Source organism: Pyrus communis, chromosome 5 (genome assembly GCF_041283825.1).
Source record: "Pyrus communis isolate YQ-2024b chromosome 5, ASM4128382v1, whole genome shotgun sequence".
Taxonomy (NCBI): Eukaryota; Viridiplantae; Streptophyta; class Magnoliopsida; order Rosales; family Rosaceae; genus Pyrus; species Pyrus communis.
In genome coordinates, this window is record NC_142569.1 from 32,446,144 (window position 1) to 32,579,963 (window position 133,820).

General features: G+C 36.4%; 7 protein-coding genes, 4 long non-coding RNA genes and 4 pseudogenes across 14 annotated transcripts; 6 read left to right on the plus strand and 9 right to left on the minus strand.

The window, feature by feature from the left end:
• Positions 1–6,579: 6,579 nt before the first annotated feature.
• On the minus strand, positions 6,580–6,847 carry LOC148697160 (uncharacterized; annotated as a pseudogene).
• Positions 6,848–19,219: 12,372 nt separating this feature from the next.
• LOC137727087 (uncharacterized) lies at positions 19,220–21,684 on the plus strand. 3 transcript variants are annotated; one of them, XR_015963143.1, is made up of 5 exons: positions 19,220–19,454; positions 19,538–19,649; positions 19,742–19,792; positions 19,973–20,015; positions 20,745–21,684. It is a non-coding gene; the product is annotated as an uncharacterized LOC137727087 (long non-coding RNA). The 3 variants fall into 3 exon arrangements; XR_015963144.1 differs by having other exon boundaries at positions 20,805–21,684; XR_015963145.1 differs by having other exon boundaries at positions 19,220–19,450; positions 19,973–21,684.
• A 5,899-nt stretch (positions 21,685–27,583) lies between these two features.
• On the minus strand, positions 27,584–35,746 carry LOC148697161 (uncharacterized). Its single transcript, XM_088694982.1, has 6 exons — positions 35,590–35,746; positions 35,259–35,330; positions 32,530–32,653; positions 31,543–31,665; positions 27,713–27,847; positions 27,584–27,609 (listed from the first exon to the last, which is right to left on the minus strand). The coding sequence occupies exons 3-5, from the start codon at positions 32,625–32,627 to the stop codon at positions 27,751–27,753; spliced, it is 318 nt and encodes a 105-aa protein (XP_088551108.1). The 5' UTR covers positions 32,628–32,653; positions 35,259–35,330; positions 35,590–35,746; the 3' UTR covers positions 27,584–27,609; positions 27,713–27,750.
• Positions 35,747–38,634: 2,888 nt separating this feature from the next.
• LOC137725072 (cysteine-rich receptor-like protein kinase 10) lies at positions 38,635–39,918 on the plus strand. Its single transcript, XM_088694979.1, has 4 exons — positions 38,635–38,781; positions 38,885–39,009; positions 39,333–39,543; positions 39,683–39,918. The coding sequence occupies exons 1-4, from the start codon at positions 38,649–38,651 to the stop codon at positions 39,916–39,918; spliced, it is 705 nt and encodes a 234-aa protein (XP_088551105.1). The 5' UTR covers positions 38,635–38,648.
• A 7,778-nt stretch (positions 39,919–47,696) lies between these two features.
• LOC148697162 (uncharacterized) lies at positions 47,697–47,955 on the minus strand (annotated as a pseudogene).
• A 2,863-nt stretch (positions 47,956–50,818) lies between these two features.
• Positions 50,819–54,168, plus strand: LOC148697163 (cysteine-rich receptor-like protein kinase 10). Its single transcript, XM_088694980.1, has 7 exons — positions 50,819–51,307; positions 51,563–51,704; positions 51,809–51,934; positions 52,270–52,480; positions 52,594–52,834; positions 53,411–53,558; positions 53,695–54,168. The coding sequence occupies exons 2-7, from the start codon at positions 51,639–51,641 to the stop codon at positions 53,998–54,000; spliced, it is 1,098 nt and encodes a 365-aa protein (XP_088551106.1). The 5' UTR covers positions 50,819–51,307; positions 51,563–51,638; the 3' UTR covers positions 54,001–54,168.
• Positions 54,169–58,658: 4,490 nt separating this feature from the next.
• Positions 58,659–59,471, plus strand: LOC148697164 (uncharacterized). Its single transcript, XM_088693466.1, has one exon. The coding sequence runs from the start codon at positions 58,671–58,673 to the stop codon at positions 59,469–59,471; it is 801 nt and encodes a 266-aa protein (XP_088549592.1). The 5' UTR covers positions 58,659–58,670.
• Positions 59,472–71,715: 12,244 nt separating this feature from the next.
• On the minus strand, positions 71,716–72,032 carry LOC148697165 (uncharacterized; annotated as a pseudogene).
• A 6,081-nt stretch (positions 72,033–78,113) lies between these two features.
• Positions 78,114–81,563, plus strand: LOC137725074 (cysteine-rich receptor-like protein kinase 44). The gene is made up of 7 exons (XM_088694981.1): positions 78,114–78,689; positions 78,946–79,098; positions 79,202–79,326; positions 79,642–79,852; positions 79,992–80,232; positions 80,845–80,992; positions 81,130–81,563. The coding sequence occupies exons 1-7, from the start codon at positions 78,239–78,241 to the stop codon at positions 81,433–81,435; spliced, it is 1,635 nt and encodes a 544-aa protein (XP_088551107.1). The 5' UTR covers positions 78,114–78,238; the 3' UTR covers positions 81,436–81,563.
• Positions 81,564–87,247: 5,684 nt separating this feature from the next.
• Positions 87,248–87,607, minus strand: LOC148697166 (uncharacterized; annotated as a pseudogene).
• A 10,594-nt stretch (positions 87,608–98,201) lies between these two features.
• On the minus strand, positions 98,202–104,040 carry LOC137724365 (hydroxyacylglutathione hydrolase cytoplasmic). Its single transcript, XM_088694983.1, has 12 exons — positions 103,916–104,040; positions 103,591–103,753; positions 103,311–103,384; positions 102,980–103,102; positions 101,877–102,011; positions 101,576–101,690; positions 100,902–101,059; positions 100,749–100,781; positions 100,338–100,478; positions 100,206–100,256; positions 99,428–99,501; positions 98,202–98,470 (listed from the first exon to the last, which is right to left on the minus strand). The coding sequence occupies exons 3-5, from the start codon at positions 103,319–103,321 to the stop codon at positions 101,915–101,917; spliced, it is 231 nt and encodes a 76-aa protein (XP_088551109.1). The 5' UTR covers positions 103,322–103,384; positions 103,591–103,753; positions 103,916–104,040; the 3' UTR covers positions 98,202–98,470; positions 99,428–99,501; positions 100,206–100,256; positions 100,338–100,478; positions 100,749–100,781; positions 100,902–101,059; positions 101,576–101,690; positions 101,877–101,914.
• Positions 104,041–107,438: 3,398 nt separating this feature from the next.
• Positions 107,439–108,197, minus strand: LOC148697167 (uncharacterized). Its single transcript, XM_088693468.1, has one exon. It carries the CDS (start codon positions 108,195–108,197, stop codon positions 107,439–107,441), a length of 759 nt encoding a protein of 252 aa, XP_088549594.1.
• A 5,593-nt stretch (positions 108,198–113,790) lies between these two features.
• LOC148697168 (uncharacterized) lies at positions 113,791–116,702 on the minus strand. Its single transcript, XR_015963146.1, has 4 exons — positions 116,584–116,702; positions 115,232–115,980; positions 115,065–115,132; positions 113,791–113,943 (listed from the first exon to the last, which is right to left on the minus strand). It is a non-coding gene; the product is annotated as an uncharacterized LOC148697168 (long non-coding RNA).
• On the plus strand, positions 115,762–117,632 carry LOC148697169 (uncharacterized). The gene is made up of 2 exons (XR_015963147.1): positions 115,762–115,899; positions 116,446–117,632. It is a non-coding gene; the product is annotated as an uncharacterized LOC148697169 (long non-coding RNA).
• Positions 117,633–130,405: 12,773 nt separating this feature from the next.
• On the minus strand, positions 130,406–132,733 carry LOC137721173 (uncharacterized). Of its 2 annotated transcripts, XR_011066609.2 has the most exons (4): positions 132,109–132,730; positions 131,924–131,980; positions 131,661–131,710; positions 130,406–130,738 (listed from the first exon to the last, which is right to left on the minus strand). It is a non-coding gene; the product is annotated as an uncharacterized LOC137721173 (long non-coding RNA). The 2 variants fall into 2 exon arrangements; XR_015963148.1 differs by having other exon boundaries at positions 131,661–131,980; positions 132,109–132,733.
• Positions 132,734–133,820: the final 1,087 nt, after the last annotated feature.

Below are 133,820 nucleotides of genomic sequence, written 5' to 3' on the forward strand. Positions count from 1 at the left end.
CCTCTCTGCCGCAGCCACCATCACTCTCCCACCTTCAATCCGCAACTTCCATCCATTCCAGCAACCATTCTACACCTCTACACACTCACATACCATTCCAGCCACCATTCCACCTCTTTGCCGCAACCCTTTACCACCCTAAATCCCTTCCTAAACCAAAATCACATCCAAAATCACCCTAAGACCTATGTGCCGCAGCAAGGAGAAGAAGAAAGAGGAGCTTGAACGTGCAGAAATTCAAAGTGGAATCGTTGGGCGTTTTAGGTGTAATCAATCTTTTGTTCTTTATGTTTAATTTCAATTTTGTTTCTCTTTCTGTGAACATGAGAGGCTAAACCCCTAGTCAGCTAGGGGGTGATTCAAAACCATGTCTATGCTTGCAATATAAATTGATTACCTTCAGTTGGAATTTCATGAGTTGTAGATTCAATTTGTTTAACTGCTTGATTGATAACTTATTCGTGTATGTTTATTGAGAGTGCACGCTTAGTTTTCATGCATGAATATGATGCTAGAATATAAGGGAGTTTCACCTAATAGTTACAAACTTATATTCACAAGTAGTGGAGGTCGTTTATAAACGATCGCGTTAAATGAATTCTTGGCACTAGTTTCATGCTCATTATAGTAACGAATGCCTAGTCAACACTTATAGTTTTCATGTTGCTTAATGATCTTTGATTGTATCTTTATTGTGCTTTTCACGTAAAGGACTTTTGGAGAATGTTTTGAATTGTTGTATGCGCTTTCCCATCCAATTCATTAACTTAAGGAGAACTTGAAGGTTAATTTAAGCGAACCTAATTAACCTGGGGTGTTGAGTTTCATGATTCATCGAAAGACCAACTGAAAATCATCTTGTATGCAAGTGTGACATGTGTGGAGAAGAACCTTCTAGCTAGCATTCCATCCATATTTTCATCAAATTCGTTTTTACAATCTGTTTTCATTACAATCTGTTTTCTTTGTTTTAATTTCGTCAAAACTAAATCCCCCTTTACTTTAGTGTTCAATTTAGTTAGAAAGTGTCTTAGTTTGTGTTTCTAAGTGTTTTGATTCAAGTTATAACCCAATTTCGTCCAAATTAGTGTTAGGTGTTCAAAACTGCCCAGATTGTGTTTTTAAGGCAGTTTTGAGTGTTTTGTTGCTGTTTTGAGTCTTTTGGTTTGTTTTAGTGTTTTAGTGTTTAGTTTTGCATTGTTTGAGTCTAGTTTAGTGTTTTAACCTTTGTTTTACGTTTTTGAGTCAGTTTTCAAGTGATTTAGCAATCCCTCCTAATTCCCGGTTTAGAACGATCCCTACTTATACATATACTACAATTGTCAAAAGAGGGTTTTAATTTGTGTGCTTATATATTTCGCATCAGCTATGTGCAGCACATACAAGTCCTAATTGCCTATAGCAATCTAGGACATGACTGGCACCTACAATGGATCCAAAATGAGCATATGATGTGATGTGCACATACACATGAAAGATTGGCCTTAACCTGGGCGAGTACCAACACCGATGCAGCAAACGATGAACAAATAACACAAATCTAGTCATGCCACAGTGATTCGATAATTCTGGTCAACATAACATTATTCATCGCCATAACTTAAGCTAAGGCATCCCGTAAGATTAATAATGATTTTCTAATTCTCTTTGTTATGTCATTTCCTGTAAATGTTAATTTAACTACGACATTCGTATAGAAAATTCATTATTAAATGTATATATGGAAACTAAATATATATATATATATATATATATATATATATATGTATATATCAAAGAAAAGACCCACTCACAGATCATGTCGTCGGGTCGAACCCACCTCGCGGGCTTCGAAGATCCTTGCAATGCATTTCACCTAGAAACGAAGCCATTAACGTAAATATATAACACACTAACGTATAAACGGATTTTTTGTACAAAGTACGGCCAATAAAGTAATTATTTTAAAACAGTTGAATTTCAAAAAACAGACAGCGGATTCGGATTTTGCACGTCGAGAAACCTAAGAAAGGACCTCGGGTTCCTCCACTCGCCACCATGCGCCACCACAAGGTGGCTACACAAACAGCCACGTGCTACACGCGTCAACCACATTGTGTTTCCCACACGCGCCCACGTACCTGCGAGTACGACGGTACTCACCCTCCTCGCGAAGGCCTACGTTTTGCAGGTTTTTGGCCCGACTTCCAGAGCTTATATTGAGCTCAATTCTTAACCAAATTCGATGATTCAAATGTTAAAATGAATTTAGGATGTAAGGAACATGTTTATACCAAAATGAAGGCTCAATGGAGGCCGAAGACAATAAAAAAAAAAAGGTGTGAAAGTGGTCAAATGGCCACAGTTCATTTTCCAGAAATATGGGGAAAATCCTTCCCCAAGATGCGATCTGCATTAATTCACCCACAAATCTCCTATTTAAGATTAGAAACATCACCAAGGGATCAAAATAAGAAATTTTTGAGGTTGGGGGGGGGGGGGGTTTCCAAAATTACCTTGGTTGTGTACTGTGGAAAGTTGTCGTGAAAAATAGTGAGGGTGGTGATGGTGGTCCTCCGCGAGAACCGTGGTGGTTGTACCATTTTTCCACCATGAAATGGTGATGGTGGTCACGCTGGTTAGCTTACTGCCTCTGTGCAGTGAGTGCAACAAGAGAGCTCGAGAGGAAGAGCCCAAGATTGAAGGAGAGTGTCCAAGATAGAGAGAGGTCAATGATGGTTGCTTGAGAACTCTCTGGGGTGGTGATGAATGACCATCTTCTTGCACCTTTTGTGCAGAAAGAAAGAGTTGAGAGAAAGAAGAGAGAGGGAAAGAGGAATTAGAGAGGTGGCAGAGGAGAGACCTGGGAGATCAGGAAACACAGGGGAATAGGGAGAGAATGAGATGTGGGCCATACTGGCTCACAAAGCAATGTCACCACAGAACAAAACAGAAAATATCCTTGCAATGTGAAATTACCAAAATGCCTCCACGTTTGTAGTTCAGTAAAATTTTAACCGTAACTCCAATTTCGATTCTTCTTACATCTATGCGTTCGTACCGTCAAGTACTTCGAGACTACGGTAAAATAGTAGCTCGTACACTTCACCAAGAGAGGGTCAATAAAAGTCAGCAACCTCGCCTCAAGGACATTTTCGTCAATTCACTCTTTTAAAATTTATTAAATCGTAAAATTAGGGACGGATTGTCACAGCTAACAATATTTTTCGATTTTTAAGGGTAGTGCAAATATTGCTCGATGTTCTATAGTGTCTAGAGTGTTTATAAACATCGAGCAACAATTGCACTAATCATAAAATCGGAATGTGACGTGAACGATCCAAACTATTCATCTTTTTCAATCCACTAGAAGATTATGTTTTGAAAAAAAAAAAAAAAAAAAACTCCGAAAAATGCTTTTCGGTGATGAAAATTTAGGGTTTGTCAGTAACGAAAACTGATTTTTGTGTCGAGATTTGGAGAAAATTTCGTCATGAAAGTTGTAACCATTTTCATTATGTGCATTTCCATAATTTTTCACAATTGTAAATTAATTATACATTTAAAAAAATTAGAAGTCAAAGAAAAAACTTTAAAAAATCTATTTGATGATCTAATCATCATCAAAGCATAATGGATGTGACCATAAGCGTTTCCATAAATTTACAAAAAAATTTCGCTTGTAAATTAATTTTATGAATTTTTAAAAACATGAAAACGCTCGTTATCACATCCCCTATGATTTTACAATGGTTATATCGTCATTGAAATTTATAAAACCCTCCAAACACTTGTGAATAGTGTTTTTAGGGTGAATTGAAAATGTGTAAATGTTAATAATAATTTGTCACATCCAGGTCCGGGGCGGACCACTTCCCGGGCCCACTCCACCACCGTAACACGATATTATCCGCTTTGGGCCCCGACTACGCCCTCACGGTTTTGTTTCTAGGAACTCACATGAGAACTTCTCAATAGGTCACCCATCATGGGAGTGCTCTAGCACCCTTCTTGCTTAACTTCGGAGTTCCTACGGAACCCGAAGCCAGTGAGCTCCCAAAAGGCCTCGTGCTAGGTAGAGATGGGAATATACATTTAAGGATCACTCCCCTGGGCGATGTGGGATGTCACATAATTAATTTAGGGGTGTGCTATCCAAACACCCCTTATTACTCCTCACACACTTATTAATTTTTGTCTATTGATCTTCTTCAATTCATCCGATCCAACGGCTGAAAACTTCAAATGTGTGGGAGAAGTAAAAAGGGGTTTGTGGATATCACACCCCTTAATTTACAAGTGTAAAAAATATGAAAATGCTCGTGGTCAGATCCCCTATGCTTTAATGATGATTAGATCGTTAATTAGAACTTTGAAGCCTTGAAACCCTCATGAATAGTGTTTTTCCTATGACTTCCAATTTTTTTTTTTTTAAATGTAATTATTAATTTGCAATTTTGGAAAGTATAAAAAATTATGGAAACGCTAGTAATGATAAGGGCTGCAACTTTTGTGAAGGATTCTCCTTCAAATCTCGACACAAAATCCATTTCTATTACTGACAAACTCTAATTGTCCGATTGTCGATTACATCTATCCTCAAGTTTTTAATCACGGGAAAGCATTTTTCAAAGTTTCTTTTTTCAAAACATAATCTTCTAGTTGATTGAAAAAATTGAACAACTTGGATAGTTCATATCATGTTTCGCCCTTACAATTATTGCTCGATGTTTATAAACTCTCTAGACACCATAGAACATTGAGCAATATTTGCATTAACCTTACAAACTGAAAAGTGATGCCAACGATCTAAACCGTTCATCTTATTCAATCAAAAACTCTGAGAACGGTGTCTGGTGATAACAATTTAAGTTAAAACGCAAACGACATCCCAACTGTTAGATTTTGTCGCTAACATTTTTTTATTGTGGGCATTTGTTTCGAATTTGACTCATTCACGAAATTTGTAACCTTTTTCGTAACGGGCCTATCTATAACTTCTTATTGTTCATATTTTTCACATTTCTAAATTAATTTTACATTTTTCCTAATTTTTTGGAAGTCATAGGAAAAACATTGTTCAGAGGGTCTCAGTAAAGCCATATCACCATCTAACCGTCGTCGAAGACATGCGATCCCAAACATACCCATAATTTTTTGTTTTTTGTTTTTTTTTTTTTTTCCTTCACATTTATACGTTTATTATTATGAATCTACTATATTCACACAAAAAAAAGTAAAAATTATAACAAACAATAAAAAAAAATCCATAGAGATGGATAATAAATGCATAAATATAGGGATAATAGGAAAAGAAAGAAAAAAGAAAACAAAGTGCCCACGAGAAGTTGTGAAAAACTAAAATTCTAAACAAAATTGAACTCATGTGAAAAACTGAAATTAATAACCAAAATTTTAGGAAAATGTTTGATCAAATTTTCAAAAAGAGTGTATATTTAGTCTAAAAAATTAAAAAACGAGATGTCTATATTAAAACGCTCCAATATTAATTATGGACATTTTCTTGTGGAAAACAAAATTATGCGTGGCCCATTCTTGGCCAGCCATGTTGTCAAACCAACTGAGGGGAAATAGGGGCAAGAAATGAAAATTTTTGGGGAGTTTTTGGGGATACACATATTCTCTCATTTGCGAATAACGTATCTTCTGAATAAAATCAACGATGGGAACCATTCAATTCATTAATCTTCATTTGAAGATCAATCCTATGCAAATTCATTCGAATTAGAAATCATTTATTTATCCAAACTTATAAAATAAGTGGACGGTATATCACGAACATATTACTTGATACCAATATAGTCAATTTATTCTATACATTTAAATAAGTAAATAATCTCTTATTAAAATAGTTTTTATTTTTATTTTTATAAAAGTGATATTCAAATGCTATTACTAGGGCTATTTACTGTTCATTAGGTGGATTGAATAGTGCATTGCCTGGGGGGAGGGCTCCAATGCTGGAGTTGCTATTAGTTCCTCTTCTTTACCATGGGGTAGGGGGCGTGAAGCTATAGAAACAAAAAGGCTACTTACTAGCTTTGCCTGCTTGGTTGTACACAGCTACTAAAGCAATTGACGGAAATAAGAAATTTGAATAAAATTTAGAACACGCATAAATGAAACTTGATAAAACGCAAACCACGTTCAATACTGAACTTGACACTTGTAGAAAACCAAGTACATCTTTGCTTCTAGCTTCGATTAATAACTCCAGGTTGCTAAGCGATCAAAAGGGTGAGGGTTTGTTAGCATGATTTTCCCATAATATACCCTTGCGATTTAATTCTTTGCCACGTCAAATTAGATGGATATTATTATTACAAAGATGTATCACAGTTCAAATGGGCGCACCCTAAGGCCGCCACCAACATAAAACCACCGTGGTCTTAGTGCAATTTTGCATTGAGAGAAACAACCTTTTTTCCAATTATTTTCATCTTTGATCTTAATTTGCTAGGGATTTCCCATCTGACTACCAACCGTATATAACCATGACAGATGAAACCAACCGTATACAACCAAGAAAGAACAAGTAGCTAGTGACTGCAAGAAAGGCATATGTTATGGATTTCGAATTCATCCATCGTAACGAACATCGGTGACGAACGTGTTCTTGATTCACTTGAAGCTATTTCTTAGACTTGTTTTAACCTTACCTTCCATAGCAAACACGTTTGTATGAGGCAACTCTCTTCTTCTTTTGGAGTTATGCATCAGTTGATGTTGCGAAACCGTTTCCCTTCTGGGTTGATCCGTTGAAGTTGTACGAGTTCGACCACTACCGGAAGTTGAACTCGCTGGAGTAAGCTGTGGTGCATTCAGGGAATGACTTGCACTTCTCCATACCAAAAGCACCTAGCTACAGGGAAATAGAACCTAACTAGAAATTTGTGCCCACACGTTGTTGCAGGATTGAAAACTGTATGAAAGATTATGTTTGCAAGATATAAAAGATTGTGTTGCTATTTACATTGAAAACATTTGGTAAATTGTTATATACAAAAGTTTTTATCAACACATTCCTCAAGTTGCTCCCTTGGGGCTCTCTTGACTATGCCTTGGTCCCCTTGGTCTAAATCCCTGCTCTAGCTCTTTTCTTGAGGTCTGATCACACAATCTTGCATGTCTGAACTTAGTGCCTATAAGAAAGTTTTAATATATAACCACATAAGCATAGTCCTAGGATCAGAGAGAAGGGTTTAGCCAAAATAGTCATTGAGATTTGCATAACTCATCACTTTTGTCCTTGGGATTTGAAATCAATAGAAGTGATCCTTGAGTTTATCTACCATCAATCATTTTTGTCCTTCCATGAAAAATTATATTAAATAAAGATCAAAATGACAAAAATACCCTCAATTTAATAAATAATGGGCCAAATGACTTGACAAAAATTGAGAGTTTTTTTTATTTAGCCTTTTAGCCTTATTTAATGGAGATTTTTCATGGAATTACCAAAATGATTGATAGTGGAAAATTCAGGGCCCACTTCTATTGATTTCAAATATTAAGGACCAAAGTCAGGAGTTATGCAAATCTTATGAACCATTTTGGCTAAAAAGCCTTCTTTTTAAAACCGTATAAAACATGTAAAATTTGTAAAATGATATACAATAAGCAACATGTGGAATGTAGGAAGGGAATTATTGACCTTTTGTTCTGAATCAAATACATTAATTCCAAAATACAATTTCAAGAACCCTTTCCAGGCAATTGAACATCAGGAAGAACGCTAATTCTAACATACAAATTCAATTTTCACCATGTTAAAAAGCATGCAAGCAAAGATAAAGGACGTAGTTCTATTACCAATAGGATTAGCTTGTAAAGACTTCTACACTCTGTTCTGAATCATGTTTCCACTATAAGGATGCTTAGAGAACTGTAGCTAACCCCACTGTAAAAAAAAATACATGCTAAACTTAAAATCCATTGATATTCATAACGCAAATAGAGTGGAAACATAGACAATCAAGTTATGTAAGTAATTAAATATGTTTAGATAAGTACCTGACTTGTGGCAAAAGTAAAAAATTTTCCTCAAACATCATGGCCACTTTCATGAGTTATTGTAAGTCTTCTTCACCAGATACAGAAGAGTGACTCCTCAACGTATCCAATCTTTACATTTAACACTTTTAACAAAATCCACTGACTAATCATTAAGACATGGCATGTAGGTGGAATTATACAAAAGTGAATTCAGAATGAATAAATCCAATAATTTCTATGTAAAACCGCATGAATGTATGCACAAAATTTTTGTGTGAGCAAACAAATATCCAGCTATACTGAGACTTGAATCATACTCAAACCAATTCGGTCTCATATGTAAGAAAAAAGTTGTGCTTCATATTTGAATACAAACAAATTAACTTTACACCAAACACAACAGACTCATTTCTCTCCTTTACTATTCTTGAAAAACTTGGATTCATATAAAAATTGTGTTATGCCAAGATACTTCTTACAAATCGATTCAGTTCAAATAAGAACCAAACCAAAAATCCACATAAAAGCTCACTAAATTACCAAATTTCAACAATTTGGCCAATTAGGTATCCTCAAAACAATTCGAAGAGCAATAATTTAGCAAAAAAGGGTTATAAACAAAAGAAAGATAAAAAAAAAAAGGATATTCAGATTAAAAAAGGCAGCAGATAACACAAAAAAATTGAATATGATATCAATGCTACAACAACTACTGAATATAAAATAAGAAGATTTCAGTGATTTGATCAATGTGCCATATCACAGTAAGAGCAACTGCATTCGAAACCCTCTTTGACTTTTTCATGCAGCCCTCACCACCTGCTTTGCTTTAAAAAAAAAAAACAAAAACAAAAACAAAAACAAAAACAAAAAAAAAAAAATATATATATATATTCATAGGAAGACTTGAAATGAGCTCTTTCGCCGCCGGGATGCCCATAAAAAAAAGGGGCTTTTCAATCTAAGTCCAAAAACATAGGTAGTTTTTTAACTAAGTCCAGTTATCCAATTACATATTTTTATACCAATTTTGCCCTTTTAGATAAAAATATTTAAATTCTTTAATTTTTGTATCATTTATTCAGTTTTTAATTTTGAATATTTAAATACTAACTAAAATATTATCTAGTAACCACCTAATGATGTTTACCTACAAAACCGATATAATTTAGTATCTACCTATTGTATAGGAAGAAAAATGCTTTATACCTACAAAATAGATATAATTTACCAACAAAATAAAAATAAACTACCTATTGTATAGGAAGAAAAATGCTGAAACTTCATGGCAGAACATTAGAATAGAAATATGATATAATATACCTCCATTAAAGGAACAAATACTAAACAAAAAAAAGGAACAAATACTAAGTTTCAGTTTACCTTTATGATACGCACAAAAATATAATAGAGCAAATATAAATGCATGATACTGTATTATTGCTTGCAATTGATACTGTATTGCCGAACGAATATGTAAAAAAATTGTGAAAGCTATGTAAAAACTGAAATTGTCATGAAGGAATTTGGAGGGAGGAACACAAAATATCACCCATGAAAGATGGGAGAAGAAAGAGGATGATTGATTCCATGATCTAACAAAGGGAATTGTTTAGAAGAAGGAAAAAAAAAAGAAGGGATAAAACAGACTGGGGGTTGAGATTTTATTGCTATAACTAATCCTACAATTAAGGGATTAGTTAAACCACAAATAATCATATAATTAAGAAATTTTGAATATTTACTACAATTTATAAGTCTAAGGGATAAATATGGTACAAATTATAAATAAGCTTACGTGGAATATCAATTATTGGACATATTTCAATGCTGTTGACTAATTATAGTAATGGCTCACAAAATTGGATCTATATCAAATTATCCCTAAAAAAAAATCAATGAGAAAATTATCTTTAATGGACTTTCATCCAAGTTGGGTACATTATTATCCACAGATTTCATGCCACATAGAAAGAGAGAAGCATCACCATTGTCTATTTCACATAATCTATGAAATGTAATCTTTAATTTTTTTTTTTTTTCAAAAAACATTTTAAGCAAAAAAGAAACCAACTATAAAACCGGTTAGTATCATACTTATTTAATATCTCATCTTCACTAAACGTTTGGGCAAAACAAAGAGCTGTATGAAGCCCAATGCCTTGAAACCCTTTTCTTTTTTTCTTTTTTTTTTTTTAGTACATTGATATATTTTTACACTAGGAGGAGTTCAACTAAGCAACATAATAGGCAACCTAATTTGGTATTAAATTCGCCAACCACAAGATTTGAACCTAAGACCTCTCACTTCCAAGTGAAGAAAAATACCATTAAACGGTAGTACTGAATGATTGAACCCCACTTAAATCGTGGTGATTTTCAGCCAAAAAGAGAGAAAGCAATCAAGTGGTTCCTCTTCAAACCAAGACCAGCGTCGATATCTCACATATAGTAACATTCAAATGGTTCCTGCATACCGATGAGATTCTCTTAGTGCCTAAACATATAATAAGGAATGAGAACTGGCAAGAGAAGAGAGATGAAAAGCTTTTGTTACACATTTAGTCTCAAAGAGGAACCCATCACTGTTAAATATAATTCAAGCATCCACATGACTGTTGCCATTTAACTGGGCAGAGTGCTTCAACCTTTCCTTTTGCTTTTAAAACAGGCATCCCAAGAAGTTTAACTTGTTCCTTTAAACCACATTTAGTAATAACTGATAAGCATTCCAAATGCCCCACCAACCAATCTATTTTGCACAAAGAAATATTACATATTCTAACAGGATTAAACTGATCATAGAATTTAATAAGATGAACAGATGTTGAAAAAAACAATTAAAGCACGAGATTCATGAGCTTTTGCTCTTCAACGTATCGAAATTCAAAAAATTAAACATAAATTCATAATGGAGATCATCGATCAAATCACATAAATAAAAGAAAATTCACAACAAAATAGAAAATAAAAACCGAAGCTCACTTCGCATGACCTTTTCTGAGAGTAACAGCTGGTGATTTCCCCATGTTCAACCAAATCTGCACGGAAAACCATAAAGCAGAGAGAATAAAAAAATAAAAATGTGTTTCCAAGATGTGAATAAAACTACGATGATTCAGTGCAGCAGCAGAGTTACAGAGAGAGAATTCAGAGTCCTGTGATTGGTGGCATATTATCTTTGAATCCTGATTCAGAACATGCACGTAAAAAAAAAAAAAAAAAAAAAAAAAAAATCAGAAACAAACTAAAATTTGGGATGGTGAACTTTGTATCTTGGAAAGGATAGACACATGTGGGATCAACAATGCAGAGAGCTCTTCAGGATCGGTCCAAACTCCGCTGTCAATGACGGAAAGAGAAGCCAAGGAGGAAAAAGAACGGTCAAAGTCAAACTCTCGCAACCGAGTATACGCGACGATAAGAAATCATATATTCATTCATGTATTGAATTCTCCGGTGAACTATTTTCTCTTAACAAATAAAATTACTACCTTCGCAGATGCGCAACATATTCATGCTCGCTCATAGTCTTCATTTACTCAAGTTGTATAGTGTAATCATCCAACTGCCAAAAGACCAAGAGAATGAAACTTCTGCTACTAAAAAGCTCAAACTCATAAAACTCTAATTGTTAGAACCCTACCATAAAGTTTATGAGTTGAAGATGTTAGAATATGAACATGAGTATGAACCTGTAAACTTGGTTATAGGATTAGAGATTCAGTAGGAAGCCTTGTTGAGAATGGATTTGTGAATCCATATTATGACTGAACTACTATTTAGAAGGAATTAGTTTTCTATATGGATTTTAATAGGGAATTCCTTGTAGAATTTGGCTTGGATTATGTAGTATATTTATGGTGGCCTCTGCTCTCACAGTGTGTACTCAATATAAGACTAAGACCTATTATTAGTTGAGAGTCTTGTTCACTGAAGAGAGGAGAAGGTGTACCACGACTTTGCTGCAAAAATCAGACATGGCAACAACTTCGAACTTTTCTGCAGGTATGTTTTCTTTCTGTGCATTGCTTTATGGTTTATGGTTCTGTGTTTTGATCACGGTAACTTGCTTTGCATGATCTTGGTGTTGTGCTTATTCTAACAGAAGAATCCCAGTACTTAAGTGCAGCAAGATCATAAGCTCTTGAGAGCCGTTCCACCGTGGGCAATAGCCTGGTGGACTAGCTCTCAAACAAGGCCAAAAGGCCAGAGCAACTTGGTCTAGCGTGTGCTAGTGATGGAGCTCGAGCAGGCCCGAGTAAGAAGTCCAGCAGGAGTTGCCATCCGGAGAACCCAAAGGGCATGTGACGCAAGGTTGACGTCTGGGCGATGTCAGCCACGTGGTGGATGGGCTTGGACTTCCCTTTCTCTCTCTTAACCTTCATGGTTCTTGAACGACGTCGTCGTCTCACGATGGATGGGCGGCGGCGACGATGACTCTCCCCAATGCCTCATCCTCTATTCGCAAAACGATGCCCAACTGGAGTCCTCAGCATCCGTGACACGTGTCCCACAAACTTGCTGGAGTTTGCTCTGAGGAGGTGACCAAAAACTTGGCAAGGTTTCAAAGAAATTGCAGGGGGTTAAACCTTCGGTTTCGAACTGGAAAAACACGACAAATCTTGTCCCAAGCAACATTATGACATAATGAAACAAGATTCGCATAGAGAACCTCACCTGGGTTCGAGTTTCAGATCTTGAAGCTCTCGGCTTCAATGGTGGTTTACACCGTGATGGTCCGATGACGCATGCAACGGTATAGCTAGGATCCTTTAGTCCCAAAAATTAAGGTTTCATGGTTTTAGAGTTTGATTTGTTTAATTTTCGAAGAGGAAAGTGCGTGAGAGCTCTTGGAGCTCTAGAGAGAGTGAGTGTCGAGAGCAGAGAGAGAGGAACTTTAGAAAAATGGTGAGAAGTGAGAAAGATGAGTGGAAAGAGGGGGAGTGACGTGAGGAAGTGGAGAGTGCACGGGAAATTCCAAGCAAGTTGCAAAAAATACTATTATTTTATTTATCTATTATCAGGGCTATTTAAGTGTAGGGATGAAAATGTAAAAGGCAATTACTGTTCACTATGTGGATTAAATAGTGGATAGCCTTAGGGGCCTTTCTCACGGTGAAACTGCTGTGAAGCTTTTTCCTCCATGTCATAGCCACCTGCCGCTCAAATTTAAAAAATTCAATGCCAAATAAAAAATGAATTAGTGATAATTTAAACTAAAATCCCAAATTATTGTAGAGAAAAGACATACCAAGATAAACTGCATTACTTGATTTGAATGGGACCTGCCTTCTCTGCCCTCCCACTTCCTATACACTCTCATCTTATCATATTTGTGCGGTCACGATTAAACCACATCAACATTTTATATTACTATTACTTTTTGTCTTATTATCTCTATAAAAAAAATCAATATAAAATATTGACGTGGCTTAACCGTGACCGCACAAAATAAGAGGGGATGAGAATATATGGGAAGTGAGAGGGCAAAGAAGCCGGGTCCATTTGAATGGAATACAACAACATAACACATGACATGTAAAGAATTAAGAGCAAAAATCAAATTTCAGCAGCAGGTGGAGACAAAAAAAAATCAGTAAAAAAGAAACAATGAAGCTACAACTAAAAAAAAAAAAAAAAGGCTCAAACCAAATTAGAAGCCAAAATTATCCCTAGCATTACTAAATTAACAATATAAAAATAAAAATAAACTCATATAAATTTACAGGAAAATAAAAAAAATGTAAATCAACATTAATATACCTAGATAAACCCATACTGAATCGAAACTAAACAGAAAACGCATAATCCTGAAATCAAACCTCAGATGAATAAAATTGGAATAAAATATTAAACTCTAGTACTTAATTCTTCTCAATAGCTTAATACATGTGTTACAATATTTTATTGTCTTTTTGTGTTGCGTAGGCTGCCTTCTTGACGACCAACACAACAGGAAGAAAGCTTTTGTTATTCTGCTGAACAACTTCTACCACCATCTATCAATCTAAATCAAACAATGTTCTCCAATATTTTTTGTTGTGTAAATAGCTTAACACAGCATGAATTCCCCAATATTTTCTTCATGTAAATATCTTAGCATTTCACAATCTTTTGTTTCCAAATGCTGCTATCGATAAAAAAAACCACAGGGTAAGTTCTACCCCAATTCATTTAAGCATATAACAGAATGGTGACAATACACTTCAATCAAATTGGTTACTCCTTCCACCCAATTTTTATCAAACATATAGAACCAAAGACCAATTGTTTAGACGTGTTTAATAAAGGATTTATTTAAAAAATTCCTTCAAATACATATTGCTAACTGGCAAGATTGCATCAATTTAGTTATCCCACACAGACTGGTAAGTGCACATGTTGTTCAGATAAAAACTAATACAAATTACTGAGACTCATTTATTTAAAAACTGCAAAATGATTATTCAAATGTATATTCATACAAAGTCTAATACTGAAACAAAATTTACAACTCAATTTAAAAAATTTGTCCAAGCACTTGCTCAGTGCATTTCCCACTTTCCTCCAGATTCATCACTTTTTTTCCCTTTTTCTGTAAAACCACAAATCTGTAGAAGAAAGAAATGGAAACGGAAAGAACAATGGAGAAAACGCACCCAAAACAAAGAAACGACGATGACCGATGCGTGTCCAAGATGGGCAAAAGCGCCATTTAACCGTACCAAGCAGGCGAAAGAAGGAAAAAATGAGAAGCCAGCAAGAGAATCTCCGCCATTACACTGCTTGTGAACAGTGTTTGTCCATTGGGTTTTAGTATATAGATAATTTTCTAGCTATAGGGAAAACCCCTTTCTCAAGCTTCATGGTATTTACTAGAAAATACATCCACCCGTTGCTGCGGGAATTGAATATATTAGTCACAACATGCATGAATAATTTCCACACAAGCTAACTTAAAAGACGGTATAGTACCTAAGAACCAATGAAGTAAAACTTTGCTTGCTATATACGGATATGCATGCTATAAGAAAGCGTTCATTTGTATATCGTATTGTGCCATCAGTATTATAGTCATAGTTTCAAGTGCTCAGCCTACTATATAGGGAAAAACACAGAAAAGAGAAAGCAGAAATGTAGAAGACATAATATTTGAGCATCTAGCAGGAATAGTAAGTTTCTGAAAAAAATTGCTAAACCGTCTCACAAATTCAATCATTAAACATTACACTATGACCTAAGATCATGATAAATTATATAGTTCGTTCACAAATCAAAACAAAGTGCTATCAAAGGAAAATGTTTAAGATGATGAAGATAGAAAACTGGACTCAGAAACCATATTTTCTATCGGTAACCAAACGAATAATTTAGAATGATAAAAACCCAATTCTAGCTCATCTGGTTGCTCTCATCCTCATCTCTGTATTTCAAAGGCTGAGTAGCCATGTTTACAGAAGTTGCCAAATAATCACCATCTGAAGATTGAGAATAACGCACATTGTTCACATCGCACAAAATTTTATAGAAACGGGGACAAATTAACATATTTAAAGTAAGCATTAAGATGTAAACATATTCAAAGGCTGAGTAGCTTATTGGATTCGTTTCATTTTTTCGAATCCAATCAAAATACAAAATGAAAAGGAATTAAAGAAAAGTTACAGTTTAAGTATTTCAAATTAGTGATTAATCAACCAGTCAGTCAGTCTCAATGATCTATCAATACCATGGACATCATACAGAAATTCAAGTAAACCCTATAAATTAACTATCAACTCCTCAACTCCATCACTCTTCCACCGTTGTTTCTAATTTACCTCTCCTTAGAGCTTTTTTATTACTAATTTATATACAACAAATTGAACTGTCCATTTCAAATCAAATATGCATGGGCAAAAAAGCAAAACTCCCGCCATATAAATTAATCAATAATCAAACAAAAAAAAATTCTTGGAGGCCAGAACAAATTCAATTGGTTTTTCATGCGAGTGACTGTAATTGCCAAACAAAACACATATTTAAGTGCCCAAAATTTAAGCTTTATATCATAATCTATTCTTGTAACAAAAGCAGTTTCTCAGCCGTTGGATATTTTATGTGGCTTTCGATCAATAATTGTACTTAAATAGAAAAAAAGTAAAATAGTCGAACACAAATGAAAGAAAGACGGATCAAATTATTAAGAAATCTAATTTAGAGTTGTTAAAATTCACTTTCATGTGTACGAGCTACTTACTAAATACAAGAGGGAGTTTTAACAGTTAACAGGAGATTGTTCTTTCTTATAATTGATTCAAGACTTTCAACCTTCAAACTTCAACACATTTATTCTTACATTTTACCAATCGTCAGACATTGCTAATTGCCAAGATAGCAAGATAATGAATTCCATGAACGAAAAAAAAAATGACATGCAACTTCAACTTACCATGCCAAAGAAGCTCCATAAGATTAGCGGCTTCCTCCTTACTGCATGTATCAAAAGCATTGCAACCGTAGATCCTGGAAATTATAAAAAAAAAAATAAAAAAAAAACATCCAGTCAATAGACAATATAATAGTTGTGGGAAGGTGAGTATGCAACCAAGAATCTAAGATATACTTGATTTGTGATTCCATTATAATTTCACACACAAAAAAGATCTATTTTTTTATTGAAACATCAAACAAAACAATCTCATCTGTTACAGATTGGACCAACCAAATAAAGAATCTATTGATATGATTTATAGCAGTGCAATCAACATCATTTGAATCCAACTAAAAAGAAACTAATTGTATGTTAGAAATTTCATGGTAATTTGATTTTGCAGATTAAAAAGAGTTGAAGAATTTTGAAAATTACTAAACCCCATCACAACATCGCATCAGCAAAGAATCAAATCCAAATGTAAAATGTAGAACAGTGACAATTGCATAAAGAATATGATAATAGGAAGCATAAATGGGATATTGAGGGTCTCAAGTAAATTCGCAACAACACAAAATCTAACCAGCAACAATTCGTTCATGACATCTTAAAACACCAAATTTCGTCCCGAAAACAGGACATTTAATGCAGAAAGCTTAAAACTGTGCCTCCCAAAACTAACATCTGAGAGAGCGTTGCAATTCTTATCTTTAAAAGCATGAATGGTGAACTTAATAAAAGAATAAGAATTTGCAATGAACTAAATAAAAGCACAATTTCTATAAACATTATTTGCACAAAAATTAACTGTATTGAGAAACTCACCATCCCACTTCTCACGATGATGTATGATGATAAAACCAATTGGTGGGTGCACTGAAATATATTCACAGGCCCATTAAACACACGAACATCATACAGTGAATTGCACATAAAGTATAACTGTTGAGCAAAAATTGTATACAATATGTAAACAAATAATTCACTCGACACTATTTTAGCTCATTCATTTTTCGAAGAGGGTTTTATTAAATTGAGTTTGACCCATTCTAGGCTACGCGCCTATTAATTACAAACCTTCTTTTGGGAAAGGAATACCTTTTGATTCTAATATGAATAAATCGTAACTTGGGGGTTTGGATGTTTATTTGATTTTGTGACTGCACCTAGGTAGAGCCCTAGATTGCCTACATACCCTCGTTGTGGGATCAAGTCACTCATAGTTCTTTACGTATTTGTTGGGGTTTGATGCCTTGTGCAGTTTCAGCTCATGCAAGTAAGGAGCATTTGATGCCTTGCGCAGTTTTAGCTCGTGCGGGCAAGGACTTTCAGCCATTGGAGCATTTGGTGCCTTATGCAGTTTTAGTTCGTGCGGGCGAGGACTTTGAGCCATTGAAACAAAATACAGCTTCGTGCCATTTGAGATTTGATGCGGCTTTGTGCAATTTGACCACTTCGGTAATTAAGGGGAATTTGATCCATGACGTGAGTTTCACTAAATTGAAGTGGTGAGTCGATCGAGTTTTGTACTTTGAGATGGTTTGCATGCACAGTATTGAAGTGGTTCGAAGTTGTCTATATTTGTATTGCTTTTGTCCTCCACTTTGCTCTGTGTCTTGATTTGATCTTGGCCCAACGATTAACCATGACCACCCAAAAGATTTTGAGGACAAGTATTAATTCAATCATACCCATGAATTAATTCAAGCCATAAGTTGCGCAGGTTTGTCCTCGTGGGATCAAACCAACCTTCAACTAAAGTTATGACAAACTTTGTCTCTGCACCTACTTAATTGCTTGCTGGAGATCTTTATTCCAATTCCTAACTTAGGAATTTGAATGAAACTTGGTCAGCAACCACACTAATTTTGGTGCACCTTGAGCCTAAGCTTATCCTTCAACGCTAACAACAAGCTTCTTTTCCGGACAATCATCTGGTCAATTTTGCGCGTTAGTGCAATGGTGGGCTTCGAGCTTTGCTTTTGAGACTTCCGTCATGATTTGAAGAGGACCATGAAATTAATTTGTTGCATTCCTCGTTTACATACATTTTTTTTATGCATGTGACTGGGTATAAACGAGAGAATATGCATGTAGAATTTAGCGGTTTTATACCACTTGATATTTGATACGGCTTCGTCCCATTTGGGATTTGAATAATTAATAGGTAAATGACCCTTTAATTAGAATTTGAGTATGACGATCTAGAAGGGTTTTAGAGCCACGTCGCATTCACCTTTAAAAGGGAACTTGATGGTGCTTTGACTTGTCTTGTTGCACTTCTTTTTCTCCCCCTTTTTTTGTTTGGTGTCGATGAGATGGGGTTGCCCATTTTTCTTCCTTGCTTTTCTTTGCCTTGGGACCCCTATCAGTTTGTCTCCATCTCATCTTTTCTTCGTTCTTCATATGAGCAACCTTCCCTATAAAATTAGGAACTTTGTTGCATAAGCAGCATCCATTAAATGGAAATCTAGGAACTATGCTTTGTAGACTCTTCTTTTACTCTTTATATAATTTGTAATTAATTGGTCAAAGTACAAGAGTGAATTTAGTTTATATAAACCAGGAATTCGTTCCGGTTTCATGGTTGCATCTAAAATTTAATATCAGACTGCCTACGTATCCTTAACGGAATCAAACCGGAGTAGTTCGTGAAATATTTGATTTGGATTTGTAGACTTGTGTTCAGACTTGGCAAAATGAGAAGCCAATGGGATTTATTTAAAACCCATATATATGACCTTCAGTAATCGCCTAATAGTCTCTGAAATAGGACTTGGATTTATCTTTTCCTTAAGTAGCTCAGGACTTGAAGACATAAAGTGGGACTCCAAATCCCACGTGACATGCACAGTTCAGTCTTTTCCTTAAGTAGCTCAGGACTTGAAGACATAAAGTGGGACTCCAAGTCCCACGTGAGATGCACTGTTCAAAAACCCAATTAGAAATCTTCCCTGCTCCAGTATTCGTTTCTCTAAACAGCGATGTTGATTTCGCAATGTTTTTTTCTTTTTTTTTTAATTCCTTTTGGGTTTGTTAGCTGTTGAATTCCAAATGAAGGTGGGTAAGATTGGTGGAGTTCAAACTGTTTTGAATTGCTCCAATTTATCCTCTTTTCCTCCTAAACTGCAGAGGCTTCTTGTGCAGGTCACAAGCTTTTTTTTTCCTTCTGCTGCATTGTTCTCTTGCTCTCACCACCTTGCTTGTGCTCCTTTTGTGGATCGAAAATTCAAAGCGAAAAGGAGAAGATAACCAGCAGGTGACCCCATTTTCATTTTCTGTGTTCTAGATTTGATTCGGAGTGGGTTGAAGCTCTAAACTGCAACTGATTGGTTTAATTATTTCGTGCAGGCGTCACTGGCAACATCATCTCTTCGATTTGGTTGTTGATGTGTCCTTCAGGTAATGAGCTTCATTGGGTTGTAAAAACCCTCTTTTTGTGTACTGGTAGATGATAAACCCAATTTTGATGTTGGTAGTTTTCGTAGACTAAATTTATTTAACTTTTCGTTTATCATGAGTAGCTTTCAGTACCAGTTTGACTTAGTTTTTGATATGGTTGTTGGACAAATTATTTTGCAGCACTGAGTTCGTTGAAAACAAGCGTTTATTCATGGCTCCAAAGGTGAGAATTGCACTCTGAAATTTGTAATAACGCACTCATCGTGTCTGCCATATTTTGAATGAGTCTTGATGTATTCGTGTCTGATTATCACTTTCCGGCCTCCGTTTTCTCCGTAAAGAGTCATGTGACTTGGTTTGGTCAGTAGGCTTTGGACACCCTCTTTTTTCCATCTATGTGCTGCCTTCTATGCTTAATTAGAAAAGAAATAAGCATTATGCCTTTTCCATTTGAATGTCACATGAGTGGCCTTATGACAGCCATGTTCGTGATAATTTGATCATGCTCGCTATTCTTTCTCATCAACACTAGTCATTCATAACATTTTGGAATCCAGCAACATAACTTGGAATTTTTGAGCTTTTGCAGATAGGATAATATCAAAGCTCTTTGATGCCATTCTTTTATATTCTTGTCTCATGCTTAAACTTTCCTTTTGGTAAAGTCTCATGCTTTAACTTTCTTCCATCTTTGAAATACTATGCAAACATCATCCCAATATACTTTGCTGGAACTTTATGATTATAAAGGGAGACATCAGCATTTTTAATTTCTCCTTTTTCTTGGATTATTATCCCAAGTGGGTTTTCATAGGTTTTTATGCAAAGGCATCCTCCATGTCTTGTACCTGTGAGTAGCAAAGAAAACACCAAAGAATTACAAATAGAACAATTTCTTTCCTCTTGAATTGCATCTTGGTATATGTTGCTTCCTTGCTGTCTTTCTTTACAGAGACTAAGCTTGAATTTTGAAACTGCACTTAACAAACTTGTGGGGGTATGGACCATTTAGACTTGGTTGGAACTTCACGGGGTGGTTTAGACCACCCTGAAGAAATTCATGGGATTGACAGCAGCGGTGGGGGAGCAGAGCTCTTGGATTTGATTGGAAATTCACAGGGTGGTTTAGACCACCCCGAAGAAATTCATGGGATTGACGGCAGTAGCGGGGAGCGGAGCTCGTGTGTTTTGGTTTTCTTCAGATTTAGGCTGAAGGAAAACATGTGGGTGCTGCCATTTTTGGACTGCTTCATGTTGTTGTTGCAGGTATAGAGAAACGCAGGGGTTGCTAGCGTATAATAGATTCTTTGCTGACCAAAGTTTGTTCAAGAAGACACCTACCTGCAAAACAAAATTACTGGGAAAAAATGAAGAGAAGAGAAACGTAGGTTTTGTACCTTCTGATTGTTGTTTGTGGTTTGTTCCCCTTCCCTGCAAGACTCAATTCGAAATCGCCGGCAATGGGATTAGTCTTACGTTGCTTATTTTCTCTAAATTTCTCTCTCAATTTCTGCAGTCTCTCTTCTTTCTGTGTCCCCCTTCTTACTGCAACTGATGCCTATTTATAGACATCTTAGGAGGGCTCTAGAGCTTTTACATGGAGGAGATAGAGGCCATGTCTTCCGCCACTTTCTCTTAACCTCTCTTACTGACTTCATGTTCTTTTGTTGCAGAAAAAGGGGAGCCCCTATTTTGCACTTTACTTCCCCCTTTTGTAGGAAGGAATTCATATCTTATTTATTTATTATTATTATTATTATTATTATTATTATTATTATTTTTTTAAATTTATTTATGGATGTTTGATTTGTATGTAAAGCCCATCTTCATCTTTTGGGTTGGATTACATTTTTGTTTTGCCTTGTAGTATGACCCAATTTGTATGGACTCTATTTTTTTTTTTTTTTTTTTTTTTAGTATATATGTTATATATTTTTGTTGTTCAACAAAAACATTATCAAATATACCTCGAGGCGGCATTGGATATGATCATTATAAAGTCTTCATCTCTGACACCAAGAGCACTCAGCATCTCAAAATTCCTCATCTCCCTATAGACTCGGCAATTTCTAACACAACACAAAAATAACAGGTTTCGGATTAACACGATAACTAATTGGGATCATTATTGAGTGATCCGTTAAGAACCTGTTAATAATGGGTTCTTAACGGGTATACACACGGATAACAAGTGGGTAATCCATTTCAACCTATTAAGAAAAAAATTATTTTGATAATTTTAAAATTTAATTACTAAAAGATTTATTATAAAATACAACAACCATATTAATATATATTCCATATCAAATATATAGTTTTGTATTATTATTTTATATAAGTTTATAAAAATAAAAAATAAAAAGTTTTAGTCGTTATTTATTTTTATTATGAAAGTTCTTTATTATCATTACTAGGATAAATTTTACTTAACATGTTGTCCAAAATTAAAACAAACTAGTATAGTATTTGTATTGGCAAGAACTAAAAAGACATACATACAAGTATGAAAAATGTGAAGGAGTATATAAACACTCATGATTCATCGTTATTCCTCGACGAGTAGATAATGGTTATGCTTACATTATCGTTTAGATTTTTAAAATCCTCCAAACCCTCATGTAATATTTTTTTTATTTGAGGGCAAAATTAATAATAACTATAGTAGAAGTGTCAAAAATGTAAAAAAAAAATATACAATCACTCATAGTGACAAGCTTTACAACTTTCATGAAAGGGTCAGCTTCGAAATCTAACATTATAATTCATAAACCTTAAATTTATATTTAACCATCAATTGTTATTTATGCTTTATTCTTCTTACTGAATTTCATTTTTTTTATTTTCCTTTTTGAAAACATGATCATCCGACGGATGTACGAAGATGAACGGTTCAGATCTTTGATATCACATTTCGATATTTACGGTTAATTAAAATATAAGTCGATGACATATAGTTTGTAGAAACTTTATAAACATCAAGCAATATTTTCACTAACTGTAAAACTCTGAATATAATATTAACGATACAAATCGTTCATCTTCTTACATCCTCTAATACATCACGTTTTCAAAAAACAAAATTTGATTAGAACAATGAAGCGTAAATGTAAACAACAATCAACGGTTAAATTTTAATATATGATTTATATGATTATAGAGGCCAATTTTGAAGTTAAGCTCTTCATGAAAGTTGTAAAGCTTGTCATTACAAACGTTTATATATTTTTTTCCTATATTTTTTACACTTCTACATTAATTAAAAAACTATTAAAAACTTTACTTAAATAACAGCTGTAAGATATATGAAAGTAAATATGTACCGTTGGTTTAAAATATATTTTCCTTAATGGGTAACAGGGTAACAAGTCAGATCATATTACCTGTTAATATTATCGGGTCGATTTGGGGTCGGGTCATTTTGCCCGTTTATTTTAACAAGTGTTACATGACACAACCCGTTAAGATATCAAGTATGACACGAACACGAAAAACACAACACGAATAACAGGTCTTTATCTCCCAACCATTATATAGCTACTGCTGCAGCTGAATCAGCACCTGTGACTGCTCATACGCATTGAAAAACATATCACGCATTTATTATACATTTCTCTATTAACTAATCAACCAACTGAATTTAAAATTAGCTTCCAAACCAAAGAAGTTATGAACTTATAATTCTGCAATCACATTCAGTTCTTCATCTCTTACTCTAAATCCCAATTACAGAAATATCTAAACATTACTTCAACTTAATATTGTTTTCCCCCAAAACAGCACAATCCCACCAAAAAAAAAAAGTTTTAAAAAAAAAAACAGATCATGAATTAAATTAAACTTCTCACCTACCTCCAGCAGAGCTTTCACATTCTCAACCTATCACAAAAAAATCAACTCAAGTTAAAAAAAGGAGATCTTCAACTTCCAAATTAATTGAAAGAACTATAAAATCAATTAAGGGTTTCTGCTGAAGTGAAAAGTAAGGGTTTTACAGTTGTGAGGATCGACGTTTAAGAGAGGATCTGTTCATCTCCGGTCATCACTGTGAACTTAATCTTCTTCAATCCGTCTTAAAAAACACAACAATAAATCATGAATTAAATGAAATTTCTCACCTCAACCTCCAGCAGAGCTTTCACATTCTCAACCTGTCGCAAAAAAAATCAAATCAAATTCAAGTAAAAATAAAAAAGTGAACTTGAATATAGCAACCCTACTCCCCCTTTTACAGTTTAATATGTAAGGAAGTTGTAATCCAATCATGTTAAATTCACCCTTTTAAACGCCACAATTTATCTAATAAAAAGAGAAATTGAAAGGAAAAAAAAAAAAAAAAAAAACCTAAAACGGAAAGTAGTGATCGAAAGCTCCCTCTACTGTCATTTTTTGCCTAAACTCTGTGAATTAATCGGAAACGTAAGAAAACTAAGAACTTGATTAATTGAGTGATTAAGAAAACATGGACTTGGTTAACTTGATATATGAAAGCCGAATTCATTGACAGATGCTTCACATACATCACGCATCCACTGTCTATTTCCAGAAAAAGGATACATTATCTGGATAACAGCACCTGGTAATGAATTGATACTCAAAAATCCCACAAATACCATCCACAAATACATATTTCACTATAAAACATGAAAAGAGAAAGATTAAGGCTCAAAGGTACCTGTTGGGTGAAGTGCAGTGAATTCGAATGATGGCGCTAGGTAAGAGGACCTTGTTTTGGAAAGGAAGGATGCTGAGGCTAGTGGGAAGCTCCACTGATTCCGCCATATTTGCAACTTGTAGTTGTTGTGCTTTGGCTGATTATCTTCACCCACATATAAACGCACAGTTGAATAGTTTAAAATACAAGAAATAAAGACACCGAGAAATTTACGAGGTTCGGCAAAAACCTACCTACGTCCTCGGAGAGATATTGCTCTTCACTATGAGAAAAACAGTACAAGTTACACATGAGTTAAATCGACATAACCCAATCCCATATCCCTTGTACACCCACTCACAGAATTTTCCCAAGAGCCTCACTCTACCCCAAGAGTTCTATCACAAGAGACCTTTCACTCTAGCTCTCTTGATTTCTCTCTGCAACTCTCTCTTACCAGAAGGCGTAACAAATGCCTTAATATAGAATGTTCAACTTTTCCCATGGAAGAGCCGAATGCTCTCCCCTTGGATGCTTTCTTTATGTTTTCTTCCTCATCATGATGTTCCTTTCATCATTTTCTTATTTCTTGCTTTCGGCTAAAACCACCCCGTGGCTTTCACATGGACCAAATAAACAAAACTTAACCTTTTTTCCTCCCCAAAACAAAGAAAGGTGTTGTCCACCTTTGGTTTGTTTATTCTAAAGTATATGGCCACTTGGCCACATAATCCAACAATCTCCACCTTGGCCAAGTTCCGAAAACATCACAGATACTCGAATCAACACTCACCATAAGCACCCAAAGTACAAACTAAGGACAACGGTAACTAAATCAAATTCCCCAAACTTTCTGGTACTCATAATGATCTCCACCTCGACTCAAACTGTACCAAAGTCCATTGGCCTTACGTACCAGCATGCACACTCTGAATCAACCTCGTTGGTCCTGTTCCGATTCAGTCATGCCAATGCATGTGCAGCTGCTGCAAGAAAAAAAAACATTTAGCTTCAGACAGGATCTCGACACATCCTCGTCTCCTCCAGCAGGTTTTTCTCCTCTTCATTGTCTGCAACTTGGAAACTTGTCAGTGCACCCATTTCCAGCAACACCCGTCGAGCCAGACAACCATTCCTCGCACTTCTCATTCTTCAGGACCATCTCATCACCTGTGAATCTCATAGCTCCACCTGCTGCAAAACTCCTGCAACACTTGAGACTATACATCACCAGGAGATGTGTTGCTTCGAGTACCTAGAGGGCATACTCGAAGTCTTCCGCCACAAAATTGCTGCTACTTGGACCAAGATCATCCTTTCTTTTTCTCAAACGACAATTTATCCTTTTATGCCCGAATTCTTTGCAGTCATAGCATTGTGGTCCCTTGCCTTTGGAGCTTGATTTGAACCTGCTGTCTCTCTCAAATCCTCCTCCCAATTTTCTTCCATGATTTCAACCTTGAACAGCTAAAGCAGTCTCGTGCCCACCATCAACAATGGTCTTCCTCTTTTGTGTATCATAAGACACCAAAGAAGCATGCACCTGCTCCAAACTTACTGTATCTTTTCCATACAATAAAGTTGTCACAAGATTCTCGTACGAATCTGGAAGTAAGGTAAGAAGTAAGAGGGCTTTATCTTCTTCCTCAACCTTAACATCAACTTTCCTCAATTGATCCAAGTATCCATTGAACACATTCATGTGGTCCATGAGATTCCCGCCTTCCTCTTTTGTGTATCATAAGACACCAAAGAAGCCTGCACCTGCTCCAAACTTACTGTATCTTTTCCATGCAATAAGGTTGTCACAAGATTCTCATACGAATCTGGAAGTGAGGTAAGAAGTAAGAGGGTTTTATCTTCTTCCTCAACCTTAACATCAACTTTCCTCAATTGATCCAAGTATCCATTGAACACATCCATGTGGTCCATGAGATTCCCGCCTTCATCCATCTTCAGCTTGTACAGCTTCCACTTCAGATGTAACTTGTTGGTCAAACTCTTAGCAATATAGAGTTTTTCCAACTTCTCCCACAGTGCAGGTGCAGAATCTTCATCCATAACATTGTTGATAATGTTATCAGCTATGCAGTGTCGAATCGTGCTAACACAACGCGACTCCAGCTCCTCCCACTGGTCATCTGTCATTTCTTTAGGCTTCCCATCTTTTCCCTTCAAAGCTCTAACCAAGCCTTGTTGAGTCAAGACATCCTTTACTCTCATCTGCTAGAGAGTAAAACTGCCCTTCCCATTAAACTTCTCAACTGAAAACGACATGTTTGTAGTCATCATGGTGAATAATAAATCTGAACCTTCAATGAACCAAAGCTTCCAACAAAGCTCTGATACCAAATTGTTGTGCTTTGGTTGATTATCTTCACCAACATACAAATCCACAGTTGAATAGTTTAAAATACAAGAAATAAAGACACCGAGAAATTTACGAGGTTCGGCAAAAACCTGCCTACGTCCTCGGAGAGATATTGCTCTTCACTATGAGAAAAACAGTACAAGTTACACATGAGTTAAATTGACATAACCCAATCCCATATCCCTTGTACACCCACTCACAGAATTTTCCCAAGAGCCTCACTCTACCCCAAGAGTTCTTTCACAAGAGACCTTTCACTCTAGCTCTCTTGATTTCTCTGCAACTCTCTCTCTTACCATAAGGCATAACAAATGCCTTAATATAGAATGTTCAACTTTTCCCATGGGAGAGCCTAATGCTCTCCCTTTGGATACTCTCTTTATGCTTTCTTCCTCATCATGATGTTCCTTTCATCATTTTTTTATTTCTTGCTTTCGGCTAAAACCACCCCGTGGCTTTCACATGGACCAAATAAACAAAACAACTTAACCTTTTTTCCTACCCAAAACAAGGAAAGGTGTTGTCACTCTAGCTCTCTTGATTTCTCTCTGCCGTGCCCATGATAGAGCCAAATGCTCTCACCATCTCTTTGGATGCTTTCTCAACTCTCCCTTGCTCTCTTCAACTACATCTTTCCTTGTTTTGGGGAGGAAAAAAGGTTAAGTTGTTTTGTTTATTCTAAAGTATATGGCCACTTGGTCACATAATCCAACAGTAGTGAGAGGAAAGAAGAAAGAAACAGAAAGGAGAGTCCGACGAGGAGCTAAAGAAGACATGCATTACCATATAAGTGCCCTAAACCAAAAACAAAAAAACTTAACACAGATTTATGGATGTCGTTGAAGACCATTTTAAATGAAACAAATAAATATTGGGAAACATTGATTGCCAAACTAACCTGACGAACTTCTCTTGCTGAAAATTCATGACTACAACTTATTTTCTAGAATCTCCAAACGGAAAGTTAACCTTTGAACGTTTGGATAACCCGAAGAACTTCCTCATGCACCACCATGTTCCCAAAAGCAATCCCCTGACAACGATTCAAAGTGAAATAAAGTGAATTCAACATAGAAACTTCTATAATTTCACATGTTTCCTAAAATTACTCGGCTACGTGTTCATAAAAGGGGAAACTTTTTCTGAAGTCCAAAAGCAATATCAAAGTGCTATTTACCCCAATTCAAGAAGCAGAAATCGCACTAATACTAGATATACATACAAAAATATCTTCATTTGAGCAATATCCCCCTAAATTTAGCATCCACTGTTTTCATACATTCATAAACTCATTGCTAACAACAAAATGTAATAAATAAATAAAATATAAAATAAGGTCAAAAATGGACCAACGGGACCCCCAAAAATCATATAATTTCAATAAAAACGTGATATTTTGGATTTCCAATTTCATATCCTTTCAAGAAAACATCAAAAAACTAAATTGTTAACATTCCCAAAAACTGAAAATCCAATCTTTGGGGGAAATCCATGAGAGCATGCAGTTGCATCAGTCAAAATATATTCCTTACCTCAACTAATTGGATTAACCAACAGAGCTAATTTTTATGATAATTAGTTAATTACACATCTAGAGCTATCAGCTATAGTGAATCTTTTATCTCCAACCTTAAATATTACTCCCTTAATTAGTGCTTCTTTGCAGACCACAACATTGAATACAATTAATTAGGTGCTACATCGGTGGTGATTTGTGAGGACCACTATACTAATTAAATCGTACAATACAATTTCAAGATCTAATTGCAACAGCTCGAAATCATAGCAAGACAATCAATCGACGCAAGAAAGAGACCTTAAGAGCGGGGATCATTTTTCCTTGAATATGAATCCGCATCATGTACCCAACTAAGATATAAATCCCCATAAATCCATTTCTCACAAGTGGTTCTGCACCATTTGGTATCAGAGCCAAGTGGTTGGTAATTGCATTAGCATCTATCTGATCTGTTCTTTGATACTCACATACTTATATTCTATCTGCATTTCTTATTTGTCGGTCCTCAGTTCTCTATTCTTTCAGCCAAATAGTAACACGTAGTCCAAACAGTAAGTCCCGAGGAGAGGCATGAGCGGGGGAAGAGTCTAGACATACGAGGAAGGTGAATCATTTAAGTCTTGCATATAGCATATTGGTTTTGTGTGCATCATGAGTAGATTATTTAGATCTAATTCAATGGTCAGCACTAGCTCTAGATCCTACTTAGGAACTATACCTGACATTGTCAATGAGGAACAAAAACTTGATTTTCAAACTGACAAAAGTATTGATTTTTCTGATTAGAACATTCCAAAGATTTCTGAAAAACATATTTACAAGAAAAAATGGTCTTTGACCGCTTTTAAATCTGAACACATGTCAAAACAGTTGAGAAGGCTTATGCTCTTAGTAAAAAACATGAGACTTATCAATTATTTTCTCCAAAACAAATTAAATCCCATAGGAAAGATGGTCACAACTACATTCATATTGGTTTGGTTCAAATTGCTGTTAAACCCTTAACAAGAAAAGGTCTTTTGAAATTTGAAAGGAGTTGCTGAAATGTTGGTATTACCAGTGGAAATCAAAATAGTTTCTTTGGGAGGATGACTGGAAGAAATCAAAGTTGTCTTCCTTAACCCAATTTTCTTTGGTAACAACCGTGAGTTTGTTTTTGGTTTCATAATGTTTTTCAATAAAATCAAAGAAAAATATTTCAAATTGGTATTGTTCTACAAAAGCTTTCCATTCAGCATATATGGCTAGCTTTTTTTCATCACAATACTTTTTTCAAAAAATATTTCTTCTGGGAATATTTTCCTCAGATGCGATGTCAGATTTAAGCTTCCTCCATTGGATATTGTGCTTTTTGGTCAAAACAAGTAATTGGTGATTCACCGATGTTTCAAAATCAGAAGTTGTTGGAGAAGTTGGTTCTTCTTGGTTTGGAGGGTGATAAACAGGATGTGCAACTTGTGAAGAAGCGTCGACAGACTTTAATTTGAGCAAATCATTGATTAATTCTTGTTGTGCAGTTTCCTGCTCTTTTAATTTTTTGTTTACTAACGACTTAATTAAATCTTGATCTTGACCCAGTCTATCGGTTGACGTGGATCCAGAAAAAGACTTTCTGCTAGAAGCAAAAGATTTATGTGAATGAACCGATTCACAAGATCTTCTTGCTTGTCTATCGAAATTAATTTTAACTGTACCATCAAAATATTGTTCAACATTGTCAAGGTTGACAAAACTGTTTTGCAAAGCAACTGGTTTACTTTCGTTAATCAAACACCAGTCTGAAGGGAGACTGATATCTGACCATCTAATGGTTCTGGGAACTTTTATATTTGCATTTTCTTGTGTTGTTTGTATCAAAAGAGTGATCGCGAGGGCCTTTGGTTAACGCTTGAAAATTCATGTTTGTGCCAGTAACTTTATAATAAACTCTGAAAATAAGTGCCAAAGGCTGTGTTCCTTCTAGGACTTGGTATCCCGAAGTTTTAATATTGAGTGTGAGTGCTTTCAGTATATGTGGATCTGAAAGGCTTATCGTGAGATCTGGAAAACAATCAAAATGGATAGGTCCGTTGTAAAGACTGGATTCAATTATCCCAAGTATACTATCGTTAAAATCAGTAAATCTGGCGTCACGAAGACATAAAAGAATAGAATTATTAAGACATTTTCTTGTTAAGGGTTTAACAGCAATTTGAACCAAACCAATATGAATGTAGTTATGATCATCTTTCCTATGGGATTTAATTTGTTCTGGAGAAAATAATTGACAAGTCTCATGTTCTTTACTAAGAGCATAAGCCTTCTCAACTGTTTTGACATGGTGTTCAGATTTAAAAGCGGTCAAAGACCATTTTTTCTTGTAAACATGTTTTTCAGAAATCTTTGGAATGTTCCAATAAAAAAAATCAATACTTTCGTCAGTTTGAAAATCAAGTTTTTATTCCTCATTGACAATGTAAGGTATAGTTCCTAAGTAGGATCTAGAGCTAGTGCTGGCCATTGAATTAGATCTAAATAATCTACTCATGATGCACACAAAACCAATATGCTATATGCAAGACTTAAATGATTCACCTTCCTCGTATGTCTAGACTCTTCCCCCGCTCATGCCTCTCCTCGGGACTTACTGTTTGGACCACGTCTTACTGTTTGGCTGAAAGAATAGAGAACCGAGGACCGACAAATAAGAAATGCAGATAGAATATAAGTATGTGAGTATCAAAGAACAGATCAGATAGATGCTAATGCAATTACCAACCACTTGACTCTGATACCAAATGGGGCGAAACTACCAGTAGGAGGCAAAGCCTTCCATAGAATACAGAGTGCGGAAGTAAAAGTAGGAGGCAAAACCTTCCATAGAATACAGAGTGCGGAAGTAAAATATATATAAACATTGAAGTAATTCAAGATAATAGATAAGAAAAAATTGAGGTTGATTGAAGCGGAATATCCATGTATGATCAACAATAACATGAATGCATACAATTAGACTAAACATAGGTGATATTTTCATGAAAATATCACCTATGTTTAGTCTAATTGTATGCATTCATGTTATTGTTGATCATACATGGATATTCCGCTTCAATCAACCTCAATTTTTTCTTATCTATTATCTTGAATTACTTATATATATATATATATATATATATATATATATATATCAGTATGAATATGAGGGATTGGATGAGGAAGTCTAAATATACCAGTAATGGCGAGTGCTGAGGATGAGCTTGATACCGACGCAATGTTCTTGGGCTGCTTTCAGAACCTTCTCAAGTTCAACTGGATCCACAACCGCTGCTTTTTTGGTACTCTCGTCAATAATTCTAAACACCAATAACAATTGAATTTAGAACTGATCAATATTTAAGCATAATTAATTAATAAAACCCTAATTAGGATAATCAGAAATTGAGATGAAAAGGGTGGATACAACCTTTCTGCTTTTAAAAACATGCTATAAATTTGTTCCGAACTTAGAAATACAGGAAATTAGAGAATTTTAATCAAGGGTTCGCAAGCGTATAACATTACTTGCATCCCATTCATGAAACCAAGGCTTATACACCCAAACTAAAAGGCAAAGCCATTGAACGCTTCTCCTGGGGCAAAAACCAACAGAAAAAAGTTAATACCTGATTATTCGCATTTATTTATATATCACTAGGGTATAAGCACACACTTTGTGTGTGAACAATTTCATTTTCTTTTTTGTTTTTGATTAAGGAGTGTGATTAGTTTTTAAAATTTTTAAAAAGAGTATGAGATAATGATGACGGGATCTCTTAATAAGGGCATATTTTTCTTAATATTACATAATTACCATTTTACCCTCTTTATGTAAATATTGTATATCAAAAGTGAGGGTAAAATAAGAAAAATGGGGATATGATTGTCATTTTGTCAAAAGGTACAAAGTTACCATTTTGCCTTCCTCATGTCAGCATTGTGTATTCAAAAGTGAGGGGCCGGGCAAAATTGGAAGAAAATGAGGCAAAAAGTTGACAAGCCCTCTTCTCTTAATATTATAGAAGATAGATATACCAGCACGTTAAACTCATTACTAAATCGCCTATTTGGGAGGGAGAATCTAGCATTGACATCATAAGATTGCTACATAACAGTGAAAATATGCCTACATTCCCCACCATTGAGTGCAACAAAATCCATGGTCTTGGGTGTGAACTTACCCTTCGCTAGTGTAGTGGGTGTTCTTGAGAAGTTGGAGCCTTTGGAACAGTTCGGGAGCTTCTCTGGGAGGCTGAAGCTTCAGCTGTCCGGGAAGCATGCTTGCAACAGGTGTATCAGAACCTCCTACATTAAATCAGTCGCAGGAATACATTGCCAAGAAATGAAAATCAAACAAAATGGGCAACTCAGATGTTAAAAGAGAACACAATTATCTAAGATTCCCAAACTCCTTCAGACACATAAATTTTCTAGACTGAAAGAGAACTGATACTTCGAAATCTGTACCATGTAATTGGGGCTGTACACGGGCTCCATTTTGTACACCATCGTGTTGCGCAGAAGCAATACTGGAATCCTTAGTGTTTACAGTGGCTACACTTGCTCTGGATTGTCCTCCTTGTGCATTGTTATTATGCTACTTAAAACTGAATATTTGAAATAAAAATCATCAAACCCTAAAATTTCCAATAATCTCAAAAATTCCAAAACCCATTAAAAACCTCAATTTGAAATAGTAATCCAAAGCAATATAATTGCACATATTGCTAAAAGTGAAGGAAAAATGATCAGGAACAAACCCTACACAAAAACACATATGCAAATAAGTAGATACGACACACAAACACACACATGCATATATATATATACTAGCAATAGTGCCCGCGCGTTGTTGCGGGTCTTAAAACTACTGGATGTAAAAGAAGAAAACAGGCAGTACAAACTTGTAATGGATAGTTTGTAATTAACAGGTTTTTAGTATGTTCATGCTATTTAAACATAGAAAATATAATAAGAAAAAGAAGCAGAGTGTTGACAGAAAGTGATACACTAAAATTTCAACACGGTCGACTATTACAAATATATAAATTAACAAAATGCAAATCAAAACTAACCAATTCAATTAGATAATACTACAGATTTCATAAGTATTTGTTAAGGTGTAAGCTTAAGGCATTAAATTTATGCAAACACGTTAAGTATATGCGTAATCTATCATAAATCAAATGTATACAAAATATGAAAAAATAAATGGGTAAATATGCTTTAAAATCAGTTCACAAAAAAGGGAATTAATATGCCATCACAACTTTTCATACCGCTATTTTATTTCTTAGGTCTCACCTTCAAGTGTTCTAAAATCGTGGAAGGTGTTGCATATGTCCTTTACTTTGCAAAAATGAAACATGCAAAACAAACAGCCAAATGAAACCTGTAATCATAAATTTTAGAAGCATCAGAACCATAATAACTTGTTGCTTCATACACCTTAATTCCCTTAAGGAAATAAACTTTGAAAGAAATGGAGCAACTCGAAAACAGCAACTAATATTTTTGGCGAAAAACCTCTTTGCTTACCAGCAAGAAAATATATTAAGGTATACGTTACAACATTTGGTTATCGGCAGTAGAAACACAAAACACTCTTCAGTAAAAAACATATAAACATCTAAAAAAGTCATTCTTATCCATGTAATGTGAGACTTAAACTTTTTAATGCATATTTCCAATATGTATAAATTGTTTTATTTTATATGATCAAATTTTAATCAAATTTAATCAAAAAATTCTAATCTAACTTGATATAATATATATGTCCCCAAGGATTGATCATATTACCAATTATCAAATCACATTCTCTGTTTCTCTCTCTAATATTTTTCTACTCAGTTTCCAACTCATTCTAATTTTTTTTTTCTTAGCCAATTCTTCGAATTGATGTAGCAAGAAAGATGAAACACCGGTTGAAAAAAATAATAATAAAACAAAGATCGATCTCATGCACTTAAAAAACAACAAACAAATATCAAAGCAGCATTAACATAATAATAACGACATATCAGAGGCACCAGCAGAAGTGGCAAATACTAAAAAAACAACAAACAAATAGGAAAAAAAAAAAAAAAAAAAAGAAGTAAGCAGGCAATCTTAATTTCCAAAAAAAATTATAAAAAAATAAATAAATAAAAAGAGAGGAGAGAAGAAAGACAAACATCCACAGTCGGCCTCAGAAGGAGAGGAGACGTTGGAAGTGGCGGGGAGGGAGGCGGCTCTTGTGATGTTCAAAACGACACCAAACGGAGCACTGCTTGTGAAGACCACAACTAACCCAAAACAAAATTATTACAGTTTCATCCAAACTAACAAAATTACAGAATAAAAACTGAAAGACAGTAGTTATGAATCACACCTCAGTTGTATAAAATTTATTTCCCAATGATCTAAAGACAACCGGCGCTTAAACGGAGAAGAAAACAGGAAACAGATCCGGCTAAGATTTGCGAATCCCAGACAAAGACGAACGCAAAAACTGCGAAATATTTACCTCCCGATCGCAACTCTAGAAATAGAGACCAATTTTATGAGGCTGGGCAAAACACCCACAACTCCAGGTTTAAAAAGATGCAAAACCCTCATCAAATTAGAGAACAGAAATAAGTTCCCTTAAAACACGAAAAGCAGGAACTTTCCCCCAATATTTTCGATGCAAAGACCACAATATTTAAGAAGAACAAACAATCGCAGAAGAACACAGCTAGAATACTCTCGAACTCGAAGCCGAGATATCAACGATGACGGACGCGTGGAAAGAATGGGGCAAAACCGTCTTTCCACTGTACGAAGCAGGCAACAAAGCGGGAAGCGAGGAGAAACTGAGGGGCAAAAACGTCAGCTCATTGGTCATCCACAGTATCCAACCCCTACGAGTTTTAGTATATATGATATGCACCTGCGGTTGGAGGAGATGGAAGGGCCGAGCCCACCGGCGTCGGTGCCCATAAGGTAAGCGATTGAGTATCCCCTGCGAAAAATATGAAACATTGTGAAAAGAGCGCATGTGGGAAAGAACGATATCAGCATCGAATGCATAGAAACTGCAGCAGTAATAACATTCAAAAAAGTCTTTGTTCTATACGACACAATAAAAGAAATAACAGTGAGCCATAAAAAGTAAAAATAAAAAATTGGGGGTTGTAAATTGTAATCTAATCACCCAATGAAAAAAATGAAGAAATTAAGCACAACAATATTAAAATTAAAAGGAAGGAATAATATGAAACCTTGTGCATAGAACGCTCATGACAATGAATCACACAACAATCAAGGGTGGACAAATCACAAAAGTGACAACTAAAGGACACCTAACGGACACCCCCATCTCTCTCTGCAACAGACATCCCCGTCTCTATCTCCCTGCAATTGCAGAAATCCCTCAGGTTCCACGTAAAATTTTCCCATTTGTTTGAAAAAGAAAGGAACCCCGAGCATGCCATGCGTATATGCATGTATGTGTTAATCACTGATCAGTGTGTTATGGAGACTTTATGAAAAGTGATGGAGTCTATCACCGAAAAAAAAGAAAAGTGATGGAGTCATATCCTACTTTATGCTCAATCACTGTTGGTGATTTTGTGCATAGAACGCTCATGACAATGAATCACACAACAATCAAGGGTGGATAAATCACAAAAGTGACAACTAAAGGACACCTAACGGACACCCCCATCTCTCTCTGCAACAAACATCCCCGTCTCTATCTCTCTGCAATTGCAGAAATCCCTCAGGTTCCACGTAAATTTTTCCCATTTGTTTGAAAAAGAAAGGAACCCCGAGCATGCCATGCGTATATGCATGTATGTGTTAATCACTGATCAGTGTGTTATGGAGACTTTATGAAAAGTGATGGAGTCTATCACCGAAAAAAAAGAAAAGTGATGGAGTCATATCCTACTTTATGCTCAATCAGTGTTGGTGACTTGGTGCTGTGTAGGCCTGGCTGTACCGTAAAATCATCGGCATGCATTATCTTGAGTACATAACAAGCCAAGATCATTTTCAGATTCTCTTCGTGAAAATTTTAGAAATTCATGAATTGTGTTCATTTATTGTATATCATGCAATTAATTTTCGTCAGATACTGTTTGTGTGTTTAATTATAAATAAAAAATTTAAAATGATTTTGGAGCGCACAATGTATAATTAACGAACACGATTCACGAATTCTCGAAATCCTCACAAAGAGGATCGGAAGAGGATTCGGATTCCATAATAAGAGCATCTCTACCGGTCACCAAATTGCAAGGGCAATCGGGTTGAGTTACCTTTCATCCCAAAAAATACTTCTCCAACAATTCACAAAATAGAAGGCAATTGGGTTGAGTTGCCTTTCTTCCCAAAAAAATACTTCCCCAACAATTCACAAAATAGGAGCCAATTAGGTTGCAGCTGTCCATTCAACAATTGCAAAGGGCCTGCGCCCTATTTGAAGCCCAGCAGACAGGAACCCCCCTGGATTTGAACAACTGAGTTGTTATAATTTTGTTTTTTTTATTGTCCAACGCGTGAGCTGTTCACCAACTCTCCTAGTTCCCCACCCACGTGGTTCTCTATAAGCCTTTGATTTAAAAAAATAAAAAATTCAATTCAACGGTTAAGATTAATCCAAATCTAAAAAATTTTAAAAATTACAAAAAACAAAAAATTAAAAAATTATTAAAAAAACTTACAAAGTTCACACTTTAAAAATCTTACAAAATTCAACACACATGCACATTAAACGTTTAAAATTACCTAAAAACCTACAGTGAAAAGATAATGATATGTGGGTATAAGACAAAGAAAATATTAAAAATACTAAAAAACTATGTTTGTGAATAGTAATCGTCATTGCCCTTACTCTTCTTCCTTCCAAATTGGTGGACTTGCACAAAGGCAATCACTATTTGGAGTGAAAAGTAAGGGCAATTTTATTGCCCTTGACTTTCAATTGTCATTGCCTTCAATCAACTGGTGGAGATGCTCTAATATTCCAACATTCCTGAAATGTATCTTCACCATATAAACTTAAAATTAGAACTGTTCAATTTATACGGTTTTGATTAGGACATTATATGGTGAAGATACATTATTCGAGAATGGTGGAATATGTGCATTTTCTCATGTGGGGAACACAAGTATTATCCTTATATATAATTGGATAAAACTTGCATCCCCATGTGGGGATGAACATATTCTCTCATAATCTCATTTGAGAATAACGTATCTTAATCGAATAAAATCAACTATTGGAACCATTCAATTTATTAATCTTCTTTTGAAGAGCAATCCTACAAATACTCATTTGAATTGGAGATCATTGAATCATCAAAAAGTATCAAATAAACAGACAGTTCGTTATGAATATATTACTTGATACTTATATCGTCGATTTATTCATTACATTTGAATGACTTAAGAGTCAAGTCAGTAAAATGTATCAAATAAATAAACGGTTCAAAAAAGGAATGCAAGTAATATACACTCAATTTATTGCCAAGTCTTTCCACTCGTTGATTCTAGTCTGCTTCGACGTTGACTCAGGAGTCAGGTCAGTCACACGTCGCGTGCATTGACATTGTTATAAACTTGTAACTTAGAAACTTTAGCAAAACTTGACCAATTAATCGTCTTATCAAAATCCTAGGTTTTTCCATGCAAGGTGACATGATCCCTTTATACGCTCTCTCCTTACTTCTTATTGCATTGCCCAGTGCTACCACAGATGTCATCAACGATCCCTACACAAGAAGCTCCCGCCGCACCCTCACCGTCTCCTTAAATGCCACCACACCGTCGTCACTGCCACCTAATCAGCCTATGTCCGCGTTGCCACCGGTAAAGGTTGTGAGGGCGTTGACGACGGCAACGGCGACGGCATCAACGCCGGCAACAGCAAAGGCGTCGGCGTCGGCGACGTCATCAGTGACTGCGTCGGCACTGGTCACGCCGTCGCTGCCGCCGTTACCGGTGTCACTGCTGCGGTCGCCGCCGCCGACGCTGCCAACCTTCATGACAAACAGATCTGGTAAATGATGATATCCTTCAAGCTTTCTACAATTCTTGTGACTGATAAAAATTGCTCGTATATAATTTGATATGCCACAAATCACCATGTTGAGTTTCATCTCACGACGTAAAAATATGAATCGTTCATTTTTACCTTCTCCTTGAAGGATGATTCTTACAGCAAATAATCAAAATAAAAATCGATTAGCTCTTTGATTATTGTTAGGTAGCCCCACCCAGAGATATATATTTATTATAATTTTGTATTCATACAGGAAGAAGCAAACCGTCATCGATGATCATCATCGTTGGTACTCTTGGTTCAGTTGCTTTCTGTTCGTTAGTTGTGGTTCTGGCCGGATGCTTCTTTCGCAAGAGACTCAGAACCGTCAAAGAGAGATACCACTCCAAACGGCAAAAGAAAAAAGGTCATTAATTAATAAAAAGATTTGAAAAGTATTTATATATTACTTCAATTTCTTAATAAATTTTTTATTTCAGATATCTAATATTTTGAGTCAATGTTTGTAGTTGGTAATGATATGAAGAAGACTGTCGAGTCATTGCAATTTAGATTGGAAACTATTGAAACTGCCACGAACAAGTTTTCAGATGATAACAAATTAGGTGAAGGAGGATTTGGTGCCGTTTTCAAGGTATGAAAATATTTATTTGCATGAGATCCTTCGCTCCACAAAATTATGGAGGCATTCCCACGCGAAAATAGTTCCTGATCATCACTATGTGAAAAAATATTCATGCAAAAAATTTTAAAAAAAAAGTGATCGTTTATGCATCGAAGTGTATAAAATCAAAAGTCAAAATAGGTGTGTGTGTGTATATATATTATGAATCATCTATCTATTTACTATAATTGATTGACTAAATAATCTTAAATAGTTTTGATTACATATTATACTACATAATTAATAGTATTTACAACGCTTACTGCTTAATTAGTTCACATTACATATTGTAGGGCACACTTGGTAATGGACATGAAATAGCAGTAAAACGGCTATGGAAAAGCTCCACACAAGGTGTGCAAGAATTTCAGAATAAGGTGGTATTGGTAGCCAAACTTCAACAGAGAAACCTTGTGAGGCTTTTGGGATTTTGCTTGGAAGGAGAAGAAACCTTACTTGTCTATGAATATGTACCCAACAAAAGTCTTGACAATTTTCTATTTGGTTTGTGAATTTCATTTGACCAAATATTTTCCTTTGTTAATTACAATATATATATATATATGTGTGTGTGTGTGTGTGTGTGTGTGTGTATGATTGGCTGTAAATTTTAGCTTGTCTTTGATAAATGTTATCCATGCAGAACCCAAGAAACGAGAGCAGCTGGATTGGTCGAAACGTTGCATGATAACAGGAGGAATCGCTCGAGGAATTTTATATCTTCATGAAGATTCTAGGCTTAGAGTTATACATCGTGATTTAAAAGCTAGCAACATCTTGTTAGATGACGAAATGAATCCAAAAATATTAGATTTTGAAATGGCTAAAATGTTTGGAGTTGATGGTCAAACTCAAGGAAATACAGAAAGAATCGTCTGAACTCTGTAAGTTTCAACTTATCTAACCTTCGATCCTATTTAAGTTTCAACTTATATACCTTCACATATAGAATAGGACGATTCAACTGTACCTCATTAAAAAAAATAAAGGAACGGGTACCCTTTAATATAATAATATTTTAAAATTATCTTAGACCATTGATTAAGTTCAACAAATGATCTTAGTGTTAGATACGGTTTGTTTTAATAAAAATTTGAGGATTATCTAAGACTGTTAATTAAGTTCAAGGAATTATCTTAATCATAAACGTTAAGGATTATCTGAGACCATAGATTTAAGTTTAATGAATTATCATATACCATTGGTTAATTTTTTTTTATTTTATAAACGTGTAAATTACCAAGTGTAAATTACCATGGTTAGATTACCAAGGTTGTCAGTTACGGTGTGGATATTAGATTATATTGTCAATGTTGTATATTACAATTGTGTTGAACGTTATTTAATTACAATATTGACGTTAAAATTAAAGGGCACTGATATCTTATTGTTTTAATAAAGTACCATAGACTAACCCTAAAATATATTTGTTTTTTCTAACTAAAAAGTCTCAACGCATTAATTTTGTACATGCAAGTAGTTACATGGCTCCAGATTATGCAATAGAAGGAATATATTCAGTAAAATCAAACTTCTTTAGCTTTGGTATACTCCTGCTTAAGATCATCACGGGAAGAAAGAACTTTTTAGGCTTTAACTGCCGTTTTCCTACACTTCTAGCACACGTAAGTATTTAATAACTTGGTATAAGAATTATTTATATATACATCATTATTCCCAAATTATTATTTGGCTAAGCTATCAAATATTAGAGTAGTATACTATTTTATAATTACATCCTTAAAAATTATTGTTTTACAGGCATGGCAATCATGGAATGAAGGAAAAGGATTGGATTTGATAGATCCAATACTGTCGAAAGATTCGTGCAGGCCAGATCAAGTTTTGAGATACATCCACATTGGACTATTGTGTGTTCAAGATGATGCAAACAGTAGGCCGACCATGTTATAAGTTGTTTTAATGTTGAAAACTGAAACTATTGGTCTTTCCCAAACCTGAGCGACCGGCATTTTTTACGGGAAGATCTGCAAATATGCAACATCAAATAGCTGCTAATAGTTGCACCATCAATGGTTTAACAATTTCTGATGATCCTCCCCGTTAAGGATAAATTATAAATTATATGCTTGTATATACAGCCTAGATCTCGCATTCAACCCCTATATACATATTTCTCGTTCAAGTGACATTTTTTGTGAGACTGATAATGAATTATGAAGTTAGGCAATTAAAATGTTGAACCTTTTTATATTATTTATTGTTAAGAGTGAAGTTGGCAATTCTTAATAGAATGTCTGAATTTATAATGTTTTAGACTAGTGCATGTTTTCGGTTTAATTATGTTAATCTAAGTTTGTCTTTCGTACTCTTAATCACATAATGTCAAACTTCGACAAAAAAATCATATAATGTCAAACGTTTCAAAGGCTTCTACTCGAGTAAGTATGTCATTCATATATATATATATATATAGGTAGGTCTTACTTGGTATTTAACTTGATCTGATTTTGAGCTTAATGTTGAGTGGTTAGAATATTTTTGGAGCAGCCTAATATATCTATTAGTTTCCATGTTGCATGGAAAGTTCGTTTGCAGCTAATTTGATAATTTTTTTTGTACATTTGTAAAGTTGATAATTTCAAGTGTTTTTAAATTTAAACTTATTATGTGCATGCTTATCCTCACATTTGTTTTTATCTGCACAAAAGAAACTTTAGCACAGTACGTTATAAATCTAAGTGTTACGTGAGGTTTTTGGGTGACTGCTGCATATGTCAGAATTGTTGTATAATCGATGGTATGTGTACATTGGAATATAAAGTAAATGAGACATAATATTTACAGGGTTCGGCAAGTGTGCCTACGTCCTCGGGGCAACAGTAGTATTTTCTTTCATTACGTGAAATAATAGGTGTGGAGCAAAAAATAATCAAGAAAATTATATGGAGGCGACACGTGGACTTTCGGGTGAAAAAGACAAAATTACCCTCTAGGCACATCGGGATTCTCACGCACATGCAACGGATAATAACGGCTCAATCAAGGAAGAGTCAAAGGTGATCAAAATGGTATTTATTCAAAACCCTCTCATCACTCCTCATCAAATTTTCACTAAAAAGGTTGTTATGAATGCAAATTTTCGCAGAAGAACGAAAATGCACCTGCAAAATAATAACACCTAAGATTAAGGTCAAAAGCCTCACGCACCCATGATGAATTGGAGTGGGGGGGGGGGGGAGAGAGCTTTGGCCGAAGAATCTCCGATGCCAAAGTTAGAATTTGAGAGAGAAAGTGTTAAGGAATTTTTTACTGAAATCTTTGGGGACATTTTGGATGCGATCTCTAACTACTAATGTTCTTTGACTGCAATATTTGTTGTAACATCCCACATCGCCCAGGGGAGTGGATCCTCTAAGCCTTATATGTATATTCCTATCTCTACCTAGCACAATGCCTTTTGAGAGCTCACTGGCTTCGAATTCTATCAGAACTCCGAAGTTAAGCGAGAAAGGGGCGAGAGCATTCCCATGATGGGTGACCCACTGGGAAGTTCTGATGTGAGTTCCCAGAAACAAAACCGTGAGGGCGTGGTCAGGGCCCAAAGCGAACAATATCGTGCTACGGTGGAGTGGAGCTCGGGAAGTGGTGGGGGTCCGGGCCAGGATGTGACAATTTGGTATCATAGCCAATCCCTGGGTGGAAGTGTGCCGATGAAGACATCGAGCCCCTAAGGGGGGTGGCTTCGGGTTCCATCGAAACTCCGAAGTTAAGCGAGAAATGGGTGAGAGTATTCCCAGGATAGGTGACCCACTAAGAAGTTTTCATGTGAGTTCCCATAAACAAAACCTTGAGAGCGTGGTTGGGGCCCAAGGCGGACAATATTGTATTACGATGGAGTCGAGCCCGGAATGTGGTGGGGGTTCGGGCAGGGATGTGACATTGTGGTTTTTAGTTTTTTATCGAAGTCCCTGATATTAATATAATAATGTAGTTTTTTTAAAAAAAAATTAAAAATGAAATTTGTAGTAATTTATATTAATGAGATTATAAATAAAACCCATAATTTATGAGATTAAAAATATTAAGGATAAATTATACTCTCCTATGTATTGTGTGTGTGTGTGTGTGTGTACACATGAGTATGTTCATCAAAACTAACCAAAAAATTATTGTACCAAAACATGGGTGAATTTTTCCAAAAAAAATATATATATATATATATATTAGGCTTAAGAACATTATTAAATTTATTTTATTAAACTTGACATGGATATATTCTCAAATCAACAAAATAGAATGTATCCATATAAGTTAAAAAATGAATTAGACATAAGATTGAATGAATTTTATATAAAAAAGGGTACATTTTATATTTAAAAAAAGGTATATTTTTCTTATAACAAATTGGTATTTAAGAATGGGTACATGTAAGATTAAAAATTTGAAATTTTTTTATAAAAATTTGAAATTTTTTTATAAAAATTTTAAGGGTACAAATGTAACATCCCACATCGCCCAGGGGAGTGATCCTTAAATGTATATTCTCATTCCTACCTAGCACAAGGTCTTTTGGGAGCTCAGTGGCTTCGGGTTCCATGGGAACTCTGAAGTTAAGCGAGTGGCGCAAGAGAGCACTCTCAAAATGGGTGACCCATCGGGAAGTTCTCATGTGAGTTCCCAGAAACAAAACCGTGAGGGCGTGGTCGAGGCCCAAAGCGAACAATATCGTGCTATGATGGAGTCGGGCCCGGGAAGTAGTCCCACCCGGGGCGGGATGTGATAATTTGGTATCAGAGCCTAACCCTGGCCATGGTGTGCCGACGAGGACGTCGGGCCCGGGAAGTGGTCCCACCCGGGCCGGGATGTGACAATTTGGTATTAGAACCTAACCCTGGCCGTGGTGTGCCGACGAGGACGTCGGGCCCCTAAGGGGGGTGGATTATAACATCCCACATCGCCCAGGGAAGTGATCCTTAAATGTATATTCTCATCCCTATCTAGCACGAGGCCTTTTGAGAGCTCACTGGCTTCGGGTTCCATGAGAGTAGCGCGCAAGAGCACTCTCAAGATAGGTGACCCATCGGGAAGTTCTCGTGTGAGTTCCCAGAAACAAAACCATGAGGGCGTGGTCGAGGCCCAAAGAGGACAATATCGTGCTACGGTGGAGTCGGGCCCGGGAAGTGGTCCTACCCGGGCCGGGATGTGATAACAAACTTATTCTAATTTTATTTTTTATATTTTGGAAATGTTTGAATTGAAAATTATTTAGGAGTTTAATAAGGGTGTCAGTATTAAAACTCTAAACCAATTACTAATTTTTATTAATGCTAGGGACTTTGATCAAAATTTAAAAACTAATAAGGTCTTAGTCAATGAACAATAGGAACTAGGGACCGAATACTATTTTTTTTTTTTTTTTAACATTTATCAAGTTAATAATTTCAATTGTTTTTAAATTTAAACTTATCATGTGCATGCTTATTCTCACATTTGTTTTTATCTGCACAAAAGAACCCTTAGCATAGTGCCTTATAAATTTAAGGGTAAATATCAATTTACTACCTTCAAGTTTCGTGGTTTTCAACATTTAGTACATGAAGTTTATTTCGTCCCAGAGTCATACCTAAAGTGTTAGTTTTGGGACAGTCTCATACATCCGTTAGTCTGGATGTTAAGTCTCCTGTTAACTAATGATGTGGCACCCATGTGGACAATGACTGTGCACCATGTGTCATTAAGGGGTCCAGGTGGAAATTCAAAATTAAAAAAATAAATAAATAGAAGGATTAAAAATATAGAAAAATTAAAAAAAAAAAATCAGCCATAGGGATTTGGGCTTTCCTTTTCCTTCACCCTTACGACCTTTCGTTCTTCCTCTTCTTTTCGATAGCCACCAAAGCCAATTTCCCTATTCTCTTTTCCCAAATCAGCACCACCGCCTGTCTTCTCTCTCTTTCGTCTCTATTGACAACAACAACGAGGCAGCAGAATCGAACTTCTCCCTCGTTTTTGTCAACGGCAGCAAGAAAAGGGGCGGCGTCATCGTATATGGATGCCATTGATGGGAATGGGGTGCCGAAGAATTTGAAATGTCCTCCCCTCTATCTGCGGTGTCCCCCACTTTTTACATGTCGGATTCGGTGCCTAGGCTGCGGGCAGAAGAGGGGAGCTTCTTGGAGCACGTGGTGTCGCTGTAGTTCACATAGTAGCTTTTAAGTCTACAGATTTGAGGGGGAGGTTGTATATTACAGAGGAGAAATCAGGCAGCAAAAGAGGCTACCGAGACAAAATCCAGTCACGGAGCACCTGTAAATTTTATGTTTTCACAGTGATGAAGAGTCCGAATCGGGAATCTAAGTCGGTTATGGAGCAATTAGGGGAGGGATGGGTCGGGTTGGGAGGTGGTGAGGGAAGGATGAGTGCAAGTGGGATAGGGGCGGAGGAAGGAAATCGAGTGAGGAGAAGGACCAAGGAGGGAGACCGAGTTGGTGAGGACAGAAGAGGAAGAAGGGGTCTGGGCGATGATGGATGGTTTAGGTTTAGGTTTAGTTTTTTTAGTTTTTTAAATTTTAAATTTTTTAATATTCATATGGGCCCATATTGACACGTGGCTCCCAATCATTGTCCACATGGGCGCTACGTCATCGGCTAATGGCAAACTTAATAACCAACTTGAGACTATCTCAAAATTAAGACTTGAGATATAACTCTGGGACAAAAAAAACTTTATGTATCAAATGTTGAAAACCACAAAATTTCAGGGTAGTAAACTGAGATTAACCCTAAATTAAAAGTGTTACGTGAGGTTTATTAGTGGCTGTTGCCTATATCAAAATAGTTGTTTTTTTTTTCTTGAGTTTTAAGAGTAGTATTGGTGATAAAAATTAGAAGAGTAAGTGCGAGAAAAGGAAGGAGTATGGTAGCCAATTGTGGGGGTTTGGAACGCGCATACATAAGATTCTAATGGTAATATTAGAATTAGTAGTTGGAAGGGATATAAACATGTTTGCATATACTTTGAGATCTCCTACGCCAAGAATCATCCAAATAACATTCGGAGATAAGGTAATGGGACGAAATCAATCAACGGTTAGACATGAAAATTCATGATTTAATGGTCGTTTTAGCTCCATTTTTTTGTCAATTTTTTACAAATATAATCATCAAGCCTAGAAGAATATGATGAACGGATCGGTCATCAATTTAAATATTTAAACTAGTGGATACAACAAAAGCTTACATTCTACTTAGTGGAAGTATAAAGTAAACTCTTGAGTGTTTTGGAATTCATTCTTTTGACGGGACAAACATTCTTCAAAACTAGTTTCCTTGATCCAACTGTCAAACATGACTGCATATACTTTGAGATCTCTAGCAACAAAAATCACCACAAAAAAATATTCAGAGATAGGGGACGAAATCATTCGATGGTTAGAAATGAAAATTCACAATTTAACAGTCATTTGAGCTTCGATTTTGTTGATTTATACAAATACAATCCTTAACCCTAGAATAATAGAATGACAAAACCCGTTCGTCAATCAAACATGTGGATACAACAAAAGCTCACATTCTACTTAATGGAAGTATAGACTAAACTGTAAATGTTTTGGAATCCATTATTTTGATAGGACACGCATGCTACAAAACTAGTTTCCACAATCCAACCGTCAAACATATTTGCATATACTTTGAGATATTCTAGGCCAAAAATTGCCCAAAAACACATTCAGAGGTTAGGTAACGGGATGAGATCATTCAACGGTTAGAATGAAAAATCACGATTTAACAGTCATTTTAGCTCCGATTTGTTGGCCCGTCACACAAAATTTATATTATTTTTAATTTTTGGTTTCTTAGAGTTGGTCTTTCGTCGAGTCAAGTTTATTACATTATTTAATATTTTGTTGGCAGACAAGATGCTCTTGTCAGGCAAGAAGATTTCGTCAGGTCAATTCAGTCAACGCACATTCGCCCGATGAGTATATTAGTCAAGCTAACTCTGTTTTGCCCAATAGACTTGTATTTTTATCGTTTTAGGCTTCGTGCAACAGGTTTTGCCTGACTAATTTTTCACGGTGAACCTCTATTGGTGAAAGGGTACGACGACAAAATCAGCTTTGAGCTGACAAATTTTTTTCATCTGGCGAGGTTTTTTGTTGTAGTGATTCCCCTTGCCTAATTCTATTAGTACAATTGACGGAAATTAGAAATTTGACTAAAATTGAGAACAAACATGATTAAATTGATAAAACCGAAAGCACAATACTGAAATTGACATTTCTAGAAAACCAAGTACATCTTTGCTTTTAGCTTCAATTAATAACTCCAGGTTGCTAAGCGATGAAAAGGGTGAGGGTTTGTTAGCATGACATTCCCATAATATACCCTTGCGATTTAATTCTTTGCCATGTCAAATTAGATGGATCTATTATTACAAAAACGTATCACAGTTCAAATGGCCGCACCTAAGGCCGCCACCATCATAATATCACCGTAGTCTTAGTGCAATTTTGCATTGAGAGAAACAACCCTTTTTACAATTTTTTTTCATCTTTGATCTTAATTTTCAGATCGCATTAGATTACCAATAATAACCGTGACAGACGAAACCAACCGTGTACAATCAAGAAAGAACAAGTAGCTAGTGACTAAAAGAAAGGCTTATGTTATGGATTTCGAATTCATCCATCTTAAAGAACATCGGTGACGAACCTGTTCTTGATCCACTTGAAGCTGTTTCTTAGACTTGTTTTAACCTCACCTTCCATAGTAAACACATTGTATGAGTTGACCCTCTTCTACCTCTGCAGTTCTGGATTAGTTGATGTTGCGAAACCGCTTCCCTTCTGGGGTTGGCCCGTTGAAGTTGTACTAGTTCAACCACTTCTAGAAGTCGAACTCGCAGGAGTAAGTTGCGGTATATTCAGGGAATGACTTGCTCTTCTCCATATCAAAAGTGCCTAGCTATAGGGAAATAGAACCTAACTAGAAATTTGTGCCCGCGCGTTACTGCGGGACTGAAACTGTATGAAAAATTATGTTTGTAAGATATAAAAGATTGTGTTGCAAAACATTAATACTATTTACATTGAAAACATTTGGTGAATTGTTATATACAAAAGTTTTTATCGACACATTCCTCAAGTTGCTCCTTTTGGGGCTTTCATGACTATGCTTTGGTCCTCTTGGTCTAAATCCCTACTTTAGCTCTTTTTTAGAGGTTTGATCACACAATCTTGCATGTCTAAATTTAGTCCCTATCAGAAAGTTTTCATATATAACCACATAAGCATAGGCCTAGGATCTGAAAGAGGGAGGAGAGAGGAGGAGAGAAGGGTGGGGGAGGTTATAGGGTAATTCTTTTTAAAATCATATAAAACATGTAAAATTATATACAATAAACAATACTACTTGCATACATGTGGAACGTAGGAAGGGAATTATTGGCCTTTTGTTCTGAATAAAAAAAAAACTAATTCCAAAATACAATTCAAGAACCCTTTTCAGGCAGTTGAACATCAAGAAGAACGCTAATTCTAACATACAAATTCAATTTTTCTCCATTAAAAAGCATGCAAGTAGAGATAAAGGTCGTAGTTCTATTACCGGTAGGATTAGCTTGTAAAGACTTATACACTCTGTTCTGAATCATGGTTTCCATTGTAAGCATGTTTAGATAATTGTAGCTAATCCCACTGTAAAAAAAATCATGCTAAACTTAGAATCCATTAATATTCATAACGCAAACAAAGTGGAAACAGAGATAATCAAGTTATGTAAGTAACTAAATATGTTTAGATAAGTACCTGACTTGTGGCGAAAGTAAAAAAATTTCCTCAAACATCATGGGCACTTTCTGAGTTATTGTAATTCCTCTTCACCAAATGCAAAAGAGTGATTCCTCAATGTATCCAATCTTTACATGTAACACTTCTAACAAAATCCACTGACTAATCATTAAAACATGGCATGTAGGTGGAGTTATACAAAAGTGAATTCAGGATGAATAAATCCAGTAATTTCTATATAAAACCGCATGAAGGTATTCACAAATTTTTTGTGTGAGCAAATATCCAGCTATACTGAGACTTGAATCATGTTGAAACCAATTCGGTCTAATATGTAAGAAAAAAGTTGTACTTCATATTTGAATACAAACAAATTAACTTTGCACCGGACACAACACATTCCTTTCTCTCCTTTACTATTCTTGAAAAACTTGGATTCAGATAAAAATTGTGTTATGCCAAGATACTTCTTACAAATTTGATTTAGTTCAAATAAGAACAAAATAAAAAATGCACATTAAAGCTCACTTAATTACCAAATTTCAACAATTTGGGCATTTAGGTATCCTCAAAACAATTCGAAGAGCAATAATTCAGCAAAAAAGGATTATAAACAAAAGAAAGATAAAAAAAAAAAAGGGGATAATGAGACTAAAAAAGGCAGCAGATAACACAAAAAATTGAATGTGATATCAGTGCTGCAACAACTACTAAATATAAAATAAGGAGACTTCAGTGATTTGATCAATGCACCATATCACACACAGTAAGAGAAACTGCATTTGAAACCCTCTGACATTTTCATGCAGCCCTAAATGTAATCTTTATTTTTCTTTTTCAAAAAACATTTTAATCAAAAAAGAAACCATGTATAAAACCAGTTTGTATCATACCTATTTAATATCTCATCTTCACTAAATGTTTGGGCAAAACAAAGAGCTGTATGTATGAAGCCCAATGCCTTGAACCCCATTTTTTTTTTAGTACATAGATATATTTTTACATTAGGGGGAGTTCGGCTAAATAACACAATATATAACCTAATTTCATATCGAATTCGTCATCCATAAAATTCGATCTTAAAATCTCTCATTTCCAAATGAAGAAAAATACCATTTTTTTTAGTTTCTTTTGATTCTCACTTTGGCGAAGAGAAAAGACGAAGGCGATCACTTTCTCTCTCTTCCTTGCACACTACGTGATCATTCTACATACTTTTTCTTATTTAATTTTTTTTTCCTAGTTTCTCTCCAATCAATTTGGACAGCTAGCATCAAATTACTTGCTTTTTGTCAAAAGTCATAGGCTGTCAGTTTCTCATAAAAACTGATGGGGGTGTCAGGCTGAAAATGTCATTACCAATAAGTATTGATGCAGAGCCCATCTTTATGCGTCCTAGTGTGCCCTTTCCACATCCACATATTTGACATTTTTACTACTCTTTAAATTCAACATAAATTAATATGATCTCTAAAAAATAAAATATTTTGTAAATTATTATAAATCACACATATTAACATCAAAATTTTCTTTATTACGAACCACCCAATCCATTACATGGGATTTTTACTTTTATTTTTTTTTAAAATTAGATATAATCATTTAAAATGTCTTAAGTTATACGGTATTTAGGCTTAATATGTTTTTAAATTTGGGACTTGTTAGATATTTTATTTTGTATTTTATCATTATTTTATTATATTATCCATGAATTTTACATAAGTATAATTTTTTGTAAGTGTCAATATGTATTTATTTATAAGATATACAAGAAATTTACCTAAATCCGCATAGCCGTCCGCCTAGATCCCTCCTAGCCGTCTAGGCGTTAGGCGTTAGCCCACTACCCGACTAGCTCCTAGTTTTTTTAGAACCTTGGTAATAACATCTCTGTCATCATTTTTAACAAATAGACTAGTATCAGACAATGATGTTTTAAAATCCAACACAGGCAAAGAGGTACTTTCGGTTCAGAATTACCGAACGAATGAAAATGCAAGACTGATTCCGGTATTGAAATTCTGGGATCGGTTCAGTATTGGATACCGAAATTTTTAGGATTTTCGGTTTGGTATTTTCTCGATTCGATTTCGGGATTTTTTTTGGGTTCAATTTGGAATATTCGGTATTTTTTTCCACCCCTGAACTCAGGAGTCAGGTCAGTCAAGCGCCGCCGCGTGCATTGACATTGTTATAAACTTATAACTTAGATACTTTAGCAAAACTTGAACAAATTAATCGTCTTATCAAAATCCCTTGGTTTTTCCAAGCAACGCGACATGATCCCTTTCTACGTTCTCTCTTACTTCTTATTGCATTGCCCAGTACTACCACAGATGCCGTTCCCATCGTAATTGCCAACACACCGTCGTCACAAACACCTGCTACTCCGACGACGGTAATTGCCAACACACCGTCGTCACAAACATCTACTCCGACGGTTACGCTTTCACCATCGCCGCCGCCTATGCTTTCACCGTCGCCGCCGCCGCCTTCTCTGACAAACAGATCTGGTAAATGATGATATCCTTCAAGCTTTCTACAATTCTTGTGACTGATAAAAATTGCTACCCTCGTATATAATTTCATATGCCACAAATCACCGTGTTGAGTTTCATCTCACGACGTAATAATATGAATTGTTCATTTTTATATTCTCCTTTAAAGATGATTCTTACAGCAAATAATCAAAATAAAAATCGTTTAGCTCTTTGATTATTGTTAGGTAGGCCCAGAGATATATTTATTATAATTTTGTATTCATACAGGAAGCAGCAAATCCTCATCGATGATAATCATCGTTGGTACTCTTGGTTCAGTTGCTTTCTGTTCGTTAGTTGTGGGATGCTTCTTTCGCAAGAGACTCAGAACGTCAAAGAGAGATACCACTCCAAACGACAAAAGAAAAAAGGTAATTAATTAATAAAAAGATTTGAAAAGTATTTATATATTACTTCAATTTCTTAATAAATTTTTTACTTTAAGATATCTAATCTTTTGAGTCAATGTTTGTGGTTAGTAATGATATGAAGATGACTGTTGAGTCATTGCAATTTAGATTGGGAACTATTGAAACTGCCACGAACAAGTTTTCAGATGATAACAAATTAGGTGAAGGAGGGTTTGGTGCCGTTTTCAAGGTATGAAAATGTCTATTTGCATGAGATCCTTCGCTCCACAAAATTATGGAGGCATTCCTACTCGAAAATAGTTCCTGATCATCGCTATGTGAAAAAATATTTATGCAAAAATCAACAAAAAAAAAAAAATGTGATCTTTTACACATTGAATTGTATAAAACTAAATGGTCAAAATAGGTAAAAAAAAACATATATATATATATATATATTATGAATTGTCTATGTATTTACAATAATTGATTAACTAAACGACCTTAATTAGTTTTGATTACATATTATACTACATAATTAATAGTATTTACAACGCTTACTGCTTAGTTCACATTACATTGTAGGGCACACTTGGTAATGGACAAGAAATAGCAGTAAAACGGCTATCGAAAAACTCCACACAAGGTGTACCAGAATTTCAGAATGAGGTGGTATTGGTAGCCAAACTTCAACACAGAAACCTTGTGAGGCTACTGGGATTTTGCATGGAAGGAGAAGAAACCTTACTTGTCTATGAATATGTACCCAACAAAAGTCTTGACAAATTTCTATTTGGTTTGTGAATATCATTTGACCAAATATTTTCCTTTGTTAATTACAATATATGTGTGTGTGTGTGTAATTGGCTGTAAATTTTAACTTGTCTTTGATAAATGTTACCCATGCAGAACCAAAGAAACGAGAACAGCTGGATTGGTCGAGACGTTGCATGATAATAGGAGGAATCGCTCGAGGAATTTTATATCTTCATGAAGATTCTAGGCTTAGAGTTATACATCGTGATTTAAAAGCTAGCAACATCTTGTTAGATGGCGAAATGAATCCAAAAATATCAGATTTTGGGATGGCTAAAATGTTTGGAGTTGATGATCAAACTCAAGGAAATACCGAAAGAGTCGTTGAAACTTAATAAGTTTCAATTTATATAACCTTCGATCCTATTTAAGTTTCAACTTATATACCTTCACATATAAAATAGGAGGATTCTACGGTACCTCATTAAAAAATAAAGGTACCAGTACCCTTTAATATAATAATATTTTAAAATTATTTTAGACCATTAATTAAGTTCAACAAATAATCTTAGTGTTAGATAGAGTTTGTTTTAATAAAAATTTAAGGATTATCTTAGACTATTGATTAAGTTCAAAGAATTATCTTAATCATAAATGTTAAGGATTATCTTAGACCATAGATTTAAGTTTAATGAATTACCTTATACCATTGATTAATTTTATTTTTGTATAAATGTATAAATTATCTAGGGTTAGATTACCGAGGTTGTCAGTTACTGTGTGGATACTAGATTACACTATCAAGGTAGTATATTGCAATTGTGTTGAACGTTATTGAATTACAATATTGACATTAAAATTAAAGAGTACTGATATCTTATTGTTTTAATAAAGTACCATAGATTGACTCAAAAATATATTTGTTTTTTCTAATTAAAAAGTCTCAAAGCAATAATTTTGTATATGCAAGTGGTTACATGGCTCCAGAATATGCAATAGAAGGAATATATTCAGTAAAATCAGACGTCTTTAGCTTTGGTATACTCCTGCTTGAGATCACCACGGGGAGAAAGAACTTTTTAGGCTTTAACTGCCGTTTTCCTACACTTATAGCACACGTAAGTATTTGATAACTTGGTATAAGAATTATTTATACATACATCATTATTCCCAAATTATTATTTGGCTAAGCTATCAAAGAGAAGGGTAGTATACTATTTTATAATCCCATCCTTAAAAATTATTGTTTTACAGGCTTGGCAATCATGGAATGAAGGAAAAGGGTTGGATTTGATAGATCCAATACTTTCGAAAGATTCGTGCAGGCCGGATCAAGTTTTGAGATACATCCACATTGGACTATTGTGTGTTCAAGAGGATGCAAACAGCAGGCCGACCATGTCATCAGTTGTTTTAATGTTGAAAACTGAAACTATTAGTCTTCCCAAACCTGAGCGACCGGCATTTTTTACAGGAAGATCTCCAAATATGCAGCATCAAATAGCTGCTAATAGTTGTACCATGAATGGTTTAACAATTTCTGATGATCTTCCCCGTTAACGATAAATTATAAATTATATGCTTGTATATACAGCCTATATCTCGCATTCAACCCCTATATACATACTTCTCGTTCAAGTGACATTTTTTGTGAGACTGATAATGAATTATGAAGTTAGGCAATTAAACTGTTGAACCTTTTTATATTATTTATTGTTAGAGTAAAGTTGGCATTCTTAACAGAACGTCTGACTTTGTAATATTTTAGACTAGTGCATGTTTTCGGTTAAATTATTTTAGTCTAAGTTTGTCTTTCGTACTCTTAATCACATAATGTCAAACTTCGACAAAAAAATCACATAATGTCAAACGTTTCAGAGACTTCAACTCGAGTAAGTATGTCATTCATGTATATAGGTAGGTCTTACTTGGTATTTAACTTGATCTGATTTTGAGCTTAATGTTGAGTGGTTAGAATATTTTTGGACCAGCCCAATATATCTATTAGTTGCCATGTTATATGGAAAGTTCGTTTGCAGCTAATATGATAATTTTTTTTGTACATTTATAAAGTTGATAATTTCAAGTGTTTTTAAATTTAAACTTATCATGTGCATGCTTATCCTCACATTTGTTTTTATCTGCACAAAAGAAACCTCAGCACAGTGCGTTATAAATTTAAGCATTATGTGAGGTTTTTGGGTGGCTGCTGCATATGTCAGAATTGTTGTATAATCGACCGTATGTGTGCATTGGAATATAAAGTAAATGTGACACAATATTTACGAGGTTCGGCAAGTATACCTACGTCCTCAGGGCAGCAGTAATATTTTCTTTCATTACATGAAATAATAGGTGTGGAGCCAAAAATAATCCAGAAAATTATATGGAGACGACACGTGGACTTTCGGGTGAAAAAGATAAAATTACCCTCGACTCACACTGGGAATCCCACGCTTATGCAATAGACAATAACGGCTCAATCAAGGAAGAGTCAAAGGTGATCAAAATGGTATTTATTCAAAACCCTCTCATCACTACTCATCAAATTTTCACTAAAAAGGTAACTCCCAATTGTGGATGCAAATTTTCGCCATCTTCTCCTTTGACGAAAATGCACCTGCAAAATAATAACACCTAGGATTAAGGCCAAAAGCCTCATGCGTCCACAATGAATTGGGGGGGGGGGGGGGGGGAGAGAGAGCTTTGGCCGAAAAATCTTAGATGCCAAAATCAGAATTTGAGAGAGAAAGTGTTATGGAATTTATGACTGAAATCTTTGGAGACATTTTGGATGCGGTCCCTAACTACTAATGTTATTTGACTGAAATATTTGTGGTTTTTAATTTTTAATCGAAGTCCCTGACATTAATATAGTAATGTAGGTTATTATATTGGGTAAAGTACAAAAAACTACCTCAACTATTGGGGTCATGATAGTTTCATACCTCATCTTTTAAAATTGGCAATGTCATACCGCATCTTACGAATTTGTGACAATGTCATACCTCCGTCAATTTTTCTGTTAAGTGCTGATGTGGCAAGAGATGGGGACCACTTTCTATTAAAAAAGTAATAAAATATTATTAAAAACTAAAAAAAAAAATTTAATATTTTTTTAATATTAAAATAATAAATAAAAGTAAAAAAAAAAATTAAAAAAAAACCTTGGTCGTCCCTTCCCTCCTCCTCTCTCTCTCTTTCCCCATCTTCATCTGCTTAATCTTTAACACAAAAAAAAAAAAAAAAAAAAAAATTTGAAAACCCAACCCCACCCGCCCCCCAGGAAAAGGAGGAGGAATCGAAGAAGAAGAAAAAGAAGGAGGAAGAAGAGGAGGAGGTTAAAAAAAAAAAATTTTGAAAACCCAACCCCACCCGCCCCCCCTCCCCCCATGAGAAGGAGGAAGAACTGAAGAAGAAGAAGGAGGAGGAAAAAAAAAAAAAATGGAAACTGCAACCCAGAAAAATTAAAAAAATGGAAACCGCACCAATTTCAATTTTTTTTTGTTCTTCTCTTTCTTCCTCCTTCTTCTTCTTCTTCCTTCTTCTGGGGTTTTTTTTTTTTTTTTTTTTTTTTTTTTTGTCCTCCTTCTTCTTCTTCGGTTCTTCCTCCTTCTCCTAGGGGAGGGGGGCGGCTGGGGTTGGGTTTTCAATTTTTTTTTTTTTTTTTTTTGTGTGTTAAAGATAAAGCAGATGAAGATGGGGAGAGAGAGGAGAGAGAGGGGAGAGGGGGGAGGGAAGGGACGACTAAGGTTTTTTTTTTTTTTTTTTACTTTTATTTATTTTTTTAATATTCAAAAAAATTTAGTTTTTAATAATTTTTTATTAATTTTTTAATAGAAAGTGGTCCCCGTCTTTTGCCACGTCAGCACTTAACAGAAAAATTGATGGAGGTATGACATTGTCACAAATTCGTAAGATGCGGTATGACATTGTCAATTTTAAAAGATGAGGTATGAAACTGTCGTGACCCCAATAGTTGAGGTAGTTTTTTGTACTTTTGTGACAGCCCGTTCCGGAAATTTTAAAAACGTACGCGTGAAAAGACGATTTTGCCCTTAGTGTGATTTTTCGTTGTGTGGTTGTTTTGAGCTTGGTGTGACTGGTTTTGCACCACACATTTTCCCCCACACCTTCCCTTCACCCTTTCCCCTATCCCTGCACCTGTCCCGTGCCATTTCCCTTCCCATTTTCATACCCATGTGTACGGACACACTCCAAAACCACCCAAATCGTCACAGATCGAAGAAACAAAGTACATATCCATGCTCGTGAGGTTCATTGGAGTCCAACCATACCCATTTCAGGTAAGGATACCTTCGTTTTCACGTCGAACTCGGGATACCCGATTTTTGGCACTGTTCATGCACACGTAATTTCTTATGTTTTTGGGAATTTCAAGCTTGTAGGAAGCTTGGTGAGGTCCTTAGGAGGCTTGGGGTGGTTCGTTTGAAGGTTTTGGACGTCGGGATAGTGAGTTTCGAGGTTGGCCTGAATTGGTGAAGTTTTCCAGGTGAGATTTCGTGGATTTTATCACTTGAAAGTGGTATGATTTTGTTCCTCTCGTTGTAAGCTTCATTTTGGTACCAATTTTGTGAAATTTGGTCGAAAAACGAAGAAGATATCACGATTTGAATTTTTCCCGATTTTCCAGCGCCGGCGACAGTGCCGGAGCCTCGCCGGAGAAGACGACGGAATATTCCGTCAAAACTGAAGGAATATTCCTAACGCCGTTGATGAAAACCGTTAAAGATAACGGAATATTCCTGACGGTGTTAACTGACGCCGTCAGCGTGCCAGGCACGTGCCCGCGCGTGGCCGTCGCGTGGTGGCGTGTGCGACGGTAAAATTTTTTTCTAAAAATATGGGGATGTTCCTGAGGTTGAGTAGATCACGTTGGTGTATTCATACACCCCATTTGAGCATTGTATGAGAAGTTATTTCTTAAGTTTGGTTATGTGCTTTAAAATTAACGTTTTTGTAGTTGTTTCGCATATAGGTGAGACCTATCCCGAGGACGAGCGTGGTCACTCGAGGCAAGGGGGTTACGACCCTTCTACTTATCAGTGAGTGGGCTTTTGGTTTTCCGTATATACCTATATACTTATACTTTTCCCATAAATTGATTTAGAACGTTTATTTGTTTATATGCCATGCCTATAGTTTGCCGTTGTTTATGCATCGTTAATTGTTTATATATACACGTATGTTTGGTGCTGCGGACACACAGGTAAGTGCCAGGTGAGTTGTGAGTATGTTTACATTCAGTAGTGATTCGAGATGCTTAGAGAGCTCATAACCTGCACCCCCCGTGTCAGTGCTCCCGCCCAGAGTTGGGCACAGTCCTTCACGTGATGTTCACCTCCCGCACCACACGCTCAGCTTGGATCCAAGTTAGGTGCACAGTCCTGTCGTACAGACCACTTTAGGTGGTTCCGACTCGTAGGTGACCCGCGATTATTCGCCCAGCCTTCACGTGATCGTAGCACTTGAGCGTATATATATTACACCCAGGCCTGTCGTACAGACCATTTTAGGTGGTTCCGACTCGTGTGCAGGTCTAGTTAGTGAGATAGAGATTTGAGCTCTAGATTCAGCCGTACAGGTCACGTTAGGTGACTCCGGCTGACCGATTATATGATATTGCTACGACATTACCTGAGCACTTGCATTTTACTTTGAGGTTTTGGCATAGCATATTCCTGAGCATGACTTATATATATACTATTTTCTGGGAAGTATACGGGTTTTACGGCGAGGGGTTAGAACTTATTTATTAAATGGTTTTCGAAAAGCTTTGTTTTTGCCCACTCACGCTTTTGTTTTGCGCCCCTCCAGATTCTAGTTGGCTAGCGCGTTTGGTGGTTTCCTTGAGAATTTCCCCGGCATATCTGACAGACGATCACCAGTGTAGGACCACCTTCGGGTGTGCTTTTGTTGCGTCGTTTCCTTTTGGACTGCATTAGGCTTTCATGCTCTGAACTTAGTGTCGCACTTACGCTTGCACTTGTTTGTTATTACTTTGTGTAAAGCTAGTTTTTATTTATTCGTACTATTTATATTACTATTTTATTAGCTTCCGCACTGTGCACATGGTTACGTCACTCCCACGTGACGGCCAGCATGCCTTGGTCTAGATCGGGGTGTGTCAGTTTGGTATCAGAGCCTAGGTTTGGCAGTTCTGTACTTTTGTGAGTATTCTAATGGTTTTGGTGTCTTCTGTCAGAATTATGCCGCCTCGTCGGGAACCACGTCGCTCTGCTGAGCCTAGTTTCCCCGATATTACTCAGCTGGGGGAAGCTATTGCTATAGCTATTCAGTCGGTGATCCGCCCTCCCCAGAGGACTCCTCTGGAGACTATGTATAATTTGAAGTTGGATAAGTTCGAAGGTAACGAGGGTCATGAGGGTGCGGAGCGATGGTTGGAGCATATTGAGAAGACTTTTCGTGTTTTGCACAGTCAGGGGAATTTCCCTGTCGAGAAGTGGGTTGAGACGACATCGTGGTTTTTGGGTAAGGAGTCTGCATCCTGGTGGGAGCAGGAACTTCGTCGTTTGACTCTAGCTGAGAAGACTGATTGGGATGTTTTCCGAGAGTTGTTCTATCGAAGGTTTGTGCCTCCTGAGTATATTGACCAAAAAAAGCAGGAATTCACTGAGCTGAGACAGGGGAAGTTAACGGCAAATGAGTACTACCGGAGATTTACTGACTTGTCTCACTATCATCCAGATGTTGCTGGCAATCCAGCGGAGATGCTTCGTCGTTTCCGTTTAGGCACTAAGAAGAAGTGGCGTTCGATGGCGACCACTACCCACTGTGATACCTACCAGGAGTTCTATGAGATTCTGTTAAGAATTGAGGATTCAGAAAATATGCCGAGCGAGAGTGAGGAGGAAGAGAAAGACGGTAATCAGAGGAAGGATGATAAGGGTAAAGGTCAGGCGTCGCTCGGGCCTCGTAGGACACAAAACTTCAAGAGGGGTGGCACTAGTTCTAGCTCTTCTAGCGGGGGTTTTAGCGCCACTGGTTAAGGACATGGAGGTAGGTTTGCTGGTGGTGCTAGAGGCTAGAGACAGGGTGATGGTGGTAGAGGTAGGGCCCTAGTTTGCCGCAGGTGTAATAATCAACATTTTGGTGAGTGTAGGCATGGCAGCAGTGGTTGTTTTACTTGTGAGCAGATGGGACATCGGGCTGCAAATTGTCCCCATAGTCAGCAGCAGAAGCCACAGCAGACTTTCTTGCTGCCACCTGCACCGATTCAGCAGATTCAGGGTCCAAGTGGTTTTGGGCAGACAGGTCGAGGTGGTGCCTACTACTATTAGGGAGATGCTGTTCCTTATGCCCCGGGACAATATCAGTATCCCCAGGACCCATATCCCCAGGGTGGTTATCTTCCGTATTCTAGCGGCTATACGCCGTATCCTCCAACTCCAGCATGCGGTTCTCAATGGTTTCAGGGAGGACAGATTCAGCAGGGAGAGATTGCTACGAGTAGTGCGGGGTCTTCGAGGCAGTCTGGTCAGCCCAGTCAGGGGAGTGGCACTCAGAGTCGTGGTGGCCAGACGAGTAGAGGTCGAGGTGGACGACAGCACACCCAGGGGCGTATTCATAACATTTCTCTGCAGGATGCTCAGAACAATCCAGATTTGATCATGGGTACGTTAAATATCCTTGGTTATTTTGCTAGAGTACTAATTGATTGTGGTGCTACACATTCTGTGATTTCTTATACATTTGTTCAAGTGACGCAACCTCGCCCCACACCTTTAGGGTATGATTTAGAGTTCGCTATGCCTAGATGGGAGAGATGTATTGTAGATCGTTGTACCCAGGATGTCCAGTGATAGTGGAAAATGTTGTTATGCCAGCTGATCTCATCCCGTTAGATATTGTTGACTTTGATGTGATTCTGGGCACAGATTGGTTGTATTTCTATCATGCCAATATTGATTGTTACGGGAAAATAGTTACGTTCCATCGTCCTGGACTACCTGTGGTTACTTTTGTGGGCGAGCAGAGTGGGGTGAGACATGGCGTTATTTCAGCTTTGCGAGCGAAAAGATTGTTATCTAAAGGTTGCCAGGGGTACTTGGCTCACGTGGTGTTGGATGAGGCTACTCCTAATAGAGTTGAGGATGTGAGGGTAGTCAGACATTTTCCCAATGTTTTTCCTGAGGATTTACCTGGTTTACCGCCGGACCGAGACATGGAGTTCACCATCGAGTTGCTTCCAGGTACTAATCCTATTTCCTTGACTCCTTATCGTATGGCTCCCGCTGAGTTAAGGGAATTGAAAGTTCAGTTGCAGGAATTAGTGAATAAGGGTTTTATTCAGCCTAGTACTCACCTTGGGGAGCTCCAGCATTGTTTGTGAGGAAGAAAGACGGAACTTTGAGGCTATGTATTGATTACCGGCAATTGACTCGGGTGACGATTAAAAACCGTTATCTGTTGCCGTGTATTGATGATTTGTTTGATCAGCTTCGAGGTGCTTGTGTATTCTCCAAGATTGACTTGAGGTCTGGATATTATCAGCTGAAGATTAGTAGGGATAATGTTCTTAAGACGGCGTTCAGAACTCGTTATGGTCATTACGAGTTTCTGGATATGCCATTTGGTTTGACGAATGCACCAGCTGGTTTTATGGATTTGATGAACCAGGTGTTCCAGCCATATTTGGATAGGTTTGTTATTGTTTTCATCGACGACATTTTGGTGTATTCTAGATCTAAAGCGGAGCATGTTCGACATCTTACTTTGGTGTTGAAAAGGTTGAGGGAACATCAATTGTATGCTAAGTTTAGCAAGTGCCAGTTTTGGTTAGACCAAGTTGCGTTTTTGGGGCACATCATTTCCGCTCAGGGTATTTTGGTGGATCCTCAGAAGGTCGCAGCTGTGGAGAAATGGGAGCAATTGCGAACCGTTACTGAGGTGAGGAGTTTCTTTGGTTTAGCAGGGTACTATCGATGGTTTGTTAAGGATTTTTCTGTGATTGCTTTACCATTGACGAGATTAATGAGGAAGGACATTAAATTTGAGTGAGATGATAAGTGTGAGCAGAGTTTCCAGCAGTTGAAGTATTGTCTCACTCATGCACCTGTTTTGGCACTCCCGGACGATAGTGGTGATTTCGAGGTCTATAATGATGCTTCTTTGAATGGTCTGGGATGTGTGTTGATGCAGCATGGTAGGGTGATTGCTTATGCTTCACGGCAACTGAAACCCTATGAGTTGAATTACCCTACACATGATTTGGAGTTAGTCGCTATTATTTTTGCGTTGAAGTTGTGGAGACACTATCTTTATGGAGAGAAATGTAAGATCTTTACAGATCACAAGAGTCTTCAGTATCTTTTTACGCAGAAGGAACTTAATCTTCGTCAGCGGAGGTGGATGGAGCTGCTCAGTGATTATGACTGCACGATTGATTATCACCCTGGTCGTGCAAATGTTGTGGCTGATGCACTTAGCGGGAAGTCTCAGGGCCGTATCAATGCGTTGTACGCTAGTCGTATTCCTCTTCTGATAGACTTACGTTCTACGAGAGTGAGGTTGGAAGCAGAAGATAGAGATATGGCTTTACTTGCTAATTTTCAAGTTAGGCCAATTTTAGTGGATCGGGTGCTTGAAGCTCAGGTAGCTAATAGGGAGACTCAAGAATTAATCCAAGCTCGAGATCGAGGGAGGAGGAGAGACCTCAGAGTTCGTGACTCGGATGGCATGCTGATGCAGGAAGGTAGGATGTTTGTGCCTAATAATTTAGATTTAAAGAAAGAAATTCTCGATGAAGCACATATCTCGGCTTATGCTATGCATCCAGGAGCTACTAAAATGTATCATACCATTCGACCGTTTTATTATTGGCCGGGTATGAAGAGGGAGATAGCTGAGTATGTGAGTAGGTGTGCTGTTTGTCAGCAAGTTAAGGCGGAAAGGAAGAAGCCGTTTGGGTTGTTGCAGCCGCTTCCCGTTCCAGAGTGGAAATGGGAAAATATTACTATGGACTTTGTGTACAAGCTTCCGCGTACACATAATGGCTTTGACGACATTTGGGTGATTGTTGATCGGCTTACTAAGTCAGCACATTTTATTCCAGTGAGGGAGAAGTATTCTTTGGGTCGATTAGCGGAGTTGTTCATCTCGAAGATCGTGAAATACCATGGTGTCCCTGTGAGTATTGTCTCGGATCGTGATCTACGATTTACATCTAAGTTTTGGGTGGCGTTTCAGGAAGCTTTGGGTACGAGACTACTTTATAGTACGGCGTATCATCCTCAGACGGACGGACAGTCAAAGAGAACCATTCAGACATTGGAGGATATGTTGCGAGCTTCGGTATTACAGTTTGGTGATGCTTGGCATAAGCGGTTGGATTTAATGGAATTTGCCTACAACAACAGCTTTCATTCGAGTATCGGTATGGCACCATTTAAGGCATTGTATGGTAGGTCTTGTCGCACACCTTTATGTTGGTCAGAGGTCGGAGAAAGAGTTTTGGTAGGCCCATAAATTGTTGAGGAGACTACTCAAAATGTTCAGGTAATCAAGTCTAACCTGAAGGCAGCCCAGGACAGGCAGAAGAGTTTAGTAGATCGGCATGCTACTGACAGAGTGTATGAGGTTGGCGATTGGGTATTTTTGAAGCTTTCACCATGGAGAGGCGTGGTACGGTTTGGAAAGAAAGGTAAATTGAGTCCTAGGTACATCGGACCATACATGGTCATTGAGCGAGTTGGTGAGGTAGCTTACAGGTTGGAGTTGCCTCCGGAGTTAGCTAGAGTACATAACGTTTTTCACGTGTCCATGCTTCGACATTATGTTGTTGATCCGTCTCATGTGATACCTCTACAACCCTTGGAAATCAATCCGGATTTGACTTATGATGAGGAGCCAGTGACGATTCTAGATTGGAAGGAAAAGGTTATGAGGAACAAGACGGTGAACTTAGTGAAAGTTTTGTGGAGGAATCATTCTGTGGAGGAAGCTACATGGGAAACAGAAGATCGGATGAGGGATTTGTATCCTTGGTTGTTCTTTGGTCACTAGCGGTGGTTGTATGGTTGTTTTGAATTTCGGGACGAAATTCTTGTAAGGTGGGTAGGTTGTGACAGCCCGTTCCGGAAATTTTAAAAACGTACGCGTGAAAAGACGATTTTGCCCTTAGTGTGATTTTTCGTTGTGTGGTTGTTTTGAGCTTGGTGTGGCTGGTTTTGCACCACACATTTTCCCCCACACCTTCCCTTCACCCTTTCCCTTATCCCTGCACCTGTCTCGTGCCATTTCCCTTCCCATTTTCATACCCATGTGTACGGACACACTCCAAAACCACCCAAATCGTCACAGATCGAAGAAACAAAGTACATATCCATGCTCGTGAGGTTCATTGGAATCCAACCATACCCATTTCAGGTAAGGATACCTTCGTTTTCACGTCGAACTCGGGATACCCGATTTTTGGCACTGTTCATGCACACGTAATTTCTTATGTTTTTGGGAATTTCAAGCTTGTAGGAAGCTTGGTGAGGTCCTTAGGAGGCTTGGGGTGGTTCGTTTGAAGGTTTTGGACGTTGGGATAATGAGTTTCGAGGTTGGCCGGAATTGGTGAAGTTTTCCAGGTGAGATTTCGTGGATTTTATCACTTGAAAGTGGTATGATTTTGTTCCTCTCGTTGTAAGCTTCATTTTGGTACCAATTTTGTGAAATTTGGTTGAAAAACGAAGAAGATATCACGATTTGAATTTTTCCCGATTTTCCAGCGCCAGCGCCGGCGACGGCGCCAGAGCCTCGCCGGAGAAGACAAAGGAATATTCCGTCAAAACTGACGGAATATTCCTAACGCCGTTGACGAAAACCGTTAAAGATAACGGAATATTCCTGACGGCGTTAACTGACGCCGTCAGCGTGCCAGGCACGTGCCTGCGCGTGGCCAGCGCGTGTGGCCGTGCCTTGGCCGGCGCGTGCGGTGGTGAAATTTTTTTCTAAAAATATGGGGATGTTCCTGAGGTTGAGTAGATCACGTTGGTGTATTCATACACCCCATTTGAGCATTGTATGAGAAGTTATTTCTTAAGTTTGGTTATGTGCTTTAAAATTAACGTTTTTGTAGTTGTTTTGCATATAGGTGAGACCTATCCCGAGGACGAGCGTGGTCACTCGAGGCAAGGGGGTTACAACCCTTCTACTTATCAGTGAGTGGGCTTTTGGTTTTCTGTATATACCTATATACTTATACTTTTCCCATAAATTGATTTAGAACGTTTATTTGTTTATATGCCATGCCTATAGTTTGCCGTTGTTTATGCATCGTTAATTGTTTATATATACACGTATGTTTGGTGCTGCAGACGCACAGGTAAGTGCCAGGTGAGTTGTGAGTATGTTTACATTCAGTAGTGATTCGAGTTGCATAGAGAGTTCATAACCTGCACCCCCGGTGTCAATGCTCCCGCCCAGAGTTGGGCACAGTCCTTCACGTGATGTTCACCTCCCGCACCACACGCTCAGCTTGGATCCAAGTTAGGTGCACAGTCCTGTCGTACAGACCACTTTAGGTGGTTTCGACTCGTAAGTGACCCACGATTATTCGCCCAGCCTTCACGTGATCGTAACACTTGAGCGTATATATATTACACCCAGGCTTGTCGTACAGACCACTTTAGGTGGTTCCGACTCGTGTGCAGGTCTAGTTAGTGAGACAGAGATTTGAGCTCTAGATTCAGCCGTACAGGTCACGTTAGGTGACTCCAGCTGACCGATTATATGATATTGCTACGACATTAGCTGAGCACTTGCATTTTACTTTGAGGTTTTGGCATAGCATATTCCTGAGCATGACTTATATATATATACTATTTTCTGGGAAGTATACGGGTTTTACGGCGAGGGGTTAGAACTTATTTATTAAATGGTTTTTGAAAAGCTTTGTTTTTGCCCACTCACGCTTTTGTTTTGCGCCCCTCCAGGTTCTAGTTGGCTAGCGCGTTTGGTGGTTTCCTTGAGGATTTCCCCGGCATATCTGACAGACGATCACCAGTGTAGGACCATCTTCGGGTGTGCTTTTGTTGCGTCGTTTCCTTTTGGACTGCATTAGGCTTTCATGCTCTGAACTTAGTGTCGCACTTACGCTTGCACTTGTTTGTTATTACTTCGTGTAAAGCTAGTTTTTATTTATTCGTACTATTTATATTACTATTTTATTAGCTTCCGCACTATGTACATGGTTACGTCACTCCCACGTGACGGCCAGCATGCCCTGGTCTAGATCGGGGTGTGTCAACTTTACCCTATTATATTTTTAAATTAAAAATGAAATTTGTAGTTATTTATATTAATGAGATTATAAATAAAACCCATAATTTATGAGATTAAAAATATTAAGGATAAATTATACTCTCTTATGTATTGTGTGTGTGTGTGTGTGTGTATGTGTACACATGGGTATGTTCACAACTGACACACCCCGATCGAGATCAAGGTATGCTGGCCGTCACGTGGAAGTGACATAACCATGTGCACAGTGCGGAAGCTAATAAATAATAATAAAAGTACGAATAAATAAAAACCAGCTATACACAACGTAAAAACATACATGTGCAAGCGTAAGTGTGAAAAACAAAGTTCAGAGCACGGAAGACCTAATGCAGTTCGGGAGAAACAACACTACATAAACACACCCAAAGGTGGTCTTACACTGGTGATAATCTGTCAGATATGTCGGGAAAATCCTCTAAGGAGCCACTAAAAGTGCTAGCCAACTAGAACCTGGAGGGGCGCAAAACAGAAAGCGTGAGTGGGCAAAAACAAAGCTTTTCAAAAACCATTTCATAAACAAAGTTCTAACCCCTCGCCGTAAAACCTGTATACTTCCTAGAAAATAGAATATACATATATATAAGTCATGCTCGAGAATATGCCATGTCAAATGCCTCTAAATAGAATGCAAGTGCTCAGGAAATGTCAAATCAATGCCATGTAATCTGTCAGCCGGAGTTACCTAACGTGACCTGTACGGCTGAATCTAGAGCTCAAATCTCTATCTCACTAACTATACCTGCACACGAGTCGGAACCACCTAAAGTGATATGTACGACAGGACTGAGTGTATAATAAGTACACTCAAGTGCTACGATCACGTGAAGGCTAGGCGAATAATCGAGGGTCACCTACGAGTCGGAACCACCTAAAGTGGTATGTACGACAGGACTGTGCACCTAACTTGGATCTAAGATGAGCGTGTGGTGCGGGAGGTTAACATCACGTGAAGGACTGTGCCCAACTCTGGGCGAGAACACTAACACTGAGGGTGCAGGTTATGAGCTCTCTATGCATCTCAAATCACTACTGAACATAAACATGAACCATAACTCACCTGACACTTACATGTGCGTCCGCAGCACCAACACATATATAAATATGCAACAATAATGCATAAATAACTGGGCAAACAATATACATGGCATATAAACATATAAGCATTTCACTTCACTTTCTGGGAAAAACATAAGTATATAGGTATATACAGAAAACCAAAAGCCCACTCACTGGTACGTAGAAGGGTCATAACCCCCTTGCCTCGAGTGACCGCGCTCGTCCTCGGGATAGGTCTCACCTATATGCGAAACAACTATTAAAACGTTAATTTTAAGGCACATAACCAACATTACGAAATAACTTCTCATACAATGCTCAAATGGGGTGTATGAATACACTAACGTGATCTACTCAACCTCAGAAACATCCCCATATTTTAGAAAAATTTTCCGACGCCGCACGCGCCCCCACGCGCCGTCCACGCGCAGGCATGTGCCTGGCACACTGACGACGCCAGTTAACGCCATCAGGAATATTCCTTTAAATCTAACTGATGCCGTTAACGCCGTTAGGAATATTCCGTCATCTTCTCCGGCCAAACTCCGGCGCTGTCGCTGGCACCGGAAAACTGGGAAATTTTTAAAACTTCGTATCTTTTTCGTTTTTCAACCAATTTTCACAAAATTGGTACCAAAATGAAGCTTACAACAAGAGGAACAATTCCATACCACTTTTAAGCACTAAAACCCACGGAATCTCGCCGGGAAAACACCACCAACTCCGGCCAAACCTTTAACTCACCAAGCTTCAAACGAACCACCCCGAGCCTCCTAAGGACCTCACCAAGCTTCCTACAAGCTTGAAATTCCCAAAAACACAAGAATTAACGTGTGCATGAACAGTGACCAAAATCGGGGATCTCGAGTTCGACGTGAAAACAAAGGTATCCTTACCTGAAATGAGTATGGTTGAACTCCTAAGGATCTCACGAGCACGAATATGTAAATTGTTTCCTCGATCTGTGAAGGTTTCAAGGGTTTTGGTTGTTGTCCGTACAAAAAAAATAGGAATGGGAGAGAGAGAGGGACTCGGGACAGGGCAGAGAGAAAGGGTGAGTGTGAGGGTGTGTGTGTGGTCCAAACTCCACCAACCAAAGCCCAAAAAAATGACCACACAACGAAACAATCATACTAGGGGCAAAACCGTCATTTCACCCCTACGGTACGAAAAATCTAGGACGAGCTGTCACAACAACTAACCAAAAAATTACTGTACCAAGACATGGGTGCAATTTTCCAAAAAAAAAAAAAACTAAATAAATAAATAAATAAATATATATATATATATATATATATATATTAGGCTTAATAACATTATTAAATTTGACATGGATATATTCTCAAATCAACGAAATAGAATGTACCCATATAAGTTTAAAAAATGAATTAGACTTAAGATTGAATGAATTTTATATAAAAAAAATGGGTACATTTTATATTTAAAAAAGCTATATTTTTCGTATAACAAATTGGTATTTAAGAATGGGTACATATAAGATTAAAAATTTTAAGGGTACAAACTTATTCTAATTTTCTTTTTTATATTTTGGAAATTTTTGAATTGAAAATTAATTAGGAGTTTAATAAGGGTGTGAGTATTAAAACTCTAAACCAATTACTAATTTTTATTAATGCTACGAACTTTGATCAAAATTTAAAAACTGATAAGGTCTTAATCAATGAACAATAGAAACTAAGGACTTTATTTTATTTTTTTACGTTTATCAAGTTGATAATTTCAAGTGTTTTTAAATTTAAACTTATCATGTGCATGCTTATTCTCACATTTGTTTTTATCTGCACAAAAGAACCCTCCGTCCAGTGCCTTATAAATTTAAGGGTAAATCTCAATTTACTATCTTCAAGTTTTGTGATTTTCAACATTTAGTACATGAAGTTTTTTTCGTCCCAGAGTCATACTTAAAGTGTTAATTTTGGGACAATATCATACATCCGTTATTCTGGCTGTTAAGTCTCCCGTTAACTGATGATGTGGTACACATGTGGACAACGACTGGACGCCATGTGTCATGGGTCCAGGTGCAAATTCAAAATAAAAAAAATAGAAAAATAAAAGGATTAAAAATATAGAAAAATTTAAAAATAAAAAAAAACAAAGAAAAAAATCAGCCATAGGGATTTGGGCTTTCCCTTTCCTTCACCCTTACGACCCCTCGTTCTTCCTCTTTTTTTCGACAGCCACCAAAGCCAATTTCCCAATTCTCTTTTCCTAAATCGGCACCACCGCCTGGCTTCTCTCTCTTTCTTCTCTGTCGAAAACAACAACAATGAGGCAGCAGAATCGAACTTCTCCCTTTTTTTCAACGGCAGCAAGAAAAAGGGCAGTGTCATCGTACATGGATGCCACTGATAGGAACGGGGTGCCGAAGAATCTGAAATATCCTCCCCCTCTATCTGCAGTGTCCCCCACTATCTACATGTCGGATTCGGTGCCGAGGCTATGGGCGAAGGCCAGCTTCTTGGAGCACGTGGTGTCGCTGGAGTTCACATAGCAGCTTTTGAGTCGACAGATTTGAGGGGGAGGTTGTAGATTACGAAGGAAAAATCGGGCAGCAGAAGATTAGGCTGCTGAGACAAAATCTAGTCATGCTGCACCAGTAAATTTTATGTTTTCACGGTGATGGAGAGTCCGAATCGGGAATTCAGGTCGGTTATGGAGCAATTATGGGAGGGATGGGTCGGGTTGGGAGGTGGTGAGGGAAGGATGAGTGCGAGTGGGATAGGGACGGAGGGAAGGAAATCGAGTGAGGAGAAGGACAAAGGAGGGAGATCGAGTCGGCCAGGACGGATGAGGAATAAGGGGTCTGGGCAACGATGGATGGTTTAGGTTTAGTTTTTTAGTTTTTAAAATTTCAAATTTTTTAATATTCATGTGGGCCCATATTGACACGTGGATACACGTCATTAGTCAACGACAGACTCAATAACCAACTTAACAGATGTATGAGACTGTCTCAAAATTAAAACTTGAGGTATGACTCTGGGACAAAAAAAAGCTTTATGTACTAATAAACTAAGATTAACCCTAAATTTAAAGTGTTACGTGAGGTTTATTGGTGGTTGTTGCCTATAACAAAATAGTTTTTTTTTTTTTCTTGAGTTTTAAGGAGTAGTTTTGGTGATAAAAATTAGAGGAGTAAGTGCGAGAAAAGGAAGGAGTATGGTAGCCAATTGTGGGGGTTCGGAACGTGCATACATAAGATTCTAATGGTAATATTAGAATTAGTAGTTGGAAGGGATATAAACATGTTTGCATATACTTTGAGATCTCCTACACCAAGAATCATCCAAATAACATTCGGAGATAAGGTAATGGGACGAAATCATTCAACGGTTAGACATGAAAAATTCACGATTTAATGGTCGTTTTAGCTCCATTTTTTTGTTGATTTTTTTACAAATACAATCATCAAGCCTAGAAGAATATGATGAACGGATCGGTCATCAATTTAAATATTTAAACTAGTGGATACAACAAAAGCTTACACTCTACTTAGTGGAAGTATAAAGTAAACTCTTAAGTGTTTTGGAATTCATTCTTTTGACGGGACAAACATTCTACGAAACTAGTTTCCTTGATCCAACTGTCAAACATGACTGCATATACTTTGAGATCTCTGGCAACAAAAATCACCACAAAAAAAATATTCAGAGATAAGGGACAAAATCATTCGATGGTTAGAAATGAAAAATCACAATTTAACAGTCGTTTGAGCTTCGATTTTGTTGATTTTTACAAATACAATCCTCAACCGTAGAATAATACAATGAAAAAACCCGTTCATCAATCAAACATGTGGATACAACAAAAACTTACATTCTACTTAATGGAAATATAGACTAAACTGTAAATGTTTTGGAATCCATTCTTTTGATAGGACACGCATTCTACAAAACTAGTTTCCACAATCCAACCGTCAAACATGTTTGCATATACTTTTAGATCTTCTAGGCCAAAAATTGCCCAAAAACACATTCAGAGGTTAAGTAGTGGGATGAAATCATTCGATGGTGAGAATGAAAAATCACGATTTAACAGTCATTTTAGCTCCGATTTGTTGGCCCGTCACACAAAATTTATATTATTTTTAATTTTTGGTTTCTTAGAGTTGGTCTTTCGTCGAGTCAAGTTTATTACATTATTTAATATTTTGTTGACAGACGAGATGCTCTTGTCAGGCAAGAAAATTTCGTCAGGACAATTCAGTCAACACACGTTTGCCCGATGAGTATATTAGTCATGCTAACTCTGTTTTGTCCAACAGACTTGTATTTTTGTCGTTTTATGCTTCATGCAACAAGTTTTGCCTAACTAATCTTTCACGATGAACCTCTGTTGGTGAAAGGCTACAACAACAAAATCAGGTTTGAGCCGACAAATTTTTTTCATCTGGCGAGGTTTTTTGTTGTAGTGATTCCCCTTACCTAATTCTATTAGTCCAATTGACGGAAATTAGAAATTTGACTAAAATTGAGAACAAACATGATTAAATTGATAAAACCGAAAGCACAATACTGAAATTGACATTTGTAGAAAACCAAGTACATCTTTGCTTCTAGCTTCAATTAATAACTCCAGGTTGCTAAGCGATGAAAAGGGTGAGGCTTTGTTAGCATGACTTTCCCTTAATATACCCTTGCGATTTAATTCTTTGCCATGTCAAATTAGATGGATCTATTATTACAAAACGTATCATAGTTCAAATGGCCGCACCCTAAGGCCGCCACCAACATAATATCACCGTAGTCTTAGTGCAATTTTGCATTGAGAGAAACAACCCTTTTTACAATTTTTTTCATCTTTGATCTTAATTTTAAGAGGATTTCCCATTAGATTACCAATAATAACCATGACAGATGAAACCAACTGTGTACAACCAAGAAAGACCAGGTAGCTAGTGACCACAAGAAAGGCTTATGTTATGGATTTCGAATTCATCCATCTTAAAGAACATCGGTGACGAACCTGTTCTTGATCCACTTGAAGTTGTTTCTTAGACTTGTTTTAACCTCACCTTCCATAGTAAACACATTGTATAAGTCGGCCCTCTTCTACCTCTGGAGTTCTGGATTAGTTGATGTTGCGAAACCCCTTCCCTTCTGAGTTGGCCCGTTGAAGTTGTACAAGTTCAACCGACCCCGGAAGTCGAACCTGCCGGAGTAAGCTGCGGTGTATTCAGAAAATGACTTGCTCTTCTCCATATCAAAAGTGCCTAGCTATAGGGAAAGAGAACCTAACTAGAAATTTGTGCCCGCACGTTGCTGCGGGATTGAAAACTGTATGAAAGATTATGTTTGCAAGATAAAAGATTGTGTTGCAAAACATTAATACTATTTGCATTGAAAATATTTGGTGAATTGTTATATACAAAAGTTTTTATCGACACATTCCTCCAGTTGCTCCTTTGGGGCTTTCGTGACTATGCCTTGGTCCCCTTGGTCGAAATCCCTGCTCTAGCTCTTTTTTAGAGATCTGATCACACATCTTGCATGTCTGAATTTAGTCCCTATCAGAAAGTTTTCATATATAACCACATAAGCATAGGCCTAGGATCTGAAAGAGGGAGGAGAGAGAAGGAGAAAGGGGTGGGGGAGGTTATAGGGTAATTCTTTTTAAAATCATATAAAACATGTAAAATTATATACAATAAACAATACTACTTGCATACATGTGGAATGTAGGAAGGGAATTATTGACCTTTTGTTCTGAATAAAAAAAACTAATTCCAAAATACAATTCAAGAACCCTTTCCAACAGTTAAACATCAAAAAGAACGCTAATTCTAACATACAAATTCAATTTTCCTCCATTAAAAAGCATGCAAGCAGAGATAAAGGACGTAGTTCTATTACCTGTAGGATTAGCCTGTAAAGACTTGTACACTCTGTTCTAAATCACTCTGTTCTAAATCATGTTTTCCACTGTAAGCATGTTTAGAGAATTGTAGCTAATCCCACTGTACAAAAAAAAAAAAAATACATGCTAAACTTAGAATCCATTGATATTCATAACACAAACAGAGTGGAAACAAAGAAAATCAAGTTATGTAAGTAATTAAATATGTTTTAGATAAGTACCCGACTTGTGGTGGAAGTAAAAAAAATTTCCTCAAACATCATGGCCATTTTCATGAGTTATTGTAATTCCTCTTCACCAAATGCAAAAGAGCGATTCCTCAATGTATCCAATCTTTACATGTAACACTTTTAACAAAATCCACTAACTAATCATTAAAACATGGCATGTAGGTGGAGTTATACAAAAGTGAATTCATGATGAATAAATCCAATAATTTCTATATAAAACCGCATGAAGTTATGCACAAATTTTTTGTGTGAGCAAACAAATATCCAGCTATACTGAGACTTGAATCATGCTGAAACCAATTCGGTCTAATATGTAAGAAAAAAGTTGTACTTCATATTTGAATACAAACAAATTAACTTTACACCAAACACATCAGACTCCCTTCTCTCCTTTACTATTCTTGAAAAACTTGGATTCATATAAAAATTGTGTTATGCCAAGATACTTCTTACAAATTCGATTTAGTTCAAATAAGAATCAAATCAAAAATGCACATGAAAGCTCACTAAATTACCAAATTTCAACAATTTGGGCATTTAGGTATCCTCAAAACAATTCGAAGAGCAATATTTCAGCAGAAAAGGATTATAAACAAAAGAAAGATAAAAAAAACGGGGATAATGAGATTAAAAAAGGCAGCAGATAACACAAAAAATTGAATGTGATATCAGTGCTGCAACAACTACTAAAATAAGGAGACTTCAGTGATTTGATCAATGTGCCATATCACAGTAAGAGCAACTGCATTTGAAACCCTCTGACTTTTTCATTCAGCCCTAACCAACTGCGTTGCTCCAAAAAAAAAAAAAAAAAAATCACCTGAAGACTTCAAATGAGCTCTTTTGCCGCCGGGATGCCCACAAAAAAATCAATGAGAAATTTATCATTAATCGGCTTTCATCCAAGTTGGGTACACTTATATCCACAGATTTTATACCACATTGAGAGAGAGAGAAGCATCACCATTGTCTCTGTCACATAATCTATGAAATGTAATCTTTATTTTTTTTTTCAGAAAACATTTTAAGCAAAAAAGAAACCATGTATAAAACCAGTTTGTATCATACCTATTTAATATCTCATCTTCACTAAATGTTTGGGCAAAACAAAGAGCTGTATGAAGCCAAATGCCTTGAACCTCATTTTTTTTTTTTTTTAGTATATGGATATATTTTTACACTAGGGGGAGTTCGGCTAAGTAACACAATATGTAACCTAATTTCGTATCGAATTTGCCATCTACAAGATTCGAATCTAAGACCTCTCACTTCCAAGTGAAGAGAAACACCACCAGACCGTAATACTGAATGACTAAACCCCACTTAAATCGTGGTCATTTTCAGCCAAAAGGAGAGAAAGCAATCAAGTGGTTCCTCTTCAAACCAAGACCAGCTTCGATATCTGACATATAGTAACATTCAAATGGTTCCTGCATACCGATGAGATTCTCTTAGTGCCTACATATAATAAGGAATGGCAAGAGCAGAGAGATGAAAAGCTTTTATTACACATTTAGCCTCAAAGAGGAACACATCACTGTCAAATGTAACCCAAGCATTTAACTTGGCAGGGTGCTTCAACCTCTCCCTTTACTTTTAAAACTGGCATCCCAAGAAGTTTAAGTTGTTCCTTTAAACCACCTTAAGTAAATAACTGATAAGCATTCCAAATGCCCCACCAACCAAAGTTTATATATTTTGCACAAAGAAATATTACGTATTCTTACAGGGCTAAACTGATCATAGAATTTAATAAGATGAACAAATATTGAAAAAAACAATTAACGTACGGGATTCATGAGCTCTTCCACGTGTCAAAATTCAAAAAATTAAAAATAAATTCATAATGGAGATCACCGATGAAATCACATAAATAAAAGAAAATTCACAGCAAAACGGAAAATAAAAAGGGAAGCTTACTTCGCATCAACTTTTCTGAGAGCAACAACTGGTGATTTCGGACCAGGTTTCTCTGCTCTCCCACTTTCCATACACTTTCATCCCCTCCTATTGTGTGCGGTTACGATTAAGCCACGTCAACATTTTATATTGATTTTTTTATAGACATAATAAGATAAAAAAATAATAGTGATATAAAATATTGACATTGTTTAACCGTGACCGCATAAATATAAAGGGATGGCAGTGTATAGGAAGTGAGAGGGTAAAGAAGCGAGGTCCGGTGATTTTCCCATGTTCAACTAAATCTGCACAAAAAAACATAAAGCAGAGAGAATAAAAAAATAAAAAATTGTTTCCAAGATGTGAACAAAACTATGATGATTCAATGCAGCAGCAGAGTTACACAGAGAGAATTCAAAGTCTTGTTATTGGTGGCATATTATCTTTGAACCTTGATTATGGTTATGGAACATGCACCTAAAAACTCAAAAAAAAAAAAAAAAAAAAAAAAAAAAAAAAAAAAAAAAAAAGAAACTAAAACATGGGATGGTGAACTTCGTACTTTGGAAAGGATAGACGCATGTGGAATCTACAATGCAGAGAGCCCTTCGAGATCGGCCCAAACTCCGCTGTCAATGACGGAAGGAGAAGCCAAGGAGGATAAAGAAAGTCAAACACAACTACTTTGAGTTATGTGTGGGGCCCTTCAGTATTAACCTAGGGTTAAGGTATTTATTATCTGTCCGCTTGTCTGGATATAACTTATATCACACAAATTTACTATTATATAGTATTATGGTCAGTAATATATATATTTTTTCACATAATATTCATACATTTTGAGAACGGAATGCACCTGACAAATTAACCAATTTAGAGCTTCTCTCGTCTTCACTTGTTCGGCATGCCTTTCCTCTTATAGAGATTCTTCCTCTTTTGCACTCAGATTTCCTGGGCATGTTAACTACAGGTTTGTCTCCCCTTCTTGATTTGTGATTTTCTTTTTTACCTAATTTTTTTGGATTTTCCTTTTTGTTCTGCAGTTTGTCTTGTAGATTCTCACCTTTTAGGTTTATAGAGGGGTTTGGGCTTATGTCCACCCAATTTTTTTCTTGTATTTTCTTTTTCAAGAGAGGTAAGGTCTATGTCTCTCATTTTTTTTGTATTTTCTTTTTCAAAATAGATAAGGTGTATGTCCTCCCATCTTTTCTTGTATTTTGTTTTTCTTGCTCTATGAGGGGTAATGTTTATGTCCCTCTAAATCTCTAATTATATGTAACTTTTTTTTTCATATCAATAAATTTTATTCGTATTATTTGATCGTAATGCTGACGACAACTCGTCTACGTAAATTTTTCCCATTTGTTTGAAAAAGAAAAGAACCATGCATATATGCATGCATGTCTTAATCACTGATCAGTGTGTTATGGAGACTTTATGAAAAGTGATGGAGTCTATCACCGAAAAAAAGCTAAAGTGATGGAGTCATATCCTACTTTATGCTCAATCAGTGTTGGTGCTGTGGGCCTGGCTGTGACGTAAAATGATCGGCATGCATTATCTTGAGTACATAATAAGTCAAAATCATTTTCGGATTTTCTTCGTGAAAATTTTAGAAATTTATGAATTATGTTTATTTATTGTATATCATGTGATTATTTTTCGTCAGATACTGTTTGTGTGTTTAATTATAAATAAAAAATTTTAAATAATTTTTAACTGCACAATGTATAATAAACGGACACGATTCACGAATTCTCAAGATCTTCACAAAGGGGATCTGAAGAGGATTCGGATTCCATAATAAGAGCATCTCTACCGATCACCAAATTGCAAAGGCAATCGGGTTGAGTTACCTTTCATCCCAAAAAATACTTCAACAATTCACAAAATAGGAGGCAATCGGGTTGAGTTGCCTTTCATCCCAAAAAAATACTTCTCCAAGAATTCACAAAATCGGAGCCAATTAGGTTGCAGCTGTCCATTCAACAATTGCAAAGGGCTTGCGCCCTATTTGAAACCCAGCAGACAGGAAACCCAGTGGGGAGCGGTATACCGAAAAAAAGAAAAGCGTTCTTGGATTTGAACAACTGAGTTGTTATAATTTTGTTTTTTATTGTCCAACCCGTGAGTTGTTCACCAACTCTCCTAGTTCCTCACCCACGTTGTTCTCTGTGAGCCTTTGATTTAAAAAAATAAAAAATTCAATTCAACGGTTAGGATTAATCCAACTCTAAAAAATTTTAAAAATTACAAAAAACAAAAAATTAAAAACTTATTAAAAAAAAAATTACAAAGTTCACACTTTAAAAATCTTACAAAATTCAACACACATGCACATTAAACGTTTAAAATTACCTAAAAAACTACGGTGAAAAGATAATGATATGTGGGGATAAGACAAAGACAATATTAAAAATATTAAAAAACTATGTTTGTGAATAGTAATCGCCATTGCCCTTACTCTTCTTCCTTCCAAATTGGTGGACTTGCACAAAGGCAATCACTATTTGGAGTGAAAAGTAAGGGCAATTTTATTGCCCTTACCTTTCAATTGTCATTGCCCGTAACCAACTGGTGGAGATGCTCTAATATTCCACCATTCCTGAAATGTATCTTCACCATATAAACTTAAAATTACTCTTCTTCCTTCCAAATTGGTGGACTTGCACAAAGGCAATCACTATTTGGAGTGAAAAGTAAGGGCAATTTTATTGCCCTTGCCTTTCAATTGTCATTGCCCTCAACCAACTGGTGGAGATGCTCTAATATTCGACCATTCCTTAAATGTATCTTCACCATATAAACTTAAAATCAGAACTGTTCAATTTATGAATATTCATAATTGAACGGTTTTGATTAGGACATTATATGGTGAAGATACATTATTCGAGAATGGTGGAATATGTGCATTTTCTCATGTGGGGAACACAAGTATTATCCTTATATATAATTGGATAAAACTTGCATCCTCATGTGGGGATGAACATATTCTCTCATAGTCTCATTTGAGAATAACGTATCTTAACCGAATAAAATCAACTATTGGAACCATTCAATTTATTAATCTTCTTTTGAAGAGCAATCCTACAAATACTCATTTGAATTTGAGAGACGGTTCGTTATGAATATATTACTTGGTACCTGTATCGTCGATTTATTTATTACATTTGAATGACTTAGGAGTCAGGTCAGTCAAATGTATCAAATAAATAAACGGTTCAAAGAAGGAATGCAAGTAATATACTCAATTTATTGCCAAGTCTTTCCACTCGTTGATTCTAGTCTGCTTCGACGTTGACTCAGGAATCGGGTCAGTCACGCGTCGCGTGCATTAACATTGTTATAAACTTGTAACTTAGAAACTTTAGCAAAACTTGAACAAATTAATCGTCTTATCAAAATCCCTAGGTTTTTCCATGCAAGGTGACATGATCCCTTTCTACGTTCTCTCCTTACTTCTTATTGCATTGCCCAGTACTACCACAGATGTCATCAACGATCCCTACACAAGAAGCTCCCGCCGCACCCTCACCGTCTCTTTAAATGCCACCACACCGTCGTCACTGCCACCTAATCAGCCTATGTCTGCGTTGCCACCGGTGAAGGTTGTGAGGGCGTTGGCGACAGCGTCGGCGAAGGCAACTGCAACGGGCTCGGCGAAGGCAACGGCGACGGCGTCGGCGACGGCATCAGCGCCGGCAACAGCAAAGGCGTCGTCGTCAGCAACAGCATCGGTGACTGCGTTGGCACCGGTGCCGGCGTCGCTGCCGCCGTTGCCGGCGTCGCTGCCGCCGTTGCCGGCGTCGCTGCCGCCATTGCCGGTGTCGCTGCCGCCGTCGCGGCCAACCTTCATGACAAACAGATCTGGTAAATGATCATATCCTTGAAGCTTTCTACAATTCTTGTGACTGATAAAAATTGCTCGTATATAATTTCATATGCCACAAATCAACGTGTTGAGTTTCATCTCACGACGTAAAAATATGAATCGTTCATTTTTATATTCTCCTTTAAGGATGATTCTTACAGCAAATAATCAAAATAAAAATCGATTAGCTCTTTGATTATTGTTAGGTAGCCCCACCCAGAGATATATATTTATTATAATTTTGTATTTATACAGGAAGAAGCAAACCCTCATCGATGATAATCATCGTTGGTACTCTTGGTTCAGTTGCTTTCTGTTCGTTAGTTGTGGTTCTGGCCGGATGCTTCTTTCGCAAGAGACTCAGAACAGTCAAAGAGAGATACCACTCCAAACGACAAAAGAAAAAAGGTAATTAATTAATAAAAAGATTTGAAAAGTATTGATATATTACTTCAATTTCTTAATAAATTTTTTATTTCAGATATCTAATATTTTGAGTCAATGTTTGTAGTTGGTAATGATATGAAGAAGACTGTCGAGTCATTGCAATTTAGATTGGAAACTATTGAAACTGCCACGAACAAGTTTTCAGATGATAACAAATTAGGTGAAGGAGGATTTGGTGCCGTTTTCAAGGTATGAAAATATTTATTTGCATGAGATCCTTCGCTCCACAAAATTATGGAGGCATTCCCACGCGAAAATAGTTCCTGATCATCGCTATGTGAAAAATATTCATGCAAAAATTTTTAAAAAAAAGTGATCGTTTACGCATCGAAGTGCATAAAATCAAATGTCAAAATAGGTGTGTGTATATACTATGAATCGTCTATCTATTTACTATAATTGATTGACTAAATAACCTTAAATAGTTTTGCTTACATATTATACTACATAATTAATAGTATTTACAACGCTTACTGCTTAATTAGTTCACATTACATATTGTAGGGCACACTTGGTAATGGACATGAAATAGCAGTAAAACGGCTATCGAAAAGCTCCACACAAGGTGTGCAAGAATTTCAGAATGAGGTGGTATTGGTGGCCAAACTTCAACACAGAAACCTTGTGAGGCTTCTGGGATTTTGCTTGGAAGGAGAAGAAACCTTACTTGTCTATGAATATGTACCCAACAAAAGTCTTGACAATTTTCTATTTGGTTTGTGAATATCATTTGACCAAATATTTTCCTTTGTTAATTACAATATATATATATATATATATATCTGTGCGCGCGCGCGCGTGTGTATGATTGGCTGTAAATTTTAGCTTGCCTTTGATAAATGTTATCCATGCAGAACCCAAGAAACGAGAGCAGCTGGATTGGTCGAAACGTTGCATGATAATAGGAGGAATCGCTCGAGGAATTTTATATCTTCATGAAGATTCTAGGCTTAGAGTTATACATCGTGATTTAAAAGCTAGCAACATCTTGTTAGATGACGAAATGAATCAAAAAATATCAGATTTTGGGATGGCTAAAATGTTTGGAGTTGATGGTCAAACTCAAGGAAATACCGAAAGAGTCGTCGGAACTCTGTAAGTTTCAACTTATCTAACCTTCGATCCTATTTAAGTTTCAACTTATATACCTTCACATATAGAATAGGACGATTCAACTGTACCTCATTAAAAAAAAAAAATAAAGGTACCAGTACCCTATAATATAATAATATTTTAAAATTGTCTTAGACCATTGATTAAGTTCAACAAATGATCTTAGTGTTAGATACGGTTTGTTTTAATAAAAATTTGAGGATTATCTAAGACTGTTAATTAAGTTCAAAGAATTATCTTAATCATAAACATTAAGGATTATCTTAGACCATAGATTTAAGTTTAACGAATTATCATATACCATTGGTTAATTTTTTTTTATTTTATAAACGTGTAAATTACCAAGGGTTAGATTACCACGTGTAAATTACCATGGTTAGATTACCAAGGTTGTCAGTTACGGTGTGGATATTAGATTATATTATGAATGTTGTATATTACAATTGTGTTGAACGTTATTTATTTACAATATTAATGTTAAAATTAAAGAGCACTGGTATCTTATTGTTTTAATAAAGTACCATAGACTAACCCTAAAATATATTTGTTTTTTCTGACTAAAAAGTCTCAACGCATTAATTTTGTACATGCAAGTGGTTACATGGCTCCAGAATATGCAATAGAAGGAATATATTCAGTAAAATCAGATGTCTTTAGCTTTGGTATACTCCTGCTTGAGATCACCACGGGAAGAAAGAACTTTTTAGGCTTTAACTGCCGTTTTCCTACACTTCTAGCACACGTAAGTATTTAATAACTTGGTATAAGAATTATTTATATATACATCATTATTCCCAAATTATTATTTGGCTAAGCTATCAAATATTAGAGTAGTATACTATTTTATAATTACATCCTTAAAAATTTATTGTTTTACAGGCTTGGCAATCATGGAATGAAGGAAAAGGGTTGGATTTGATAGATCCAATACTGTCGAAAGATTCGTGCAAGCCAGATCAAGTTTTGAGATACATCCACATTGGACTATTGTGTGTTCAAGAGGATGCAAACAGTAGGCCGACCATGTCATCAGTTGTTTTAATGTTGAAAACTGAAACTATTGGTCTTCCCAAACCTGAACGACCGGCATTTTTTACAGGAAGATCTGCAAATATGCAGCATCCAATAGCTGCTAATAGTTGCACCATCAATGGTTTAACAATTTCTGATGATCTTCCCCGTTAAGGATAAATTATAAATTATATGCTTGTATATATAGCCTATATCTCGCATTCAACCCCTATATACATACTTCTCGTTCAAGTGACATTTTTTGTGAGACTGATAATGAATTATGAAGTTAGGCAATTAAATTGTTGAACCTTTTTATATTATTTATTGTTAGAGTGAAGTTGGCAATTCTTAATAGAACGTCTAAGTTTGTAATGTTTTAGACTACTGCATGTTTTCGGTTTAATTATTTTAATCAAAGTTTGTCTTTCGTACTTTTAATCACATAATGTCAAACGTTTCAGAGACTTCAACTCGAGTAAGTATGTCATTCATATATATAGGTAGGTCTTACTTGGTATTTAACTTGATCTGATTTTGAGCTTAATGTTGAGTGGTTAGAATATTTTTGGAGCAGCCCAATATATCTATTAGTTTCCATGTTATATGGAAAGTTCGTTTGCAGCTAATTTGATAATTTTTTTTTTGTACATTTATAAAGTTGATAATTTCAAGTGTTTTTAAATTTAAACTTATCATGTGCATGCTTATCCTCACATTTGTTTTTATCTGCATAAAAGAAACCTCAGCACAGTACGTTATAAATTTAAGCGTTACGTGAGGTTTTTGGGTGGCTGCTACATATATCAGAATTGTTGTATAATCGACGGTATGTGTGCATTGGAATATAAAGTAAATGAGACACAATATTTACGAGATTCGGCAAGTGTGCCTACGTCCTCGGGGCAGCAATAGTATTTTCTTTCATTACGTGAAATAATAGGTGTGGAGCCAAAATAATCCAGAAAATTATATGGAGGCGACATGTGGACTTTAGGGTGAAAAAAGACAAAATTACCCTCTAGGCACATCGGGATTCCCACGCACATGCTACGGATAATAACGACTCAATCAGGGAAGAGTCAAAGGTGATCAAAATGGTATTTATTCAAAACCCTCTCATCACTCCTCATCAAATTTTCACTAAAAAGGTAACTCCCAATTGTGGATGCAAATTTTCGCAGTTTTCTCCTTTGACGAAAATGCACCTGCAAAATAATAACACATAAGATTAAGGTCAAAAGCCTCACGCGCCCACGATGAATTGGAGGGGGGGGAGAGCTTTGGCCAAGGAATCTCCGATGCTAAAGTTAGAATTTGAGAGAGAAAGTGTTAAGGAATTTTTTATTGAAATCTTTGGGGACATTTTGGATGTGGTCTCTAACTACTAATGTTCTTTGATTGAAATATTTGTTGTAACATCCCACATCGCCCAGGGGAGTGGATCCTCTAAGCCTTATATGTATATTCTCATCTCTACCTAGCACGAGGCCTTTTGAGAGCTCACTGACTTCGGGTTCTATCGGAACTCCGAAGTTAAGCGAGAAAGGGGCGAGAGCATTCCTAGGATGAGCGACCCACTAGGAAGTTCTGATGTGAGTTCCCAGAAACAAAACCGTGAAGGCGTGGTCGGGGCCCAAAGTAGACAATATTGTGCTAGGGTGGAGTCGAGCTCGGGATGTGATGGGGGTCCGGGCCGGGATGTGACAATTTGGTATCAGAGCAATCCTTGGGCGGAAGTGTGCCGATGAAGACATCGGGGCCCTAAGGGGGGTGGATTGTAACATCCCACATCGCCCAGGGGAGTGGATCTTATAAGCCTTATATGTATATTCCCATATCTACCTAGCACGAGGCTTTTTGGAAGCTCACTGGCTTCGGGTTCCATTGGAACTCTGAAGTTAAGCGAGAAAGGGGTGAGAGCATTCCTAGCATAGGTGACCCACTGAGAAGTTCTCATGTGAGAACCATAAACAAAACCGTGAGGGCGTGGTCGGGGCTCAAAGCGGACAATATCATGTTACGATAGAGTCAAGCCCGAGATGTGGTGGGGGTTCGGGCCAGGATGTAACATTATGGTTTTTAGTTTTTTATCGAAGTCCCTGATATTAATATAATAATGCAGGTTATTATTTGTTTAAATTAAAAATGAATTTTGTAGTTATTTATATTAATGAGATTATAAATAAAACCCATAATTTATGAGATTAAAAATATTAAGGATAAATTATACTCTCCTATGTATTGTGTGTGTGTGTGTGTGTGTGTGTACACATGGGTACGTTCATCAAAACTAACCAAAAAATTAGTGTACCAAAACATGGGTGAATTTTTCCAATATATATATTAGGCTTAATAACATTATTAAATTTATTTGATTAAACTTGACATAGATATATTCTCAAATCAACGAAATAGAATGTACCCATATAAGTTTAAAAAATGAATTAGACATAAGATTGAATGAATTTTATATAAAAAATGGGTACATTTTATATTTAAAAAAAGGTATATTTTTCATATGACAAATTGGTATTTAAGAATGGGTACATGTAAGATTAAAAATTTGAAATTTTTTTTATAAAAATTTTAAGGGTACAAACTTATTCTAATTTTATTTTTTATATTTTGGAAATGTTTGAATTGAAAATTACTTAGGAGTTTAACAAGGGTGTGAGTATTAAAACTCTAAACCAATTACTAATTTTTATTAATGCTAGGGAATTTTGATCAGGTCTTAGTCAATGAACAATAGAAACTAGGGACCAGATACTAATTTTTTTTTTTTTTTTTTTTAACATTTATCAAGTTGATAATTTCAAGTGTTTTTAAATTTAAACTTATCATGTGCATGCTTATTCTCACATTTGTTTTTATCTACAAAAAAGAACCCTCAGCATAGTGCCTTATAAATTTAAGGGTAAATCTCAATTTACTACCTTCAAGTTTCGTGGTTTTCAACATTTAATACATGAAGTTTTTTTCGTCCCAGAGTCATACCTAAAGTGTTAATTTTGGGACAGTCTCATACATCCGTTAGTCTGGCTGTTAAGTCTCCTGTTAACTGATGACGTGGTGCCTATGTGGACAATGAACCATGTGTCATTAAGGGGTCCAGGTGGAAATTCAAAATTCAAAAAAATAAATAAATAAAAGGATTAAAAATATAGAAAAATTAAAAAAAAAAAAAAAATCAACCATAGGGATTTGGGCTTTCCTTTTCCTTCACCCTTACGACCCTTCGTTCTTCCTGTTCTTTTCAACAGCCACCAAAGCCAATTTCCCTATTCTCTTTTCCCAAATCGGCACCATCGCCTGGCTTCTCTATCTTTCTTCTCTATCGACAACAACAACAAGGCAACAGAATCGAACTTCTCCTTTTTTTTTGTCAACGGCAACAAAAAAAGGGGCAGCGTCATCGTACATGGATGCCACTGATGGGAATGGGGTGCCGAAGAATCTGAAATGTCCTCCCCCTCTGTCTGCGGTGTCCCCCACTTTCTACATGCCGGATTCGGTGTCGAGGCTGCGGACGGAGGCGAGCTTCTTGGAGCACGTGGTGTTGGTGGAGTTCACATAGTAGCTTCTGAGTTTACAGATTTGAGGGGGAGGTTGTAGATTAAGGAGGAGAAATCGGGCAGCAAAAGAGGCTACCAAGACACAATCCAGTCACGCCGCACCTGTAAATTTTATGTTTTCATGGTGATGGAGAATTCGAATCGGGAATCCAGGTTGGTTATGGAGTGATTAGGGGATGGATGGGTCGGGTTGGGAGGTGGTGACGGAAGGATGAGTGCGAGTGGGATAGGGGCGGAAGAAGGAAATCGAGTGAGGAGAAGGACGAATGAGGGAGACTGAGTTGGCGAGGACGGATGAGGAAGAAGGGCTCTGGGCGATGATGGATGGTTTAGGTTTAGGTTTAGTTTTTTAGTTTTTTAAATTCTAAATTTTTTAATATTCATGTGGGTATTGACACGTGGCTCCCAATCATTATCCACATGGGCGCCGCGTCATCAGTTAACGACAAACTTAATAGCCAACTTAATAGATGTATGAGACTGTCTCAAAATTAAGACTTGAGGTATGACTTTGGGACAAAAAAAACTTTATGTACCAAATGTTGAAAACTACAAAACTTCAGGGTACTAAACTGAGATTAACCCTAAATTAAAAGTGTTACGTGAGGTTTATTGGTGGTTGTTGCCTATATCAAAATAGTTCTTTTTTTTTTCCTTGAGTTTTAAGGAGTAGTATTGGTGATAAAAATTAGAGGAGTAAGTGTGAGAAGAGGAAGGAGTATGGTAGACAATTGTGGGGGTTCGGAACGCGCATACATAAGATTCTAATGGTAATATTAGAATTAGTAGTTGGAAGGGATATAAACATGTTTGCATATACTTTGAGATCTCTTACGCCAAGAATCATCCAAATAACATTCGGAGATAAGGTAATGGGACGAAATCATTCGATGGTTAGACATGAAAATTCACGATTTAATGGTCGTTTTAGCTCCATTTTTTTGTCGATTTTTTTTACAAATACAATCATCAAGCCTAGAAGAATATGATGAACGGATCAGTCATCAATTTAAATGTTTAAACTAGTGGATACAACAAAAGCTTACATTCTACTTAATGGAAGCATAAAGTAAACTCTTAAGTGTTTTGGAATTCATTCTTTTGACGGGACAAACATTCTACAAAACTAGTTTCCTTGATCCAACTGTCAAACATGACTGCATATACTTTGAGATCTCTGGCAATAAAAATCACCACAAAAAAATATTCAGAGATAGGGGACGAAATCATTTGATGGTTAGAAATGAAAATTCACAATTTAATAGTCGTTTGAGCTTCGATTTTGTTGATTTTTACAAATACAATCCTCAACCCTAGAATAATAGAATGACGAAACCTGTTCATCAATCAAACATGTGGATACAACAAAAGCTTACATTCTACTTAATGGAAGTATAGAGTAAATTGTAAATGTTTTGGAATCCATTCTTTTGATAGGACACGCATTCTACAAAACTAGTTTCGACAATCCAACCATCAAACATGTTTGCATATACTTTGAGATCTTCTAGGCCAAAAATTGCCCAAAAACACATTTAGAGGTTAGGTAACGGGATGAAATCAATCGACGATTAGAATGAAAAATCACGATTTAACAGTCATTTCAGTTGCGATTTGTTGGCCCGTCACACAAAATTTATATTATTTTTAATTTTTGGTTTCTTAGAGTTGGTCTTTCATCGAGTCAAGTTTATTACATTATTTAATATTTTGTTGGCAGACGAGATGCTCTTGTCAGGCAAGAAGATTTCGTCAAGTCAATTCAGTCAACGCACGTTTGCCCGACGAGTATATTAGTCAAGCTAACTCTGTTTTGCCCAATAGACTTGTATTTTTGTCGTTTTAGGCTTCGTGCAACAGGTTTTGCCTGACTAATCTTTCACGGTGAACCTCTGTTGGTGAAAGGCTACGACGACAAAATCAGCTTTGAGCCGACAAATTTTTTTTCGTCTGGCGAGGTTTTTTGTCATAGTGATTCCCCTTGCCTAATTCTATTAGTACAATTGATGGAAATTAGAAATTTGACTAAAATTGAGAACAAACATGATTAAATTGATAAAACCGAAAGCACAATACTGAAATTAACATTTGTAAAAAACCAAGTACATCTTTGCTTCTAGCTTCAATTAATAACTCCAGGTTGCTAAGCGATGAAAAGGGTGAGGGTTTGTTAGCATGACATTCCAATAATATACCCTTGCGATTTAATTCTTTGCCATGTCAAATTAGATGGGTCTATTATTACAAACGCGTATCACAGTTCAAATGGCCGCACCCTAAGGCCGCCACCAACATAATGTCACCGCAGTCTTAGTGCAATTTTGCTTGAGAGAAACAACCCTTTTTACAATTTTTTTTTTCATCTTTGATCTTAATTTTCAAAGGATTTCCCATTAGATTACCAATAATAACCATGACAGACGAAACCAAACGTGTACAACCAAGAAAGAACAAGTAGCTAGTGACTACAAGAAAGGCTTATGTTATGGATTTCGAATTCATCCATCTTAAAGAACATCGGTGATCAACCTGTTCTTGATCCACTTGAAGCTGTTTCTTAGACTTGTTTTAACCTCACCTTCCATAGTAAACACATTGTATGAGTCAACCCTCTTCTACCTCTGGAGTTCTGGATTAGTTGATGATGTTGCGAAACCGCTTCCATTCTGGGTTGGCCCGTTGAAGTTGTACGAGTTCATTCTCTCCCAGAAGTCGAACTTGCATGAGTAAGCGGCGGTGTATTTAGGGAATGACTTACTGTTCTCCATATCAAAAGTGCCTAGCTATAGGGAAATAGAACCTAACTAGAAATTTATGCCCGCGCTTTGCGACGGGATTGAAAACTATATAAAAGATTATGTTTGTAAGATATAAAAGATTGTGTTGCAAAACATTAATACTATTTACATTGAAAACATTTGGTGAATTGTTATATACAAAAGTTTTTATCGACACATTCCTCAAGTTGCTCCTTTGGGGCTTTCATGAGTATGCCTTGGTCCCCTTGGTCTAAATCCCTACTCTAGCTCTTTTTTAGAGGTCTGATCACACAATCTTGCATGTCTGAATCAGTGAATTTAGTCCCTATCAGAAAGTTTTCATATATAACCACATAAGCATAGGCCTAGGATCTAAAAGAGGGAGGAGAGAGAGGAGGAGAGAGGGGTGGGGAAGGTTATAGGGTAATTCTTTTTAAAATCATATAAAACATGTAAAATTATATACAATAAACAATACTACTTGCATACATGTGGAATGTAGGAAGGGAATTATTGACCTTTTGTTCTGAATAAAAAAAAAACTAATTCCAAAATACAATTCAAGAATCCTTTCTAGGCAGTTGAACATCAAGAAGAACGCTAATTCTAACATACAAATTCAATTTTTCTCCATTAAAAAGCATGCAAGCAGAGATAAAGGACGTAGTTCTATTACCTGTAGGATTAGCCTGTAAAGACTTATACACTTTGTTCTGAATCATGGTTTCCACTGTAAGCATGTTTAGAGAATTGTAGCTAATCCCGCTGTAAAAAAAATACATGCTAAACTTAGAATCCATTGATATTCATAACGCAAACAGAGTGGAAACAGAGATAATCAAGTTATGTAAGTAATTAAATATGTTTTAGATAAGTACCTGACTTGTGGCGGAAGTAAAAAAATTTCCTCAAACATCATGGCCACTTTCATGAGTTATTGTAATTCCTCTTCACCAAATGCAAAAGAGTGATTCCTCAATGTATCCAATCTTTACATGTAACACTTTTAACAAAATCCACTGACCAATCATTAAAACATGTCATGTAGGTGGAGTTATACAAAAGTGAATTCAGGATGAATAAATTCATTCTATATAAAACCGCATGAAGGTATGCACAAAATTTTTGTGTGAGCAAACAAATATCCAGCTATACTGAGACTTGAATCATGCTGAAACCAGTTCGGTCTAATATGTAAGAAAAAAGTTGTACTTCATATTTGAATACAAACAAATTAACTTTACACCAAACACAACAGACTCCTTTCTCTCCTTTACGATTCTTGAAAAACTTGGATTCATATAAAAATTGTGTTATGCCAAGATACTTCTTACAAATTCGATTTATTCAAATAAGAACCAAACCAAAAATGCACATTAAAACTCACTAAATTACCAAATTTCAACAATTTGGGCATTTAGGTATCCTCAAAACAATTCGAAGAGCAATAATTCAGCAAAAAAGGATTATAAACAAAAGAAAGATAAAAAAAAAAAAAAAGAAGGGGATAATGAGATTAAAAAAAGGCAGCAGATAACACAAAAAATTGAATGTGATATCAGTGCTGCAACAACTACTAAATATAAAATAAGGAGACTTCAGTGATTTGATCAATGTACCTTATCACAGTAAGAGCAACTGCATTTGAAACACAAAAAATTGTCTTTAATGGGCTTTCATCCAAGTTGGGTACACTATTATCCACAGTTTTTATACCAAATTGAGAGAGAGAGGGAAGCATCACCATTGTCCCTGTCACATAATCTATGAAATGTAATCTTTATTTATTTTTTTTCAAAAAAAACATTTTAAGCAAAAAGGAAACCATGTATAAAACCAGTTTGTATCATACCTATTTAATATCTCATCTTCACTAAATGTTTGGGCAAAACAAAGAGCTATATGAAGCCCAATGCCTTGAACCCCATTTTTTTAACCTAATTTCGTATCGAATTCACCATCCACAAGATTCGAACATAAGACCTCTCACTTCTAAGTGAACAAGAATACCACCAGACCGTAATACTGAATGACTGGACCCCACTTAAATTGTGGTCATTTTCAGCCAAAAAGAGAGAAAGCAATCAAGTGGTTCCTGTTCAAACCAAGACCAGCTTCGATGTCTGACATATAGTAACATTCAAATGGTTCCTGCATACCGATGAGATTCTCTTAGTGCCTAGAAAGGAATGAGAACGGGCAAGAGCAGAGAGATGAAAAGCTTTTATTACACATTTAGCCTCAAAGAGGAACGAATCAAATGTAATTCAAGCATCTACATGACCGTTGCCATTTAACTTGGCAGGGTGCTTCAACCTCTCCCTTTACTTTTAAAACTGGCATCCCAAGAAGTTTAAGTTGTTCCTTTAAACCACCTTAAGTAAATAACTGATGAGCATTCCAAATGCCCCACCAACCAAAGTTTATATATTTTGCACAAAGAAATATTACATATTCTTACAGGGCTAAACTGATCATAAAATTTAATAAGATGAACGAATGTTGAAAAAAACAATTAACGTCCGGGATTCATGAGCTTTTGCTCTTCAACGTGTCAAAATTCAAGAAAATAAACATAAATTCATAATGGAGATCGCCGATCAAATCACATAAATCAAAGATTCACAGCAAAATGGAAAATAAAAAGGGAAGCTTACTTCGCATCAACTTTTCTTTGAATAAAAAATAAAAAATTGTTTCCAAGATGTGAATAAAACTATGATGATTCAATGCAGCAACAGAGTTACACAGAGAGAATTCAAAGGCTTGTTATTGGTGGCATATTATCTTTGAATCTTGATTATGGAACATGCACCTAAAAACTCAACCAAAAAAAAAAAAAAAAAAAAAATGAAAATCAGAAACAAACTAAAACATGGGATGGTGAACTTCGTACCTTGGAAAGGATAGACGCATGTGGGATCTACAATGCAGAAAGCTCTTCGAGATCGGTCCAAACTCCGCTGTCAATGACGGAAAGAGAAGCCAAGGAGGATAAAGAACGGTGAAAGTCAAATTCTCGCAACCGAGTATACGAGACGATAAGAAATCATATATTCATCCATATATTGAATTACCCTATGAACTATTTTCTTTTAACAAATCAAAATTACTACCTTCGCAGATGCGCAACATGTGCATGCTGGCTCATATTCTTCATCTACTCAGGTTGTACAGTGTAATTATCCAACTACCAAAAGACCAAGAGAATGAAACTTCTGCTACTAAAAAGTGTAAGAATTGCAGAAAACTTAAAGATGAAGAAAGAAGAAAGAACGCAGAAGAAAGAAGAAGAAATGAGAGAGAGAGAGAGAGAGTCAGGAGGGAAAACAGATTTAGAGAGAAGAAAAGACTTGTTATTTTTCACTCAATTTACAATTTACCAAAGACTGTTATATGTAGTTACAACACCTTCTTACTAAGCTAAGGACTAACTGCTATCTAACAACCTTATAACAAACTATGTAGGATCTTGACAAGTGTCATTCATTTCTGCCATAGATTTATCTTTCACTTGGAGGTTGGTATTTCTTACTTCACTATTCTTACATCCCCCCTCAAGCTCATGCGTGTAGGAGCTGAGCATGAGATTGCCACAATGCAACTGAAACAATGGCACAGACAGACCCTTAGTCAAAATGTCAGCGGACTGATCAGATGAAGAAACATGTTGAATTTGGAGATCTCCTCGTGTGACTCATTCTCGCACAAAGTGGTAATCGATTTCAATGTGTTTGGACTTAGCATGAAACACGGGATTGGTGGATAGAGCGATGGCAGAAACATTGTCACAATGTATCATGGGAGGCAAGGGCAAAGGAATGTGAAGATCACAGAACAATTGGCGTATCCAGGCAAGCTCAACTGCAGTGATGGCAAAAGCTCGATATTCAGCCTCTGTGGAAGACCAAGAAACAGTATGTTGCTTCTTTGAAGCCCAAGAAATTGGATTGGAACCAAGAAATACAATGAAACCAGATGTAGATCTTCGATCGTTGGGGTCGCCAGCCCAATCTGCATCACTATAGGATTGCAAATAGAGTGCTCCTGATTGAAATCGAATCCCATACCCCAAAGTGCCTTTGAGATATCGAATTATTCGTTTGACTGCAATTACATGGGATTCCATAGGATTGTGCATAAACTGGCAAGCTTAATTAACTAAAAACGCGATATCAGGTCGAGTAAACGTGAGGTATTGCAGTGCACCTACAATACTTCGATACTGGTCAGGACTGTGATAAGGTTTCCCATCATCTTTGATCAGTCTGTGATAGGGAAGACAAGGAGTAGCACAAGGTTTACAATCTTGAAGGTCAACCTTGTCAATCAACTCCTTGGTGTATTTGGATTGAGAAACAAAGAGACCATCAGAAGTGTATTGAATCTGAAGCCTTAAGAAATAGTGCAGAACTCCCAAATCCTTCATATCAAATTCCATAGTGAGAGCTGTAATAACATTGGAAACCAACTGGGAATCACTCCCTGTGAGAATCACATCATCCACATAAAGCAAGAGAACAACCGTGCCCTCTGATGTATGTTTAACAAACAAAGAAGGATCTGCTGGAGACTGTCGAAACCCCAATCCAGGCAAAAAACTTGTAAACCGTTCATTCCAGGCTTGAGGGGCCTGTTTTAGACCATATAGAGATTTTTGAAGCTTGCATACATAAGTGGAGGGATGACTAGAACTTTGAAAGCCTAGAGGTTGTTCCATATACACCTCTTCATTGAGTAAACCATGTAAGAATGCATTTTTAACATCCAGTTGGCGAAGAGGCCAATGAAACTGTGCTGCCAATGCTAGGATTAATCGAATGGTTGTAGGTTTAACCACTGGACTGAATGTTTCACCATAATCAATGCCTTCCTCCTGACTGTACCCCTTTGCAACAAGCCTGGCTTTGTATCGGGAGATGGAACCATCTGCATTCCTTTTAATTCTGTACACCCACTTACAACCAACAAGATTTTTATGGGGTGGAAGAGGAACAAGAGACCATGTTTGCTGAGAATTTAAAGCAGCAATTTCCTCTTGCATAGCAGACTGCCACTCTTTCACTTTTGCAGCTACTTTGAATGTTTTGGGTTCTAGAAGTGGTGAAGGGAGAGCCACTGATGCAGAATAAGCTTTCTTTTGACAATGCCACTTTTGGAACGAGTTTGCATTGGATGCAGATTCATATGGATAGGATGATCAACAATTAGATAGTCTTGTTGGAAATCAGGATCAGCAGGGATAGGGAACTGTGTAACAGCATGAGGGCTAGACACTATGGGTGAAGAGGGTAACAGTGACATGGAATTATGCAGTGAAGATGGTTGAATAGATTCTGAAGTTGTACATGATTGTGGTTGAAAACACTCTGAGGTTGTAGATGCAAACAAGGAATCTGTGGCACTAGATGAAAATGGACTCAAGAACTCTGAGGCTTGAGGTGAAGATGAATGAAGATGTGATGATGGTAAAGTGACATGATTATGCAATGACACCGATGGTATGAATGGTGCAGATGAATGAAGTAATGACTTGGATGTGGATGAAGGCATCAGAGATATAACAGATAATGTGGTGGAGTATGGGAACAGTGTTTCATCAAAGAGAACATGTCTAGAAATATAGATTTTGTTTGTGATTCCATCTAGACAGATAAAACCTTTGTAGTTAGCTGGATATCCCAAAAATGTACATGTTGTGGTTTTGGGTTGGAGTTTGGAGCTATTATAAGGTTTTAAGAGAGGGTAACAAGCACACCCAAATACTTTGAGGTGTGTAAGAGGTGGAGAGTGACCAATTAATAACTGGTAAGGAGATTGCATTTGTAAGGAAATACAAGGCATTCGATTTATCAGATAAATGGTTGTGGAACAAGCAAAGAACCAGAATTTGGAAGGAAGTGTAGCTGTTTGCAATAAGGTGATGGCAGTTTCCAAAATATGTCTGTGCTTCCTTTCTGCCAATCCATTTTTCTCTGGAGTGTATGGGCAAGATTTTTTATGCACAATGCCTTTGGTTGTGAGAAAATGTTGAAATTGATGACTTATGAATTCACCACCACCATCACTTTGGAAGATTTTAATATGTGCAGAAAACTGGGTATGTAAGTAGGCATGAAACTTAACAAAGATTTGAAAAACTTATGCTTTATTTCTTAATGGAAAAATCCATGTGTATCGAGTACATTCATCCACAAAACTAACATAGTACCTATACCCTTCAAATGACAGCACAGGGGCAGGTCTCCATACATCACTATGAATAACCTCTAATGGAGTTACAGACTTAGTTGCAGAAAAGAAAAAGACAACTTTGTAAATTTGCCTTCCAAACAAGGAGTACAAATGATGTGACAGGTATCTGCGAATGTAGAAGGGTTGATGTGTTGAAGCATTGCAGAGGTGACTTTATTTGAGGGATGCCCTAATCGTTGATGCCATAAGCTTGTAGTAACTGGTTTGGCTAGATAACATGCATGTAATGTGGATGATGCAGGTGATTTCTGCTGTGGAGACTTAAACGGGATGGGGTAATAGCCAGCTTTACACAACCCCTTGAGAAGAATTTTCCCTGTGATTTTGTCCTGAACCCAAAAGGAAATATCATCACATATGAATCTACACTTGTTATCCTTGCAGAGTTGATATATGGATAATAAGTGTTGTGAAAGTTTAGGAACGTGCAACACATTGTTCAGTGTAAAGATGTGGCTGGGAGCTTGCAGTGTAGATGTACCAATCTTAGAAATTGTCAAACCTGCACCACTGGCAGTGGTTATTGTATCTGTGCCTTGGTAATGAGTAGCCATGTCAAGATTCGCAAGCTCTGAAGTCAAATGAGATGTGGCACCAGTATCCGCAACCCAGAACTGTTCAGATGATGAAGAAGGATTGTGACTTGCTTGCATCGCAGTGAGATTAACTGAGGGTGGTCTCCCTTGATATGCAAAGTTGTTTCTGTGGTAACATTGAGTAGCAGAGTGTCCAAACTTCCAACAAATTTGACATTGAATAGCTGCTCCATGTCCAGCAGTTGATGTATTATGCCTTTGAAAGCAATCTGCAGCCACATGACCTTTTTTGTTACAGATTTGACAAGTGGGGATCGCATTTGGATGATCAGGACAGGTGTGTTGAAAAGCCTTTGGGGCGCCAAGAATTCCAGGACTGGAATTGTATGGTGGAGAGTGAAATCTGGGACCATTGTTATACTGAAATCTGCCTCTTCCTTTACCTCTGTAATGTGTCCCCTTGTATCCCCCAGAAGACATTGTATTGCCATAACTGCCATTAATATGTTCAGAGCCATGTGAAGAAGATGACCCTTGTCCAGAGTGAAATCCATTAGAAGTAGATCCACCATTAAAACTGTAGTCTTGGCTTGAACTGTGATCAAGACTAAGAGCTTTGCCTTTTTCAGATTGAGTGCTTGCAACCATTGCAGTTCCAAAAGACAAGGAAGATTCACATGACTGTCCAATTATAGCTTCTTCAGCAAGAAGCTGTGATCGAAATTCTTTCAGAGAAATCCCATTCTCTCGGCCTCTAATAACACACCGAAATGTATTATAATCAGCAGACAACCCTTTTAGAGCAAGGATGATTATGTCATCATCATCAAATCGAACACCAGCTGCAGCAAGATGATCTCTGGCATCTTTGATCCTTTGCAGATAGACAGACACTGAATCAGACCCTTTTTGTATGTTCTGAAGCTCTGTCTTCATCTGAAAGATGGTTGTCTTTGTAACTGTAGAAAACCTTTCTTTGAGATTTGTCCACATTGCATGAGAAGTTGTACTGCCAAGCACACAGGAGATCGCAGTGGAGGACAATGTAGCGATGAGAAGCTGCATAAGAGCCCGATCATGCATTTTCCAAACCTGATAGGCATCAGTTTCAACCCCTTCAATATTCGCTTCATCAAGAAACCTTGGTGGACATTGCTTCGACCCATCAACAAACCCAAGAATTCCATGACTGTCAAGCAGAAGATTGATCTGAAAACTCCATACAAGATAGTTTGAATCATCCAACTTGACTGTAACAGAAGACGACACTGTAGAGATGAGACTTGTAATGGGTGATTGCACAATATGCAATTGCGCTGCGGTAACCATTGGTGAAACAACAAGAGAGTACTTGACTTCGAACTTTTATCGAACAGTTGGTGGGCAACTATATAAGAGACGAGGATCTTGAGTATCGGGACTTTGATGAGCCCAGAAATCTCAGAAAAGTTTACAAATCAGAGGATTGAGAGAAAGAAATATATGTATCAGATAGTATGCGGAAGCTTTGGATTTACCTACGGCGATGATACCATGTAAGAATTGCAGAAAACTTAAAGATGAAGAAAGAAGAAAGAATGCAGAAGAAAGAAGAAGAAATGAGAGAGAGAGAGAGAGTCAGGAGGGAAAACAGATTTAGAGAGAAGAAAAGACTTGTTATTTTTCACTCACTTTACAGTTTACCAAAGACTGTTATATGTAGTTACAACACCTTCTTACTAAGCTAAGGACTAACTGCTATCTAACAACCTTATAACAAACTATGTAGGATCTTGACAAGTGTCATTCATTTCTACCATAGATTTATCTTTCACTTGGAGGTTGGTATTTCTTACTTCCCTATTCTTACAAAAAGCTCAAACTCATAAAACTCCAATTGTTAGCACCCTACCATAAAGTTTATGAGTTGAGAATCCCAATACTTAAGTGTAGCAAGATCATAAGCTCTTGAAACTTTTTCTTCCATGTCATAGCCACCTGCCGTTCAAATTAACAAAATTTCAATGCCAAATAAAAAATGAATCAGTGATAATTTAAACTAAAATCCCCAATTATTGTTGTAGAGAAAATATATACCAAGATAAACTGCATTGATTTGAATGGAATACAACAACAGCATAACACATGACATGTATAGAATTAATGGTAAAAGTCAGATTTCAACAGCAATTAATAGCAACAGTGAGATTTCAGCACCGGGTAGGGACCCAAAAAAATTCAGTAAAAAAGAAACAATGAAGCTGCAACTGAAATAAATAAAAAAATGCTCAAACCAATCTAGAATTCACAATTTTCCCTAGCATTACTAAATTAACAATAAAAAAAACTCATATAAATTTACAGGAAAATAAAAAAATGTAAATTAACATTAATATAAACTTAGCCACAACCCTAGATAAACCCATACTGAATCACAACTAAACAGAAAACACATAATCCTGAAATCAAACCTCAGATGAATAAAATTGGAATAAAATAGTAAACTCTGGTACTTAATTCTTCTCAATAGCTTAATACATGTGTTACAATATTTTATTTTCTTTTTGTGTTGTGTAGGTTGCCTTCTTGACAACCAACACAACTGGAAGAAAGCTTTTGCTATTCTGCTGAACAACTTCTACCACCCTCTATCAATCTAAATAAAACAATGTTCTCCAATATTTTTTGTTGTGTAAATAGCTTAACACATCATGAATTTCCCAATATTTTCTTCATGTATATACCTTAGCATTTCACAATCTTTTGTGTCCAAATGCTGCTACCGATAAAAAACCACAGGGTAAGTTCTAACCCAATTCATTTAAGCATATAACAGAATGGTGATAACACACTTCAATCAAATTGGTTACTCCTTCCACCCAATTTTTATCAAACATATAGAACCAAAGACCAATTGTTTAAACGTATTTTTAATAAAGGATTTATTTAAAATATTCCTTCAAATACATATTGCTAACTGGCAAGATATGCATCGATTTAGTTAACCCACACAAACTGATAAGTGCACTTGTTCAGATTAAAACTAATACAAATTACCGAGACTCATTTAATTAAAAACTGCAAAATGATTATTCAAATGTATATTCATACAAAGTCTAATACTGAAATAAAATTTACAACTCAATTAAAAACATTTGTCCAAGCACTTGCTCAGTGCATTTCCCACTTTCCTCCAGATTCATCACTTTTTTCCCTTTTTCTGTAAAACCACAAATCTGTAAAAGAAAGAAATGGAAACGGAAAGAACAATGGTGAAAACGCACCCAAAACAAAGAAACGACGATGACGGATGCGTGTCCAGGATGCGCAAAAGCGCCATTTAACTGTACCAAGCAGGCGGAGGAAGGGAAAAATGAGAAGCCAGCAAGGGCATTTCCACCATTACACTGCTCATGAACATTTTTTTCCCCCGGATTTTAGCATATAGATAATTTTTTAGCTATAGGGAAAGCCCCTTTCTCAAGCTTCATGTTATTTATAAGAAAATATGTCCGTGCATTGCTGCGGGAATTGAATATATTAGTCGTGACATGCATGAATAATTTCCACGCAAACTAACTTAAAAGACGACGTAGTACCTAAGAACCAATGAAGTAAAACTTTGCTTGCTATAGACGGATATGCATGCTATAAGAAATCATTCATTTGTGGATTGTATTGTGCCATTAGTATTATACTCATAGTTTCAAGTGCTAAGCCTACTATATGGGGAAAAACACGGAAAAGGGAAAGCAGAAAAATAGAAGACATAATATTTGAGCATCTGATAGGAATTGCAAGTTTCTGAAAAAACTGCTAAACCTTCTTACAAATTCAATCGTTAAACATTACACTGTGACCTAAGATAAATATAAAGTATATAGTTCGTTCACAAATCAAAACAAAGTGCTATCAAAGGAAAATGTTTAAGATGATGAAAATAAAAAAACTGGACTTGGCAACCATATTTTCTATCGGTAACCAAACGAATAATTTAGAATGATACAAACACAATTCTAGCTCATGTAGTTGCTCTCATCCTCAGCTCTGTATTTCAAAGACTAATTAGCCATGTTTGCAACAGTTGCCAAATAACCACCATCTGAAGATTGAGAATAACCCACATTGTTCACATCGCACAAAATTTTATTGAAACGGGGACAAATTAACATATTTAAAGTAAGCATCAAGATGTAAAAATATTCAAAGGCTAAGTAGCTGATTGGATTCGTTTCATTTTTCGAATCCAATGAAAATACAAAACGAAAAGGAATTAAAGAAAAGTTAACAGTTAAAGTATTTCAAATTAGTGATTAATCAACCAGTCGGTCAGTCTCAATGATCTATCAATACCGTGGACATCATACAGAAATTCAAGTAAGCCCTATAAACTATCAATTGCTCAACTCCATCACTCTTCCACCATTGTTTCTAATTTACCTCTCCTTGGAGCTTTTTGATTACTAATTTATATACAGCAAATTGAACAGTTCATTTCAAATCAAATATACATGGGCAGAAAAGCAAAACCTAAACTCCCGCCACATAACTTAAATCAATAATCAAACAAAGAAAAATTCTTGGAGACCAGAACGAATCCAAATGGATTTTCATGCGAGTGATTGTAATTGCCAAACAAAACACATATATTTAAGTGCCCAAAATTTAAGCTTTACATCATAATCTATTCTTGTAACAAAAACAGTTTCTCAGCCGTTGGGTATTTTCTGTGGCTTTCAATCAATAGTCGTACTTATATAGAAAAAAAGTAAAATAGTCGAACACAAATGAAAGAAAGACGGATCAAATTATTAAGAAATCTAAGTTAGAGATGTTAAAATTCACTTTCATGTGTACGATTCTACTTACTAAATATAAGAGGGAGTTTTAACAGTTAATAGGAGATTGTTCTTTCTTATAATTGATTCAAGACTTTCAACCTTCAAACTTCAACACATTTATTCTTACATTTTACCAATCGTTAGATATTGCTAATTGCCAAGATAGCAAGATAATGAATTCCATGAAAAAAAAAAATTGACATGCAACTTCAACTTACCATGCCAAAGAAGCTCCATAAGAGTAGCGGCTTCCTCCTTACCACATGTATCAAAAGCATTGCAACCGTAAATCCTGGAAATTATAAAAAAAACATCCAGTCAATAGACAATATAATAGTTGTGGGAAGGTGAGTATACAACCAAGAATCTAAGATATACTTGATTTGTGATTCCATTATAATTTCACACACAAAAAAGATCAAATTTTGATTGAAACATCAAACAAAACAATCTCATCTGTTACAGATTGGACCAACCAAATAAAGAATCTATTGATATGGTTTTCAACCTAACTATAAAGGAGTGTTATAACAGCGCAATGAACAATATTTGAATCCAACTAAAAAGAAACTGATTGTATGTTATAAATTCTATAGGGAATTAGATTTTGCAAATTAAAAAAAGTCGAAGAATATTGAAAATTAATAAACCCCATCACAACATCGCATCAGCAAAGAATCAAATCCAAATGTAAACTGTAGAAGAGTGATAATTGCATAAAGAATATGATTATAGGAAGCATAAATGGGATATTGAGGATCTCAAGTAAATTCGCAACAACACTAAACCCAACCAGCAACAATTCGTTCATGACATCTTAAAACACCAAATTTCGTCCCGAAAACAGGACATTTAATGCAGAAAGCTTAAAACTTTGCCTCCCAAAACTAACATCTGAGAGAGCGTTGCAATTCTTATCTTTAAAAGCATGAATGGTGAACTTAATCAAAGAATAAGAATTATTTGCACAAAAATTAACTGTATTGAGAAACTCACCATCCCACTTCTCACGATGATGTATGATGATAAAACCAATTGGTGGGTGCACTGAAATATATTCACAGGCCCATTAAATACACGAACATCATACAGTGAATTGCATATAAAGTACAACATTATCATGTATACCTCGAGGCGGCATTGGATACGATCATTATAAAGTCTTCATCTCTGACACCAAGAGCACTTAGCATCTCAGAATTCCTCATCGCCCTACCATTATATAGCAGCTGCTGTTGCTAAAACAGCATATGTGTCTGCTTATATGCACTGAAAAACATATCACGCATTTGTTATACATTTCTCTATTAACTAATCAACTAACTGAAATTAAAATCAGCTTCCAAACCAAAAAAGTTCTGAACTTTTAATTCTGCAATCACATTCAGTTCTTCATCTCTTACTCTAAATCCCAATTACAGAAATATCTAAACATTACTTCAATTTAATATTGTTTTCCCCCAAAACAGCACAATCCCACAAAAAAAAAAGTTAAAAAAAAAAAAAAACAAAAATCATGAATTAAATTAAACCTCTCACCTCCACCTCCAGCAGAACTTTCACATTCTCAACCTATCACAAAAAAATCAAATCAAGTTAAAAAAAAAGAGTAGATCTTCAACTTCCAAATTAATTGAAAGAACTATAAAATCAATTAAGGGTTTCTGCTGAAGTGAAAAGTAAGGGTCTTACAGTCTTGTGGGGATCGACGTTTAAGGAGAGGATCTGTTCGTCTCCAGTCATCACTGTGAACTTCATCTTCTTCAATCCATCGTTAAAAACCAACAATAAATCATGAATTAAATTAAACTTCTCACCTCGGCCTCCAGCAGAGCTTTCACATTCTCAACCTGTCGCAAAAAAAATAAAATCAAATTCAAGTAAAAATAAAAAAGTGAACTTGAATATAGCAACCCTACTCCCCCTCTTACAGTATATAAGGAAGTTGTAATCCAATCATGTTAAATTCACCCTTTTAAACGCCCCACAATTTATCTAATAAAAAGAGAAATTGAAATGAAAAAAAAGAAACCCATACGGAAAGTAGTGATGGAAAGCTCCCTCTACTGTCATTTTTTGCCTAAACTCAGCGAATTAATCGGAAACGAAAGAAAACTAAGAACTTGATTAATTGAGTGATTAAGAAAACATGGACTTGGTTAACTTGATATATGAAAGCTGAATTCATTGACAGATGCTTCACATACATCACGCATCCACTGTCTATTACCAGAAAAATGATACATTATCTGGATAACAGCCCCTAGTAATGAATTGATACTCAAAAATCCCACAAAACAAAACCATCCACAAATACATATTTCACTATAAAGCATGAAAAGAGAAGGATTAAGGCTCAAAGGTACCTGTTGGGTGAAGTGCAGCGAATTCGAATGATGGCGCTAGGTAAGAGGACCTTGTTTCGGAAAGGAAGGATGCTGAGGCTAGTGGGAAGCTCCACCGATTCCACCATATTTGCAACTTGTAGCGAGAGGAAAGAAGAAGAAACAGAAAGGAGAGTCAGAGGAGGAGCTAGAGAACACAGGCATTACCATATAAGTGCCCTAAACCAAAAACAAAAAAACTTAACACAAAATTATGGATGTCGTTGGAGACCATTTTAAATGAAACAAATAAATATTGGGAAGCACTAATTGTCAAACTAACCTGACGAACTTCTCTTGCTGAAAATCCATGACTACAACTTATTTTCTAGAATCTCCAAACGGAAAGTTAACCTCTGAACGTTTGGATAACCCGAAGAACTTCCTCATGCACCACCATGTTCCCAAAAGCAGTCCCCTGACAACGATTCAAAGTGAAATAAAGTGAATTCAACGTAGAAACTTCTATAATTTCACATGTTTCCTAAAATTACTCGGCTACGTGTTCATAAAAGGGGAAACTTTTTCTGAAGTCCAAAAGCAATATCAAAGTGCTATTTGCCCCAATTCAAGAAGCAGAAATCGCACTAATACTAAATATCCACACAAAAATATCTTCATTTGAGCAATATCCCCCTAAATTTAGCATCCACTGTTTTCATACATTCATAAATTCATAGCTAACAACAAAATGTAATAAATATATAAAACATAAAATAAGGTCAAAAAGGGACCAACGGGACCCTTGGATTCAAATTTTTGAACCAAAAATCAAATAATTTCAACAAAAACGTGATATTTTGGATTTCCAATTTCATATCCTTTCAAGAAAAGATCAAAAAACTAAATTGTAAACATTCCCAAAAACTGAAAATCCAATCTTTTGGGGAAATCCATGAGAGCATGCAGTTGCATAAGTCAAAATATATTCCTTACATCAACTAATTGGATTAACCAAAAGAGCTAATTTTTATGATAATTAGTTAATTACACATCTAGAGCTATCAGCTATAGCGAATCTTTTATCTCCAACCTTAAATATTACTCCCTTAATTAGTGCTTCTTTTCAGACCACAACATTGAATACGATTAATTAGGTGCTACATCGGTGGTGATTTGTGAGGACCACTATACTAATTAAATCGTACAATACAATTTCAAGATCTAATCGCAACAACTCGAAATCATAGCAAGACGATCAATCGACGCAAGAAAGAGACCTCAAGAGCGGGCATCATTTTTCCTTGAATATGAATCCGCAACATGTACCCAACTAAGATATAAATCCCCATAAATCCATTTCTGGAAAGTACTAAAATACCCAAAACAAATATATATATATATCAGTATGAATATGAGGGATAGGATGAGAAAATCTAAATAGACCAGTAATGGCGAGTGGTGAGGATGAGCTTGATACGGACGCCATGTTCTTGGGCTGCTTTCAGAACCTTCTCAGGTTCAACTGGATCCACAACTGCTGCTTTATTGGTACTCTCGTCAATAATTCTAAACACCAATAACAATTGAATTAAGAACTGATCAATATTTAAGCATAATTAATTAATAAAACCCTAATTAGGATAATCGGAAATTGAGATGAAAAGGGTGGATACAACCTTTCTGCTTTTAAAAACATGCTATAAATTTGTTCCGCACTTAGAAATACAGGAAATTCGAGAATTTTAATCAAGTGTTCATAAGCGTATAACATTACCTGCATCCCATTCATGAAACCAAGGCTTATACACCCAAACTAAAAGGCAAAGCCCTTGAACGCTTCTCCTGGGGCTAAAACCAACAGAAAAAAGTTAATACATAATTATTCGCATTTATTTATATATCATATACCAGCACTTTAAACTCATTACTAAATCGCCTATTTGGGAGAGAGACTCTAGCATTGAAACAATAAGATTGCTATATAACAGTGAAAATATGCCTACATTCCCCACCATTGAGTGCAACAAAATCCATGGTCTTGGGTGTGAACTTACCCTTCGCTAGTGTAGTGGGTGTTTTTGAGAAGTCGGAGCCTTTGGAACAGTTCGGGAGCTTCTCTGAGAAGTTGGAGCCTTTGGAATAGTTCGGGAGCTTCTCTGGGACGCTGAAGCTTCAGCTGTCCGGGAAGCATGCTTGCAACGGGTGTATCAGAACCTCCTACATTAAATCAGTCGCGGGAAAATATTGCCAAGAAATGAAAATCAAACAAAATGGGCAACTCAGATGTTAAAAGAGAACACAATTATCTAAGATTCCCAAACTCCTTCAAACACATAAATTTTCTAGACTGAAGGAGAACTGATACTTAGAAATCTGTACCATGTAATTGGGGCTGTACACGGGCTCCATTTTGTACACCGCTGTGTTGCGCAATACTGGAATCCTTATTGTTTATAGTGGCTACACTTGCTCTGGATTGTCCTCCTTATGCATTGTTGTTATGCTACTTAAAACTGAATATTTGAAATAAAAATCATTAAACCCAAAAATTTCCAACAGTCACAAAAATTCCAAAACGCATTAACAACCTCAATTTGAAATAGTAATCTAAAGCAATATAATTGCATAGATGGTTAAAAGTGAAGGAAAACTGATCAGGAACAAACCTTACACGAAAACTGATAAATTCTGAGAATGTTTTGAAGTTGGTATTTTCGGGGGAATGTCAAAAACAGAAGAAGAAAAGGTTTTCAGAGGAATGTGCAGAGCTCTCACTGAGAGCAAACACAGATATTTTCATTAAAATATCAACACAACACTTTCCTTACAAGCTATATCAGCCCTTGATTCATATAACAGAAATCTAAGCATACACTTGTCCTATGAGACTAAGCATTCTCTTAACTGTTGGTTCCTTCCTTCTCAGCCATTAGATCAAAACCAAATTTCATTTAATTCCAACACTCCCCTTCAAATGAATTCTGGTTTTGATCCCAAGCATTTCTCTGAGATAGACAAATCTTTCTTTTGGTAGAGCTTTGGTGAAGATGTCTGCCATTTGATCCTGAGACTTGCAGTAGATCAGTTCAATGGTATTCTCCTGCAATGCTTCCCTTATGAAATGAAACTTCCTTTTGATATGTTTAGTTTTCTGGTGAAAAATAGGATTCTTAGTCATAGCTATTGCTGATGTGTTGTCACACATAAGTGGTGTAGCATCCACTTGCATTTCACCAAAATCCTTTAACACAAACCTCAACCATATAGCTTGAGAGGTAGCCATTGCAGCACTCACATACTCTGCCTCAGCCGTAGACAGTGCAACACTTTGTTGCTTGACAGAGGCCCAAGAAAATATTCCAGAACGAAATGCAAAAGCATATCCTAAAGTACTTCTCATGTCATCTTCACTGCCACCCCAATCACTGTCACAGAAGCCTACTAGGATTGCTTCTTCTCCCTTCTCATACTTGATTCCATAGTCCAAGGTCCCTGAGATATACCTAAGTACTCTCCTAGCAGTTCCCATGTGAATTCTTATGGGATTATGCATGAACCTTGATAAGAGACTGGCTGCATACATAATGTTAGGCCTTGTGGCAGTCAAGTAAAGTAGACTCCCAACCATTTTTCTGTATAGACTTTCATCAGCAGGTTCAGAACCATCCATTTTACAAAGTTTCTTATTTGTGATCAATGGTGTTGCCACATATTTGCATCTTTCCAGATTGAATCTTCCAAGCAATGATTGTGCATACTTCTGTTGATGTATGAAGATTCCAGTAACATCTTGTATTACTCTAATTCCCAAGAAGTGATGCAACAAGCCAAGATCCGTCATCTCATATTGTCTCATCATGTCTTTTCTGAATTCTTCAATCATTTCTTCACAGTTGCCAGTAAAGACCACATCATCAACATATATGGACACAATAAGCATATCAAAATTCTCACCAGTTTTTGTATACAAGGTAGCTTCACTAGGACTTTTGTTAAATCCACTTTTGTTGAAATAGGAGTCTATCTCACTGTACCAAGCCCTGGGGGCTTGTTTGAGTCCATACAGAGCCTTGTTTAACTTATACACACTCTCTTCTTCATTTGGAACTTCAAAACCTTGTGGTTGATCCACGTACACTTCTTCCTCTAGAGTGCCATTTAGAAAGGCTGATTTAACATCTCATTGATGAAGTTTCCATCCCTTTTGAGCAGCAAGATTAACCAAGATTCTGATGGTGTCTAACCTTGCCACTGGGGCAAAGGTTTCATTGAAATCTACCCCCGGTTGTTGTGAGTAGCCTTTGGCAACCAATCTTGCTTTGTTCTTCTTTATAGATCCATCCAGATTCAGTTTGGTTTTGTAGATCCATTTAACACCTATCACAGGTTTATCACTCGGTTTATTTACTAATTTCCAGGTAGAGTTTTTCTCAATCATAGCAATTTCTTCACTCATTGCTTTTTGCCAAGATTGATCCATTTCAGCTTCTTCAAAACTCTCTAGTTCAACAATACAATAGTTACTGACTGCATAGATCTCATCTAAACTCCTCATTTTTAATGGAGTTGTTCATGTGGAGGAACCCTGCAATTCTTGTCTTTCTGCATTTGAAGTAGTGGACTGAGATCCTTGTGTTGGTGTTGAAAAATCATTTTGACTTCCACCTTGTATAACAGGTTCATTCTCAATTTGCACATCAGCTTGTGCTTTTTCCATTGTTAATGGAAATGAGATGGTGTCAATGTTCTTGGTTTCCCAATTCCATGCTTCATTTTCTTTGAACACCACATTTCTTGAGATAATTACTTTATGTGACTCAATATTGTAGAGCCTTTAACCCTTCTCACAGCTTCCATAGCCTACAAGCACACACTTGATACTGTTGATTTCAAGCTTGTGTCTTAATTGAGATGGTATCTGTGCATAGCAGATTGATCCGAACATCTTCAAGTGCTTCACACTTGGTTTTCTACCACTAAATGCCTCAAATGGTGTTTTCTTCTCAAGTGCTTTAGTTGGACACCTGTTTAGAAGATACACAAATGCATTGACTGCCTCACCCCAAAAGGAAAGTGGCATTTTCTTATCATGCAGCATTGGCTTGGTCATTTCAACCACAGTCCTGTTCTTCCTCTCAGCTACACCATTTTGTTGTGGTGTGTAGGCCACAGTCAGTTGCTTCTGTAATCCTACCCCTTCACAGAATTCTTGGAACTCAATGGAAGTGAACTCACCACCTCTGTCACTTCTTAGTCTTTTGATCTTGAGACCATTCTGAAGTTCAACCATCACTTTGAATTTCTTGAAGATTGTAAAAACTTCACTCTTGTTTCTCATGAAGTATACCCAAACCATCCTGGTGCAGTCATCAATGAATAACAGAAAATATCTGTTCCCACTGAGTGTATGTGTTTTCATTGGACCACACACATCTGTGTGAATGAGTTCTAGAGGTTGGCTTGCTCTTCATGCATTTCCAGTTTCGAATGAGTCCCTGTGATGCTTCCCCAGTATGCAACCTTCACAAGGTTCTTTAGTTTCTTGTAACTCAGGAAGTCCAGTCACCATTTGTAATCTCTCCAATCTCTTTAAACTGTGAAAGTTGAGATGTCTAAACCTCTTGTGCCATAACCAAGAATTCTCTGCAACGCTTGCTTTTAGAGCAGTTGAGTCATTGTAATCTAGCATAAGTGGAAAACTTTTGTTTTTAGTCATGCCAACTTGTGTTACCAAGTTTTGGAGACTTCTGTCATCAAAGATCTCCACTATATCGTCCCCAAAGAGTAAGAAGTAGCCATGAGCAATCATTTGTCCCACACTAAGGAGATTTTCATCAAGGCCAGGTACAAGTATCACATCCTTGATGAATCTTCTTCCACCCTTTGTCTCTAGAACAAGAGTTCAATTTCCAGTAGCGTCCACAAGTTGTCCATTCCCCATTTTAACTCTGCAATTGAAGCTTTTGTCAATGTTGATTAACAGGGATTTATATGCAGTCATATGGTTACTGCATCCACTGTCAATGTACCAGATTCCTCTCTTATTTTCAGTTCTTGCAACACTACAAGCATAAAAGACATTTACTTCCTCTTCTTCTGCTCTATGTGCATAGTTGACAGCTTGGTTCCTTCTTGGATTACAATCTTTTGCTAGATGACCAAACCTATCACACTTGGTGCATTTGGGTTTTCCCTTGAACCAGCAAACACCATAGTGTAATTTGTCACAGATTTTACACTTGGTTTTAGTAGAATCACTGCTAGTTTCTGATTTTGATTGTGAAGTATACTTGTTATCCCATTTCTTCCCTTTTCCTTTCCAAAATTTCTTTTGATTTGAGTTGTTCCCCTGAGCCTTGTAACTGCTATCTCTCTCAGTCACACTTAGGCTAGAAAAAGCCTTTTCAGCTAAGCTTTCAGAGTGCTTGTTTAACCTCTGCTCATATCCTTTCAATGTGCCGATCACATCCTGAACCTCAATAGAGTCAAGGTCCTTAGTTTCTTTTATAATAGATGCAATAGAATCATAGGATTTAGGCAGGCTAATAAGTATCTTCTGCACTAATCTTTGGTTTGATAGTTCTTCACCAAGAGTTTTCATTTGATTCACAATGTCAGTCATCCTTGTTAAATAAGCAGATAGAGCTTCACCATCATTCATTCTAGTGTACTCAAAATCTCTCCTTAAACATTGTAGTTTGACAGATCTAACCTATTTGTCACCACGAAATTCTTGTTGAAGAACATCCCATGCAGTCTTGGAGGTTTCAAAGTTTGAGATTCGAGGAAAGATCTCGTCAGACACTGCCCCTTGAATGATACCTAGAGCTTTTGCATCTCTGATTTCATTAATCTTCATTGAGCTCTTCACCGACTTTTGATCTTCATCACTAGAATCATCTCCAGATTCTGCGCTTTCAATACCCTTGTCCACCAAATTCCAGAGATCATATGATTTGAATATAGTCTTCATCTTGATGGACCAAAAATCGTAGTTAGACCCGTTAAAGATAGGAGCCCTCAGATCTCCTCCACTGCTCGAAGTACCCATGTGAGACCTTGTAAGAACAGATGAGGTTTTCAAAAATCTGGGATTGAGTTTCCCTCCTTTTTTTTCAGAAGTACGAAGCACACAAAACGCCCAGTCCTGAAATTGATCAGAACCTAAGCTCTGAGGCCATGATAAATTCTGAGAATGTTTTGAAGTTGGTATTTTCGGGGGAATGTCAAAAACAGAAGAAGAAAAGGTTTTCAGAGGAATGTGCAGAGCTCTCACTGAGAGCAAACACATATATTTTCAATAAAATATCAACACAACACTTTCCTTACAAGCTATATCAGCCCTTGATTCATAAAACAGAAATCTAAGCATACACTTGTCCTATGAGACTAAGCATTCTCTTACCTGTTGGTTCCTTCCTTCTCAGCCATTAGATCAAAACCAAATTTCATTTAATTCCAACACTCCTCTTCAAATGAATTCTGGTTTTGATCCTAAGCATTTCTCTGAGATAGACAAATCTTTCTTTTGGTAGAGCTTTGGTGAAGATGTCTGCCATTTGATCCTGAGACTTGCAGTAGATCAGTTCAATGGTATTCTCCTGCAATGCTTCCCTTATGAAATGAAACTTCCTTTTGATATGTTTAGTTTTCTGGTGAAAAATAGGATTCTTAGTCATAGCTATTGCTGATGTGTTGTCACACATAAGTGGTGTAGCATCCACTTGCATTTCACCAAAATCCTTTAACACAAACCTCAACCATATAGCTTGAGAGGTAGCCATTGCAGCACTCACATACTCTGCCTCAGCCGTAGACAGTGCAACACTTTGTTGCTTGACAGAGGCCCAAGAAAATATTCCAGAACCAAATGCAAATGCATATCCTGAAGTACTTCTCATGTCATCTTCACTGCCACCCCAATCACTGTCACAAAAGCCTACTAGGATTGCTTCTTCTCCCTTCTTAAACTTGATTCCATAGTCCAAGGTCCCTGAGATATACCTGAGTACTCTTTTAGCAGTTCCCATGTGAATTCTTGTGGGATTATGCATGAACCTTGATAAGAGACTGGCTGCATACATAATGTCAGGTCTTGTGGCAGTCAAGTAAAGTAGACTCCCAACCATTTTTCTGTATAGACTTTCATCAGCAGGTTCAGAACCATCCATTTTACAAAGTTTCTCATTTGTGATCAATGGTGTTGCCACATATTTGCATCCTTCCAGATTGAATCTTCCAAGCAATGATTGTGCATACTTCTGTTGATGTATGAAGATTTTAGTAACATCTTGTATTACTCCAATTCCCAAGAAGTGATGCAACAAGCCAAGATCCGTCATCTGATATTGTCTCATCATGTCTTTTCTGAATTCTTCAATCATTTCTTCACAGTTGCCAGTAAAGACCACATCATCAACATATATGGACACAATAAGCATATCAGAATTCTCACCAGTTTTTGTATACAAGCTAGCTTCACTAGGACTTTTGTTAAATCCACTTTTGTTGAAATAGGAGTCTATCTCACTGTACCAAGCCCTGGGGGCTTGTTTGAGTCCATACAGAGCCTTGTTTAACTTATACACACTCTCTTCTTCATTTGGAACTTCAAAACCTTGTGGTTGATCCACGTACACTTCTTCCTCCAGAGTGCCATTTAGAAAGGCTAATTTAACATCTAATTGATGAAGTTTCCATCCCTTTTGAGCAGCAAGATTAACCAAGATTTTGATGGTGTCTAACCTTGCGAACACTTTCAATCACATTCCTTTCTTTCTCTCAAAGTTTCAATCCATTTTTTTTTTCAACAAAATGACTACTGATGCAAGTACGAATTGGTCGCTTCTTGAAGATGTTGCGTTGTGTACTAGCTGGGTTGAAGTTACTCATAGTTCGCTTACGGGTAATGAGATGCAGTTGCGAGAAATGTAGAGTCTTATTTATACCAATTATCTTGAGGAAATTGGTGGGAAAAGAACCAAAGAATCGATGTCCAGTCGTTGGAAATTACTTAGTCAATCGTTTAGTACGTGGAGAGACGTCTAGGCACAAGCTAGTAGTAATATTCGAAGTGGGGAAAATTACTCGGATCAGGTAACAATATATTATTTATTTGTTTGTACTATACCCAAATTTACATTATAATTATTTGTTTGTATTATTTATTTGTTACCTACTTACATTATAATTATTTATTTGTATTATTTATTTGTTACCTATTTTCATTATAATTATTTCTTCTCCCGCATTGTGTAGGAACTTCAAGCACAAGCTTGGTACGCTACCAAAACCAAAAGCAAAAATAAATCATTCAATCGGTGGGAATGTTGGAATATTGTCAAAGATTGTCCTAAATTTAGAGTTGTGCCTGTCAGTCCAGAAGTTTTCATGAACATCACCCCTTTACACTCTACACCCGATCATGTCTCGCATGTTCATGAAGATGATGCAGAAGAAGTGCCCGAAACGCTCGTCCCTGAACAAGCGTCGGGTTCGACCCGTTATCCAATTAGGCCTCAAGGTAAGAAGGCTTCAAAGAGAAAAGGGAGCGCTTCCAAGAATGATTATGCAAAGTTCATGGAAGAACTTACTCGCCAAGGTGAATTGACTTTGGCGAGGGAACTGGCGAAATATGAGGCTGATAAGGCTAGAGAGGACGCAAAAGATGCAGCTATTGAGAGAGAATTTCAGGCTAATAAGAGAGAAAGAGAGCTACTTAGGCAAGAAAGGGAACATGTTAGAGAAGAAAGAAGGGCTCAACGAGATCGTGAGATTATGAACACGCCTTTAGAAAGGAAGTCTCCAAATTCTAAATTTTTTTGGAAGTCAGAGAAAGTGGACGTGGTGCGAATGAGGCGTGCAAGAGAAGCGAGAACAAGCCAAGATGGTCCTAGCACCACAAATTGGTTAAGTGATGATGAATAGAGTAGTTTTTGTAATTGGAGCCCATAATTTTCCAATCACTTTGGGTTGTAATTTATTATTTATTGAATATAGTACTTTATGTTGTTTCCAATTTATTGAATATTTATTGAAATGAATTTGGTAAGTTATTTATACTAAGAGAATATTTATTGAAATGACAAAAACACACCAAATAAAATTACATAAGCATACTGAATAATAAAAAAACTCACTAAAAAAATTACATAAACATACTAAATAATAAAACACACCAAATAAAATTACATAAACGTACCAAATAATAAAACACACCAAATAAAATAACATAAACATACCAAATTCAAAAAAACACACTAAATGAACTTAATTATCTTCAGCTTGTTTCAATGCCCACTGGTGCTCTATCAAGTCAATTTATCGGGCATTGTGTATGTCTGGCATTTGAAATGCAGTCTATCGTTGAATGAGCCTTTCATTGTAACGTCCATCCCTTTGTAACGGCTCATGTTGCACGGGCTCATCGGTGGTGTCATGAGCATAATATATACGTGTTCTTGAATTGTTCATCGTGTCTGGCTCATATTCATCAACGGCTTCATAATCGTACTCATCTTCCACAATCATGTTGTGAAGAATGATGCACGTCATCATGATGGATCGAAGTGACTCTATATCAAACAATTTGGCAGCATCCCTGACGATCGCCCAGCGAGCTTGGAGCATACCGAAACAACGCTTCACATCCTTTCTGCACCCCTCTTGACAGCTTGCAAAGTGTTTTTCCTTTGCACTTCGCAGACGTGGCACTGTTTTGACAAATGTTGACCACCGCGGGTAAATGCCGTCAGCTAGGTAGTATGGTCCGTCGTACATACGTCCGTTGACCTCATACATGACTTTTGGTGCCTTTCCTTATAGGACATCGTTGAACACCGGGGATTGGGCAAGGATGTTGATGTCATTTTGAGCTCTCGGAACCTCGAAAAAGGCATGCCACATCCATGTATCAAAAGATGCCACCGCTTCCAGAATGATACTTTTTGCTCATTTTCTGTCCCCATAAGCGCCTTGCCATGCACTTGGACAGTTTTTCCACGTCCAGTGCATACAATCAATGCTTCCAATCATTCTAGGAAAACCACGCATCTTGGCCTTCTTCAGAAGCTGTTTCAAGTCCATGTTTATAGGTTTACGGAGGTACTCAGCGGTGTAGATAGATTCGATTGCTCCGCAAAACCTCATCAGAGACTCAAGAATGGTTGATTTCCCCATCCTCGTTATCTCATCCACTTGGTCTGCAGATGCTCTATATGCAAGCATCCGCAAGGCAGCAGTAATTTTTTGCTGAGGAAGGAAACCCATAGCACCAAAAACATCATTCTTTTGCACAAAGTAAGAATCATGGTTGCAAACAGCAATCATGATTTTGTTGAACAAATGTCGTTCCATTCTAAAACGACGTCTAAAGTACGTATCAGGGAATGCACTATTAGGGACAAAATAATCGTCCAAGAGTTCCATACCTCATCGTTGCTTGCTTCTATCAAGGTTTCCGGAACGGCTGGGCCTGCAGATCTGAGCCACAGCTTGGATGACTCGACGGGAATGTGAGGCTCTGCCCATTCTTACTTCGTCATTTCTCCTTCTACACTCTTCATCCTCTTCCCTCTCATTTTTTGCCACCTGGTGATTGAACATTCCTTTTGATTGGTTAAACAATTCTTCCTCTTCCTGATCGAGTTCCCATATCATCCTTGAGGAAGAAGAAGACACTGTAAGAAAGAAGCAGAAACTATGAATAATGATACAGATTTTTGTGAAGAAGGAAGCATAAACTATGAATAATGATAGAGATCTTGAGAAAATTGGTGTGAAATTTGTGAGGATGGATGGTGGATTATATGGAGGATTCAGAAAGGATTAGGTTGTAGATAATGCCACGTGGCATGCCGTCATTTGTTAAAAATTTGATGGAAATTTATCCTCAAAGATTGTAAACAGATTATGACATGTGGCGCGACGTGATTGGTTAATAATCTTATCAGAAATCCATCACCAATAATTGTATTTTCGGATAATGACGCGTGACGTAACGAGTACGATTAAAAATTTTATCGGAAATCCATCCCCAATAATTGTCTTTTCGGATTTTATGACAAGTGGCGCAATGAGAACGATTAAAAATCTTATCCGAAATTACAAATAAAATTATTTTGTATTATTTAATAATACTTCGGATAATGACACGTGGCGCAACAAGAACGATTAAAAATCTTATCTGAAATTACAATTAAAATTATTTTGTATTATTTTATAAATTAAAAAAATACTAATATTTTATTGCCTATTGCCAGGGCTATTGAAGTGCAACGGTGGAGATGCAAAAGGCGATTACTGTTCATTAAGGGCAGTTACTGTTCATTAGGTGGATTGAATAGTGAATAGCCTGGGAGGAGGGCTCCAACGTTGGAGTTGCTCTAAGGTAAGCGGTTGAGTATCCCCTATGAAAAATATGAAACATTGTGAAAAGAGCGCATGTGAGAAAGAACGATATCAGCATCAAACGCATAGAAACTGCAGCAGTAATAACATTCAAAAAAGTCTTTGTTCTATACGACACAATAAAAGAAATAACAGTGAGCTATAAAAAGTAAAAATAAAAAATTGGGGGTTGTAAATTGTAATCTAATCACCCAATAAAAAAATAAAATAAAGAAATTAAGCACAACAATATCAAAATTAAAAGGAAGGAATAATATGAAACCTTGTGCATAAAACGCTTATGACAATGAATCACACAACAATCAAGAGTGGACAAATCACAAAAGTGATAACTAAAGAGCACTTAACGGACACCCCCATCTCTCTCTCTGCAACGAACATCCCCGTCTCTATCTCTCTGCAATTGCAGAAATCCCTCAGGTTTCAGGAAGCAAATGGAAAACGAAGTGCTTTTCTATCCCCTACCCATACCCATACCTCCCTTACTCGTTCCCTTTACCCTCGCAGAAAATCTTCCCATCTCTCTCTTTCTCACCCTTGTCCTATCTCTCTGTCTGCAAATTGCAGAAAAGAAACCCTAAACAAATCCATGAAATCCCTTGCCTGAATCCTCCCACATCTCTCTCGAACGCCCCCTATCTATCTCTTTGCAAACCCTAAACCAAATCTCCTAAATCCTATCTCGGACACCCCACAAACAGTCAAGAAGCCAAAGATATTAAAGCAATCTCTACATAATCATTGGTGACGCCATACATTGTTATCAATTGTGGGTTTATCAAATCCTTCATGGCTTAAGACTGCATGAAGAATTAGAAACAAAAAGATGAATATATGCTGTAATTCATCATATAAATGTAACTGCATTTAAAAAAAGAAGGGATTGAAAAAATCGAATTCTATTTCATCAGTATGTAACTGCATGAAAAGTTACATTAAATGCAGACTCAATCAATTTCCCCAAAGTCATTGTTAACTGAAAATCAATACTAAACCCATAAATACCACCATTGAATTTGGCAAAACCCAAAAATAAAATACAAAAATTTACTCATATAATCATAGAGAAACATGAAATTTGAGCACCCATTTGGCCAAGTTAAAGGATAAAGGCACTCACATCATTGAAGTACTGTTTGAGAAGACCTTCTAATACTGGTTCTTCCTTTTACGTGCTCTTGCTCAGAACTGCCATAAAAAAAACCGGAGAAGCATTCAAATTCAGAAAAGAAAAGGTCCAAAACTATCATAAAAAATCCAGAAAGCATACAAATTTATCAGAAAGACCTTCGTGCCATTCGAGATTCTGCACTCGCATTCCACAAGGCTATGGATTCAATAGTCACCGAAGTCCGCCGTGACTTTGCTCTGTTCCGCCATGACTTGGCTCTCGATGCTGGGGACGGTTCTGATCCAGCCCCGACGATTTCCGAGGACACTCAATCACTCGATCTCGGTCATCCCGGACTTCAACGAGACTACAATCCACCAAGAATACCATCACCAATCGAAGTCCATTCTGTACCGCCGTTACTTTCGTCGTCCCTGTTGTTACAAGCAATGGCAAATTCGGCAATCAAACCACAATCGACTGTTTATTTTGCATCCCGAGATCCGAAGATGGCCACAACGGTCGAGTTGCTACCAGCCTTGATGTGTTCTGAGGCAGCTGAATCGATAGATGTAGGTCACCCAAAACTTCAATACCTTGCGACGCAAGACGGAGACGGCAACCCACTGCGAATTCCGTCGACAGTCCACAACCATTCTATTCCATTCCGCCATTGCTCTCATCTTCATCGATGTTGCAAGCACTGGCAACTTCGACCGTCACACCACACTCGAACAACTCCTCTGCATCTACAGTCTTGCTTCCAGAATCGAAGACGATGACCTCTGCTCCGCAGCTACTCCATAAGCACTCGTTCTCCGATACTACGAAAACTGGACCTGAGGTAGTTCTTAATTTAAGTATCATTTTAGCAAATTCAGAGGCTAAATTCCTTTCTCTTTTGCATGATAACTATAGTGCATACCTGCAAGATAAATTTGGATGGGTTAGTTGGTATCTTATGGGTATATTTGTGAGGAAGGATTTTTGTGCATGGAAACTGTTTTCTGAAATTACAGACTTAAGTTGCTATATTGTTCTCAATCGTGACATATGCTACTGCAATGACATTCGGGATAAGGGTGAAGGCTCTCAATTCCAAAAAATGCAATTGAAGATAGCAGTGGCTGAAATAAAACTGCTGAGGAATAAGAGGTAGGTGATGGTCAATTAAGGCGTGACATTGCCTTGCTTCCACAATTTGGTCAAGATGCCACTGCTAGAATCTAGGTGCAAGATGTGTTCAGAAAACATAAAATTTTGGCCACCAATGAGTTCAATGAGCTCTTCTGTGAATTAGTAGTATCTAGACTTTCTATCATCACACAACAAAGGAAGTGTCCGCCTAATCTCAAAGGGGGAATTGCTAATTTAATCTTGCCTTTTCCAGGTGCTATGAGATTTCTGAACTGATCGCAGTAAGGAATATTTTTGAGGAAAAGTATGATAAAGATTTTGTATATGCAGCTGTTGATGTACGTCCCAGCTGTGATGTGAATCATATGTTGTGGGGTGACAGAGGACATACACTGTTTGTAGACTCAGCATCAACTACTGAAGCAGCTGCAAAATTTGCCGGTGATACAATGGTTGATGCACAAGTTGCTGCATATTTGGACAACACAGACTACAATTAGGACGTTGATATTGTATCTCTCAAGAAAATAAAAGAAGACTCCCCATTGAGGTTGATAGTTTCTTTACGATCGATATGTGAGGGAAGATTTCAATCTCTTGACCAGTTTCTGCCTCGTGAATATTGTATATCTCTTGCTGACAATATAGGAAGTCAAGTCATTCTCACCTCTTTTCTGACGTGCATAAATTTGATAAGATTTCCAAATTCAACAATATGGTTTCTGCAATTCCAGCGATGGTTACACAGTCAGATGAACTTAAGCTTAAGTTCGATGAATGGTCCACGATTAGCAAGCTTTGGCTTGTGAATTTAGGTGTCAGTGAGAGTCTAGCAAAAACTGCAGTTCAAGGGGAAAGCCTTAAGGAAGCTCAAAACATCAATAAACCTCTTTCAGCTCTAGGGGATGTGATCTCAACTTTGTCAAGAATTAAGGCTTTGAACCGATTGGGACATGTGGACGAAGAGAATGCCAAGGCCATATCCTTGTCTGAGAATGTAATGGACCTTAGTGATGCTATTGAAGATGAAGTCAAGTGGGTAGTGAATCTGATTAAAGGAATATTTACTGGAAATATATTCAAAGTGCAGAAACTTTTCCCACAAACAGTATTGGCTCGGCTGATTTCTCACCTTCCTTCCAAGAGCGACAAATTCACACTTCGTTTGCAAGACTCCTTAGTTGAATTTCACTGCAAACAGTTCCAGATTCCAAGTGCTAATCCTAACCTTGAGGACAAGGTTGTTTTTCAAGGGAATTAGGAGTTTAATATTGGATTTGTTAGGCTTATTCTTGTTATTTAGTGAAGTCGGTTAGAAATGATAGCTGACACTGAAGGTGTAAAGTCTAAAAAGAGCTGAGCTCCCTAAATTGTAACAGATCAGATTTTACAAACAGAAATACAAAACCAAAAAATATATTGGAGCCCTGCTCCCTTTTACTTCGTCTTCTCCATTTGCCATTTCTATTGCTGCTTGCAGGTTGAATAGGGTCCTGAGATATATGATGATATGATCCTATCACAGACGTGCGGAGATGTTGGGACGAAAGGAATAAATGGGGTTGTTTGGATGCGTATCTTCCTTAAACACGGGGGTGTTTGGTTGCTAGTTTTAATAAGAAAAGTGGGACACGTGGTTTAACTCTACCGAGCCACATTGTAGTCAGTGAAAAATAGGTACTGCCTAGGCAGTACCCAAGCATTGTCCTAACTTATTTCACACGGATTTACTATTATATAGTGTTATGGTCAGTAATATATATATATATATATATATATATTCACATAATATTCATACATTTTGAGAGCGGAATGCACCTGACAAATTAGCCAATTTAGAATTTTTCTCGTCTTCACTTGTTCGGCATACCGTTCCTTTTATAGAGATTCTTTCTTTTTTGCACTCATATTTTTTGGGCATGTCAGCCTAAAGGTTTGTTTCCCCTTCATGATTTGTGATTTTCTTTTTTACCTAATCTTTTTGGATTTTCCTTTTTGTTTTGCAGTTTGTCTTGCAGATTTTTACCTTTTAAGTTTATAGAGGAGTTTAGGTTTATGTGCACCCAATCTTTTTCTTGTATTTTCTTTTTCAAGAGAGGTATGGTCTATGTCCCCCTCCTTGTTTTTTTTTTTTTTTTTTTTTTGTATTTTCTTTTTCAAAAGGGGTAAGGTGTATGTCCTCCCAACTTTTCTTGTATTTTGTTTTTCTTGCTCTATGAACGGTAAGGTTTATGTTCCCTTGAGTTCCTAACTAGGTGTAGGTTTATGTTCCATTGAGTTCCTAATTAGGTGTAACTTCTTTTTTTATATCAATAAATTTCGCTTGTACTGTCAAAATTTTCTAAAAAAAATATTTTATATTATTAAATTGTAATGTTGATGATAGCTCGTTCTGACTAAATTTTTCCCATTTGTTTGAAAAAGAAAAGAACCCCGAGCATGCCATGCATGTCTTAATCATTGATCAGTGTCTTACGGAGACTTTATGAAAAGTGGTGGAGTCATATCTATGTTATGCTCAATCGGTGTTGGTGACTTGGTGCTGTGTGGGCCTGACTGTAATATAAAATGGTCAGCTGGCACTGTCTTTAGTACATAATAAGCCAACACGATATTTTTTTCGATTCTCTTTATAAGGATTCTAAAAATTCGTGAATTATTTTCGTTTATAATATATTGTACGGTCAATTTTGGTTAGATATTATTTATGTGTTTAATTATAAACAAATTTTTTTTAAATGATTGCTGACTGCACGATGTATAATGAACGGACACGATTCACAAATTTCTAAAAATCTCACAAAAAAATCCAAAAAGGATTCGAATTTCATAATAAGAGCATCTCTGCAGATCACCAAATTGCAAAAGCAATCGGGTTGAGTTGCCTTTCATCCCAAAATATACTTCTCCAACAATTCACAAAATAAGAGGCAATTGGGTTGCAGCTGCCCATCAAGCAAGGATTTGCGCCCAATTTGAAGAAGAGGTCTGATATCCACATACTTATTTTTACTTTTTTTATATTTTTTTGATTTTCGGCCTTCGGATCGGATGAACTGAAGAAAATTAACGAATAAAAATTAATAAATGATGTATAAGAAGTAAAAAAAGATATGTGTATAACACAATCAAGTAAAGAACCCCGAGCATGCCATGCACATATGCATGCATGTCTCAATCACTGATCAGTGTGTTATGGAGACTTTATGAAAAGTGATGGAGTCTGTCACCGAAAAAAAAGAAAAGTGATGGAGTCATATCCTACTTTATGCTCAATCAGTGTTGGTGACTTGGTGCTGTGTGGGCCTGGCTGTAACGTAAAATGATCGGCATGTATTGAGTACATAATAAGCCAAAATCTTTTTGAGATGGATTATAAGAATTTGTGAATTATGTTCGTTTATCGTATATTATGTGTTTAGTTTTCGTTAAATATTGTTTGTGTGTTCAATTATAAATAAAAAAATTTAAATGATTTATGATCACACAATGTATAATGAACGAACATGATTTACGAATTCTCAAGATCCCTTTAAAGAGGATTTGGATTCCATAATAAGAGCATCTCTACCAGTCACCAAATTGCAAGAACAGTCGGGTTGAGTTGCCTTTCATCCCAAAAAATACTTCTCCAACAATTCACAAAATAGGAGGCAATCGGGTTGAGTTGCCTTTCATCCCAAAAAAAATACTTCTCCAAGGGGTGCGGTATACAGGAAAAAAAAAAAAAAAAAAAAAAAAAAAAAAAGCGTTCTTGGATTTGAACAACTGAATTTTTATAATTTTGTTTTTTATTGTCCAACCCGTGAGCTGTTCACCAGCTCTCCTAGTTCCCCACCCACGCGGTTCCCTGTGAGTCTTTGATTTGAAAAAAAAATATATATATATATATATATATATATATATATATATATATATATATATTCAATTCAACAGGCTAGGATTAATCCAACTCTAAAAAAATTAAAAAATTACAAAAAACAAAAAATTAAAAAAAACTTACAAAGTTCACACTTTAAAAATCTTACAAAATTCAACACAAATGCAAATTAAATGTTTAAAATTACCTAAAAAACTACTGTGATAAGATAATGATATGCGGGGATAAGACAAAGAAAACATTAAAAATATTTAAAAACTATGTTTGTGAATAGTAATCGTCATTGCCCTTACTCTTCTTCCTTCCAAATTGGTGGATTTGCACAAAGGCAATAAGTGTTTGGAGTGAAAAGTAAGGGCAATTTTATTGCCGTTACCTTTCAATTGTCATTGCCCTCAACCAACTGGTAGAGATGCTCTAATATTCCACCATTCCCGAGATGTATCTTCACCATATAAACTTAAAATCAGAACCGTTTAATTTATGAATATTCATAAGTGAACAGTTTTGATTAGGATATTATATGGTTAAGATACATTATTCGAGAATGGTGGAATATGTGCATTTTCTCATGTGGGGAACACAAGTATTATCCTTATATATAATTGGATAAAACTTTCATCCCCATGTGGGTATGAATATATTCTCTCATTTGCCAATAATGTATCTTAACCGAATAAAATTAACTATCGGAACCATTCAATTTATTAATCTTCTTTCAAAGAGCAATCCTACAAAAACTCATTTGAATTGGAAATCATTGAATCATCCAAATGTATCAAATAAATAGACATTTCATTATGAATATATTACTTGGTACCTAAATCGTCATTTTATTTTATATATTTGAATGACTCAGGAGTTAGGTCAGTCAAACGTATCAAATAAATAGACGGTTCAAATAAGGAATGCAAGTAATATCCACTCAATTTATTGCCTAGTCTTTCCACTCGTTGATTCTAGTCTACTTTGACGTTGACTCAGAAGTCAGGTCAGTCAAGCGTCGCGTACATTGACATTGTTATAAACTTGTAACTTAGAAACTTTAGCAAAAATTGAACAAATTAATCGTCTTATCAAAATCCCTAGGTTTTTCCATGCAAGGTGACATGATCCCTTCTACGTTCTCTCCTTTCTTCTTATTGCATTGCCCAGTACTACCACAGATGGCATCAACGATCCCTACACAAGAAGCTCCCGCCGCACCCTCACCATCTCTTTAAATGCCACCACACCGTCGTCACTGCCACCTAATCAGCCTCTGTCTGCGTAGCCGCCGGTGACGGATGTGAGGGTGCCAGCGACAGCATCAGTGACTGCGTCGGCAGTGACTGCGTCGGCACCTGTGTCGCTTCGATGATAATCATCGTTGGTACTCTTGGTTCAGTTGCTTTCTGTTCGTTAGTTGTGGTTCTGGCCGGATGCTTCTTTCGCTAGAGACACAGAACAGTCAAAGAGAGATACCACTCCGACAAAAGAAAAAAGGTAATTAATTAATAAAAAGATTTGAAAAGTATTTATATATTACTTCAATTTCTTAATAAATTTTGCATTTAAGACATCTAATCTTTTGAGTCACCGTTTGTAGTTGGTAATGATATGAAGAAGACTGTCGAGTCATTGCAATTTAGATTGGAAACTATTGAAACTGCAACGAACAAGTTTTCAGATGATAACAAATTAGGTGGAGGAGGATTTGGTGCCATTTTCAAGGTATGAAAATGTTTATTTGCATGAGATCCTTGGCTCCACAAAACTATGGAGGCATTCCTAGGCGAAAATAGTTCCTGATCATCGCTATGTGAAAAAATATTCATGCAAAAATCAACAAAAAAATGTGATCGTTTACACATCGAATTGTTTAAAATCAAATGGTCAAAATAGGTATATATATATATTATGAACCGTTTATCTATTTACTATAATTGATTGACTAACCAACCTTAATTAGTTTTGATTACATATTATACTACATAATTAATAGTATTTACAACACTTACAGCTTAGTTCACATTACAACACACTTGGTAATGGACATGAAATAGCAGTAAAACGGCTATCGAAAAGCTCCACACAAGGTGTGCAAGAATTTCAGAATGAGGTGGCAGGGCTAGTCTTGAGAATTTGGGGGCCTTATGACACACCCTGACCCGAAATGTCCACTAGAACCCTAAATCGAGCTGTGTTGGCCGACACCTAGAAGGTGACGAAGCCATAAAGTGTGATAGTGTATAAAATGTGAATAAATTTGAACCTAAAAGTGTCTAAATACCAGAGTGCACTACGAGTGGGAGCGAACCCATTTCACACGCGATGTCAGAGCATAAGTAAAGTACAGTAGTGTGGGTAAGAATCATACCCTTAAAAGTAGCCACCAATACTAAGATTAGCCATATATCCTCGTTGATACGAACTCAGCAGTTAAAACCTGAAGGGGGTACAAAACAGAAAGTGTGAGTAAGCAGTAAAACCAAGCTTCCCAAAACTATTACCTTTCTAACAGTAATAACCCCTCACTGTAATTCTCTTATCGTTTTCTATGGGACAGTACTACACACACACACAGATATATATATATATATCTATATATATCCACCCATGCTCAAAAATAGCCAAAACCACGGGTATGACGTATCCATAGACTCTACCATGCATTAACAAGTAGGCCAAATGAACTTAATCAATATAAAATGATACATCAGCCGGAATCACCTAACGTGACCCGTACGACTGTACTCATATCTCATCAATCAATGCTAGCATATAAGTCGAGAGTCATTTCTAGTGACCTGTACGACTTATCCATATCTCATCAAGCATCCCTGCACATGAGTCGGAACCACTTCTAGTGGTCTGTACGACAGGGCTGGGTGTAAATAAGTACGCTTAAGTGCTACAATCACGTGAAGACTGGGTGAATAATCGCAGGTCACCTACGAGTCGGAACCACCTATAGTGGTCTGTACGACAGGCCTGTACACCTACCTTAAGTCCAAGGTGAGCGTAAGTTGCGGGAGGTGAACATCACATGAAGGGACTGTGCCCTGGCCACGGGCGGGAGCACTAACACCGGGGTGCAGGTTTACGAGCTCTCAATGCATCTCAATATAACATGTACAACTCATGGCAACCAGTACGACAATATCGGAGTTGCCTAACACATAAATGTAGTCATGCTATAACTCCATCGATTCAACTAATACCATAAACTCACCTGAACTTACCTGAGTGTCTTGCGTTCACCTTTGCACTTGAAAGCATTCCTAATAATTATGTGCAAATAATATACATATGGATATACCATGATGCAATATAATACTCAACCATGTCGTAGCATTTTCAATTATATATAATACGGTGTGAAATGTACAACCAATAACGCCCTACTCCCGAATTACTCATTTTCAGGGATAATTATCCATGACAACCCAATTAACACTAATTTAACTAACTAATTCACAAAACTAAAACTTGCCTTTACCAATTTCCTTCGCATTACTCAATTTCCCAAATAAGGCTTTTGTCTCAAATATATTATGGCTGCATCTAACGTCTCGTTAGACTGCCTACGTACCCTAAATAAGGATCAAGTCATTCGTAGTTCATATTAGTACTTCAAGCATTCACAATAATTATATGAAGGTAATATACCTAATCAATTTAAAAGTGTCGATGGAACTATCAATAATATGTACGATAAAAGGAAAAGGTCCACTCACCTGGAGTCCACGCTATGATTCTCTAACACACGCATCTGTCCTGAATGATTGGTGCCTGTGACCAATTATCGAATCACATCTTAGAACTCTTATCAGTAGAATACGTAATTCACATAAAACACAACCTCAAGGGCACTCTAAAATAGTTTGAGACCCATTGACCAGTCGATCAAAGATCGACGGTAGGGTCTACAACACTGTATAACTCGACCCGAAAGATCCGCATATCAGATTTCCAATCCGCAACTCCCAACGATCCACAATATGTTTCTAGAATAACATATTAAAATTTCATTACGATCCAACGGTCGGATCTCCACCAATTGCCCAAAACCAAGTGGCGGTTAACATTTATTTTACTAACTTACAAATCCAATTCGGGAAGATCCATATGTTGGATTCCCGATCCATAAATTTCTATGATCTTTAAATATTACGTATTATAATGTATCAAAATTTGGTGACGATCCCACGGTTGGATCGTTGATTCACATTTTTATCAAGTAACGTATCGTAACGAATTTAGGTTCCAACGATCAACCTACGTCATTCAAATAACAAAACTGAATTTAAGACATTCGACATAGCCTAAAAATAGCATTGACGGCCCATTGGCTGCGCGCCGCCGCGTGTGGGGGTTGGCCGCCCCAACTCGCTGGAAAATCCAACTATTTCCAAAAATTCTCAAACTTTATAGAAATGAAGATCTCAGTGAGTGGAGCAACTTCCATACCTGATACGAAGTCTAAAAGTGGACAGAAGATGGCTGGGTTGTGCTTTGCTCCTAGGATGATGGGCTACAAAGACCAAGTGGTGGCATCGGCCATCACTTTGCCGATTTGCTGGAAAATCAAAAAGGGTGCTCGAAGCACCATGAGAACCGCCAACTTTCGTGGCCTCAAACCACCATATACCATGATTAATCAAGGTAGTTCTTTGGTGGGTTTTGTAGAGGGGAATGAGAGCTTCAAGTTGGTGGTGGTGGCGTCGAAAAAATCCATCAGAGTTGGCCGGAATAGGCCTTGGAAAATGGGTGGTTGCGAGAGGAAAAATGCACAGGAAAGCTGGGAGCTTTCTTCTTTTTTTTTTTCTTCTTCTTTCTTTTTGATTGGCTGAAGGCTTTCCTCCTCTCCTCTAATTGGTTCCTTGTCCCTTTAATTTATTTGGTCCACTATTCCCACAAGGTGGGAATTCAAATAATTTATAACTAAACCTTAAATAGCCATTTTCAAACGTCCATAACTATACCGTTATAATCCGGACTCGCAAACGGCTTTCGCTTATGTGTTCACACCAACGAATACTACGAGAATATGTTAAAAAAATAAGTCATACATCTCTCTAGACAATGGTCAACATAAGTCAAAATCTTTGCCTCTATGGCATTTTCGTAAATTCACGCTTTTAAAATAAAATAAAAACGTAAAATTTGGAACAGGTTGTCACACCTTAGGCGAGTTTTCGAAATGGGGCCCTAAAATTTTCTGATTTTTGGTTCTTTGTACATTGTTATGTATAAAAAAGAATTCGCTAAATACATAAAAGTTCTGTTTCCACATCCAATATCATTAAAAATTAATATATATATATATATATATATATATATATAAAGATAAATACATAAACATTACTTAAACATTACACGGCTTATGTACATTGATATGTATAAAAAAGAATTCGCTAAATACATAAAAGTTCTGTTTCCACATCCAATATCATTAAAGATTAATATATATATATATATATATATATATATATAGATAAAAAGATAAATACACAAACATTACTTAAACATTACACGGCTCATGTTTTTAGACACAAATGTGCTAAATGTTTGTAGTCAAGAGTCTAAGCTTGAAAGTGAAAAACGATAAAACTTGATAATCAAGGGAGTAAAGAACAATAAACCTTGATTGATGAGTATAATAAATTCAATAACACCAATTGTTTCTCTTGTGCTTTTTTCGTAAAATCAACATCACACTAACAATCGAATACTAAAACAATCCATTGAATAAAAAATTATTGAAAAGCAAAATATAAATTCAAAGTTTTGATTATCTTAAAGTACAATCTTCAAGACCATGTGATAGTTGGTTTAAAAATTCGATAGAAATGGAGAGATTGGAAAGTTGAAAGAAAAAAAAATTGCAAAGGGACTTGAGTTTTATAACTTTATATATAACTTTATATGCATTTGGCCAGATGGATTGATAATAAATTTGAAAAACAAGAAAAATTTAATGACTAAAAAAGGCATCTACATGTTTTGAACTGAACACCCCAGAGAAAAAGAAAGCTGAACATTTCCACTGCGCCAACAAATAAATTATGATATTTCTTACTTCATCTGTATTTATATGTTATTTACATGATATAAAAAATTTTGGGGGACCCTTCGAAGTGGGGGTCCTAGGCGAGTGCCTACTTGGGCTACCCTCAAGACCGGCGTGTGAGGTGGTATTGGTAGCCCAACTTCAACACAGAAGCTTATGGGATTTTGCTTGGAAGGAGAAGAAACCTTACTTGACTATGAATATGTACCCAACAAAAGTCTTGACAATTTCTATTTGGTTTGTGAATATCATTTGACCAAATTTTTTTCCTTTGTTAATTACAATATATATGTGTGTGTGTGTGTAATTGGCTGTAAATTTTAACTTGTCTTTGATAAATGTTACCCATGCAGAATCCAAGAAACAAGAGCAGTTGGATTGGTCGAGACGTTGCATGATAATAGGAGGAATCGCTCGAGGAATTTTATATCTTCATGAAGATTCTAGACCTAGAGTTATACATCGTGATTTAAAAGCTAGTAACATCTTGTTAGATAGTGAAATGAATAAAAAAAATATCAGATTTTGAAATGACAAAAATGTTTGGAGTTGATGGTCAAACTCAACAAATTACCGGAAGAGTCATCGAAACTCTGTAAATTGAAATTTACATAACCTTCGATCCTATTTAAGTTACAACTGATATACCTTCACATATAAAATAGGAGGATTCAACTGTACCTCATCAAAAAATATAAAAATAAAGGCACGGTACCCTTTAATATAATAATATTTTAAAATTATTTTAGACCATTGATTAAGTTCAATGAATAATCTTAGTGTTCGATACAATTTGTTGTAATAAAAACTTGAGGATTATCTTAGAGCTCGTTCAGATGTATTTTTAAAATAACTGAAATGACTTTTGATAAAAATATTTTTGAAAACAATCATTAGTAAAAGTGTTAGTACATTCCGTAAAAGCACTTAATGTGCTTCCTGGAATAAGTATATAAATGGTGCTTCTTTTAGAAAACATTTCAAGTGCTTTTGAAACCCAAAAAACAATTTTTTTAAAAGCGCTTTCAGTCATTTTAAAAGCTCATTCAAACAAGTACTTAGACTGTTGATTAAGTTCAAGAAATTATCTTAATCATAAACGTTAAGTGTCACATCCCGGCCTGGGCCCCCACCACATCCCGAGCTCGACTCTACCGTAGCACAATATTGTCCGCTTTGGGCCCCGACCATGCCCGCACGGTTTTGTTTCTAGGAACTCACAAGAGAACTTCCCAATGGATCACCTATCCTAGGATTGTTCTCGCGCAACCTCGCTTAAATTCGGAATTCCTACAGATCCCAAAGCCAGTGAGCTCCCAAAAGGCCTCGTGCTAGGTAGAAATGTGAATATACATATAAGGCTTACATGATCCACTCCCCTGAACAATGTGGGTCCGGCTAGCATGTTGATGAGCTATTGGTTCAACCGTATAGGCCACAATAAGTGGATCCGGCTGATATACCATTTCATATTCATTTATTTCACCTGGGTTACTTATTCTAGTTGAGATATTTGACACAGCATAGCTTTGAGACTGTTATTTTGGTTATGGTTTTGAGTTATTGTCACGCTTGTTATTTTATGGGAAATTATACAGGTGTTATGACGAGAGGTTACTACCTTTGGTAATTGAAATTGATTTGAAAAGTTTTGTTTCACTCACTCATATTTTCTATTTTTGCAGCCCTCCAGGTTCTAGCAGTAGAGTTCCGTATCGACGAGGAATCGTGACACTTTTCAGTACAAATGTCTTCTTATGATAGTATAATCATTATGTTACCTAACTGTACTATACCTATGCTCTGTATCACGATTGAAATGGGTCCAGACCCGTTCATCGCGCACTTGTGTACTTAAACACTTTTAGGTTTTAATTTATTCACATTATACACTATCACACTTTATGGTTTCGTCACCTTTTAGGTGTTAGTCATCACAGCTTGATTCGGGGTCCTAATGAACATTCGGAATCAGGGTGTGTCATTAAGGATTATCTTAGACCATAAATTTAAGTTTAATGAATTATCTTATACCATTAATTTTATTTTTAATTTTATTTTTAATAAACGTGTAAATTACCAAGGTTAGATTACCACGTGTAAATTACCAAGGTTAGATTACAAGGTTGTCAGTTACGGTGTGGATATTAGGTTACACTATCAAGGTTGTATATTACAATTGTGTTGAACGTTATTGAATTACAATATTAATGTTAAAATTAAAGAGTACTTGTATATTTTTGTTTTAATAAAGTACCATAGACTAACCCAAAAACATATTTGTTTTTTCTAACTAAAAAGTCTCAACACATTAGTTTTGTACATGCAAGTGGTTACATGGCTCCAGAATATACAATAAAAGGAATATATTTAGTAAAATCAGATTGTCTTTAGCTTTGGTATACTCTTGCTTGAGATCATCACGGGGAGAAAGAATTTTTTAGGCTTTGACTGCCGTTTTCCTACACTTCTAACACACGTAAGTATTTAATAACTTGGTATAAGAATTATTTTTATATACATCATTATTCCTAAATTATTATTTGGCTAAGCTATCAAAGAGAAGAGTAGTATACTATTTTATCATTACATCCTTAAAAATTATTGTTTTACAGGCTTGGCAATCATGGAATGAAGGAAAAGGGTTGGATTTGATACAGGGCTGGCCCTGAGGGTAGCCTAAGTAGGTGCTCGTCTAGGGCCCCTACTTCGGAAGGGCCCCCAAAAAAATTTTATATCTTGTAATTAACATATAAATACAAAAGAAAGTAAGAAATATCATAATTCATTTGCTAGTGCAATGGAAATGTTGGTTTCATTTTTCTTGGGGTGTTGAGTTCAAAACACGAAGCTACCTTTCAGTCACTAGATTTTTTTTAATTTTTCTTGTTTTTCAAATGCACTACCAATCCATCTACCCAACTCCCAATCCATCTGTCTAAATACATATAAAGTTATAAAACTCAAGTCTCTTTACAATCTTTTTTCTTTCGACTTCTCATTCTCTCCATTTCTATTAAATGTTTAAACCAATTATCATATGGTCTTAAAGATTGTACTTTAAGGTAATCAAAACTTTGAATTTTATATTTTTCTTTTCAATAACTTTTTATTCAATGGATTATTTTAATATTTAATTCGTTAGTGTGATGTTGATTTTAGAAGAGAAAAAAACGCAAGAGAGACAATTGGAGTTGAATTTATTATACTCGCCAATCAAGTTTTATTGTTAAAACTCCTTTGATCATCAAGTTTTATTGTTCTTCACTCTCAATCTTAAAAAATTAACTGCAAACATTTAGTACATTTGTATCTAAAAACGTGAATTGTGTAATGTTTAAATAACGTTTGTATATTTATCTTCTATTGATATTAATTTTTAATGATATTTGATGTGAAAATAGAACTTTTTGTATTTAGTGAATTCTTTTTATACAAATCAATATACAAAGAACCGAAGATCAGAGAATTTTAGGGCTCCACTTCGAAGGCTCGCCTAGGGTCCCCAAATTCTAAGGGCCGGCCCTGATAGATCCAATACTGTTTAAAGATTCATGCAGGCTAGATCAAGTTTTGAGATACATCCACATTGGACTATTGTGTGTTCAAGAGGATGCAAATAGTACGCCGACTATGTCATAAGTTGTTTTAATGTTGAAAACTGAAACTATTAATCTTCCCAAACCTGAGCGACGGGCATTTTTTAAAGGAAGATCTACAAATATGCAGGATCAAATAGCTGCTAATAGTTGCACCATCAATGGTTTAACAATTTCTGATGATCTTCCACGTTAAGGATAAATTATAAATTATATGCTTGTATATACAGCCTATATCTCACATTCAACCCCTATATACGTACTTCTTGTTCAAATGATATTTTTTGTGAGACTGAGAATGAATTATGAAGTCAGACAATTAAATTGTTGAACCTTTTTATATTATTTATTGTTAGAGTAAAGTTGGCCATTCTTAACAGAACGTCTAAGTTTGTAATGTTTTAGACTAGTGCATGTTTTCAATTGTAATTATTTTAATCTAAGTTTGTCTTTCGTACTCTTGATCTCATAATATCAAGTGTTTCAGAGACTTCAACTCGAGTAAGTACTAGTGCTTAATACCGTGCGTTGCTGCGGGTTTGAAGTTAAGATAAGATGTTAAAAATGAAAAAAATTCGGTTACAAAATAGGAACAACAATAACAACAATGATTTTGGAAAAACGTTAACTGGAAAAGGTTAAATTTAGATAATATAAAGATACAAATTATAGTTATCCATTATATTGTAACAATTGTATGTATTTCTGAATCAAGAGGATTACATTCAGTAACAAAAAATAAAAATTCCTGGTACAAAGATACAAAAAACATTATAATAATTGAATTTCTTCTAATAACCCCATCTAATATACTGTGTTCCAGCTTTTGCATACAAAAAATGACGAGATGCTGTTGTACAGGGATGCAAAAAATATTGTTGAGTTTTGGGAAAAAAAAAAATATGTAAAGGTTGATAAACATGATTTAATATAAATAAACAAAACACGGTAAACATTATTGATTAGAGTAGTGAAAGGTGTCTTCAACCCTTGTTGTCATTGATAAAGCAACCTGAACAAAGAGGAATAAAACACAACATATTTAGATAGGATTTAGTATCACATTTAAATGGTAATGGAGGAAAAGATAAAACAACTTGAAAGCATACTAATCTAATCATTGTTTCCAGTGCTGGTTGTGTGGCTTTGCAAAAAGCAAAGCAAAATCAAAAAATAAAATAACCAAAGGCAAAGTGGAAGACAGCGGGGCTTCTCACAATTTTTAATATTTGATTTCCATGCATTCAAAATTTTTTATTATTTTTTATTACGTTATGTGCCACAAACCTGGATTAACTCATATTTTTAAATATTTGTTGTCAGTTTTTTTATTATTATTTTATCTTTCTTTGTGCCCACACTCTACATTCAAATGTTTTTATAATATTTTATTGTGTTCTGTGTCACAAACCGTGTTCTGTACCACATACTGCAGAAGACTCAGCGTGGAAGACAAAAAGCCGAGCAAAATAAAAAAAATAAAATAATCAAAGGCAAAGCAATGGGGACAAGTGGGTTTCTCACCATTTTTAATAATTATTTGTCCATGGATTCAATGTTCTTATAATTTTTTATTGTGTTGTGCGCTACAAACCATGTGGCCTGATTTAAGTTATTTTTTAAATAATTTTTTGTTAGTTTTTAATTAATTATTTTATCTTACTTTGTGCCATAGCTCGACGATCATAGACACGCAACCTGGGAGGACAAAGGATGATCGTGGCAATCATGGGTATTTTATTGTCTGAATCAGGCAACAAAACGGTACCTTGTTTTAGTATTACTGAATCCGCCCTTTTACTATTACTGAACAGTGCTAAAACTTAGTTGAGTTTTAATATATATAACAAGAAATTATAAATTGAGGACCTTTACTCTGTAATCTATAGTATAACTAATTAGCTTGGAAAGATGGAGAAGAAGGTGAACGCTACCTTGTTTTGTTTTCTGGTGAAAGCTAGCTAGCTGCTTCATCTGCAACTGACTGTAATCAGTGAGATTGATGCACCAAGACTAAAGTAAATAATATGGTCAAAATAATACGATATCGAAAAGATGAATTATGAACAACTTCAATAAAGAAACTAATTGATTCAAAACATAAAAATATTACAAACCAACACAAACCATACATTTGATTCCCAAACAAAACCCAGAATCTAAAATAGTAAAAATGGTAAGGAATATTGCGGATTACCGTCGACTTGCTCCATCGCCTTCACCAACACCAAGCTCGCGTGATCGTACAGATCACCTTGTAAATTAAAATAAATAAATAAATAAATAAATAAATAAAACACACACACACACGAAACCAAAAATAATTTCAGGGAAATTGATAGATAATCAAATTTATTTGAAGAGATGAAGAGGGTAACCTACTTTACTACAATTTATCTCTACCAAGTTAAATGGTTTATACTCATCCAGCCATCTTGCCCGCTCTGATGGAGCAATCTTTCTTCAATTAATCTACCTTCGCCCAACTATGACTGAGTTTTGGGTTGTGGATTTAAGATTTGTCTTTCGGGGAAAGGAGGAGGAATCTAGGTTGGAGAAAGCAAGGAGCAGGGAGAAAAAAGAGGGTGCCCAAAAAAGCAAAACGATTCTAGGGTTTGATAGAGCCTGCAGCCAGTTGAAGGACAATTGAAGCGGTGGAAAGAAAGCAACGAAACCGTGAGAGAAGAAAATTAAAAGGGAATGAAACCGTGAGAGCAAGATTGAAGCGGTGGAAAGGATGAACACCGAGTCGAAGAGAGAGAGGGAAGAAGCAGCAAGACCCACGCATCCCATTTTGTTCTTCGTTTGATAGCAAAGCAATAGGAAAGGGCACATGAACGCGTGGGCAAAAATTGGAGGAATTGCGAGGAACGATGTGCGGAAGAAAGAAAAGACGTGATGAACAGTGGTGAGGAACTGTTCCAGATGATTGATGTTGTGTTTTTTAATTATTTTTTTCTGGTGATAAGACACTCTCTCTCACAATCCATGCCCATCTTTTGTTTCTCACTCTTTCTTTGTCCCCTTTTCTATCCTTTTTCTTTCTGCATGTTCCAGATTTTTGTTTTTTTAATTATTTTTTGGTGGAAAGGCATGCATCATTGTTGCCAGGTGTGGATGAGGTAAGGTTTTTTAATTATTTTTTGGTGGAAAGGCATGAACCATTGTTGCTAGTGTGGATTAGGTAAGAAAAAAACGCTGGAATCAAAGAGGGAGTCAGAATGATAAAAAAAGATACACAGGATGACCAACACGTGTATATAAGGGGTAAATTAGTGATGTGCAAATTAACTTGACACACTCAATTTAAAACTTTAGGATTGTAGTATATGAAAGCAGGGATCGTTTTAGGCCGGGATTAGAAGGGATGCTAACCTACTCAAATTAGACTCTAAAACACTAAACTAGACTCAAAAATAAAAAAAACTATACTTCTATGACTCAAAACAAACTAAAAAGATTTAAAACAGCACAAAATAATCAAATAGACTCAAGTTAGACACTAAAGGATGATTTGGATGAAAATTACTTTTAACTTGACTCAAAACACGTAAAAACACAAGTTTGGACAAATTCTAACTAAAAGACACAACCAAGTAAAGAGAGATTGGATTTTTGAAGAAATTAAGGTAAAAACAAACAAATTATAAAAACTCTAAACAACTTAAACGAAATTAGGGAAAACTATGGGTGATAAGCTAACTAGAAGGTCATTCTCCACACATGACACATATGCATATGAACCAATTTCCAGTTATTATTCATTTAGACTATGAATGACAACGCCCCAAGTTAGTTGCATCGCACAACTAACCATCAGATTTTCCTTATTTCATTTAATTAGATGGAATACGCATCTAAACCAAATTATCTTTCTCAAGTTCACTATATGAAATGCATGATAGAGATACATGTCAAAAGTCATTAAGTTCTATGAAAATCATAAGCATTGACAAAGCATTCATCACTATGAAACGCATGAGACTCATACCAAGGATTTACTTAACACGATTGTGATTAGCAACCTCTACTACTTGTGAATATAAGTGAATAACTCTTACGTGAAACCCCCTTATACTCTAGCATCAAATTCG

Coding starts and splice junctions, on each gene's coding strand:
- LOC148697161 (XM_088694982.1), bottom strand. CDS start 32,627: ATGCTTCCCGGACAGCTGAAGCTTCAGCCTCCCAGAGAAGCTCCCGAA. Junction 31,666..32,529: donor ACCCACTACACTAGCGAAGG/GTAAGTTCACAC, acceptor ATTGGTGTTTAG/AATTATTGACGAGAGTACCA. Junction 27,848..31,542: donor CTCAGCACTCGCCATTACTG/GTATATTTAGAC, acceptor AATCGTTGTCAG/GGGATTGCTTTTGGGAACAT.
- LOC137725072 (XM_088694979.1), top strand. CDS start 38,649: ATGATCATCATCGTTGGTACTCTTGGTTCAGTTGCTTTCTGTTCGTTA. Junction 38,782..38,884: donor CAAACGGCAAAAGAAAAAAG/GTCATTAATTAA, acceptor CAATGTTTGTAG/TTGGTAATGATATGAAGAAG. Junction 39,544..39,682: donor TCTTGACAATTTTCTATTTG/GTTTGTGAATTT, acceptor TTATCCATGCAG/AACCCAAGAAACGAGAGCAG.
- LOC148697163 (XM_088694980.1), top strand. CDS start 51,639: ATGCTTCTTTCGCAAGAGACTCAGAACGTCAAAGAGAGATACCACTCC. Junction 51,935..52,269: donor GGTTTGGTGCCGTTTTCAAG/GTATGAAAATGT, acceptor ATTACATTGTAG/GGCACACTTGGTAATGGACA. Junction 52,835..53,410: donor GAAAGAGTCGTTGAAACTTA/ATAAGTTTCAAT, acceptor TGTATATGCAAG/TGGTTACATGGCTCCAGAAT.
- LOC148697164 (XM_088693466.1), top strand. CDS start 58,671: ATGCCGCCTCGTCGGGAACCACGTCGCTCTGCTGAGCCTAGTTTCCCC.
- LOC137725074 (XM_088694981.1), top strand. CDS start 78,239: ATGCAAGGTGACATGATCCCTTTCTACGTTCTCTCCTTACTTCTTATT. Junction 78,690..78,945: donor CTTCATGACAAACAGATCTG/GTAAATGATCAT, acceptor GTATTTATACAG/GAAGAAGCAAACCCTCATCG. Junction 79,327..79,641: donor GATTTGGTGCCGTTTTCAAG/GTATGAAAATAT, acceptor TACATATTGTAG/GGCACACTTGGTAATGGACA.
- LOC137724365 (XM_088694983.1), bottom strand. Junction 102,012..102,979: donor CTCACCACTCGCCATTACTG/GTCTATTTAGAT, acceptor AATCGTTGTCAG/GGGACTGCTTTTGGGAACAT.
- LOC148697167 (XM_088693468.1), bottom strand. CDS start 108,197: ATGAATGATGGTGAAGCTCTATCTGCTTATTTAACAAGGATGACTGAC.